Source organism: Chiloscyllium punctatum, chromosome 2, assembly GCF_047496795.1.
Source record: "Chiloscyllium punctatum isolate Juve2018m chromosome 2, sChiPun1.3, whole genome shotgun sequence".
Classification (NCBI taxonomy): Eukaryota; Metazoa; Chordata; class Chondrichthyes; order Orectolobiformes; family Hemiscylliidae; genus Chiloscyllium; species Chiloscyllium punctatum.
In genome coordinates this window covers 69732965-69877143 of record NC_092740.1, presented here as the reverse complement: position 1 = coordinate 69877143, position 144179 = coordinate 69732965, and the positions used below count along the sequence as shown (strand labels likewise).

General features: G+C 40.4%; 1 protein-coding gene across 5 annotated transcripts; it reads left to right on the top strand.

Annotated features, from left to right (window-relative positions):
* Positions 1-59171: 59171 nt before the first annotated feature.
* Positions 59172-143928, top strand: pja2 (praja ring finger ubiquitin ligase 2). 5 transcript variants are annotated; one of them, XM_072583642.1, is made up of 9 exons: positions 59172-59461; positions 78808-79008; positions 87182-88238; positions 88796-88978; positions 96975-97169; positions 119249-119357; positions 132375-132489; positions 136605-136720; positions 143198-143928. In XM_072583642.1, the coding sequence occupies exons 2-9, from the start codon at positions 78810-78812 to the stop codon at positions 143318-143320; spliced, it is 2097 nt and encodes a 698-aa protein (XP_072439743.1). In that variant the 5' UTR covers positions 59172-59461; positions 78808-78809; the 3' UTR covers positions 143321-143928. The 5 variants fall into 5 exon arrangements, with proteins under 5 accessions (XP_072439743.1, XP_072439745.1, XP_072439742.1 ...); XM_072583644.1 differs by lacking the exon at positions 59172-59461 and having other exon boundaries at positions 78808-78892; XM_072583641.1 differs by lacking the exons at positions 59172-59461; positions 78808-79008 and adding an exon at positions 80008-86941 and having other exon boundaries at positions 88799-88978.
* The last annotated feature ends 251 nt before the right edge of the window (positions 143929-144179 follow it).

Below are 144179 nucleotides of genomic sequence, written 5' to 3'. Positions count from 1 at the left end.
TCCTCCTTATCACAAGTCTGAGCTCTGTCACATAGTTCCTTGTACTTTAAGTTAATGGAAACAGCTTTTCTTTGTCTCCCTTATCCAAACCGATTATATCCTTGTCTACCTTTATCAAATCTCTATCTCAGTCTCAAAAACAAAACACCACGACATTGGACATATGAAATAAGAACAAAAATGTCTGGAAGAATTAACAGGTCAGGCAACAGGAAGCATGAAAGGCTAGCAAAATGAAATTTTAAAGTTTTTGCTTCCATGAATGCTGGGTTTTTCCAGTTTCTTTGGTTCTTACCCCCTTTAATCTCCTTTGGTCCAGGATAACAAATTCAGCTTCTCAAACCTAAACTTGCAGTTATAATATGTTTATTCATTCACAGGATGTGGGCAGCATTGTCTATGCAAGTACTTGTTTCCCATCCCTAATTGCCCTTGAGAAAGCAATAATGAGCTGCCTTATTTAATCTCTGCAGTGTAATCAGGGATAGGTGCTGTTAGGAAGGAAGTTTCAGGATTTTGATGGTGCAACAGTGAAGCAACAGCAATACAATTCCAAATCAATATGGTGAGTGGCTTGGAAGAGACTTTGTATGCATAGTGCTCACAGGTAGCTGCTGCCCTTCTTCTAGTTGGTAGAGGTCACAGCATTGGGAGGTACAGTTGAAAAAGTTGTGTTGAAAAGGTGTTGCAGTACACCCTGTAGATGGTACACATTGTTGCCATTGAATATTGAAGATAGTGGTGGGGTGTGTGAAGAACAATATATAACTTGAGATTTAATTTGAGTTTTGTAATTTTTGTATTAAGAAGGGAAAAACACAGTTTTAGAGTTTTATTTGCGAGCTTAATGCCTTGGTTTGGAGGACACTGGTATTTTAGGGAGGTTTTACAGTCTTTGAAGTGAACAGCTGGTGGCTAACAATTCAATCTATCATAAAAGAAGCTAGAGAGGATTTTAAAAAAATGACTGGAGCCTGGCGACACAAGTTGTGTGATATGCAGAGATGCAGAACAATCCATAAAGTCAGTCAGTCTGATGAGCACCAGGGAATGAAGAATTGCTGGAACCTGAACTTAGGGAACTTGTGTTTGCTTTGAAGTTCATACAGTGCAGAAAAGGCCCTTTGGCCCAAGTGCACCAACATAACTACCACTAAATGTGTGTTAATCCCAATTTCCTGCACTTCTCCCATATGATATTTCAAGTGCCCATCAAAATATTTTTTAAAGCTTGTGAGGTTCCCAGCCTCCACTACCTTCCCAGACAGTGCATTTCAGATTCCTACCACCCACTGAGTGAAAACGTTTTTTTCCCAAATCCTTTCTGAATCTCCTGCTCCTGCCCCTAAAACTATGCCCTCTCGTGATTGACCCTCAACCAAGAGGAACAACTGGTAAATATGCGCCCTGTCCATGCCCCTCTCAATGTTATACACCTCAATCATGCCCACCCCACCCCTCAGTCTCCCCTGCTCTAAAGAAAACAATACAAGCCTATCTAGTCTCTCCTGGTTGCTCAGTTTCTCAATCCCAGGCAACATCCTGATGAACCTCATCTGTACCTCCTCTAATGCTGTCACCTTCCTGTGGCGAGGTGACCAGAATTGCATAAAGTACTCTGGCTGCGGCCTAACCAAAGCTCAATACAACTCTAATATTACTTCCTTGCTTTTATATTCCATGCCAGAGTGTTACAGATAGTAGTGAGTTTAGTTTGCAGTTGGTTTAGGTGGCTCAAAGAGGGATACCAGCTGAAGGAAAATAGCATCAAATGAAACCCAGAAATTCATGAAAAGGAAGTTGGTTAGATCTGAACCATTTTTGATGAGAAGATATCTTTGCAGAGATAGTGGCGATTCTTCACTGAGGTTCGGGTGTTTCTTAGGATATTGCTGGAATAAAAGGAATAATGGGAATTTGATTTTGTTTCTAGTATATGCAATGAAGTGTTTCCAACATTTTAACCTCATATAATATAGTTGATTTTTTTTCTTTGTTTTAATTCTTTCAATTCCAAGAAAATAGCCACCTCTTGTGAATGTGTTCAATAACTGAACTCCACAGATTAAATAAAATCAAAAATAACAACTCAGGTTTCACTTTGAGATTTAACTTGTATTCACATCAGTTCTGTTTGTAAAGTGGGGCTCATCCAGGACTAAAATTCCTTGAATTTAAAGGGATCTGGGCATCCCTAAGGAAATAAATAAGTGGAGGTACTGGGGCAGAGAAATAGAACAATTGTTGCAAAGTGTATTATATGATTTGGAATTTTTCAAAGGTTTTGACCATTTTAAAGACATTTGTGAGAGTGGAAGATGTAACAATGGATTATTTAAAATAATTGAATGAGGCTAAACTGAGAGGGTTGGCAGATAAATTAAAGTCAGACATAAAAGCAGGAACTTGTAAAAATGAGATGTTTAAAGTGATTACCCATCATTAATAATTAAAAAGTGAGAAATCAGAACATAATGCAACACATCTGGAACTCCGTTATAAATGTAAAATCTTGAAACTGAGGAAAGAGAAATGGGATAAAAAAGATTTAGAGGAAGAAATGAAGTAAAGAGGAGAAAGAGAAGTAGAAAGAGAAGATAATGAGGAAAGAGAAATGAAAATAAGAAAGTTTAATTGGAAAGTGATGAGAAAGAGCAACATAAAGGGAAATAGAATTTTTAAAAAAATTAACTCCAGAGAGAGAGAGAAATCTGGACAACAAGATTGGGCTCGAGGAAAGCTTACGTTAATAGTTCAGCAGATGATTCCGACTCCACTGAGGAATTTAATTAAACTATTAATCTTCAATTCTAAACTCACAGCAGAGTATTGAAAGATATTTCACCTCATTTGGAAAGATGGATGTGAAGTTGAACTGGCTAAAATCTGAAGAAAGGAAACAACATGGAACAGTAAAGGAAAGTTTGTCACAATAGCTGCAGATGGTACTAAAATAAGGAGGACTTTATGCCATCCTGAGGTTCAAAGGCAGCTACACTATAGTAGAGATATTGAAGCGACAGAGAAGGTACCCATGACTTTACGAGGATGCCCTCTGATGTGAGGAGGTGTAAATGCAGAAAAAAGGCTGCAGAAACTGTTTTTGTTAGAGTAAAAATGTTAAAACATGATTTATTAAAGGCATTTAAAATTATGAAGGACTGCAATTGAAAGAGCATACAGTTTCCAGTGATTCAGTGGTTAGAATTGGAGAACCTGTATGTAAGATTAGTTGTCAGCAATGTAGGACAAGAACTAGGATTTATTTTGTGTAATCAATCATTATCACATTACAGGAGTTATTAATTAAAACAGTGATTATAGCAGGACTTTTTTCAGTGCTACAAACATCCATCCACAATAATATTTCTGGAAATGTAAAATAAACCCTAGATTTACTGATGATGTGGAGGAGCCGGTTTTGGACTGGGGTGGACAAAGTTAAATAGTAAGTCAGGTAGCTGTGAAGGAGCAGTGCTCTGAAAGTTAGTGCTTCCAAATAAACCTGTTGGACTATAACCTGGTGTTATGTGATTTTTTAACTAGATGTGTTGTTGCATTTTTGACCATGTTGCAGCTGCAGAATGGAAGGAGAGCTAAGGCATTAGATGATTAAAAGGGGGATAATTGGATATGGAAACAGGTAGGCACATGGAAATAATATGTTAATTATATCGAGGATAAATACCAGTATTAAACTTTCCTGATGTGGCCAGTGTGGTCTTTGATATTGAATGTGATTGAGGTTTGCCTGGAGCATCAAGTGTAATTCATGAAGGTTTCAGGCCAGGTGGATCAGATTGAGTATGAGATCCTTAATTGGAGTTCTTAAAATGGGCCAATCAGGGAGCCCTGCCTGACAAACGTAAACAGGAGTCTCAGAAATTCACACTCTTCTAGGGACTGGCTGTGAGTTGGCTGGTCAGAGCCCATATAGGTTGATTTGGTGATGGGAAACCATGTACGAATGGAGTTACTTAAGTGGTAACGAGAGAAAACAAGAAGTTCCTGAAGAAAATTTGTTCACAACAGTTCTCTTTAAGTTGGAGTAAGCATTTCTGATATAATGCCTTTATTTGGAAAGCTGAACATGTTTAATCCTGCTGTCAAAGACTGGGCCAGTATGTGGAAAGAATGAGTTTGTTTTTGCTGTGCAAATGACATTGGGACAATCAGTAATTTCTCTGACTGCTTGCAGACTTGCAGCATATTTGGTTATTACGAGTCTAACTTGCCCTGAGGCACCAGACACTAAAACCTTTCAAGAGTTGATTTATTTATTTAAGGAATATTACTAACCTGACCTCTAATTCTGAGACGCTCTCAGTTTTATTTGGCAGTTTGACAACCAGAGGAATCCCTTTCGGAATTTTTGATGATGCTAAGATGACTGACTGAGGCATGTGATTTTGGGTGTGAGATTAATGACAAAACTATGCAAAAGCGCCTACTAACACAAGCTAACCTGGACTTCAAATAGGCAATACAACTGGCTTTGGCATTAGGAAATGCGGCAAGTCGAGTACATGAGTTACAGGGTATCCTGATGTAAGTGGACACTCTCACCTGACCAACTGAGCTTGGGGAACACCACTTGAGTGAAAGCAAATGCATTGTCTCACACAGGAAATATCCTGAGTGAAGGAATGTCTGGTCAGCCTACAATAAAAACGCAAAACAAAGCCGTGCTTCAGTCAAATGGCTAAAATGTTCTTCCGAATCCTGGCCAGCAAATCATTGTAATTGTTGCTGGTATGCAGACCTGAGATAGCAAAGGAGTTCTACAAGGCTAACTTGAGTAAGGAAACTCAGGCACATTCTGGAAAATCCACCCACGTGTTGTTTGGAACAGTTTAATTGCTTAGTAACATAAAAATCAAAACTGATCAGAATAAATGTGTGTTTAAATGGTCATCTGGTTCAAATGGAGATTGACACCAGTGCAGCTGTATCAGTGATTATAGAACCACTCTTTAACAACATTCACTCTGGACTCCACGCTTTAAATTTGTGTCAGACCTTGGCCAGACTGAGATCATATACTGGGGAACCATCACAGATCAAGGCTATGGCTTTGGTCCCAGTCTCCTATGAGAAACAGTTAGTGTAATTACCACTGATTGTAGTAAAATCCCGAAGCCCAAGCTTGATGGTTGAGAAAGATTCACTTTGATTGGTTTACCATTTTTCAGTTATAAAATGGCTGCTTGTGTGAAGTCTGTATTAAATGTCCAGATGTTTTTCAGGAAGGTCTAGGGACTACCGAAGGAGCCACGGACGGCTTACATATTGACTAGGAAGCCATTCCTCAATTCTGCAAGGCCCGTCCGGTGCCATTTGCCTTCTGTGCAAAAGTAGAAGCAGAAATTAGGAGGCTGGAAAGTGTGAAGGAATCATCAGTTTGCAGAATGGGCTCGCCCGGTCGGACTGATTGTGCAGGCTGACAAGTTGGTTTGCCTTTTTGGAGATTTCAAGCAAACAGTAAACCACTTCTTGCAGCTGGATAAATGCTCAGTCTCTCGCATAGAGGACTTGTACACAAATTGACAAGGAGGGCTGTCCTTCACTAAGGTGGACCTGAGCCACACCCACCTGCGATCGTGATGGCATGAGTCGCAGAAGTATGCCACAATTAATAGCTATCAGGTTTGTACCAACATATAAGCGCTATTTGGGGTATCATCAACTGGTGCTCTTTTCCAGTGGCTGATGGAGAACATTTTAGAAGATTTACATCAGGCTGACATTTATCGAGATGACGTACTAATAACTGGGAAGACCAATGAAGAACACTTGGAGAACTTGGATGTAGCACTTAAGGCCTGGCCATTCACCCAGGCAAGTGTTCATCTTAGAAGGAAAACAAATGAGTTCTGGTCACCCCAAGTGACCTACTTGGGCTACAGAGTTGACAAGACCAGGTTACACTCATTGGAAGATAAAGTGAGGGCAATCAAGGTTGCCTGGCTCCCATGTCTGTACCGGAGCTGAGGTCTTTCCTTGGTTTCATGAATTATTATGGGAAATTCATATGTAATCTGGCCTCCATTTTGGCACCTTTAAATCCTGTTATTGAAAAAGGGTCAGCCCTTGGAAATGGTTATGTAGTTAAGAGTAGCCTTCAGGGAAGTGGAAAAACAGTTATCTGCATCCAAGGTGTTTGCCCTTCACCATTCCAAGTGAAAGGTAGTGCTAACATGCAATGTCTCCAATATGTGAAAAAAGTTCCACCAAGACCTTTACAGTCATAAATTTCAAACAGTAATGGATCACAAATGCTTGCTCGGGCTACTTAAAGGAGACAAGGCTGTTCTTCCCATAGCTTCTGATTGAATTCAATTTTGGGTCCCTACTTCGTACAATTAAAGTTGGAACACTGTCTGAGAGGCCAAGTGACAAATGTGGATGCTTTGACCCATCTCCCATTGGCAGATAAAATACCAGTGGTACCTTTCCTAGAAGAGTCAGTTCTAATTTTAAATTTTGTGGATGGAAAAAGATGCCGTTCTGGCAAAATGAAAACAGCTGGTGGTGTTGAAGAAACAAAAGTGTCATTACAACCAGAAGTGAAACTTTTCCAGACTTGATAAGACCACATTGCCATAGAGGACAGCATATTATTATGGCTAATTGTCTCAAGTAAAGGTTGCTGCCAGATCATGGCTAAACTCCAGCAGGGTCATCCAGGAATTTCCAAAGTGAAGATGTTGGCAAGAAGTTACTTCTGGTGACCAGGTTTGGATGCTAACAAAGCCACGTTGGTGGGCAATGCCCACAATGTCAACAAGGACAAAAATTACTGCCAACATCTCCCCCATATTCATGTAAATGTCGGGACTCGCTTACACATCAACTGTGGCAGACCTTTCATGAACTCAATATTCTTGGTCATTGCAGATGCTCATTCAAAGTGGTTGGACATGCATAGAGTTAACTCGTCAAACTTGGGGATGACAGTTGAAAAGCTGCGAGCATCATTTGCAATATACAGACTCCCAGAAGTATTGATCACGGACAGTAAGACGCCATTTACCAGCAGGGATTTCAAGTATTTCGGAAAGCTGAATGGCGTTTGATATATAACGATAGCTCCATACTATCCATCATCCAATGATTTGGTGGAAAAAGCAGTCCAACAAATCTTAAAGAAACAGCCTATAGTTTTATTCAATACCAAACTGTGTCTGTTCCTTTTGATTATAGGGCCACTCCTCGTGCAACTACAGGGATAGGCCCAGCAGAGTTGCTGATGGGAAAAAGACTTTACACTAGGTTAAACCTGATATTCCCAGAGGGCAGGGGAGGGTGAAATGGCATCAGGAATGGCCAACCACATGCGTCCCCTAAGTGAGAGAGACAGTTACTTAAGGGGCTGAGGTTTGGTGTCAAAACCATGGAAATGGCCCTGCATGGCTACGAGGCGAGGTCAGGTCCCATGATATACTAAGTTCAAGTAGGTGACACAGTCCTCAACATACATGGAATCATGTGAAAGCTCTAACCTTGCAAATGGAGCAGGAGCTAAACATACCCAGCACTTCAGAACAGCAGGAAAGGCTGTCAGAAACAGTGAGTTCACCCCTCTATGTGGCATTGAAGAATCCTCTGAATCCAAGATGAATGTCACCAATGTTGCAGCCTTGATACAGTTACCACATGAAGAAGAGGAGGAATTTCTTCTAAGATGCTCCAGGCACAAGAGACAGGCTATGGTCTGAGTTGGAGTCAGAGGAACCAGAGCTGGTGCAAATTTTTCTAGGGGAAGCTACAAGAGAAACAATAGGCATACATCCCTGGACTTGAGGGGAGGAAGGGATGTAGTGTCTTGGAAGAAGGACCAGATGGATCTCATTGAAATCCCTGATTAGGGTTGTTAACTGGGGCCAATCAGGGAGCCCTGGCTGACAGATATGAACAGGAGTCTCAGAGATTCTCACTACTCTAGAGACTGGCCAGGCATTTCAGAACCAGAGTCCATATAATGTTCACATGTAAATAAAGGATGACTTGGTGATGAAATACCAGCCTCCGTGGGGTGTATTTCAGGCATTAAAGCAGAATTTTGAATAAGTGTGTGTCAAGAAGCCCCATAAAAATTCAAGTCAATAGGCATTGTGGGAGGGATGAGAAACAACTCTCTATTGTTAGAGACCTACGTATCATACAGGAAGTTGATTGCATGTGCTTGTATGTTTGTTTATTTTTGCAATTATCAGTCTCTGCAGAATTATGCAGGAATTCCTCAGGATGTATTGTAGGTTTAGCCAACTGTGGTTGCTTCATCAGTGATTTTTCCTTCACCAACAGGTCAGAAGTGGAGATGTTTGCTGATGATGTCAGTGTTCAGAATGATTTGCAACTTGTTTCGTACTGAGGTATCAGTGCTCGCATGTAGTGAGATCTTGGGCAATGTTCAGCTTTGGGTAGTGTATACTGTATACAAAATGCATAATTTTCCAAGCCTCCTTTGGCAATAACTTCCAAACTTGTGACTTCTATCATGTAGGCAAAGCACATGACAAAACCATCACTTGCAAGTTTCCCTCCAAGTCACATGCCACCCTAGCATTTCTTTGCTGTCTCTGAATCAAAATTCTTGAAGTCCTTTTCAAACAAATGGAGTCCGGCTGTTCAAGGTTGCACCACTTTGTCAGTTCACTTGAAGCCCTCATCCATTCCTTTGTTACCTGGAGACTACTGACCGACCTCCTGCTTAATGCCTTCCATAAAACTGAGGTCATTCAAGATTCTGCCTGTAACCTAACCCATCCCAGGTCCTGAGTTGCTTTTGCAACAAGCTGGCATAGATATGATGACTACAATGGGATCTTCTTTGCTGAAACCTTTCATGATTCTATGTAAGGAAAAACATGGAAATTTGTTTCTTATAAGTTACTCCTCTCTAAAGCTGAAGGAAAGACACTTTCTTGAGTCACTTCTCTTTCTCATGATCTGATGGTGGAAGATTACTTTCTTCTTCCTTAATTCAATCTCATTTAATTCTTGAAGTAGTATTATTTTGTTATAAATCTGCAGCAAAGATTTGTGAGACACCTGAAGTGCTGTATTGCAGGACATCACCAGGTATGTCACCTGAAACAACATGTCCAATTATTTAGGTTTGCTTTACTTTCTTGTGTAAAGTGATGCAGCTCACAAGAGCATGGAAACATAAAAAAGTTATAAGACAGGTGGTGGCAATACATTTTGTCATGTCTGTTCAGCTAAAAAATAGCTACCTAGTCTAAACTCACTTTCTAGCTCTTGGGTCACAGTGCTCTAGATTTTAGTACTTCAGATGCAGAGCTAAATTTTTTTGTGTGTGAGTGCATGGAAGTTACAAGTCATCACAATCTAAGTAAAAACATTTTCCTTGACCATGGTGGCACAGTATTAGCACTGCTTTCTCACGGCACCTGTGACCCAGGTTCAATTCCAGCCTCGGTTGACTGTCTGTGTGATGTTAACACATTCTCCCCATATCTTCATGACTTCCTCCAGTTGCCCTAGTTCCCACCCACAGTCCAAAGATGTTAGGAGGATATGCCATGCTAAAGGGCCCAGGGATGTTTAGGCTAGGTGGATTAGCCATGGTTAATGTGGGGTAATGGAAATAGGAATGGGTTTGTGTGAGATCCTGTTTGGAAGGTTGGTGCAGACTTGATGGGCCAAATGGCCTCTATCTGCACTGTAGGGATTCTATGATTAATTCTTTAGTTACTATAATTTAGTTATGGATCTCCCTTGGTAATACATCACACTGGTGAGGAAATACTTACTTATTTTCTATCCACTCCAAGTCGACCTTGCACTTAAGTTTCAAGAACACAACTTGAGTCAATCCAATCTATTCTCATAACTAAGATTTTCCAGTTCTGATCATCCTAAAGACTCTCCTGTGTACATTCTCAGATCATCACACCCAACTGGGTGGACTGGGATTCTGGGTAATCCAAGGTGGAAGATGGGAAAAATTTCTGGCTATAATAGCTGCTCCTTTTTGAGATATTTTAGGTGCTGGAGGTGATTTCCTTGAATTCCAGGAGCAGCAATTACTGTTTATATGCTGTTCCATTGTTTTGGAACTTGGGGAAAAAAAAGTCAAAACAACAGCAGTTTTAAAAGGGAGAAGAACAGACAAAAGAAGCACATGGTGAGGTCAGTGCAGGAGAGAGAGAGAGAAAGAAACTGACACCAGTGTGAATCTGCATAGTAATGCCTTTGCTGTTTGAATTCATGTATCACTGGACATCGGAGGGCATCTGGGAAAATTAACAAACAGTGAAATTCACAATTGATCTTGGAGGAACTGTTTGGGTGAAGTTCACAGCATAGAATCAGATAAGTTAATTGTTTTAAGTGGCCTACAGAAAGTCTGCAGTAGTGAGTAGAGTGGATTCTTTCTTGATTATATGTTTTTTGAGATATGTCTCTTGATAAAACTTAAACTATGAGCTGTAACTATTCATCTAACCTGGGGCAGTGTTTTGTAGAGGAATAAGACGGTGTTGTTTTATGGGTCTGTAAATTGTGATGGAGCAAAAATGGCCTTTAGGAGAGTGATATGTGCTTCTTGTCAGATGTGGCAATTTAAAGAGAGTTTAAGGGTTAATGCAGATTATATCTGCAATAAATGCTGTTGGTTGCGAATCTTATCAGAACGAATGGATTGGTTGAAGAGACAGTTAGAAGCAATGAGGAATTTGCAACAGCAACAGTATGTGATGGATGGCAGTTATAGGAAGGGGGTGAAAGTCTCAGATACAGTCACATAGATGGGTTAATTCCAGGAAATGTAAGATAGGTAGGCACCTAGTGCAAGTGTGTTCTGTTGCTATACCCATTTCAAACAACTATGATGTTTTGGAAAATACAGGGGGTGATGGATTCTCAGGGGAATGTAGCACAAGCAGCCAAGTTTCTGGTATTGAGACTGGCTCTAATGCAACAAGAGGTACGTCGGATTCCAAGAGATCAATTGTGTTAGAGGATTCTCTAGTCTGAGGTACAGACAGACATTTCTGTGGCCAGCAGTGAAAAATCAGAATGGTGTGTTGCTTCCCTGGTGCCAGGATCAAGGATGTCTCAGAGAGAGTGCAGAATGTTCTCAAGGAGGAGAGGGGCCAGCAAGAGGTCGTTTTCCACATTGGAACCAACAACATAGGGAGGGAAAAGGTTGAGATTCTAAAGGGTGATTACAGAGAGTTAGGCAGGAATTTAAAAAGGAGGTCCTCAAGAGTAGTAACATTAGGAATACTCCCAGTGCTATGAGCTAGTGAAGGCAGGAAAAGGATAGAGCAGATGAATGCATGGCTAAGGAGCTGGTGTATGGGAGAAGGATTCACATTTTTGGATCATTAGAATCTCTCTTGGGGTAGAAGTGACCTGTACAAGAAGGACGGATTGCACATAAACTGGGAGGGGACTACTATACTGGCAGGGTAATCTGCTAGAGCTGGTCGGGAGGATTTAAACTAGTAAGGTGGTGGGTGGGGCCCAGGGAGAAAGTGAGGAAAGAGATCAATCTGAGACTGGTGCAGTTGAGAACAGAAGAGAGTCAAATAGTCAGGGCAGGCAGGGACAAGGTAGGACTAATAAATTAAACTGCATTTATTTCAATGCAAGGGGCCTAACAGGGAAGGCAGATGAACTCAGGGCATGGTTAGGAACATGGGACTGGGATATCAGAGCAATTACAGAAATATGGCTCAGGGATGGGCAGGACTGACGAGGAGACAAATGCTACAGGAAGGATAAAAAGGTAGGCAGGTGAGGAGGGAGAATGGCGTTTTTGATAAGGGATAGCATTACAGCTGTGCTGAGGGAGGATTTGAGCTATAGGGAGAAGCTGAACAGGCTGGAGCTGTTTTCCCTGGAGCGTCGGAGGTTGAGGGATGACCTTATAGAGATTTACAAAACTATGAGGGGCATGGATAGGATAAATAGACAAAGTCTTTTCCCTGGGCATCAGGGAGTCCAGAATTAGAGGGCATATGCTTAGGGTGTGAGGGGAAAGATATAAAAAAGACCTAAGGGGCAACATTTTCACACAGAGGGTGATACATGTATGGAATGAACTGCCAAAGGAAGTGGTGGAGGCTGGTACAATTGCAACATTTAAGATGCATTTGGATGGGTATATGAATAGGAAGGGTTTGGAGGGATATGGGCCAGATTCTGGCAGGTGGGGCTAGATTGGGTTGGGATATCATGCTGTACATATCTATGACTCTATAAGTACTCTATTGGCACTTGGAACAGGGGCTGCAAAAGATCTCGCTTATCTAACTAGTGAGTTCAAGGAGGCCTTGATCGACAGCTTGATTGTTGTGCAAGGCCTTATCTCCCAAATTTCTGGTCACAGAACTGCACAAAAACAGTGTTAAGTGACTGAAATCAAAATGACATGTTCTTACTACACATGATCTGACTGCTGCCGTTGTATGTGAATAAAGGTACAGTTAAGTATTAGTGGGTTCCTGATACAAGCTGGTGCTTTTAATGTACCAGATGTACATTTTATATATTTTGTCCACTTCAAACTAGACTGTCCAGTTGTGTTGTCAGGTTTGCTTGAGTAATGTGAATGTAATCGACATAAGATTTATAGATTTACTTCTGGTTTTATGACAATTTCCTATTTCTGGAAACTTGGTTTGGAAGTGAGACTTGTAAAATTAATTTGCAACAAATTATGATTCTTTACATTAAGTCTTGTGCATATATCCTGAAATTTTCTAAGCTATCATTTTTGATAAAACTGACAATATAAGAGCATAAATTTAATTTAGATTGTGTTATGTTAATTTGCATAAAACAATTTGTTTATGGAAAATGAACAAGCATTGTTAATAATACCACTTGTACACTTTAAACACAAAATTAACTTGATACTTAATTGCCAGTTGAAACTTCCGATCATTAAATTGTTATTTTGTGTGCATTTTGCTGAATTGCATGATTATGCTGAAGAGATGTTTCTATACTTTATCTAATTTTGCTATTTTTCCTTGAAGAAATCATATGTAAAATGCATGCCATTATTTTGTTACATTAATTAATTTGAGAATTAAGCACTTCAAAATAGTGAATAAGTTCTATCCAAGTCAAATTCAAACAGTAACTAAACATAGAGGATGGACTGTTCTAGATTTCCAAAATGCCTTAGTAATATTATTGCTCATGAACTAGGCCAAATTTTAAGATTATGCCAGCTTTTTTAGAATTCTCCACTAAAGCAAGTACATTTCTGTCTGTTTCATTGAATCATTTTTTTAAAGAATTGAGTTAGAAAGTAGGAAAACTGATTCTGAAATGTATAATACTTATTTTTAAAGGAAAACCTGTTTTTATTATCTTTTTGCTCCACTATCGACAACTCTTGAGTGAAATAAAACTGTCGAGAAGCATGAAACACCTCCAATTTTCAGCTTAAGCATTGTGTATATTCAGAAACAGGATTGTAAACAAATCAACACCAGCTTGGTTTCCAATTTAGAGTATGCAGAGAGCAAGGAAGAAATTATGTATGAAAAGCTTGGCTAAAGAAATATTATCAGCAATGTAATAATTGTCTGTTGTATTAGAATGCAAAGTATGGTTCCTTTTGAAATGCAGCATCTAGTTTCTTTCAACTAACGTCTTACCAAAGACTTCACTTTATATAGTAAGCAGTATTACCACATCTTAAGTGAGAGAGCAACAGACAAAATTGTGCAAAACAAATTTAGCTCAATCAACTGGATGACTGTTCTCTGATGCAGAGTACTGCCAACAGTGTGGGTTCAATTCCTGCATTGGCTCAGGTTATCATGATGAAGGACTCTCCTTCTCAACTTCTACTGTCACCTGAGGTGTGGTGACCCTAGGTTAAACCACCCACCATTCGTCTCTCTCTAATGAGAGAACAGTCCTATGGTTTGGTAGGACAATGGCAAATTTATCTTTTATTACACTGATTTTATAAGTCACTGAAATATAAATCAATTTTGATCATGGCATTTGTCTTCATTCATATTTGCTCTTGACAAAGCAGTTGCTATTATATTTTTAGATTAGATTACTTACAGTGTGGAAACAGGCCCTTCGGCCCAACAAGTCCACATCACCCCGCCGAAGCGCAACTCACCCATACCCCTACATCTACCCCTTACCTAACACTACGGGCAATTTAGCATGGCCAATTCACCTGACCTGCACATCTATGGACTGTGGGAGGAAACCGGAGCACCCGGAGGAAACCCACGCAGACATGGGGAGAATGTGCAAACTCCACACAGTCAGTTGCCTGAGGTGGGAATTGAACCCAGGTCTCTGGCACTGTGAGGCAGCATTGCTAACCACTGTGCCACCGTGCTGCCCATTGTTCTTGATAGCTAAGTGAATGATTTTTAAATTGTGGCTACATCCATAAACTCCAGTGAAACAGTCTTAAATTTTTGCATAAAATCCAGAAAAACTAAAGATGTGCAATATGCATAAATAACTGTGTCTTCAAGAGTTGTTCAGTATAAATTTCAAACCAGTGCAAAACTCTCTTTTCTGCACTTGAATATTTATGTTGTCAATCATTTGGTTTCTGTGAAAAATAGTTGACTGATTGTTTGATCCCCACCTTGTATTGAAATGGCAGCCATATTAATGTCGCTAGCATCAACAGTCAATTTCATTGGTTTCTTATTAATTGCTTCTGGCTGCTCAGCTTTCAAGTTTTAAAAGTACTCTGACATTGTTTGTCATTCAAATTTCTTGCCTTTAATCAGTTTGTTTAATGAAGTAGAAATGGCAAAGGAGTTGAATTTTGCATCAGCATTCCAAAAATACTAAACAATCAACGGGCTCAAATGAGTGCAAAGTGATGGATGGGAAAGAAATAAACACAATTGTCATCGGAGAAACAAGTACTAGGAAACCTAATTGGTCTAAAAACAGATAAGTTCCCTGGACTTGATGGGTTTCATCCTAGGATTTTAAAAGTGGCGGGTTGTGGATGCACTGATAGTAATTTTCTAAAACTCCTTAGATTCAGGAAAAGTCTGAGAGGATTGGAAAATTGCCTATGTAACAATCTTCTTTGAAGACAGAGGGAGACAAAAAAAAGGTAATTGTAGGTCAGTTAGCTTAATATCTGTTACTGAGAAAGTGTTAGTGTCTATTATAAAGTTAGTAACAGCAGAGCATTTAGAAGTACATTATAAATCAAAGCTAAGTCAGGATGACTTCATGAACGGGAAATCATGTCTGACCCATTTATTACAACACTTTGAGAAGGTAACAAGTAGTGTAGGAAAAGGTAAACCAGTATTTGGAATATAATTAGATTTCTAAAAGATGTTTGATAAGGTGCAGCATAAGCTGATTTAATAAGATGAGAGTTGATGACATTGTGGGTGGTGTATCAGCATAGATAGAAGAATGGCTAACTAATCGAACATAGAGATGTTGGCTAAGGGTGCATTTTCAGAATGGCAGTCTGTACCAAAGGGATCAGTGCTGCAGTCACAATGACTTACAATAAATATGAATTATTTGGGGGACACAAGTTAAGTACTATCACCAAGTTTACGGATGATACAAAAATAGGTGGGAAAGAAGTAGTGAGAATGGCGCAATGAGTCTACAAAAGGATGTAGACAACTTCAGGTAAACAATGACCTGTTTTTAAGGGTAGTCCTGTTTGTTAATATTGAAATAACCCACTGACAGCAGAAGACTATCACTGAAGCAGAATGATTTATGAGTGCACATTCCCACAACATAAGCCCTTAGTATTTTAATTATATTTTCTGTATTCGATACCTTACAAACGAAATAAATATATTCAAGCTACTTTCTTTTAATCTACAACAAATTATTTTAAGCATTTAACTTAAAATCAATAATAGTATTTATTCATTTCTCATTTCATCTTCTCAACATGATACCAAACTTTCTGGAATAAATTTTATTATTCCTGTGCCTGGTCATACCAGATATCAAGGTATAGTCATACAGGAATAATATTGCCATTGATGAGTGAATAACTACAGGTAGTTATCCTGTGGCGCAGTAATTGCATGCCCATGTGACGTTATGTTATAGAAAATCGCGCAATGGAAGTAATGGGGCCTGTGGGAAAATCTGTGTTAGGGACTCGAGTGAACCTATCCATTTCTGGTCAGTTACAGAAATGCTATGTTGTTACAAGCAAAATTTCCCAATGTATTGTTGTGTTCCCAGCTTGTGGAAAGGAGTTGATTCAGAACCCGGCTTTCTGCCATTAAAATGTGTGAAACTTCTGGAATGAAGTTTGGCACGAGTAAAAGCTTTTTTTAAAGAGGGTGGCTTAACAGTTGGGCTGCTCTGAATGGCTGGAGGTTTGATGGGGCTTGGGTTTCAGAGATAATGAGGGGCTGAGACTTTCAGATTCTCCTCCACCCGCCCCCTCCACCCTCTTTCAAATGGAGACTGGGTGAACTTGGATCAACATAACTTGGGGATTGGTGGGGTGGGGAAGGGAGGGGAAAGATGAGGATCGCCAGTGGTCTGTCCTTAGCTTCAGACCTCTCCTCTTCCATACACACACTCTCTCTTGTAAAGTCAAAATGTGTTGAAGCTTCAGCTAGCTAGCAACTGAGCCTCTGCTTAACAAAAGGCCATGCTTACTTTCCAGCACTTGGTGGACATCATTGCACCCTCTCTCTCTGTTTCCACTCCTTGGTTCCTTCCCCTCTCATCTCTTATATTATCTCTTTGTGACTGGAATGGGTTAATTTTTGGGTTAGAGTTAGGAAGTGATTTATGGGTCAGTGTTGGGGTTCAGCTTGAGTGATTAGGTGAGTTTAATGGTTACTATTTGTTTCGAAACCACTATTGACAACATTGTTGTAATTAGAGCTGGTCAGAAGTCACATGATACCAGGTCATCCTACAATATGTTTATTTGAAATTGCAACCTTTTGAAGCACTGCTCCTTCATCAGATGAAGTAAGTTCTTGTTGTTTCTTCATCATCATAAACCTTCCTTCTCTTTTTTCATTGTTCTTTAAGGTTTCAAACATACCTGACTAACCTTTGCATGAGGAATTTGTCATAAAACGTCTTGTTGTAATAGCATTGACTTTCTGAAGACACTTAAACAAGCACACGTCTCACACAGCTTGCTTGACTGGCCACAAAATCAGTGCACCTCATAAACATTTTGGTCACATTCACTATTGTTTACCTGGATTTTGGGCAGACAATAAATTAATCCAGATTAATTCCATAAGGAATCTGAGATATACTGGATTATAAAATAAAGACTTAGAGCTAACAAGAATGTCATTCCAAAATTTTATATTAACTCACCAATAGTTAATAGGTGTAAAAGCAATCAGGGCAATTTAGGGGCCAAAAAGGGGATTTAAACATAGAGCAAGAAACTTGACTGAGATGGTAAATGAAAACTTTGTCTCTGACTACATTTACAGGGGCAGATGTGGCCCAGACCATAGTGAGAGAGGAAGAAACTTCATAACTAGTATGGTTTACAAATTAGTTAGGAGGATGTATTGGATAGGGTGTCTGCAAAAATTCAGAAGGCACTGGAATCAGTGAGACCCAAAGGTATTGAAGGAAGTGAAAGTGGAAATTGCAGAGGCAGTGGCAATAATTTTTCACTCTTCCCTCGGTTTGGAGATGATAATGAGGATTGGAGAATGGTAAGCTTATGCCAAAAAAGGCTGCAAAGATTGGCCCAGTAGTTACAGAAAAGTCAATTTAACTTCACTGATGGGGAAACTTCCAAAACGGTTATTCAGGAGAGCATTAATAGGCACACGGAAAAAAATGTGTTAATTTGGAAGATTTTGAACTATCTTTGGCAGATGGGATCAAGAAAAACCCTAAGGCATTTGTAAATGTAGTTGATGTGGGTTACATGGACTTCAGTAAGGCCTTTGACATGGTGGAGGATGTTTTTGTAATTGGAAACCTATGACCAGTGGTGTACCACAGGGTTCGGTTCTGAGAGCCTTACTGTTTGTTATGTACCTTAACGACTTGGATGTGAATATAAAAGGTTTAATTAGTAAGTTTATAGATGACACAACAATTGGTGGTGTTGATGATACTGTGAAGAATCGTCTCGGGCCACAGTCTGAAATTGGACTGAGCAATGGCAGATGGACTTTAATCCTGATAAATGCAATTTATGCGAGTTGATGCTTTTTGGAAGTCTAGTAAGGGAAGGATGTACAGAATGAATGGTAGGTCCCCAGAGAGTACTGAGGAATAAAGGGATCTTCGTGTACAAGTCCATAAATCCCTGAAGGTAGGCGAAAGTGAGGACTGCAGATGCTGGAGATCAGAGTCAAGATTAGAGTGGTGCTGGAAAAGCACAGCAGGTCAGGCAGCATCCGAGGAGCAGGAAAATCGACATTTCGGGCAGGAGTCCTTCAACCATAGTGTTAAGGGTTTAGATGGACAGGCATTTGTTAAGTGTGTACAAGACAATTTTCTGATTCAGTATGTGGATGTACCTACTAGAGAAGGTGCAAAGCTTGACCTACTCTTGGGAAATAAGGCAGGGCAGGCAGGTGACTGAGGTGTCAGTGGGGGAGCACTTTGGGGCTAGCGACATAATTCTATTAGATTTAAAATAATGATGGAAAAGGATAGACCAGATCTAAAAGTTGAAGTTCTAAATTGGAGAAAGGCCAATTTTGATGGTGTTAGGCAAGAACTTTCGAAAGCTGATTGGGAGCAGATGTTCGCAGGTAAAGGGCTGGAAAATGGGAAGCCTTCAGAAATGAGATAACCTGAATCCAGAGAAATTATATTCCTGTTAGGGTGAAAGGAAAGCTGGTAGGTATAGGGAATGCTGGATGACTAAAGAAATTGAAGGTTTGGTTAAGAAACAGAAGGAAGCATATGTAAGGTATTGACAGGATAGATCGAGTGAATCCTCAGAAGAGTACAAAGGAAGTAGAAGTATACCTAAGAGGGAAATCAGGAAGGCAAATAGAATTAAGGAGAATCCAAAGACTGTTTACAAATATATTAAGGACAAAAGGGTAACTGGGGAGAGAATAGGGCCCCTCAAAGATCAGCAAGGCGGCCTTTGTGTGGAGCCACAGAAAATGGGGGAGATACAAAATGAGTATTTTGCATCAGTATTTACTGTGGAAAAGGATATGGAAGATATAGACTGTAGGGAAGTAGATGGTGACATCTTGAAAAATGTCCATACTACAGAGGAGGAAGTGCTGGATGACTTGAAACGGGTAAAGGTGGATAAATCTCCAGGACCTGATCAGGTGTACCCTAGAACTCTGTGGGAAGCTAGAAAAGTGATTGCTGGGCTTCTTGCTGAGATATTAATATCATTGATAGTCACAGGTGAGGTGCCGGAAGACTGGCGGTTGGCTAATGGGGTGCCACTGTTTAAGAAGGGTGGTAAGGACAAGCTAGGGAACTATAGACCAGTGAGCCTGATGTCAGTGGTGGGCAAGTTGTTGGAGGGAATCCTGAGGGACAGGATGTACATGTATTTGGAAAGGCAAGGACTGATTAGGGATAGTCAACATGGCTTTGTGTGTGGGAAATCATGTCTCACAAACTTGATTGAGTTTTTTGAAGAAGTAACAAAGAGGATTGATGAGGGCAGAGCAGTAGATGTGATCTATATGGACTTCAGTAAGGCGTTTGACAAGGTTCCCCATGGGAGACTGATTAGCAAGATTAGAGCTCACGGAATACAGGGAGAATTGCCATTTGGATACAGAACTGGCTCAAAGGTAGAAGACAGAAGGTGGTGGTGGAGGGTTACTTTTCAGACTGGAGGCCTGTGACCAGTGGAGTGGCACAAGGATCGATGCTGGGTCCTCTATTTTTGTCATTTCCATAAATGATTTGGATGCAAGCATAAGAGGTACAGTTAGTAAATTTGCAGATGACACTAAAATTGGTGGTGTAGTAGACAGTGAAGAGGGTTACCTCGGATTACAACAGGATATTGACCAGATGGGCCAATGGGCTGAGAAGTGGCAGATGGAGTTTAATTCAGATAAATGCGAGGTGCTGCATTTTGGGAAAGCAGGACTTACACACTTAATGGTAAGGTCCTAGGAAGTGTTGCTGAACAAAGAGACCTTGGAGTGCAGGTTCATAATTCCTTGAAAGTGGAGTCGCAGGTAGATAGGATAGTGAAGAAGGCATTTGGAATACTTTCGTTTATTGGTCAGAATATTGAGTACAGGAGTTGGGAGCTGTACAGGACATTGGTTAGGCCACTATTGGAATATTGCGTGCATTTCTGGTTTCCTTCCTATCAGAAAGATGTTGTGAAACTTTAAAGGGTTCAGAAAAGATTTACAAGAATGTTGCCATGGTTGGAGGATTTGAGCTTTAGGAAGAGGCTGAACAGGCTGGCGCTGTTTTCCCTGGAGCGTCGGAGGCTTAGGGGTGACCTTGTAGAGGTTTACAAAATTATGAGAGGCATGAATAGGGTAAATAGGCAAAGTCTTTTTGCTGGGATTGTGGAGTCCAGAACTAGAGGTTTAGGGTGAGAGGGGAAAGATATAAAAGAGACCTATGGGGCAACATTTTGAAACAGAGAGTGGTACATGTATGGAATGAGCTCCTAGAGCAAGTAGTGGAGGCTGGTACAATTGCAACATTTAAGAGGCATTTGGATGGGTATATGAATAGCAAGGGTTTGGAGAGATATGGGCTGGGTGCTGGCAGGTAAAAGAGTCATAGAGATCCCAATCAGGAATGCATTCCAGATCCCTGAAGGTGTCAGCTGTAAAATAAACATTGTTTTCATGTGTGAATGATTTACTTATTTACTGGGACTCGTTTTATACGAATAATGAGGCATGGTTTACTGTGAGATGTGTTTTATTATTGTCGAAATTCAAGATACATGCATGGACTTCTGTGAAGCCCATCTCTTCCTCTAATTTCCTGAGTAACCTTACAGATCTTAAATTATTATGTTCTCACACTGGTTTAAAATCTGCTTTGGAAGCACAAGTTGGTAAAGAAGCTTATACCAGCCTGATTACAGCTGACCAACTGAGGCTTTTATTCTTGCTCCCAAGGTTCATGCTTCTTGTGTTGTGTCTGAACTGTCTGTCCCTCTGGTTCAAGAGGCCATTTAAATCTTTGCATCACCCTCAAGTACAGTGGCTTTATGTCATTTACTATGATGGCATTGTAACCACATGCAGATTCCTCTCGTAGTTACAGCACTTTGATACGGCAGTGTAATTAACATAATTCTGTTAATCCATATGAACAAGTTTTTGTCCCAGGAAAAGGGGTTACAAAAGGCAGTAATGATATTGTAATTTCCCTGTTGATTGATCTGACCTTAGAATTCAGGCAGTCTCAAAAACAGATCTACTGAAACCCCAATCCATTGTTCCACCCGAAACCTCGCATCATTGTCTCATCAACATCCATGCAATATCAATCAAAATAAATGGCTTACACATTTGTTTGGTCTTATTCAATTTGACAGTGAATTCTGAAAGCTTCCTACATTACTTTCTGGATTCCCCTCCCAGCATGCTGTTCAGTTGGTCAGCGTTGCTTTTAGTGTCCCAGAAGAGCTTTTATTTGTAATGAACATACCTCTACCAATGCAGCGCACATAGACAGGGTAAGAAAGAGGGTATGCAGGATGCTTGCCTTCATTAGCCAGAGTGTATTATATAGCAGCAAGGAAGTCTTGTTACTACTTTATAAAGTGATGGTTAGGCCACAGATAGAATACTGTGTGCAGTTCTGGTCACCAAACATTTGGAACGACATGATTGCTCAGGAGGAGGATCACCAGGATGTTGCTTGGGATGAAAAGACTTAGCTTACGAGGGGAGACTGCATAGGCTGGGTTTGTTTTCCTTGGGGCAGAGGAGACTGAGGGGTGATCCGGCTGAGGTCTACACATTTATGAGAAAGTTCATAATTACACAACATCAGGTTGAAAGAGTGGCGCTCGGAAAGCTAGTGCTTCCAAATAAACCTGTTAGACTATAAACTGGTGTTGTATGACTTTTAACTTGGTCCATCCCAGTCCAACTCCGGCACCTCCAAATTTATGAGGCATAGACAGAGTAGACCGTGAGAATCTCTTCCTCTTGGCAGGTATGTCTAAGATTAGGGGGCATATGTCTAAGGTGTGGAGCAAGTGATTTAGAGGAGAGCTGCATCATCCAGAGGGTAGTAAAGGATGGTAGATGCATATACTCTTGCAACGTTTAATATACATTGAATCAGTACTTCCTTAAAATGCCGGGACATTGTAGATTATGAAGAGCAGATAAATGGGATTAGTGTAGTTTGGTGTTTGTTGATATTGTGTCACTGAGTCTATGCAGCATGCAGTTGTTAAAGAAAAATGATATCTAGCTGACTGACTGGAGCTGGAGTATTGTGTACAATTTTGGTTACTATGCTATGAGAAGGATGTGAATGCATTGGAAAATGCAGAAATTTATAAGAATGGTTTAAGGGATGACACACTAACGTTATAAAAAAGGATTGGAAAAGGTGGGACTTTCTTCCTTGAAGAGGAAACAGCAGAGAGGAAAAGGCGAAGAGGAGATTTGATGGAACCCTTTAAAATCTTGACTCTTTATAAAATAGATGGAAATAACTCTCGTAAAAACTGTTCTTACTTGTAAATGGATTGAGAAACAGAGGGTACAGTTTTAAAGTGTTTTGTAAAATAAGTAAATGCAAGGTGAGAAAAGGTTTTGCCCGGTGAATAGTGAGGATCTGGAATGCATTGTGGAGACAAGTTTAATTGAAGCATTCAATAGGACAATGAATGATTATTTAAATAGAACCAATGTTCAGCGTTGTGGGGAAAAGGCAGGAGATTGGTATTAGATTAAATTGCTGAGAAAGCTGGTGCAGACAGTAAAAATTCTGCACAATAAAAGTTCTGAGAGTTTTGTGACTATGGGAATAATTGGCCATACTGAACCTGAGTAGAACATCTAGCACAATATTTTATTGATGAACAACCCTCGTGGGTCTTTACTCCTATAACCTGTCTGTTGGAAAAGGAAAATAGAAATAAATGAAGAAAGATGTTTGTCTCTATGAGTACTATCAAATCTGCTTCCTGGAAAGTGACTATAAAAATGTGTATTTGCACAATGTGATGAACCCCAACCAGCAAGGATTTTGTTTTAGCTCTAACATGATGCCTTATGACAAGCAGAGGGGCAGCCGGGAAGGAGAACAGTGAGTATAAATACTCACCCTTTAACACCAACGGTCATTTGAGTGGGAGCAGCGGCCGAGTAAAAGCGAACCCGGGAGACATTTCACCGCAGAGAGCAGCGCGAGCTGGGCAGAAGTGAGGTTGGAGCGCAGAACTGGTCGGGAAGGTAAGTGATTAGTATTTGAGTGGGTGTGTTCTAGACCCCAGGCCCTACTTCATAGGGCCTCCCTCCCACCCTCCTCCTCTAACCTAACTTTAAAGTCCACAGGTAAGCAACTCAGTGTTATTGACTCAGTGTTCTTGTTTTGGAGACAAAGTGTACAGTCATGGCATCACAGGCGGTGGAATGTTCCTCCTGCAGGATGTTTGAGGTAGGGGTGACCACCGATACTCCTGCTGACTTCATCTGCAGGAAATGCAGTCAGATCCTGCTCCTCACTGAATGAGTTAGGGAACTGGAACTGGAGTTGGATGAACTGAGGATTATTCGAGAGGTTGAGAGGGTGATTGATAGAAGCTATAGGGACATAGTTACGCCGGAGAACAGAGGTAGCTGGGTAACAGTTAGAGGTGGGAAGGGGAAGAAGCAGGCAGTGCAGGGTTCCCCTGTGGTCGTTCCCCTAAATAATAAGTATACAGCTTTGGAAACTGTTGGGGGGGACAGCCTTGCAAGTGTAAGCTGCAGTGAAGGGGTCTGTGGCGTGAGGTCTGGCTCTGAGACTCAGAAGGGAAAGGGGGAGAGGAGGAGAGCGCTATTTATAGGAGACTCTCTAGTTAGAGGGACGGACAGGTGGTTCTGTGGGCATGGGCGAGACTCTCGGGTGGTTTGTTGCCTCCCGGGTGCTAGGGTCCGAGAGGTCTCGGACCGTGTCTTCAGAATCCTTAAGGGGGAGGGTGTGCAGCCAGAAGTCGTGGTACACATTGGCACCAACGACATAGGTACGAAGAGGGGTGGGGAGGTCATTCAGGAGCTCAGGGAGTTAGGCTGGAAGCTAAAAGCTAGGACAGACAGAGTCGTCATCTCTGGGTTGTTGCCGGTGCCACGTGACAGTGAGGCAAGGAATAGGGAGAGAGTGCAGTTGAACACATGGCTGCAAGGATGGTGTAGGAGGGAGGGCTTCAGGTATTTGGACAATTGGACTGCATTCTGGGGAAGGTGGGACCTGTACAAACAGGACAGGTTGCACCTGAACCAGAAGGGCACCAATATCCTGGGGGGTAGGTTTGCTAGCACTCTTTGGGAGGATAAACTAATTTGGCAGGGGGATGGGATCCGGACTTGTAGTCCAGTAAGTAAGCTAGCTGTGTGTCAGGATGTCCAAGACTGTAGGGAGGCTGTGGAGAAGGTAGCACTGACAGGGAATACTTGCGGACACAGAGATGGACTCGAGTGCGTATACTTCAACGCAAGGAGTATCAGAAATAAGGTGGGTGAACTTAAGGCGTGGATCGGTACCTGGGACTACGATGTTGTGGCCATCACGGAAACGTGGATAGATGAGGGACAGGAATGGCTGTTGGAGGTTCCTGGTTACAGATGTTTCAGTAAGATTAGGGAGGGTGGTAAAAAAGAAGGGGGAGTGGCATTGCTAATTAGAAATGGTATAACGGCTGCAGAAAGGAAGTTTGAGCGGGATCTGCCTTTGGAGATAGTATGGGCTGAAGTCAGAAATAGGAAAGGTGCAGTCACCTTGTTGGGTGTTTACTATAGGCCCCCCAATAGCAGCAGAGATGTGGAGAAACAGATTGCGAAACAGATTTTGGAAAGGTGCAGAAGCCACAGGGTCATAGTCATGGGCGACTTCAACTTCCCAAATATTGATTGGAAGCTCTTTAGATCAAGTAGATTGGATGGGGCGGTGTTTGTGCAGTGTGTCCAGGAAGCTTTTCTAACTCAGTCTGTAGATTGTCCAACCAGAGGGGAGGCCATATTGGATTTGGTACTCGGTAATGAACCGGGACAAGTGATGGGCTTGTTAGTGGGTGAACATTTTGGTGATGGTGACCATAATTCTGTGACTTTCACCTTGGTTATGGAGAGAGATAGGTGCGCACAACAAGGTAGATTTTACAATTGGGGGAAGGGAAATTACGATGCTGTAAGACAGGATTTGAGGAGCATAAGTTGGGAGCATAGGCTGTCAGGGAAGGATGTGGTGGAAATGTGGAACTTTTTCAAGGAGCAGATATGGCGTGTCCTTGATATGTATGTACCTATCAGGCAGGAAAGAAATGGTCGTGTGAGGGAGCCTTGGTTGACGAGGGAGGTTGAATGTCTAGTAAAGAGGAAGAAGGAGGCTTACATAAGGTTGAGGAAACAGGGTTCAGACAGAGCAGTGGAGGGATACAGGATAGCCAGAAGGGACCTGAAGAAAGGGATTAGGAGAGCTAAGAGAGGGCATGAAAAATCCTTGGCGGATAGGATCAAGGATAACCCCAAGGCATTTTATGCGTATGTGAGAAACCTGAGAATGACGAGAACGAGGGTAGGTCCGATCAAGGACAGTAGTGGGAGATTGTGTATTGAGTCGGAAGAGATAGGAGAGGTCTTGAACAAGTACTTCTCTTCAGTATTTACGAACGAGAGGGACCGTATTGTTGAAGAGGAGAGTGTGAAACGGACTGGTAAGCTAGAAGAGATACTTGTTAGGAAGGAAGATGTGTTGGACATTTTGAGCAACTTGAGGATAGACAAGTTCCCCGGGCCTGACGGGATATATCCTAGGATTATGTGGGAAGCAAGAGAGGAAATTGCAGTACCGTTGGCAATGATCTTCTCGTCTTCACTGTCAACAGGGGTGGTACCAGGGGACTGGAGAGTAGCGAATGTTGTGCCCCTGTTCAAAAAAGGGAATAGGGATAACCCCAGGAATTACAGGCCAGTTAGTCTTACTTCTGTGGTAGGCAAAGTAATGGAAAGGGTGCTGAGGGATAGGATTTATGAGTATCTGGAAAGACACTGCTTGATTAGGGACAGCCAGCACGGATTTGTGAAGGGTAGGTCTTGCCTTACAAGTCTTATTGAATTCTTCGAGGAGGTGACCAAGCGTGTGGATGAGGGTAGAGCAGTGGATGTAGTGTACATGGATTTTAGTAAGGCATTTGATAAGGTTCCCCATGGTAGGCTTATGCGGAAAGTCAGGAGGCATGGGATAGAGGGAAATTTGGCCATTTGGATAGAAAACTGGCTAACCGGTCGAAGTCAGAGAGTGGTGGTAGATGGTAAATATTCAGCCTGGAGCCCAGTTACAAGTGGAGTTCCACAGGGATCAGTTCTGGGACCTCTGCTGTTTGTAATTTTTATTAATGACTTGGATGAGGGAGTCGAAGGGTGGGTCAGTAAATTTGCGGATGATACGAAGATAGGTGGAGTTGTGGACAGTGAGGAGGGCATTTGTCGTTTGCAAAGGGACTTAGATATGATGCAGAGCTGGGCTGAGGAGTGGCAGATGGAGTTCAACCCTGCCAAGTGTTGTCCATTTTGGAAGAACAAATAAGAATGCGGAATACAGGGTTAATGGTAGGGTTCTTAGTCAGGTGGAGCAACAGAGGGATCTTGGGGTCTATGTCCATAGATCTTTGAAAGTTGCCACTCAGGTGGATAGAGTTTGTAAGAAGGCCTATGGTGTATTATCATTCATTAGCAGAGGGATTGAATTCAAGAGTCGTGAAGTGATGTTGCAGCTGTACAGGACTTTGGTTAGGCCACATTTGGAGTACTGTGTGCAGTTCTGGCCGCCTCACTTTAGGAAAGATGTGGAAGCTTTGGAGAGGGTGCAGAGAAGATTTACCAGGATGTTGCCTGGAATGGAGAATAGGTCGTACGAGGATAGGTTGAGAGTTCTCGGCCTTTTCTCGTTGGAACAGCGAAGGATGAGGGGTGACTTGATAGAGGTTTATAAGATGATCAGGGGAATAGATAGAGTAGACAGTCAGAAACTTTTTCCCCGGGTACAACAGAGTGTTACAAGGGGACATAAATTTAAGGTGAAGGGTGGAAGGTATAGGGGAGATGTCAGGGGTGGGTTCTTTACCCAGAGAGTGGTGGGGGCATGGAATGCACTGCCCGTGGGAGTGGTAGAGTCAGAATCATTGGCGACCTTTAAGCGGCATTTGGATAGGTACATGGATGGGTGCTTAATCTAGGATAGAAGTTCGGCACAACATCGTGGGCCGAAGGGCCTGTTCTGTGCTGTATTGTTCTATGTTCTATGTTCTATGTTCTAATACTTAGGTCAATCCCTTCCAAATTGTCAACTTCATTACAGCAAAGCCAACCATCAAACAAATAGTGAAGTGAATTCTTGAATACATGCTAACTTTCCAAACAGTGGATTTTGTTTTCAAATTTGCTGGAAATTTTGACTTTTTTTATTCTTTTACAGTAGTTGACCTACCAGCACTACAATGCATCAGTTAAGGGGGCAAATTATTTGGATATTTTGTACCAGGAATGGTCAAATCTTTCAGCATAGGGTAGTGCATCCCAAACGTTTTGCCCCATTGAAAGTTGTCTGAGAGGACCAAGTGTGGGGGTATAGCTGTATCTCTGTCAAAGCTCCACAGCAGCCACTGCTGCCTCAGAATTAGCAACTCCAGCTTTCCAAATTTCACTCAGGGTCTTATTTCATTCCCACTTCCCACTTTTGGAAGTCCTGGCACATGGTGTTCTGATTTGTTCATGGCCAGAGACGGGAGTCAACTGCAGGTGAGGTAGGAAAGAGGACCCAGAAACAAGGACCTGAAGTCTTTGCAATTGTAATATCGGTTTGAGGTTCTTTTAGCTTGCTTCATTAGGTTGGCAGCTGTAGAGTTGCTGAGCTAACTGACTGTGACACCATGGTACAGGAAGCAATTCAAAATAGGAGGTGGAAAAAAGAATTTTTGTAGTAGTAGGGGACAGTATAGTGAGGAAGATTTTGACTCTTCTTTGTAGCAAAGAGGCAGGGTCCAGAAGGCAGTGTTGCCTACCAGGTTTGGGCATCTGCTCAGTGCTGGAGTGGGACTAAGAGCGAGAGGGGGAGGATTTTGTTTTTTATTAACTTGTTGGATGTGGGCAGTGCTGGCTAGCCAGCATTTATTGCCTTTCTCTAGCTGCCCTTAAGAAATTGGTAATGAATTGCTTTCTTGAACCACAGTAGTCCATGTGCTATAGGCAGACCCACAATGCCCTTAGGGAGGGAATTCCAGGATTTTGATCCAGTGACAGTGAAGAAATGGTGATATATTTCCAAGTCAGGATGGTGAGTGGTTTAGAGGGGAAGTTGTACGTAGTGGTGTTCTTATGTATCTGCTGTCCTTGTCCTTCTAGATGGGTCCTTCTAACCCTACTTATTGGGTTAGAACATACTGACTAAGGATTTCTTTGGCAATTTTCTGCTGCACATCTCATTTACACTGCTGCTACTGGGCGTCGATGGTGAAGGGAGTGGATGCTTCTGGATGTGGTGCCAATCGAGCAGGCTGCTTTGACCTGGATGCTGCCAATCTTCTTGACTGTTGTTGGAACTGCACCCATTCAGGCAAGTTACACTCCTGACTTGTGTTTTGTAGATGGTGGGACAGGCTTTGGGAGTCAGAATGTGTGTTACACACTGCATTATTCCTCACCTCTGACCTACTCTTGTAGCCACTGTGATTATATGCTGAATCCAGTTGAGCTTTTGGTCAATGGCAACCCTCAGGGTATTGATAGGATGGAATTCTGTGATGGTAATGCCATGGAATATCAAGGGGCAGTGGTTAGATCGTCTCTTATTGGAAATGGTCATTGCCTGGCACTTGTGTAGCATGAATGTTACCTGCCACCTGAGCATTAATCACATCTTTTTGCATTTGAACATGGACTGCTTTAGCATCTGAGGAGCCATGAGTACTGGCACTAGTACTGGCGAACATATGGAATATACCACATGGGATGATCGAGATGTAAATCTGTTAGGACCAGTGTTCTAGTGAGCAGCATAACTATGGAATAGGAATGTCTTTAAATAAAGTAATGGTACAAGGAACTCTCTCTCTCTTTCTCTCTCTGTCTCTGAAAGAAGCCTTCATAATCAGTCAACTTCTAGATGGTTCCCTCTCTCTAAATGGAAGCTTTCAAGTTGATCCTAATCATAAAATTACTTTAAATGGCTACTGTTAGAGACCAAACCAGACCCCCTCAAAATATTTTAAGAACGTAACCTAGATCCTAACTTGTTCTGATTTTAAAGGTAGTTGTGAAGTGCCATTTTCCAGATGCGATGCTACTGGCCAAACTACTCACCGTTAAACAAAACACTATTCATTTAAACACTATTGTTAAAATACAAACAATAGAAAGAGGGATTCAGAGTAACTTAACTAGTGGAAAATTTATCTGAATACCAGATACAGTATCTATTACTAATGAACTGTTCCAATATTGTCACACCCCATAAATATACTCGTTGGCAAAAAGGTCAAATTCAGACTTCAGATTTTCTCACATGCAACGCCCGCAGAGTGAAGAGAAACCCCAGTTTCTAGTTGTAACTGAGAGAGGGGAAAAAAATAGTTTTTAATTCTTCAAGATTACAGCAGCTTCTGTACAAGCTTAAAAAAACAAGAAATCCTAGTCTGTGAACATGATTTGGAGATGTCAGTGTTGGACTGGGGTGTACAAAGTTAAAAATCACACGACACCAGGTTAAAACCCAACAGGTTTAATTGAAAGCACACTAGCTTTCGGAGCATTACTCCTTCATCAGGTGATAGTGGATGGCTCAATCCTAACACACAGAATTTATAGCAAAGATTTACAGTGTGATGTAACTGAAATTATACAATGAAAAACTGATTGTCTGTTAAGTCTTTCATCTGTTAGAATATCATGATAATTTCACTTCTTTCATGTGTAAATCACAAAACCATTTTTTAAAAAGTTGCATTCTCAGGTTAGCTGTTAACAATGGTGATAGCTAGACAATATGTTGAAGGTGTTAGCCCCCTGTGTTCTCTGTCTATGCCATGATGTTTAGATTGACTCTAATCTAAAAAGTGAGATAGCAGAGTTTTACATGAATTCATGCAGTTTTTGAGCAAAGTACAATGTAACCATGTGTGCGTGTGGATCTTTGTCTGTCTGTGTGTGTGTGTGTGTCTGTCTGTGTGTCTGTCTGTCTGGGTTGGGGATTGTGAGTGTGAGAAAGTGTATGTGTGTGTGTAGTGAGTGTAGAATGTCTTAAGTCTGTGAGGGGGTGCATGTGTGAGTGTGGGAGCATGTGTGTCTGTAAGGGTCTGTGTGGGTGTCTGTGTGCGCGTCTGTGTATATATGTGTCCGTGTGTATATGTGTATAGGAGTTCCTGTGTATGTGTGTGAGTGAGAGAATGTGTATGTAGGAGTGTCTGTGTGTGTGTATAGTGCAATGGTGGTCACCTGTAATGTGACATGAACCCAAGGTCCCGGTTAAGGCCCTCCCTATGGGTACCGAACTTAGCTATCAGCCTCTGCTCGGCCATTTTTCGCTGCTGCCTATCCCGAAGACCACCTTGGAGGATGGTCACCCAAAGGTCCGAGGTCGAATGTCCTGGACCACTGAAGTGTTCCACAACTGGGAGGGAACACTCCTGTCTGTTGATTGTTGTGCGGTGCCCATTCATCCGTTGTCATAGCCTTTGCTCAGTTTCCCCAATGTACCATGCCTCAGGGTATCCTTGCCTGCAACATATAAGATAGACAACGTTGGCTACTCATGTGAAAGCTGACCACTCCCACCTAGACTGCTTCTACTGTTCCAACTTTTTAAAAACAAAACCCAAGGCCTCACAAACTGTGTACATTATCTCCCTTAAGAGAAACCAGGACAAAGTACACTGCTTAAAGCCACAGCATTGTCACAGCACCTGTATGCTAAGTAATTAGGAAGATAAATGCATTTTGCGGTTAATTGCAAAGGGAATAGAGATTAAAAATAGTAAAACAAAATTGCCAGACCAATACAAATCATTGGTAAGACCACATTTAGACTACTCCTGCATACTTTTAGTTTCCTGTTTTAAAAAAGGATGTATGGGAGAAGTTCAGAGAAATTTCACTAGTTTGATTCCTGGGATAAAACAGATTTTATGAGAAAAGGTTAAACAATTTAGCCCTATAGCCATTGCAACTTACATGAATGAGAGGTGATCATATATATTTATAAGGAGGTTAATAAGGTAGCTGCTAAGAGGATATCTCACTGTATGTGGTAGTCTGGAAATTGGGGTTTCAGTTTCAGAATAAGGCACCACCCATTTAAGATAGAGATGAGAGATGCTAACTTGCAAATCAGGAGTAGTCTACTCAATACGTTCATTGTTGCTTTGATTGTGACCTTAAATCCAAATCCCTGTGTACCCGATAATCTTTCAATCTTTCTGTGGAGTTTTCTTCCCCAGAGTGCAATGAGTCTAGGTCATTGAATATGTTCAATATGAGTTAGACAGACTTTTGGTCTGCAAGGGAAACATGAGTTATGGGGGCAGATAGTAAAGTGGAGCTGAGGTGGATTAGATTTGCCATCATTTTATTGAATGATGGAGCAAGTTCAAGAAGTTGAATAGCCTAATCCCACTCATATCTTATATTCTGTATGGTGTACCATCTACAAGCTGAACTGTGCCATTCAGCAATTTTGACAGCATCTCGCAAACCAATTACCTCTCTCTTCTAGAAGCATGGACAGCAGGTATATAGTCATATCTCCACATACAAATTTGTTTCCAAGTTTTATGTAGTCATGAATTATATTACCAGTCTATGCTTCATTGCTGATTAAAATCCTGAAGCTTATTTATCAGCACTGTGGGAGTACCTTCACCATGTGGGCTCTAGTGATTTGAGAAGGCAGCTTGCCACTGTCGACTCAATGCCAATTAGGAACAAGCAATAACCCTGACCTTGCCAAAAAGATCCTAATCCTATGAGTGAATTAAGAAAAATCTGCTATGTATAATTACAATATGATTACACTGCATTTACTAGGAAAATGTAGAAGTAAGTGTTGAACAGGACAGCACTGCAGCATCTGTGTTTCATGGAATCCACATAGTACAGAAAGAAGTCTTTCGGCCCATTGAATCTGTACTCACTCTCTGTAGAGAGGCCTGCTCACACCCACACCCATACCCTGTCCCTGTTTTTTTCCCCAAGGCTAGTCCACCTAACATCCCTACACATCATGGGCAATTTAGTATTACCAATCCACCTAACTTGCATATCTTTGGACTCTGGAAGGAAACCACAGCACCCGGAGGAAACTCATGCAGACAAAGGGAGACTGTACAAACACCACACAGTCACCTGAGAGTAGAATTAGATTCTGGTTTCTGGCACTGTGAGGCAGCAGTACTAACCACTGAGCTACCATGCTGTTTGCTGAGTTAAGAAGATGTTACCTGCAATGTCAAAACCAAATTAAGAATGCTTGCATGCAGTTTTTGGTTTATATGCACATCAGTATTCCATGAAAGCTATTCTTCAAAAGTGCAATGCCACTTGCAGAAGAAACAATAAACCATAATTATTCATAGTAGACAGTGAAAATTATACAACTGAATGGGACCCCAGGTGATTATTATCACTTAAGTAGCATCATCCCCTAATAATTATCCACCTTTCCAATTTCAATCATTAGCGCAGCCACAAATAGAGTCACTGCAACCCAAATGCACATAGAGTCACAGTTTCTCTGATATTTGCTTATTATTCTCACAACCATAGTTTCATGTTATATTTAGTCAATATTTGAAGCATGAGCAAATTACTGCAGATGCTGGACTTTGTACTGAAAACAACAAATGCTAGAGATCACAGCGGGTCGGACAGCGCCCATGGAGAGAAAGCCTGCCTATGTTTTTAGTCTATGAAGAGTCATCTGGACTCAATGTTAGCTTGCTCTCTCACCATGGATGTTGACTGACCTACTGTGATGAAAATGTGTTGCTGGAAAAGCGCAGCAGGTCAGGCAGCATCCAAGGAGCAGGAGAATCGACAATTCGGGCATGAGCCCTTCTTCAGGCTCATGCCCAAAACGTCGATTCTCCTGTTCCTTGGATGCTGCCTGACCTGCTGCACTTTTCCAGCAACACATTTTCAGCTCTGATCTCCAGCATCTGCAGTCCTCACTTTCTCCTTTTGACCTATTGTGATCTCCAGCATTTGTTGTTTTCGATATGTTGAAGGACCTTTTTCTCGTAACTTTAGTCAAATGCAGGAAATTATGCTGTACAAATGACCATGTATTAAATAACAAAATTAGAGAAAAGAAAAGGTACAACACAGGAAAACTCATCTGAAACCTGGCATCATACATCTAATTTACAAGGCGAGACTGCAGAGACTGAGTTTGTTTATATTAAAGAAAAATCTGAGAAGAAATCTTGCTGATGCAAGATGAGTCCCAGAAAACTTTGTCCCACAGCCTCAACAATTACATGACACCAAGAAATATTGAATTGATGAATCAAATGTAACTACTTTATGCTATGGTGAATGCTAAGAATGAACTGCTTAAAAAGATAATTTTGAGTTAGACAGGAAGTTGGTAAGAAGATGAACTGAGAGAGAATTTATTCAACTTTTGAACTGTGGGCCGATCAAATGGACCAAATGGGATTTTGTTGACGTGTTCCAATGACACACGGTCCACTTCAACTAGAAAGCATAGCACATAGGACATTGTCGCAACACTGTAGCAGTCAAACTTGTTTTACGGAAATTATAAGGTTTTTCAAGAGCATAAAAATGTATCTTAGTGAGCTGTTGTGTGGGAAAACAAACAGGAGCAGGCTGGAATAGTGTGAATCATGAACACCAAATAAGATGGAGGGTGGACATAATTACTTTCAATCTATGCTTCTCACAAGGAAAAGAAGGTCAAACAATAGGGTGGTAGTACATGCACATCAGGATCTGAAGGTCAGAGAAAAAGTACCTTCAGAGGCTGAAATTTATATTGGATATATCTGATCCGACTGATCATGCTATTTCATAGACATGTCTCTGCCTGGTCATAAAAGCTTTTATGATTTGGATGATTTCAGGGTTCCATTATCACATCAGTAACATATGATTAAGGGAGCAATTTCATTACTGTATTTTGTCCATGAACAATTTTATAGCACGCCAAGACATTTGAACATCCAGAGAGTTACAAATTGTAACCATATAAACTGATGAGCTCTCTCTCTCTCCTACAATGGACAAGAGTAACAACTTATTATTTTAATGCTATGTCCATACACATGCATAGAAACATATTAAATAAATCAATGCTTTTTTTCTAAGAAGGTATCATATTGCCTTTGTTTTAAGGTAATCCATCATCTCATCAGTATTTGTTTCATCAAATATATTCCCGAGAGCCATAGTCATTATATCAATGTGGTATCCCAGGGAACAAGTTAAACGCAGGTAATGATGTGCTGTAATCCACCTGTTGGGTAATTATTACACATCACATTGGCAATTTAAGAGGCTTTAGCTGACCAGACAGAACTATGAATCTCCAAATTCAGCAAAAATCTCAAGGATCACTGTAAAATATTTCATTCAAGAATGAGATAGTTTTGTGGAGGCCTTGGTATATGAGTGGCTGTAACAAACTGTACGAGGAATGTGAAACGGTGTAAAGCAGAATACAATGCTGGCCTCTTGATCATAAGAAAGGCTGGTAGCACCATTACCTGTGTTCCTAAATCACTTTCTTCTGTTTATAATATGAAAGCATTTAAATTTCCATGAGTTTTGAAAATGTGAGTAATTGTGATCCAGTGTTACAAATAGAACAGAATAAAATAAAAACAGTTACAACACAAAAGGAAGCTATTTGGACATCCAGTCTTGTCAACACTGTAAAGTCAACTTTACTAATATCTAAACGTGTATACCAAAATCAGGTGAACTGTCCCATAGACTAGTCAAGTAACAGTCTGACATATTGATACTCATCAATTTGTATCTTACCACCAATGTCTGAGACACAACTAGCAGCACCCATCTTCCAGTGACTTAAATGAGGATCTTCATTGTCCATCACCAACAGTCTGACCTGCTGCGCTTTTCCAGCAACACATTTTCAGCTCTGATCTCCAGCATCTGCAGTCCTCACTTTCTCCTCCATCACCAACAGTGGCTAGTATCACCATTGCAATCCATATTGGCTATGTCCACAACATATATAGGCACATCTGCAAGACTGGACCTATTGTAGGTGGTGTTGTAACCTTCAAGAAGGAAAACTCTATGAGAATGTGCCCTCACCAATCTACTTGAGGCAGATACATCTGGCCATGACAATATTGGCAAGACTGATCACCTGAGTTCTTGGAGACAAAGTCCTATCTTCATTCTGAGGATATCCTCAACCATGTTGTGTGACATAACCACCATGCTAAATGGGATAAGTTCCAAATGTATCAATGAGGTGATGTGGAACATCAACAGCAACTAAACTACTCAACTGTCTGCACTGGTTCACCTGCTAGTACCCCGCTACCTTCCCCTTGTGTTACACTATGTTTTCCATTTTCAGATAACAATCCAGTTCCCTCTTGAATGTCTCTACTGAATCTGCTTCCATCACACATTCAAGTAGTTCATTCCAGATTCTAATCATTTTCCACATTACCATTTCTTCTTTTCCCCAGTATATTGAATCTGTGTCCTCTTGTTCTCAATCATTTCACCAATGGAAACAATTTTTCCTTATCGACTCGACCCAATCTCCTCATGATTTATATACATTTCTCAAAACTCCCCTCGACCTTCTCTTCACCAAGGAAAGCAGTGCCAATATCTTATCTATTTTTTAAAATAAAATTCTTCATTCCTGGAAGCAATCTTGTGAATATTTTCTACAGCCATGATAATGTTTTCATATCCTTCCAATGCATGGATCCCACAAATAGACACAATAAATTGAGGTCATTGAGTGTTCTCTACAAGTTTAACATCACTTCCTTGCTTTTGTTTTGTATTAATAAACCTTGGGATACTGTATGTTGTACATGCTATCAACCTGATCATCCATTGAACACCCTTTAGAATTGTATCCTTTGTTGTATATTGTCTTTCCATATTCTTCCTATTAAAATTAATCACTTTATTTGCTTTAAATTTTATCTGCCACTTAGCCACCATTTCCACCAACCTGTCTGTATTCTTTTGAAGTCCAACATTATCTTCCTCAGAGTTCACAACACTTAGAAGTACTGTTTCATTCATAATTTTTGAAATTCTATCCTGCACGCCAATGTCTAAATCATTATTATACATCCAGTAGAACAGCAGTCTGAACAGATTCTACTATACACGGTTTTCCTGGCTGAAAAGCGTTCATTAACCACTTCTCTGTGTATATGCCATTCCTGTATCCATATTGCTACTATTAGTCATGAGCTATAACTTTGTTCATAAGTCTGTTATGTAGCACTTGGAGTCATAGAGATGGAGAGCACGGAAAAAGACCCTTTAGTCCAACTCGTACATGCCAACCAGATATCCCAACCTAGTCCCATTTGCCAGCACTTGGCCCATAATCCCCTCAACCCTTCCTATTCATATACCATATGCCTTTTAAATGTTACAATTGTACTAGCCTCCACCACTTCCTCTGGCAGCTCATTCCATACACGCAACACTCTCTGTGCGAAAAAGTTGCTTCTTTGGTCCCTTTTAAATCTTTTCCCCCTCACCCTAAACCTATGCCCTCTAGTTCTGGACTCCCCCACCCCAGGGAAAAGACCATGTTCTTTTTATCCGATCCATGTGTCTCATGAATTTATAAACGTCTATAAGGTCACCCCTCAGACTCTGATGCTCCAGGAAAACAGCTCCAGTCTATTCAGCCTCTACTTATAGCTCAAATCCTCCAACCCTGGCAACCTCCCTGTAAATCTTTTCTGAACCCTTTCAAGTTTCACAACATTCTTCTGATAGGAAGGAGACCAGAACTGCAGGTCATATTCTAAAAGTGGCCTAACCAATGTCCAGTACAACTGCAACTGCTGTACTCTATGCTCTGATCAATAAAGGAAAGCATACCAAACACCTTCTTCACTGCCCTATCTATCTGCGACTTTACTTTCAGGGAACTATGACCTGCACTCCAAGGTTCAGCAGCACTCCCTAGGACCTTACCATTAAGTGTATAAGTCCTCTCTGTTTTGCCTTTCCAAAATGCACCTCACATTTATCTAAATTAAATTCCATCTGTCACTCCTCAGCCCCTTGGCCCATCTGATCAAAATCCCATTGTACTCAGAGGTAACCTCCTTCGCTGTCCGCTACACCTCCAATTTTGGTGTCATCTTCAAACTTACTAACTATGCCTTTACATCCAAATCATTTATATAAATGACGAAAAGCAGTGGATCCAGCACACCGCTGATCACAGGCCTCTCGTCTGAAAAGCAACACTCCACCACCATTCTTTGAGCCAGTTCTGTATCCAAATGGCTAGTTCTCCCTGTATTTCATGAGATCTAACCTTGCAAGCACTTAATCATATACCTTTTGTAAACATGTTAACAGCATTACCGTCATCACCTTCTCTATTACCTCTTTTAAAAAAAGCCCCAGTTGTCAGTTAAGTATGACTTGCACTTCACAAATCTGTGCTGATTTCGTTAATTAAGCCCCATTTGTCCAACTGACTTTTTTTATTTCTTCATAGGATATAGTATCACTGACTTGGCCAGCGTTTATTGCCCGTTGCTAATTGCCCAGTGGATTGTTAAGAAGTAGCCACATTGCTGTGGATTTTGAGTCACAATGTAAGCCAAACCAGGAAAGAATGGCAGATTTCCTTCCCCAAAGGCCATTAATGAACTACCTGGGTTTTTACATCAATTGACATTGGCTCCATGGTCATCATTAGACTAGCTTTTTAATCCAACATTTTTTTTGTAAATATATTTATTAGCAATTTTTTTAACTTTACAAACATATAAAATTATTAGAAAAAAATCAATCACAAATATCAGTATAATAAAAAGAAAAAAAAACACAAATAACAATACAATTACAATTTACTAACTACTAACCTACTCTATAATACAAAGCAAACCCTAACACTGTGCAAAGCAACACCAAAAAAAAGAAAAGCAAAAAAAAAAACACAAAATACAGAACAGCTATGCTTGGCGCAAGGTTCCCAAACAAAGGAACGGGAGCATTGTATACATACCCGTATTAACTCAGGAGATCTCCTCCAGGGCCCAGGGCTTGACAAATCTAATCATCCTGGTTAAACAAACGTCCTAGTTAAGATAACTGAACAATCTATATCCAAATAACTCAAGTAGGGCTGCCATGTCTTATAAAAATTGTCTGTTGTGTGGTGCACCATGTTTGTGAAAAAGTCCAAGGGAATGTGCTCCATAATTAATTTTTGCCATCCCAACAAGTCCGGCAGGTTCTCAGACACCCAATTCATCAGAATATTCTTCCATGCACAGTGTGCAAGAATATTAAATAGTTTCTTCCCATGCCAGTCTAAAGATGGTAAATTTGGTGGACCTAAGAGGAGAGATATCAGGTCTACTTTGACTTCAGTCCTCAATACCCTCCCTATCTCTCCTGCCACAGCGCTCCAATAAACACGGAGCCTGTGGCATGTCCAGAAGCAATGGGTAAGAGTACCTACACTTATTTTACATTTGGGGCACACTGAAGATGCCCCTTTTTAAAACTTTGCCAGATGAGCCCTGTGCAGAACTTTTAACTGTGTAGCGCATGTCCTGTTACAGATTGAAATCTTTTGAGTATTCTCCCATATGTTCTCTCATGTTTCAGAAGAGATCTCCACTCCCAGCTCTTGCTCCCAGACCTCACGTAACCGGTTAATATCCTGCCAGGCCCTGACACCCAGCAGGCGATAGAGGGCACTAACCAAAAGGAGCGTAGCAACAACCTCTCTGTATCGGGCTTATAGGGCTTAATGAGAAGCGTAGTCTTCTTCTGGATGAAATCCCTAACCTGAAAAAAACAGAAAAGGTCTCTGCTGGGTAACCCGTATTTGCAGCTCAGTTGCTCAAAGGATATCATAACCTCCCCCTCAAACAAGTCTCCCAAACTAGAAACTCCTCTCGTTGCCCATAGTTTGAACCCTGAGTCCATCATCCCTGGTCGGAACACTGGCATGCCAACTATAGACATCCCTAGCGAAGTCTTAGATAAGCAACCCTCACTCTGACACATCGCCCTCCATGCCTTGACTGTACTAATGACAATGGGGTTCCGGCAGTGGTCCATAACTGTCCTCATCTTATCCAAGAACAATAGGTTAATAAGAGGGCACTTTGCTCGGGAGGCCTCAATAACCAGCCATATTGAGCTTGGATCGTTACCTACCCAATCACAGACAAAGGACAGCAATTGATACATCCTTCCCCTCCTTGAGGCTACTGCAATTTAGTAAGTTTGATGAGGGGCTGCCCACGATGCCAGACAAAGGAACCAAACCACCCCATAAGCTTCTGCAGCGTTGACCTGGGAAACATTATAGGGAGCATACGCATGGGATAAAGCAAATAAGGAAGAACATTCATCTTAATGAGAGATATTCGGCCCAGCCATGAAATTGGAAGAGCCTCCCATCTCTGGAGATCTCGCCTAATATTGTCGAACAAGTGAGCAAAGTTAGTCCGAAATAACAGATCAAACTTGGGGGAAATAAAAATGCCTAGGTATGAAACCCTGCCCGTAGGTTCCCCAAAGGCATAGCCTCTGATTTTGCAAAGTTAATCTTATATCCTGAAATAGCTCCAAATGAATTGATACATTGTATCAAATAGGGTATGGAGGTCATCAGGTTCGATAAAAACAGAAGGACATCATCCGCGTACAATGTAATCTTGTGTGCCCTCGATCCCACTTCCGGAGCGGTTATGTGGACGTTCTGACGAATAGCCTCTGCCAGCGGCTCTATCACCAGCGTAAACAACAATGATGAGAGGGGACAGCCTTGACGACTACCCCTACCAATTGTAAAATTTGCAGACTTCACCCCATTGGTGATGACCGCGGCCAGAGGGTGGTAATATAAAACCTCCACCCCCTAGCAAACTCTCCACCCAACCCGAACTGTTATAAGACATAAAAAAGATACGGCCATTCCACCCAGTTAAATGCTTTCTCTGCATCTAAGGAAATCACCAACCCCTGAATCGATCGTTGCTGACAAACTTGGACCACATTCAGCAACCTTCTAATATTATTAGAGGACCTACGGCCCCTTATAAAGCCTGTCTGGTCCTCTTTAATAATATGGGGCAACACCCTTTCCAATCTCAGCGCCAGGATCTTGGACCGAATCTTGAAGTTTGAATTTAAAAGAGAGATGGGCCTGTATGAGGCACAATCCTCAGGAACTTTCCCCTTCTTAAGAATTGAGGAAATATTAGCTTCTCTCAAAGATGATGGTAGACGTTCATGCACATAGGAGTGATTGTACATCTCCAACATCGGCCCTGACAGAATCTCTATAAACTCCTTATAAAACTTACCCGGAAGACCATCAGGGCCAGGCGCTTTCCCACTCTGAAGTTGCCTAGCTGCTTCCTGTATTTCCTGAACTGTTAAGGGGGCATTAAGGAGAGAGGCCTGTTCCAAGGTTACCCCTGGGAGGTCCAGGTTCTTAAAAACAGTCTCCATTTAAGCACTCCTGTCTTTGCAACCTTCAGACCGATACAACTCAGAGTAAAAGCTCCAAGAAGCCTCATTAATCTTTTTAGCATCGTATGTAAGAACCCCGGCGCTCCCTCTGATTGCAGTAATGGATTGGGGAGTACTCTTTTTCCTCGTCAGGTATGCTAAATACTTCCCTGGCCTATCCCCATATTTGAACAACCTTTGTTTAGCAAAAGCAAGTTCTTTGTTTGCGTTTTGTGTCAGTGGTCATTTCAAGGCAGCCTGGAGGGCTGTGATCCGTTGTAGCTTAGTCACTGAAGGCCGCGCAAAGTATGCTGCCTCTGTGGCTTTCAACGGCGTCTCAAGTAGACACTGCTGTTCCTCCTTCTGTCGTTTTCAGTTAGCCGAATAAGAAATAGCTAATCCCCTAGCAAAGGCCTTAGCAGTCTCCCATAGCATGGATGGACTACTAGCCATGCCTGAGTTGATAGTCAAGAATTCCTGAAACTCCTTCAAAAAGTATTCCACAAATTTGGAATCCTTAAGTAGAAAGGGGTCCAAACGTCAGTGCTGCAAACCTAGTCCTTCACTGTGGGCCTTAACCTCCAAATATACTGCTGCGTGATCAGAGATAGCTATATTCCCAATTTTACAACCCATAATCGAATCCAGAAGGGCCGAGGGAGCCAGAAAGAGGTCAATCGTCTTGTGACATTTATGTGGGTTTGAAAAAAAGGTGAAGTCCCTACTGGTAGGGTGAAGACATCTCCAAATATCCACCAGCCCCAACTCCTCGCATAAGTCAACCACCTGCTTGGCCTGTGAAGAAATAGTTGTGGGCCCATAAGGCATCCTGTCCACTGTCGGATCCAAAAGATAATTCAACCCCTCCCCTATAATAATGTGCCAAGTTCCAAAAGCACTCAACTTAGAGAAGGCACTAATCAAAAATTTGAGGGGATGTGCCGGAGGACAGTAGACATTTGAAATGCCATATTCCTCCCCATGTATCAGGGCTTTAAGTATCATAAACCACCCCTGCTCATCTTTCACCTGCTCTAATAATGTGAACGGAAGATTTTTCTGGATAAGTATCGCCACTCCCCTACTTTTTGTAGTAATGGATGAAAAGAATACCCGGTCATAATCTCCCTGTTGTAATTTCAGGTGTTCCCCATCATCAGGATGGGTTTCCTGAAACAAAGCCATATCAACCCTTTCCCTCTTAAGACTAGAAAGTACTTTTTTTCCTTTTAATAAGCGAATGACTTCACTTAATGTTCCAGGTGCACCTTTTAATAAGACTCTTAGCCATATCCCCTTTCACACACCCTTGAACCCCTCAGAGGAAAAACCCTGCTTACAAAGCTCTGAGCATAAGTAAATACAAACTCATAGAATCAAAAAACTATATATACAAAAACTACTCTATCATAACTATAAACAACTATTACTACCAAAAAACTACAAAAAAAACTATAAAACCTTGAATGGAAGACTCTTCCCCCTGCCCATAGGGGGCACTCACCCTACCCATCCCTTCCTTCACAGCTGCTCACCTTCAGGGAGCCCAACAATTCGGAGAGTTATCCTCTGACCTCGATTTTCGAGGTCGTTGATATGGTTTCGCAAGGACCGTGCACCAGCCTTAGGTCAGAAAAAAAAACGAGATGATCCTTAAATCAAAAGATAAAGTCAGGATGAGCACTCCACCCATCCCTGGCTTCATGACACTCCTACTTGTGACTAAAAGAGAAGCAGAACAAACAAAAAAAAGGGAGAGAGACAACAAAGAACATCCACAAACTTTGCCATCAGAAAATCCAGTTATTAAAAAAAGGAACAACTTATTCCAAAGTATTTTTCCCCTTTCCAAAAAGGAAATTATTAGGGAGAAAGAAAGGAATAAAAAAAGGAAGGGAAAGCATGGAGAAAAATAGAAAACAGAACAAACATTAACCATATTCTTCAGGCCAATCCTATTAAGAAGGCTATTTTAAAGTGTCCACAAAGTTTTTAGCCTTATCCACCGAGTCAAATGTATAAACTGAGTCCTCATGGCTGAAACAAAGTACTGCAGGGTATCTCATGGAGTACTGGATGCCCAGGTTCCTCAGCCTCTTTTTAACTTCATCGAAGGACTTCTTCTTTCGAATTACAGCTGCTGTAAAATCCTGGAAAAACTTGATTTTTGACCCCTTGTACAGCAGTGCCTACGGATCTTTTCCCAGGGATCTGGAAGCTTCTATGACTTTTTGCTTGTCATTATATGAAAGTGAACTAGGACCGAGCAGGGATGCTGTACCACCCCTGACCTGTGCACTGTAACCCGATAAGCCCTTTCAATCTGAAGCCTGCTGGACTCGATGTAAAGGCCTAAAAGCTTCGGCAGCCAGTTTTCAAAGAAGCTGACTGGCTGCTCACCTTCAGGGAGCCCGACAATTCGGAGATTTATCCTCTGACCTCGATTTTCTAGGTCGTCGATATGGTTTCGCAAGGCCCGCACCTCTCGCTCCAGCACCTGGATCCGACTGGATGAGGACTCCATTACAGCTTCCGAGGCCTTAGTTCGACCCTCCACCTCCTTCAGACTCTCCCCGAGGCCATGGATCTCCTGCTCGTGCTTCTGCAGCATGGAGGAGATAGGTTGGACCTGGGCACGAATCTCCCCACGGATTTCCTCATCTTTCAAGGTAAGCCTCTCCATTGCCGCAGCCAATTCCTGTGAGTCTGTCAGGTACCCAGGGGGTTCAGGAGAGGCTGCTGCTGCTGCAGTCTCTGGTGTGGTAGGTGCTGCAGGGGAGTGTCCTCCCTGCTGCTGTTTGCTTGCACCTTTTCCCTTTGGCATCCTTCCCACTCCCAAATATTAATAAATATGTGTTCTGTAAAGTTTTAAACTAATATTTCCACCACATAAGTTGGCCAGGGATGGCAAAAAACACCGGTATGCCTTGGCTGTTAGGCAGAGCTGTCCACAGCAGTCCTACAGAATCGCTGCCATTTTACCGAGTCCCAACATCTTTTTAATTAAATTTTTACCATTTGCCATGCTGGTTTGAACCCATATCACCAGAAACATTAAACCTAGAAATTTGGATCACCAGTCCAGAGACATTACTATGACACCACTAACTTCTGATTTTGTCCTGAATTATTTCTAAAAGCTTCCCATCATCATGGTTAACTAACTTAGCTGAGTTGCTAGGCTTATCTTTACAGCCTTTTCTTGAACAAGGATTCAACCATTGCAATTTTCTAGATTTTTGGCATCATCTCTGAAATCCACTGACACTTCCTTAAATTAATATAAATCATCTCATGTGGGTTTGGTGCCTTATCAACTTCAACTGGAGGTAGCCCATCCAATATAAGCTCCTTATTAATGTAAGTGCATGAATCAACTTCTCTTTCAATGTGCTGTATGCAACTACTTCATTCTTGATAAGTACAAATGAAAGGTAATAACTTAGCACATCATCCATGCAACCTGGTTCCTAGCCAGTCCAACTCTTCCTATGAACAATCGTATACCATTTATATGCCAATACATGCTTCTCAATCATCAATGTAGTGACAGAAGGTGTCAGCAAGAATGCTATCATGTGATTCGTAAATAGCAACAACACACTCAGATGCTCAGTTTGAGTTCCGCCAAGGCCTCAGTTCACAATCTCCTTATAGCCTTGGGCCAAATATGGACAATGGACTAATGAGCTGAATTCCAGAAGTGAAATGGGAGTGACTGCTCTTGACATCAAGGTAGTATTTGATGAAACATGACAATAAGGAACACTGATCAAATTGAAGTTGGAATTGGGAGGAGAGCTCTGCAGTGCTTGAAGTCATACCTGGCAAAGATTTATAGCTGTTGGAAGCCAATTATCTTCATTCTCAAGACCCAAGAATTCACCTGCTTACTTAGCAACCCTTCTTCTTAAGGTCAGAAATAAGAATTTTTGCGAGTTCAATCTTATTAGTTTGTCAAATACCTTGTTCCTCATAATAGAGACTGTTAGAAGACCTTTGCTTCCGTTAGCATTTTGCTTCTCTGAAATCTGTGGGATGTTAAAGTATCCTCCACTGAAAGACCAATGGGAAACATTTGTATAAATTGTCTAGTTATATTGTTCAATATGTATTCCTTGGTCTAGTCCATTATCTTTCAAAGCTGGCTAACTGATAGGGAAAGAATCAACTAGGTGAAAGCGAGTACTGCAGGTGCTGGAGATCAGAGCCAAAATTAGCATGGTGCTGGAAAAGCACAGCAGGTCAGATAGCATCTGAGGAGCAGGTAAATCAACGTTTCGGGCAAAAGCCCTTCATCAGGAATGAGGCTGGGAGCCTCGGAGGTGGAGAGATAAATGGGAGAAGGGTGGGGTGAAGGTAGCTGAGAGTGCAATAGGTGGATGGAGGTGGGGATGAAGATAATAGGTCGGAGAGGAGGGTGGAGCGGATAGGTGGGAAGGAAAATAGACAGGTGGAAAAGGTCATGAGGACGGTGCTGAACTGGAAGGTTGGAACTGGGATAAGGTGGGGGGAGGGGAAATGAGGAAACTGGTGAAATTGGAGGATAGCATCAACCAAGTGGGAGGGGAAATTGCGGTCTTTAAAGAAGGAGGCCATCTGGTGTGTTCTCTGGTGGAACTGGTTCTCCTGGGAGCAGATGTGGCGGAGGCAGAGGAATTGGGAATAAGGGATAGCATTTTTGCAGGAGGCAGGGTGGGAGGAAGTATAATCCAGGTAGCTGTGGGAGTTGGTGGGTTTGTAGAAAATGTCAGTGTTGAGTCGGTCCCCGTTGATGGAGAGGTCCAGAAAGGGGAGAGTGGTATCAGAAATGGTCCAGGAGAATTTAAGGTTGGGTTGGAAAGTGTTGGTGAAGTTGATGAACTTGTGGGAGCACGAGATGGCGCCGATGCAGTCATCAATGTAGCGGAGGAAAAGGTGGGGAGTGGTGCGGTGTAACTCTGGAAGATAGATTGTTCCACATAGCCGACAAAGAGACAGGCATAGCTGGGACCTATGTTGATGCCTGTGGCTACCCCTTTCATCCGGAGGAAGTGGGAGGATTTGAAGGAGAAATTGTTGGGGGTGAGGACCAGTTCAGCCAAGCGAATAAGTGTGTCAGTGGAAGGGTATTGGTGGGGATGTTGGGAGAGGAAGAAACGGAGAGCTTGGAGGCCCTGGTCATGGCGGATGGAGGTGTAAAGGGACTGAATGTCCATGGTGAAGATGAGGTATTGGGGGTCAGGGAAACGGAAGTCTTGGAGGAGGTGGAGGGCATGAGTGGTGTGCTGAACCTATGTGGGGAGTTCCTGGACCGGGGGGAATAGGATGGTATTGAAGTAGGTGGGATGAATTCGGAGCCTTCCACATTCATCAAAGTTTCACCTGCACTTCCACACATGTCACTTCCTGTATCCGTTGCTCCTGATACAGTCTCCTCTATATTGGGGAGATGGGACACCTACTCACAGAGCACTTCAGAGTACATCTCCATGACACCAGCACCAATCAACTCCGTGGTTGAACATTTCAACTCTCCCTCCCACTCTGCCGAGGACATGCAGGTCCTGGGCCTCCTCCATTGCCACTCCCTTACCACCTGCCTTGGGACCCTTCAACCCATGGCATCAATGTGGACTTCACCATTTCCTCATTTCCCCTCCCCCCACCTTACCCCAGTTCCAACCTTCCAGCTCAGTACTGTCATCATTATCTGTCCCATCTGTCAATCTTCCTTCCCACCTATCCACTCCACCATCCTCTCTGACCTATCACCTTCACCCCCACCTCTATCCATCTACTGCACTCTCGGCTACCTTCTCTGCAACCCCACCCCCCTCCCATTTATCTCACCACCTCTGAGGCTCCCAGCCTCATTCCTGATGAAGGATTTTTGCCCGAAACGTTGATTTTCCTGCTCGGATGCTGCCTGTGCTTTTCCAGCACCACTCTAATCTTAACTGACAGGGAAGTCTTTCACCTCCTAATATGTAAAATTATCATACATGTGTGAATGAAAACAGGAGATGACTCTGTTACCCAGCTTCAATTTCTTTAAATAAAAATGGTAATTTGAGTGGTGACCACTGAAGCCACTTTAGGTTTGTATTTCATTCTTTGGTAAAAACATTTGTAACATCAATTTTGATGTTACAAAGCTGATTGAACAATGCTCAATACTACTTGCAACTCTTCAGAAAAGAAGGCAATTTTTGTCAGTAGAGAGTCATAGAGTTGTACAGCACAAAAACAGACCATTCTGTCTAACTCATCCATGCTGAATAGATATGGCAAGCACGGTGGCACAGCTGCCTCACAGCGCCAGAGACCCGGGTTCAATTCCCATCTCAGGCAACTATCTGTGTGGAGTTTGCACATTCTCCCCGTGTCCGCGTGGGTTTCCTCTGGATGCCCCGGTTTCCTCCCACAGTCCAATGATGTGCAGGTTAGGTGAATTGGCCATGCTAAATTGTCCACAGTGTTAGGTGAAGGGATAAATGTAGTGGAATGGGACTGGGTGGGTTGCTGTTTGGAGGGTCGGTGTGGACTTTTGGGCCGAAGGGCCTGTTTCCAATCTGTAAGTAATCTAATCTAATCATAACCTAAATGAATCTATTCCCATTTGCCAGCATTTGGCTCATTTTCCTTTAAACTCTTCCTATTCACGTACCCATCCCAATGCTTTTTATATTGTCCTGAGGTAGACAAGCAGGAGGCTGAAAGAGCACAGCAAGCTAGACAGCATCAGGAGGTGGAGAAGTCAACATTTCGGGTGTAACTCTTTTTCAGGATTGGGGGTGAATGTGTGGGGAGCTGCAGATAACAAGGGGGTGGTGGGAAGGGCTGACTGCTGAGGTAGTGATAGGTGAACACAGGTAGAGGGTACGATCTGGTTGGTTGATGGAAGGAATGAATTTGGTAGCTGGAAGAAACGGTCGGTCAGAGGGAGAAGGAGGGGCTGGGAAGACAGGTTATTTGAAATTGGAGAACTTGATGTTGAGGCCTCCGGGCTATAAGCTGCCCAGGTAGAAGATGAGCTGTTGTTCATCCAGTTTGCAATCTGATTCACTGTGGCAATGGAGGTAGCTGAGGATGGTCATGTCAGAAAGGGAATGGGAAGGGGAATTAAAATGGGCAGTGACTGCCGGCTGCACTGAGATGCTTGGCAAAAAGTGCCCTGAGTTTACATTTGGTCTCACCGATTTAGAGAAGACTATAATGGGAGCACCACCAGCCTCCATCAATCCTCTATCAGTTCATTTAATACACACACCACCCTCTGCATGAAAATGTTGCCCCTTCGGTCCCTTTTTAAATCTTTCCCTTCCCGTCTTGCAGGAAGACCTGGATAACATCAGTCTTGTGCTGATAAATGGCAAATGATGGTTGGAATTCACAAGCTGCAAGCAATGATGGTCTCCAACAAGAGAGAACCTAAACACCTGCTTTTTACAGTCATTGACATTTTTATCACTGAATCCACCTTTCTCCCCCACAAATAATGTTTGACCGGTTCTTTGAAGTGTCACTTGCACTGTGGTTAAACTGGAGCCGTTAGATATATTGTATTTACATTTACAATTGGCATTTGATCAGGTGCCACATCAAGTCTGTTGTGTAAGATAAAAGTTAATGGTTTAGCAGATAACATATTAACATTGATAGACTATTAGGTAGCTGGCAAAAATCAGACAGAATGTATGAGTGAATTTGTGCAGGTATCTATTCTGTGACCTCAAATTTTTTACAATTTACGTCAGTGTCTTAGCTGAGGAGAGTGAAAGCATGATAGCTAAATTCACAGATAACATCAAGATAATATGTTGTGAAGAAGATATAAGGAAGTTGCAGGTAGGTATACATAGGATAGTGACCAAGCAAAAGTCTGGCAGATTGAGTATGATGCAAAAAAATGTGAACTTAGTCACTCAGTCTTTTATTTAAATGGAGAATAACTGCAGAATTCAGAGATGCAGAGAGATTTAGCTGTTTGAGAGCTTGATTCAGAAAATGTTTGTATGCAAGTCCAGCATGTAATTAAGAAAGCTCTTCCTTATTATGAATGCTACTGACCATAACGTTTAGGACATTATGGTTCAGTTATACAAGACATTCATGAGATTACATCTCAAATACTGTGTACACTTTAGGTCTCCTTATTAAAGGAAGGCTGTAAATGCATTAAAAACAGTTCAGATGAGGTTTTCTAGACTGTGATCTGGAATGAGTCTTGTTGGCATAGCTTCAGTAGCCTCGGCTTATTTCCACTGGAGTTCATAAGAGTGAGGGATGGCTTAATTGAAATGTATAAGATTCTGAATGGTCATGAGAAAGTGGACATATTTCCAATAACAGACAATCTAACAATCTCCCTTGATATTCAGTAGTGTTACCATCACTGAATCTCCTATTATCATCATCCTGGGGGTTGTCATTGAACAGAAACTGAGCTGGACTCACCACATAAACACAATAGCTCCAATAGTAGGTCAGAAGCTAGGAATACTCTAGTATGTAATTCACCTCCTGACTCTCCAAAGTCTGTCCATCATCTTCAAGGCATAAGTCAGGAGTACGATGGATTACTCCCCTGTTGCCTGGATGTGTGCAGCTCCAACAACATTCAAGAAGCTTGACACCACCCAGAACAAAGCAGCCCGCTTAATTGGCACTACACCCAAAAACATCCACTATCTCCACCACTGACATTCAGTAGCAGCAGTGTGTACCATTTACAGGATGCACTGCAGAAATTCACCAAATGTCCTGAGATAGCAACTTCCTGACCCACAAGCACTTCCATCTACAAGAACTAGAACAGCAGATACATGGTAACATCATCACTTGTAAATTCCCTTCCAAGCCATTCACCATTCTGACTTGGAAATATATCACTGTTCTTTCACTGTTGCATGGTCAAAATCATGGAATTTCCTCCCTAATGGCACTGTGGGACAACGTTTAGCACATGAACTACAGTGGTTCAAGAAAGCAACTCACCACAACCTTCTCTAGGCAACTAGGGATGAGCAATAAATGCTGGCTAGCCAGTCATGCCCACGCCTTACAAGTGAATAAAACTCAAAAGACAAATTAGAATGTGAAATTTCAGATCCAGATAGATCAGCTATGATCTTATTGAATGTCAGAACAGGCTTGAGAGGTTAATTGGTCTATTTCTGCTCCTATTTCATATGTTCATGTCTAGTTAACTACATTGTTAATTGTTGTGGTTCTGTTCGCTGAACTGGGAATTTGTGTTGCAGACGTTTCGTCCTGTCTAGGTGACATCCTCAGTGCTTGGGAGCCTCATGTGAAGCACTTCTGTGGTGTTTCCTCTGGCATTCCTCCCAGCTCAGCGAACAGAACCACAACAACGAGCACCCGAGCTACAAATCTTCTCACAAACTTTGAACATTGTTAATTCACATATGATATAGCTGTGTGATAAATCAAACAACAAATAATAGCTGCGACTGATGAGAGTTGGTTAAAAAGCAGGGAAGGCAATTCATTTTGCAGTTATGGTTCTTAATGTGAAAGCATTTGTATGAATAGTGGAATTACTGATCATGTGGTCATCTGATCAATACTGCCTGGAGATAATAGACTTGAGTATTCCAGGAATCAGCTAGGGGCCATGAAAGCCTGGAGATCAAGATGACACAAAGGGATCATTCTCCAGCTTGAGACAAAGATTAGAATTAGTCAATCCAATTAATGAGATAGATGGTAATCAATCTTTACTGTAAAAATTCATATAGTCGGTTCTGCTATAACATGTGTTTCTTCAACATGAATTGGCTATAACGCATTTGAAGAATGGGATCATTATTTGTAGAACGTGAACTTTCCTGACCTGTATAGGCTATAATGCAATTCTGGTCCCAGTGATTTGAATGGTGCTGCTATTACACAATTTTCTTGTAATGTGGGATCGCACAGGAATGGAACTATCACCTTGTATCAGAACAGACTGTATCTGCATAAACTCAACCACAACTCTGTGTGAAACCTTTCAACTATAATTGTCTTCAAAGAACAATGGCAAAAAACATATTCTGTCTGCAATTATGGAAACTTAAAAACACAGTTTAAATTCTTGATTTGCTTCTTGTTATTTTGTAACTAAATTAAGTACATGCTTCATCTCTAATATTCATGTTTGCCTTTGTCGTATTGGTGTGTTTGAGTAAGTCAGCATTTTTCCACTTTTAACACTTTGGGATGTGTGAGTACATTTTTATCTTTTATTATTTAAATGTACCAGAAAACCTGTTTATATCTACTATTAAAAGTCATAACACCCATGCAGGAATGGGATAAATATTTAAAAACACTCCCTCTAAAACATGCGTGTTCTTGCAAACAACTGAGAGAACGGGGATAAGGAAATAAGCTATACCACCATTTTCTCTATTTGTAGGAAAGGAGAAAAGACAGAATCGTGAAAATTTAATAAGAAACAAAATTATTTGAACTTCATGAATATTTGAAGTACATGGTATAGTTGGATTAGGAACATGCAAAACTCTGCTCTGATGTTGAGATCATGGCTGTTCCAGCAATATAACTTTTGAGAGTAGCACATGGATGTTTCTGTATTACTCTTGAAAACAGACACATTTTATCCAAGAGTTTTGTCTTGCACTCATTGGGATAATTCATAGGAACACCAGCTAAAGGGGAAAACCAATATTTATACTTTATGAGACTTCCATGCTGATTGATTGAACAGTGGACTCTGATTTGTAGGGGTGTTTGCAGTACAAATGAACAAACTAATAACGATTGACAATTAACTGCCAGGTTTTGTTTCAATTTTAAACCAGGAAGGTTGAATCTGGTTGATCAGGGCTTTATCCTGAGAAAATAACCACTGAATGGCTGTCACCTTAGCAAAACCAGTAAGTGTCATTCATTGTTTACTTCGCAGGTCAATGCTGTGACCAATCAGAGTCAACCTGCCTATTTAATATTTGGAATAATATCTATTTTAAGACTGGCAGCTGTACTTGATGGAAATGAATAGACTTAAGAATTAATATTATACAAATTTTCTTTGTCTTTTTGCATTAAAGTTTTTGCTTTAGGATTTTTCGCAAATATTTGCATTTTTCATGTTATCCAATAATATCTAATGTCCAATAAAGTACTTTTCACATTTATGATTTGGAGATGCTGGTGTTGGACTGGGGTGTACAAGGGTAAAAATCACACAACACCAGGTTATAGTCCAACAGGTTTAATTGGAAACACACTAGCTTTCGGAGTGCTGCTCCTTCATCAGGTGATTATGGAGGACACAATTCTAAGGCACAGAATTTATCGCAAAAATTTGCAGTGTGATGTAACTGAAATTATAAATTGAAAAACACCTTGATTGTCTGTTGAGTCTTTCATCTGTTCGAATACCATGATAGTTTCACTTCTTTCATGTGTAAATCACAAAACCTTTCTTTAAAAGTTGCATTCTCAGGTTAGCTGTAACAATTGGTGTTAGCTAGACAATATGTTGAAGGTGTTAGCCCCTTGTATTCTGTGTCTATGCCATGATGGTTAGATTGATTCTAATCTAAAAAGTGAGATAACAGAGTTTTACATGAATTCATGCAGTTTTTGAGCAAAGTACAATGTAACTCTGCAAGTACAAATTCACCCCACAAAATATATAAATGCATGTGGGTCTTTGTCTGTCTGTGTGTGTCTGTCTGTCTGGGTTGGGGGTTGTGAGTGTGAGAGAGAGTGTATATGTTATGTAGTGAGTGTAAAGTGTCTTAAGTGTGCGAGGGGGTGCATGTGTGTGTTTGTGGGAGTGTGTGTGCATGTCGGGATGGGGGATTGTGTCTGTGAGAGAGACTGTATAGGTGTGTGCATGAGTATAGCATGGCCTAAGTCTCTGAGAGGATGCCTGTGTGAGTGTGGGAGTGTGTGTGTCTGTAAGGGTGTGTGTGAGTGTCTGTGTGCGTTTCTGTGTATGTGTGTGTCAGTGTGTATAGGTGTGTGTGTGTGTGGGTGTGTGTGTGTGTGTGTGTAGGAGTGTCTGTGTGTGTGTATAGTGCAATGGTGGTCACCTGTAATGTGACATGAACCCAAGGTCAACCCTGGTTGTGGCCCTCCCTATGGGTATCGAACTTAGCTATCAGCCTCTGCTCGGCCACGTTTTGCTGCTGCCTGTCCTGAAGTCTGCCTTGGAGGATGGTCACGCAAAGGTCCGAGGTCAAATGTCCTGAACCACTGAAGTGTTCCCCAACTGGGAGGGAACCCTCCTGTCTGTTGATTGTTGTGCGGTGCCCATTCATCCGTTGTCATACCCTTTGCTCGGTTTCCCCAATGTACCTTACCTCAGGGCATCCTTACCTGCAACATATAAGTTAGACAATGTTGGCTGAGTCACATGAGTACCTGCCACGTACAAGGTGGGAGGTGTCCCTACGTGTAATGGTGGTATCCATGTCCACACTCTGACATGTCATGCAGCGCCTACCGTGATAGGGTTGTATGGAGTTGTCCTGAGAGCCGGGCAGCTTGCTACGAACAATGATTTGTTTGAGGTTTGACGTTTGTTTAAAGGCAAGCAGTGGAGGTGTGGGGAAGGTCTTGGCGAGGTGCTCATCCTCATTGATAATGTGTTGCAGGTCACGAAGAACATGGCGTAGTTTTTCAGCTCCTGGGAAATACTGAATAACAAAGGGTACCCTGTCGGTTGCAGCATGTGTCTGTCTCCTGAGGAGATCATTACAGTTCCTTGCTGTGGCATATCGGAACTGGCAGTCGATGAGCTGAGCATTGTACCCCGTTCTTGTGAGGGCATCCCTGTGTACTTCCAGGTGCCCGTCACATTCCTCCTCATCTGAGCAGATCCAGTGTACGCGTAGGGCTTGTCCATAGGGGATGGCTGTTTTAATATGTTTTGGGTGGAAGCTGGAGAAGTGTAGCATTGTGAGGCTATCTGTGGGTTTGCGGTAAGAGTGTGGTGCTGAGGTGTCCATCTTTGATGGAGATGCATGTGTCTAGGAATGAGACAGATAGTCGCGAGTAGTCCATGGTGAGTTTGATGGTGGGATGAAACTTGTTGATATCACTGTGTAGTTTTATCAGTGACTCCTCGCCATGGATCCAGAGGAAGAAAATGTTGTCAATGTACCTGGTGTAAAATGTTGGTTGGAGATCCTGCGTAGAGAAGAAGTCTTGTTTGAACCTGTGCATAAAGAGGTTGGCATATTGGGGTGCAAATTTGGTCCCCATGGCTGTTCCACGTGTCTGGATAAGAACTGGTTGTCAAAGATGAAGACGTTGTGATCGAGGATAAAGCGGATGAGTTGTAGGATGATGTTTGGAGACTGGCAGTTGTTGGTGTTGAGTACTGAGGCTGTTGCAGCAATGCCATCATTGTGGGGGATGCTGGTGTAGAGTGCTGAAACATCCATTGTGACAAGGAATGTTCCTGGTTCGACTGGTCGGTGGGTGCTGAGTTTCTGTAAGAAATCCATAGTGTCGTGACAGAAGCTGGGGATCTCCTGTAGAATTGGCTTCAAGATGCCTTCAACATAGCCGGAGAGATTCTCACACAGGCACCCATTGCCCAATACGATGGGACGTCTTGGTGTGTTGGCTTTGTGTACCTTAGGAAGGCAGTAGAAGTCACCTACATGAGAAGTATGTGGGATGAGGGCGCGTAGGGAACTCTGAAAGACTAGATCCAAAGTCCTGATCAATGTGTTTAATTTACGGGTGTGTTCTTTGGTCGGATCAGCTGGTAGTTGCCTGTAGTGTTCCTGGTTGCTCAGTTGTCGGTACACTTCCTTGCAGTCATCTGTTCTATTCTGAATGACAATGGCTCCTCCTTTATCTGCTGGTTTGATGACAATGTTGTGATTGGTTTTGAGAGCCTGGATGGCATTGCGTTGTGAACGGGTGATGTTTTGCTCTACCTTGTGAGTACGGCTGATGACTCTGGCATTTATATATTTCCTGACGGTTTGAACATACATGTCAAGCCCATGGCAGTGGCCCCCCGGTGGGGTCCAAGTTGACACCTTTGGTCATTCCTCTACAGATCCCTGTGATGACTGTTCCAGTTCATTAGTGGGCTCATTGGGATCATTGCTGGCACCTTGAAAGAATTCTCGGAGTCTCATTTGTCTGATGAACTCCTCCGTGTCTGCTGCAAGAACCAACGGGTTAAGACACTCTACACTCACTACACACACGTACACTTTCTCACACTCACAACCCCCAACCCAGACAGACAGACACACACAGACAGACAAAGACCCACATGCACACATATATTTTGTGGGGTGAATTTGTACTTGCAGAGTTACATTGTACTTTGCTGAAAAACTGCATGAATTCATGAAAAACTCTTATCTCACTTTTTAGATTAGAATCAATCTAAACATCATGGCATAGTCAAAGAACTCAGGGGGATAACACCTTCAACATATTGTCTCGCTATCACCATTGTTAACAGCTAACCTGAGAATGCAACTTTTTAAAAAATGGTTTTGTGATTTACACATGAAAGAAGTGAAACTATTCGAACAGATGAAAGACTCAACAATCAAGGTGTTTTTCAATGTATAATTTCAGTTACACCACACTGTAAATTTTTGCTATAAATTCTGTGCCGTAGAATTATGTCCTCCACAATCACCTGATGAAGGAGCGGGGTTCCGAAAGCTAATGTGCTTTCAATTAAACCTGATGGACTATAACCTGGTGTTGTGTGATTTTTAACTTTTCACATTTAGACACTGTTAACATTCGGGGCACACAAGTCTACTTGTACTTTGTGTGTGTTCCCTATATGCAATGTACTATTGGCCACAGTTTGTTTTTGAATGATGTCGATGATCGGTATTGGCCAGGATACTGACATTAACTCGCTGCCTATTTTCAAAATAATGGGTACTTTACAACCACTTGAAAGAGCAGATGGGGCCTCAGTTTAACATCGCATCTGAAAGGTGACATCTTACACAACAGAATATTGTCTCAGAACAGAAACATCAATCTAGATTTTTGTGCTCATTTTTGGAGTGACACCTAAATACATCTTTTGATACAGAGGTAATGTGCTTCTTTCATATATATTATTTGCTTATTTTTGTAAGTGACTGGAATTTTCAAAGCACTGAGTTGGCACCTTCATCCCAATTTCCATGATACCAGCAATGACACAGAAATCTCTGAACGTCAAAACATTCAAGAAAAAGGCTTTTTTTTATGATCCTGAATTTCATTCTTCATATTTTCCAATGTATGACTTTAGGAGGCAGGAAGCTATGGTGCAGGAAATGCATGCCTGGTTAAAAAAAGGTGTTAGTATTGTGTTCCATCCAGACTTTTGGCAAAGTTCCAGCCATACTGTACATTTTTGCACATGAATGTATCAGGAACTCTTCTTTCCACTTCTTCACTCATGATTTCACTCCCCCATCTACTTTTTACAAATTTTAAGATAATTTATTTTCATGTTTTAATTTTTCAATTAATGACATTTTTTTTTGTGTCTAAAGATTTGAAAAATTTCTTCTAAAATGGTTTGATGATGAAGTAGCCTCAAGACCTAATGGTTTTTTGTTTACATTAGAAAGTTTAAGACTGAGCAAGATAACAGTTGTCTCAAATTTCAGTTTAAAAACTTGAGGTTTTTTTTAAGATTAGGGGAAACACTCACAGCTTCAATAATGGCATGTATAAGTTGGGCCGAAGTGTCCGTTTCCATGCTGTATGACTCTAAAGGGAGTACTTTTAGCTGCAGTGTGGGCGGTTCCGCATTAGTCTTGGAGACTGATGGATGTGTAAAGCAGTGCCCCTGAGAAAGGAAGCAGATAAACAATAGATTACCTTTAAGTCAGAAGTTTTGTAATAGTCTCAGAACAGAACTGCTTAGATAAAACCCTGAAGAGGTTATTTGAAGTTGAATAACAAATGTATGAAAGATCTATCAAATTTTCCAAACTGGGAGTTGAAATCACAATTAAGTCTTTTGAGCTGTTGGGGAAAGAGATTCTGTTCTTTGATTTCAGTGTTGTATGAGCACAGTTTTGGATACTAGACAGGAAAGGTCTGGAAAGAATTGTTTTTGGGATTCATATTTCTGCCTTGAGTTTCTAATCTGTAAAGCTGTGTTATATGCAAAATACATCCAACCAATTTATTTATCTTCTATTTTTATGTTTAATAAACTTCTGTTTTATTATTGAAGCCAAATTAACAATACTGCGTGCTTCTTTCAGTGACAGACCACTTTGTTAAAACCAGATATGATATATCAAGCCAGATTTCAGTTTGGGACCTTACTAGCAATAATGTCAGGTGGGATCATATTAGGGCTTGTATGTTTAGGCAATGTAACTTTCAGTTTTGGAAATTGAATTTTTAATTGCAAGGTAAAAGGGAAAAAAAAATCTGGATTTAAGAAACTGCTCAATGAACCTATATTAATTACAACTCAAAATATGGTCAACAATGACTGAAAGGGTTTAGAGTGAGAGGTGTGCCAACAGTAAACAAAAAGTGATTCCCCCTTCGCTTAATAATAGAGCCAGCAAGTATTAAGATTACAGTTGTCCCTTTTGGAAATATAAATTATTCATATGGGTTCTAGATTCAGAGGAATGTTTTGAAGGTAAAGTTAATTTGCTTACATCTCTGACTTGGATATCCTAGGTAAGACAATTTGCTATGGAGATGGATTACTAGAATTCTATTTTGATGTTGTAATATACCTGTGTAATCTCACAGAAACAGGCATGACAGCCAGTTTGATTTTAGGGTTTCGCAGGTCAGGTGAATTGGCCATGTTAAATTGCCCATAGTGTTAGGTGCATTAGTCAGAGGGAAGTGGGTCTAGGTGGGTTACTCCCCGGACGGTCAGTGTGGGCTTGTTGGACCGAAGGGCCTGTTTCCACACTGTAGGGGATTTAATTTAATCTAAAATCTAAAGTATACATGTTTAGAAAGATAGTGTGAAGTCACTAGTACATTCATTTTAACTCTGTACCACATAAGATTTTCTTTTAATTGGAAATATAGGACATAGAATTTGAATTTCATTTTAAAATATATTGATCCCTACTGAGATTTTCCCAATTCCTTTCTTCCTCTTTTTTCCCCCTTGTCCACTTTATTTTCTTTCTGTTTTCTCTATTTTCATTTCCCGCTTTCTCTTCTCTCTTCTTTTGCTCTTTTAGCTGTCTTTGTCTCACTGTCTTTCCTTTCCCAGTTCACTATTCTGCCTGTGTCTCACCCTCCTTTTAGTAACCCATTTTCTATCCTCTCACTCTTTCCAGAATCTTATTTTTGTTTTGCCAGCTACTCTTGCAAATTTCCCTCTGTTGGATCTCTTCTTACCATGCCCACTCCCTCTCTTTCTGCTTATGTTTCCATTTCCTCCATTCCCTTTACTCTTCTTCTGTTGTTCTTCAATACTCTCCATCATTACCTTTTACTTCCAGTTTTATCCTGATCTTGTTACACCATCACAGCAACGATCTTTAATATCTCTTTTCTCCCATATCTTTTCTTGTATTTGCATTTCTCCCTTTTGCTGTTATCATCACATCTCTCCCTATCACACAGCCTGACTGTCATTTCCTCCTCTTTCTCTACTGTATTTGCTTCTCCATTGTTTCACCTTTGTTTCCCCCATTCTCAGTTTCTCCATTTATACTCCTTTTGAGTACTAAGTCAACCTCTTTCATCTCAACTCTACTTCCATGTTCCCTTTTCTTCCTTACCATCCTTCTGTTGTCTCCTTACACCTACCTTATACCTTTTTCCACACTTCTCTCCTTTTTTTCCCTCTCCATTCTCTTGCTCTACTTCTCATATCATTTTCTCAATTTTCACTGTTGGTCTTTCCCTTCCTTTAATGCCCTTTTCTGTTCCTGTTCTTTTCCCCGATTTTATTCTTCCAATCATTTTCTGAAAACTGTGTCCTCTTATTTTTCCCTTCTCTCGCTTTATACCTCACCCTTTATCTTTCCGTTCTTCCTCCATTTCCTAAGTCCTTATCTCCCCCCTGTATTTTCTAGTCCTCTCCCTTGCCTCCACTACTCTTGCACTTGAATTGTATCCTGTTTTAAGCCTGACTTTACTTTTCTATTTTCCAGGTGTGATGTTTTTCCTCTATTGTCCAGCTGAGCACACTACTTTGTTTTCTATTGGTCGTGTTCAACTCCTTCTCATCTATTGTTCATAGTTTCTGTGCCCTTCAGTGCCTTCATCTGTTACCCACCATCGCTCCCAATTTGCTCCTCCCTCTCGCAGTGATAGTTTGGTTGCTGATTGGTTATTGGCCCCTCAGTGACGTCTTTCTCCCTTGTGGGCTGTTTTACTGCTGGAGTGAGGCTGTTGGGAGATGAGGGAGAGAGGAGGAAGCGAGGGCTTGAGAAGTAACCGTTGTACATCGCAACTGAATGCCTGTTCCAGGCCGTCGAAGTAGCTGCAATACCTACAGTATGAGCCGCTGTCACTGGCCCATGAGTGGAGAAATTTGACTTGTAACTGGTTCTGTTTCCAGCCTCCGGGATCCTGTCACTGGCTGGGCCTAGGGAATGTTTCGCACAACCTAAAGCCTGAATCGGGAAAAACTATCGCCTTTTAATTCTGTATGTATTGTAGACAAAACGCAGGTGATCTGTCATCTGCAGCGAGTAACTGCGTTATTGAGGATCTTTGTAATACTGTTAGTGGACCAACTCTTTTAATGTATTCATAGTCGCCGTTGGCAGTAAGAGGTTGTTGCTGGAGACATTAAATACAGACCATTATTCTAGCAGAACAAAATTCATCTAATGGACTGTTTGCAAGTTTCATGTTAGAAGTTGTTAATGTAGCGAAGAGTAGGGTTGATCTTTAAGCTTAACGCTATGTACAAATGTGTTTTGGATATAGGTAACGCTCCAAGACCACAGTACAGTCTGTTGGTGAAGTCACTAATACGTGGTTTATATTATATTTGTTCTAAGATCATGAGAAATGGGAACATAAATGGGCCATTTAGTCCTATTTGGCCACTTCTCCCCAATCCCCATCCCCAATCCCCAATCCCCATCCCCATCCCCATTCCCATTCATGAAGGTCATGACCTCTGACTATATCATCAAGTCCATGCTTCTCTCTGCCTGTGTGCAGTGTTCCTTGAATACATTAAATGACTCAACTTCTACTCTTTTCTGTGGAAGAGCGTTACAAAGATAATGGTGTTTGGAAAGAAGAGATTCTTCATGCCTATCTCATTTGGGAGACTTGTTTTTAATTGGTGTCTCTACCCTATCCTGCACAGTTCTAGATTGCTCCACAAAGGAAAGCAAGTCTTTGTATTTACTCTGTCAAACACCCTCAGAATTTTTTGTTTCAGTAAGATCGCCTTGGTTGGATAGATAGAAAGACAAATGAGTTGGTAAGATCAAGAGTTAAAAGTTGAGGTATCAAAAGATTGGTTTAGTACATTTTAGAGACTAAACAATTCCAAAGTACAGACATTGGGAATGAAGACCCAACAACGTTGTCCTGGTAATGATTGAAAAAGCAATTGAGGTTATGAACGAAATAGGAAGAACGAATATCAGATGGCCAGATAAAATCAAATAATGATTAAAATGAAAGAGCATATTCTTCAAAACTCCAGTAAACATAAGCCCAACTGTCCTTCATCAGATTATCTCTTCAGAGCCTTCTCTGAACTGCTTCTAAAAGTATTAAGTATATACCTTAAATAAGGAGACCAAAAACACATGGTACTGCAGGTATGATCTCACCAATGCCCTGTAAAGTTGTAACCCTAACTTTGTCAATACTGTGTTCCCCTTGCAATGAATTCCAATGTTTCTTGCCTACATGCTGTATCTACTTGCTATGGAATGTGATTCATGTACACAGACTCATGGATCCTGCTGCACTTGCAACTTGCTGTGGCTTGTGTCCATTTAAGTAAGATTCATCTTTCTACCTTACAAAGTGAACAACCTCACATGTTCCCACATTATCCTTCATCTGGGAAAGTTTGTGCAGTCACAACTTACCAAAATCTGAGGTTGTTTGTATGCACTTCATAGCTTGTTTTTCTACCTACCTATATAACAAAATTGGCTTCAGTGCGCTTAGTTCCTTCATCCCAGTTTTGTTCTAATATTACACTTAAAAGTCAAGCTTCTAGCTGGGTGGTATTGTGTATTTATTGTATAGGATTGAATTGTGTTCTCTGGAAATAAGTTATGCAACTGCCTAATTTTTCCTTATTTATTCCTCTGCATCCATCTTATGTTTATGGCTTATTTCCTTCTGCCTTTCACCATCACCCTATTTATAATGTATCTCTCCAATTTTGACTGTATCACAGACCTTTACTTTTGACCTTCCCCTTTTCTCTGCAGTTATTTAAATATTTTTAATTCTGATTACAGGTCATTAAAAGGTAATGCTCTCTCTGATCAAAGATGCTGCTACTCCTCTTGAGTATTTCTGATGTCTCATGTTTTTGTCATAAAATACTGTTGCATTTTAGATATTTTGCAAAGCTAATCAATACGTGTATTTGATTACCTTTTGAATCAAAACACTTAGCAGGTAATGGAGTTGTATTTAGATTAATTTACGATCCACCAGCAGGGCCTTCCATCAGGGATCTTGTGGTTACTTCAGCTTTAATATTTTCACTTCCATTGGTTGTACATCATTGGTTGTACATCATGTCTTATAGATAGTGAAATGCTGCAGTCATTATTAGTGTCCAGTGCAGTGGCGCTCTCCCTTAATTCTGTTTCAAGAAGCTTGTGGCTTTATCTAAGCAGGTTATGTTGAATACAGCTGCATCTTGACAGCAAACAATGTTTTTCCAAACTATCCCCTAAATAAAAACCGAAAGCACTGCGGATGTTGTAAATCAGAAACAGAAATTGCTAGAAAAGCTCAGCAGATCTGACAGCACCTATGGAAAGAAATCAGGGTTAATGTTGCAGGTCGAGTGACCCTTCCTCAGAACTTTTCCAGCAATTTCTGTTTTTGAAACTCTCCCCTGCTTGGTTTATGCATTGGTTGGTAACCTACTGTTATTCTTTTACTCATGAGATAACAACCTGTAGAAAAGCCAGAGCCATCTGCACCAAAGTGTTTTAAATTAAACACTTTGATTAATGAAATTTTTGGCATATTCAAAACTTTGTCTAATTTCTGTCTGAATAGTTGAATAAAATATTTATGGATTTTTGTTCAGGACAATGACCCAAAATGAGAATTAGTGCAACTCTGGCTTAGCTCAAAGTATGCTTATATGTAACTTGGGATTCGTTTTAATTTTGTGTCCTAAAGATGAGTCACTTTTGGGGCACTATAACTGCATGCCTTAGATTCTTACCAGAGCTCTAAATTCTCAAATTACATTCTTTTCTACTATAGATTCTGTAGTTAAAATATTTGTTTAGTTTGTGGAATATTGAGCGTGATACCGACTTATTAACAGTTTTTTTGGAGGAATTAAGTCTCTTTTTTAAAAAAATTCATTCATGGGACATGCGCGTAGCTGGCTGGCCAGCATTTTTGCCCACTCCTAGTTGCCTTTAAGAAGACGTTGTGAGCTGCTGCCTTGAATCGCTGTAGTCTACATAGGTTGAGCCATAGTGCACTTTGGGATCGTGACCTAGCAACAGTAAAACAATGGCAATATATTTCAGGCCAGGATGATGAGTGGCATGGAGAGGAGTTTGCAGGTTGTGGTGTCTCCAGGTATTTGCTGCCCTTTGTCCTTTAACATGGAAGTGGTCGTGGATTTGGAAAGTGCTGTCTAAGGATCTTGGGTGAATTTCTGCAGTGCATCTTGCAGATGGTATACACTGCTGCTATGGAGCATCATTGGTGGAGGAAGTGGGTGCTTGTGGATCAGCCAGATTTTTTTTTAAATATTCCACATAGCAGTGCTGCAATTGTTCAAATTATATTTAAAATATGTAATTTGGATGAAGTTACCAGTATGTATGTTCTCATTTATGTTCTGAAATGTTTCACATAAAAATAACAATACTACTTTTTTCTCACCATGAGGTTTTCCAGGAAAGTGAAAAGCATCCATACAAATAGTTGTCTGCCATTGTTCAGATTTTAAAATAGTTACTAAATGAAAGTTAATTTCAGCTATTTTCATTCTGATCTTGTAATGATGTTGCTGTTAGTTTTGATCTTTGCTTTAATCTGTTTTGAAAATATTTATCTTTCTGTAAGCCTGAAGAACATACCAGGATTATTGTTTTCCTGGGTGTGTTCATGCTTTTCACTGAAGAAATCTTTCAGCTTTTGCATATGCGTGTTGGAGTGGCCTTATTATGATCATTAAATTGCCGAAACAATGCTCGTACTAAACGAGTGACTCCCTCTAGTAACAAAGATGTTTGATGAGGGCAGAGCATTGGACCTGATCTATATGGAGTTCAGTAAGGTGAACGATAAGATTCCCCATGGGAGACTGGTTTTCAAGGTTAGATATCTTGAAATACATTTGGATACACAACTGGCTCGAAGGTAGAAGACAGAGGGCGATGGTGGAGGGCTGTTTTTCAGACTGGAGTACTGTGACCAGTGGAGTGCCATGAGGATCGGTGCTGGGACCACTGCTTTTCATCATTTATATAAATGATTTGCTTGTGAACATAGGAGGTATAGTTAGTAAGTGTGCAGATGACACCAAAATTGGAGATGTAATGGACAGAAGGTTAACTCAGATTATTACGGGTTCTTGATCAAATGGGCCAATGGGCTGAGGAGTGGCAGATGGAGTTTAATTTAGATAAATGTGAGGTGCTGCATTTTGGGAAAGCAAACCTTAACATGACTTATACACTTAATGGTAAGGTCCCAGGGAGTGTTGTGGAACAAAGAGACCTTGAAGTGCAGGTTCATAGCTCCTTGAAAGGGGAGTCGCAGGTAGATAGGATAGTGAAGTAGATATTTAGTATGCTTTCCCTTATTGGTCAGAGTATTGAGTGCAGGAGTTGGGAGGTCATGTTGTGGCTGTACAGTACATTGGTTAGGCCACTTTTGGAATATTGCATGCAATTCCGGTCTCCTTCCTATTAGAAGGATGTTGTGAAACTTGAAAGGATTCAGAAAAGATTTGCAAGGATGTTGCTAGGGTTGGAGGATTTTAGGGAGAGGTTGAATAGACTAGGGTTGTTTTCCCTGGAGCTTCGGAGGCTGAGGGGTGATCTTATAGAGGTTTATAAGATCATGAGGAGCATGGATAGGATAAGTAGACAGTCTTTTCCCTGTAGTGGGTGGATTCCAGAACTAGAAGGCTAGGTTTAGGGTGAGGGGGAAAAGATTTAAAAGGGACCTAAAGGGGCAACATTTTCCACACAGAGGGTAGTGCGTGTGTGGAATGAGCTGCCAGACGAAGTAGTAGAGGCTCGTACAATTACAACATTTGAAAGGCATCTGAATGGGTATACGAATAGGAAGGGATATGGCCCAAGTGCTGGCAAATGGGACTCGATTAGTTTACGATATCTGGTCGGCAGCGACAGGTTGGACTGAAGGGTCTGTGTCTGTGCTGTACAGCTCTGTGACTCTGACTCTAACTTTATTGGTTTTAAGAGTTAGGCTGTATTTGTTGAAAAGAGAAGCATGTGCACTATGCTGTTGGAAGGTGCTTATACATGCACTTGTGAATAAGATTTATTTTTGTGTTTCACTGGAGGTTGGAAATTGGGTGAAGGGGTGAAGAGGTGAGAGGTCAGGACCCAGGAGGAGTGGGAGATCATGACCAGGTTGAAATTCAGGAGTATCAGGGGTAGGGTGTCAATATCTGGACCCTGGAGAGAACCGGAGTAGTGGGGCAGTGGGTTAGGGAAATAGAGAGCAAGAGACAAAGCCAGGGAAGAGAATAGGTTGGGTAGTATGGGGTGGGGAGGTTCAAAGAATAGGAGAACCCCTCCAATACAGCACTCCCTCCCACCACCGCTCCCTTTTCTGCTACCAAACCCTTTTTCAGTGTCACGTCTATTCCGTGCACGTGCACAGTTCGCACATGAATCAATAATGTAGAGGCTCTTGAACCATACATATGCACGTTTACAAGTGAGCACATAAATGCAGTTTCCCCACAGTTGGTGTCACTAAAGGTTGCTTAAGAATGAAGATAGGTTGAAAACCAAAAACTTGGCAGTGCATAAATTTAAATTAAGCACTTAGTGAGGTCAAAAAGGAGGATGATTACTCACTGATAACAGATGCCTAAAATAGCAAGCTTTTCAAATTTCCTCTGCTGATGGTTTTGGGAGAGACATGTATGTAATGAACATTCTACTTGTTTGAAAATAACTGCAATTTAACCACATTTTTGTTTCTCACTCAAAGTTTAAAAGAAACATTAGATGAAATGGTAATGATGCCAGGATACCATATGGTGTCAGTTCTACAGTATGTCTATTTGTGCAGTGATAAAAATAAAACAGTTAGAATGCATGGTAATAAGTCAGTGCAATAATGAGTTATTAGATCATTATCAATCAGGTCATCAGATTGCTATCCTGTAAACTGCTTCCTGCCATTGTCATAACATATTTACTGTTATGACACAGATTGACAACTGAACCAAATCAACCTTTCTGCCTGTATTTACAACAGTAAAATTAAAACTGACGAAGACCCACAATAGTAACTCCAGTTGGTTCCAGTTGTGTAATTGGTACTACGCTTTGCGAATAATTAGTTCTGGAAAATGGTTTTGTTTCTTAAATAAAATAATTTATTGAATACGTAATAACGTTAGCAGATAAAAAGTACAGCCATAAATAAACAAACATAATAAAACTTTACTAGATTACGTAAACAATTTCATGATACATTTCACAGGCATAGGTATGGACTTATTAGTTGCTTTTCTGGAAACATTACATATTTTTGTATTCATTCAAGTATGGATAGTAATACATCTAACTCAGCTTTGAACTCTTTGGGCTTCTGAAAGTTGGAGGGGAAATTAGGCAGAAGCTTTTAAATCTTCATGCTGTGTCAGTTGAAAAAAACTTCAACTCTGGTTCTATCCTGATTAATAGACTGTTTCAACCTAACATCTCAGTTAATTATTCAGCATATACCATCTGCTTAAACATAGGATCTCTTTCAGACTTGCTGGAACCAATTCCCTGGTATTGAACAAACAAAAGCTTGTTTGGTTTGTTCATTTCCTTTTATCACAACCTGTTTCTTCAAGGTCCTCAAGTTAGCTTCAGCTCCAAATAAAAATTGATAAAAGGAATAACAATAAAAAAAGGAAAAATCAATAAAATTCTAACAGTACAGTCATTAGAATGAAAATGTTGATGTCCAAAATGTTAAACCAGATTATAACCCGGTTGCATCATAGCTGCCCACTGTCACCTCTGGCCACCTGCTGACAAGTTAAAACCCACTCTAAAGAATCCATAAAAAAGTTATTCAGTAATTATTTGCTATTCCAATTTTAAATAATTTGCTGTTATCTTGCTCGAAGTTGATTTTTGTCATAGAGTTTTGATTTTGCACCTATCCTGTATTTATGTACTGTCTTTGCTGTTTGTATTCAATGCAAATTGAGTGACATTTCATCAACTTAATTTTAGTTAACAGAGCAAAATCTGGGACTCAATAAATGATTATGAAAATAATTTGGTGTTACAAATTCAAATATTTAAAGGCTTGATTTAGAACCACACTCTGTAAGGTAAATTATTTGCCTGATAAGGGTTTATTGATTTATTAAAGGATTTTCTACTGAATAAGCTGATTAGTTTAATGAGATGCCAAATTTTGCTGTTTACTGTCTTCTCAGTGCTGGAGTGAAAAGTTTTAAAAATAAAATACAGTACTAAATAAAGGCTTAGAATGAGCAGTATACATAAACCATGTGAGATGCGCTCATTACTTAATAAACTCCTATGTCTGTCTATTTTTCCAACAAACTAAAGATTTAAATTATTGAGTGTATGGCTTTGAAAAGAGCTATCATGTTATAAGCAAATGTATGTATATTACATATAAATATATTTAAAAGAGGAATCAGTAGCAGGTGTAGGCCACTCGCTCCTTACTCCATATTCCAATCTGTCATGGGTAACATTTTGCCCCGTTGCTTATCAAGAATCTATCCTGCCTTCAAAATATTCAATGACATTCTTTTCCCCCAACTCTTTTGAGAGATAAAGTTCCAAAGACTCCAAATCATCTGTGAAAATGAATTCTCCCGACTGTCACTTAAATGGGTGAAATTCTCCAGTAAAAGTGAACATCCGATTCCACATCCACCTTGTCAAGGCCCTGCAAGATCATGTACATTTCAATAACATTGACTATCACTCTTCTAAATTTGATTAGATACAAGCTTAGCCTGTCCAAGTCTAACCCCTACCCAGATGGCCTCATTTGCTGGTCCGTCTAGGATACACTCCATCATTATTGCACTTATGGTTTCCTTGATTCCATGATGCAATGCTCCCATTTTCTTACATCTTCTTTATTTCTCCTGAGACATCTATACCCTAAAATGTTGAGTTGCCAGTTCTGTCTCTCTTTCAACCATGTCTCAGTGATTGCAATGCCATTCCCACAAGCTCATCAATGCTGTAAGTTCATCTGCCTTACCAGTCAAGTTCCTTGAGTTAAAATAGATAGAGTTTAGCTTTCCAGACCTCCCATGTGTCTAATCCTACCCTGTCTTCTCGATCTACTGGACTATCCCGGCATTCCTCCGACACCTGACTAGATCTTGCTTTCAACTTCACATCTATTGCGTGCTCCATCCACCTGCCAAATTAGTTTAACACTTCCCCAACAGCACAGGCAAACATCCAGGCAAAGATACTGGACCCAATATGTTTCAAGTGCAATCCATCCAGTGTGTAGAAGTTGCCACCCCTGCCAGAAGCTGCCACCCATTCATCTGAAGTATGTTCCTCTTCCTATCCTCAGTAGCTTGTGGCTCCAGGAGTAATCCAGAGATGACAACTTTAGTGGTCTTCCTCTTTAATATGTGACCTAATTCTCTCAATTCCTGTTGCAAGACCTTTATTTTTAAACCCATGTTGTTGGTACCTGACATGTACTATGACTACTGACTGTTCGCCTTTCCCTTTCAAAATATCTTGCAGCTGCTCTGGCACATCCCTGATTCTGGTATCTGGGAGGCAAATACCGCAGTGGAGTCACATTTGCTGCCACAGAATCACCTGTCATCTCTTCATCTCTCTTTGTAACCTCCTTATTTCCACTTCACAACTTAATTTCCTTGAGAAAGTGGTGGATGTGGGTACAATTACATCATTTAAAAGACATTAATTGGTCAGAGTATTGAGTACAGGAGTTGGGGTATCATGTTGTGACTATACAAGACATTTGCACCATCAGCCATTTTGCAACCAAACCTTTGCATGCTCACTTTATTAAAGTAATGTTTATAAATTATAGAAAAAATTGAAGTTTGCATCACAGATAGACAGGGTGATTAAAAAGTATAGGAGTTAGGAAGTCATATTGATATTGTAGAGGACATTGTGGAGGCCTCTTCTGGAATGCTGTGTCCAGTTCTGGTTGACCCATTATAGGAAGGATATTATTAAGCTGGAGCGGGTTCAGAAGAGATTTACTAGAATGTTACTGGGTATGGAAGGTTTGAGTTATAAAGAAAGGCTGGGACTTTTTTCACTGGAGTGTGGGAGGTTGAAAGGCGACCTTGTAGAAGTTTATAAAGAGGGGTATAAATAGAGTTAATGGTCGTTGTCTTTTCCCACAGATGGGGGAATTTCAAGACTAGGTGCATATTTTTAAGGTGAGAGGCAATTTTTTTTACAAGAGGGTGGTTCGTGTGTGGAATGAACTTGAGGAAGTGGTGGATATGGGTTCAGTTACATCATTTAAAAGACACTTATTGGTCAGCAGATTGAGTACAGGAGTTGGGACATCATGTTGTGGCTGCACTGGACATTGGTTAGGCCACTTTTGGAATATTGCATGCAATTCTGGTCTTCCTTTCGGAAGAATGTTGCGAAACTTGAAAGGATTCAGAAAAGATTTACAAGGATGTTGCCAGGGTTGGAGGATTTGAGCTATAGGGAGAGGTTGAATAGTCTGGGGCTATTTTCTCGAAAGCGTCTGAGGCTAAGGGATAATCTTTATAGAGGTTTATAAAATCCTGAGAGGCGTGGATAGGGTAAATAGAGAAAGTCTTTTTCCTGGAGTGGGGGAGTCTAGAACGAGAGGGCATAGCTTTAGGGTGAGAGAAGAAAGATATAAAAAGGACCAAAGGGCCAACTTTTTCACGCAGAGGGTGGTGCGTGTATGGAATGAGCTGCCAGAGAAGGTGGTGGAGGCTGGTACAATTCCAGCATTTAAAACTTATCTGAATGATTATATGAATAGGAGGGGATTTGAGGGATATGGGCCAGGTGCTGGCAATTGAGACTAGATTAGGTTAGGGTATCTGGTTGGCGTGGACATGTTGGACCGAAGGATCTGTTTTTGTGCTGTACATCTCTATGACTCTCTCATTCTATTTGGATGAGTACATGAATAGAAAAGCCTTGCAGGGATATGGGACAGGAGCAGGACAGTGGGACAAGATGGAGATTGTTTGGCAGGGTCTGGTTGGACCAGAGGGTCTGCTTCCATGTTGTATGACTGAGGCACCAGCACCAACCCCTGTAGCACACTATTTGTTACATCTTGCGAACAAAAAAGATGCAACAAATAGTGTAATACAGGGATTAGTGCTGGTGTCAATCAGCTATCTGTTCTGTTATAATTAATTCCTACACCAGAAGCTTTTGTTTTCTGTAATAAGCTTTGGTATGAAACTTCATCAAATGTTCTCTTGAAATTTCAAGTGCACCAGTTCCTCTTTATCCAGAGCATCTTCCAAGAATTCCAGTAAATTAAATAAGTGATAAAATACACACTTTTTAGACTAGACTTAATTGAAGTGTAACTGCTGTGCTAATGGATAAATAAAAAATGTTTCTTTGACCAAGAAGAGTTTCAAGGGATGAGGTTTGATAACCAATCAACCGGTTAATACCACAAAATAAGTACTGCAAGTTACAAGAACATCAGAAGCTGGCAATTGTGATAAATATCTCACCACCTGACTCCCCAAAATGTATCCATCATCTCCAAGGTACAAGGCAGCAGTGTGATGGATGTAGCTTCAACAAGACTCAAGAAACACAGTTACCAGAGACTAAGCAGCTCCTTGACTTGACACCCTGTCTCATATCTTTAACATTTATGCCTTCCACCACTGACATACAATGCAGCAGTGTATTCTGTACAAGATGTACTGAAGCAACGCCAAGGTTTCTTCAACAGTACCTTTCAAACCCGCTATTACCTGGGAAGACAAGGACAGCAGACATGTCTGAACACCATGATCTGGAAGCTCATCTCCAAGCTACATACCATACTGTCTTGAAACTGTTACTTCACAATCATTGGATCAAAATTCTGGTACTCCCTGCCTAATGGGTGCAGGTAAACATTCATCAATGACTTAAGAAGCAGCTCATCACCTCATTTCCAAGAGCAGTCAGTTCCTCAGTTTTCATGGCATTAGAGTTTATCAAGACCTTGTTTCATAAAACCATATTAACTCTACCTTGAATTTTCTGAAATTCTTTTTATAGTCACTTTATTTATAGCTTCTATTTAGCTAATTGTCCTGTAGTTTCCTGCTTTCTGACTCCTTTTCAAAATAAAGGAACATGTAAAGAATTTAAATAAATAGAATGGAAAATAGATAGAAGTATTTATATTCTAATGGAGGTCTCCCTGCAGCCAACCATGGCAATTTTGGAAAATCAACAGTCACACGAGCCATTTCTATAGGACTTGAGAATGAAGAGCAAACATAGAAACATGGAGCAAGTGTCGGCCATTTAGCCCTTTATTACAATTGATTAAAGGTAACTAAAAAGCCATGCGGAAGGAGCTGGACGGAGTTGATTGGATGGGGGATAAAAACCAAAAGAACTGCGGGTGCTGTAATTCTGAAACAAAAGCAGAAATTGCTGGAAAGGTTTAGCAGGCCTGGCAGCATCCTGTGAAGAGAAATCAGAGTTAACGTTTCAGATCTGGCACCTTTCAAAGTGGTTCTGAGCAAGGGTCACTGGACCCGCAATGTTAACTCCGATTTCTCTTCGCAGGTGCTGCCAGACCCTCTGAGCTTTTCTAACAACTTCTGTTGATTGGACGGGGAACCTAGCCTGGAAGACAGTGGAGCAGCAATGGTAAAGTTTCTGGAGGTAATACAGGAGGCACAGCAGAAATTTATCCCAAGGAAAAAGAAACAAACCAAGGGGAGACCAAGGCAGCCATGGATGATGAGGGAAGTTAGAGACCGCATAAAAGCAAATGAGAAGATATGTAATATGGTGAAGATTAATGGGAAATCAAAGGATTGGGAAGCCTTCAAAAACCAGGAGAGGATAACTAGAAAAGCAATAAGAGGGAAGAAGATGAAATACAAATATAAGCCAACTCGCAACATAAAAGAAAATCGCAAGAATTTTTCTGGATCACTAAAAGTTCAATGCGGGCTAAGAGTGGACATTGCACTACTGGAAAATGAGGCTGGAGAAGTAGTAATGGGGAACAAAGAAATAATGGAGGAACTGAATAGGTACTTTGCGTTGGTTTTCAGAGTGGAAGACACTAGCAGCATACCAGAACTTGGAGAGAGATGGTGTTAGAGATGAGTGCAGTTGCCATCACTAAGGAGATGATGTTGGAAAGCGAAAATGTCTGAAAGTGGATAAATCACCCAGACCACATGGACTATACTCCAGATTTCGGAAGGAATTAGATTTAGGTATTATTGTCACGTGTACTGAAGTTGTGAAATATGCAAAGTTTACAATGTTGCCATTCATGCCGCCACCTTAGGTACAGGGTATCTGGTGTTTCTTAGTATGTTATAGTACATAACAGATAAAGTTGTAAGTTCCAAATTGCAGTCCTCCTTTAGCTTCACAGTGGGCTGGATTTCTCCCCCACGCTGGGCTCGCTGTCTCAATCCCTTGACTCGCTGCCAACTGCTAGAGTCCAACTCCGGGGCCTCCAGCCCCTTCCGCAGTGCCGCCAACTGCCTGAGTTCTATCCAGGCACACCATCCACCAAGTCAGTGCCTTCGCTGCTGCCTGCGTGACCAAACCACCTCCAAAAGGTAAGTAGAGAAAAACAAATAACTGAGAAGAATGTAGAAGTGTTGGTGGTGATCTTCCAGGAATCACTGGAATCAGGCAGGATGCGAGATGTTTGGAAAATGGCTAACGTATCATCCCAGTTTTAGAAGAGAGGGAAACAGAAGACAGGAAACCATAGGCCAGTTAGCCAGACTTCAGTTATACGCAAGATCTTAGATTCCATTATTAAGGGTGAATTGCAGAGTACTTGGAAATACAAGAGAGAATAGGGCTGAGTCAGCACAGCTTCATCAAGAGGAGGCCTACTTGATACAAATGAGTGTTCCTTGAGGAAATAAAAAGCAAGTTAGACGACGAGAGTTATCGGTCATCATCTATTTGGATTTTCAGAAGGTTTTTGGCAAGGTGCCATGTAGGAGGCTGCTAAATAAAATAAGAGCCCTGGTGTTGGCATAAGGTACTGGCATCGATGGAGAATTTGCTGACTGGCAGAAGGCAGAGAGTAAGGATAAATGTGTCTTTTTGAGAATGGCAGCCAGTGATTAACAAGTTTCAGGGTCTGTGTTGGGATCGGAACTATAATGTTACATATTAACAGTCTGGAGGAATTTAGAGTCTTGATAACACTAGACAATAGGTGCAGGAGTCGGCCATTTGGCCTTCGAGCCAGCACCACCATTCATTATGATCATGGCTGATCATCCTTAATCAGTATCCTGTTTCTGCCTTATCCCCATAACCCTTGATTCCACTATCTTTAAGAGCTCTATCCATCTCTTTCTTGAAAGTATCCAGAGACTTGGCCTCCATTGCCATCTAGGGCAGAGCATTCCATTCACCCACCACTGTCTGAGTGCCGAAGTTTCTCCTCAACTCTGCTAAGTTTGCAGATGATGCGAAGATTAGGTGAAGGGACAGATAGTATTGAGGAGACAGGGAGGCTGCGGAAGGTCGTGAATAGGATGGAAGAGTTATTAAAGTGGAGGGAGATGGCATGCGTGTAGGTAAGATGCATTTTAATAGGAAGAATAGAATATAAACTCATTTCTAATGTGGAAAGGTTTCAGAACTCTGAAGTACAAAGGGGATACTAATTCAGGATTGTCTTAAGGTTAGCATGCAGGTTCAATTGGCAGTTAGGAAGGCAAATGAAGGCTTGACAACCATTCTAATTATGACTAGTTCCAGGCTCCATCATCATCCAGGGGATGATGGGCTTGTCATGTGAGAAGCATTTGCGGTCTCTCAGTCTGTGCCCGATGGAGTTTAGAAGAATGAAGAGACATTTGATTGAAACATATAGAACACTGAGACACCTGGCTGGAATGGAAGTGGAGATGATGTTTCCACTGGTCGGGGAGTCTAGGACATGAGGGCACAGCCTCAGAGTGAAGGAACATCACTTCAGAGCTGAGATGAGGAGGAATCTTTTCAGCCAGAGGGTGGTGAATGTGGAACTCCATTGCCGCAAAGGGCTTTGTAGGCCAAGTTATTGAATGCATTTAAGACAGACATTTTTGATTGGTAAGGGGCTTAATGGTTACGGGGAGAAGGTAAGAGAATAGAATTGTCAAACATATCAGCCTCAATCAAATGGCAGAGCAAAGTCCAATGGCTAATTCTGCTGCTATGTTTTATGGTCTAATTTAGGAAAAACCTGATTCGATCTTGCCCTCTTTCCACCCTCCCCCATCTTGGTCCCCCCCCCCCACCGCCTGCCTACCGCACCCATACCCCATACCTCGTTGTCCTTGGGGGCCTTTTCATGTAAGTTCAGGAGTTGGAACACCGTTTGGTTGTGTGAGATATTAAAAAAATGAATGAGAGCATCGCAGAGGGCTCTTGTGGCGTGGTGGTAGTGTCCTTATCTCTGTAGTTGCATTTTTGGGATATTATTTGGGACAAACCTAAATATGGGTTTAAGCAGTCTGCCAACTCTTTGTTCCCCATTCTAACTCTCCCTGTTTCTGACTGCAACGGATCTGTATTATTTGTTCTCACTAATGTATCTTCCCTTGACATAATTATCAAAGTTTTTATAAACAGTTTATATGTTCTTTGTAAGCTTATTCTCATACTCAGCTCTCCCCCTCTTAATTAGTCTATTTGTGTTCCTTTGCTGAAATCTTAGCTGATCACATGTAAGCTAGTGACATTTGGTCCCCTCATCACTACATCAGTGACAATGCTACTCCTTTAAGAAGTTAATGTTGTCCTTGGGGTTTTTCAGAGGGGTCATAAAGATGCAGGTTCAGATGTGTCTGGTTTGGATGGGTTTTTAGGGCTAATTTCATTATGGCTAACAGATACTGCCTCAGGAAAAAGACTTGCACATTTAAAAAAAACACTTGTACAATGAAAGGTAAGTGATCAGTTCTCCCAGCTCAGCTTTACTTTGGTTTGGTTTGGTTTTTAGCAGCCTGGCTGTTGAGAGCTGCTGGTCAGTTGTTAGCTTGTAATCCAAAAGGAACAGCTACATAGGATAATGTGTCCCATGCTAAATGTCTCTGCCAACTCTCTCTCCTGTAAGACCCTATGTTTGATTTTACCTTTTGTGCCCAGGGGTGTTTATAGGGAGTTTTGCAGGAATTTGGAACAGTATCATTAAGTTAGAATAGTCTGTTGGAATTTTGGTTAGGTTAAGTTATTCTGTATTATGTTCTTTATTGCTTGTGTTTCATTCGGAACTCTATATAAATAAATTCTGTTTTCTTTAAAACAGAGGGGTTTTGACCAGCCTCATCTGTGGAATATCGGCTTTGTACCTGTTCAAAACAACTAGAAATGTTAGTGGCTGGGTTGCCTTCTTGAAATGTTTTGAGGGCGTCTGGTCCATAGCATGACTCTCTACTTATGCGCTGTTGCTAAATTATCAGTATACTCATCTGATATCCTGCACTGAGCAGAAATTTGATCCAATTAAATATTGGGCTCCTAAGTATAATGCTTTTGTGCATGCTGGAAGCTACATACATTAACATGCAGGGAAAATGAATTGAACATACATTAAATCTTTTCATAGGGGAGGAAGGTGGGCGTGGAGTCTGCCAATGGCTACAACATCCTGATAGATTGATCTGTCACTTGATCTATCTATGCGCTGTGTCCGAGAACTAAGATTTGACAACTTTAATGTTCTGGCTGCATTTCTATGCCAATAATGGCACAACCAATTATCTCCCTCCTACCGTATAATGGGTAACAAAATTTGAAATTATTGGAAAATCTCCACAGATCTGGCAGCAGCTGTGGAGAGAAAGCAGAGTTAACATTTCAGATCCAGTGGCTTGTCTTCAGGACAGAAGTTAACAAAGTTTTTTTTACCAACAATTTCTGATTTTGTTTCTGATGTCCAGCGTCCCAGTTTTTTTTGTATAAACTGGTATGCCTTTTTCTCAAGCTTGTTTCTGTGGCAAAGTGAGGTAGGGCTGAGAGGTAGGGCCACTGGGTTTAAATCCCGCCTGTTCCAGAAGTCTGTAATGACATCTATGAACAGGTTGATTATAAAATATCCAAGTTTGCATATTTGTTTCTTGTATTCTAATCTTTGTAAGTGCAGGATGAAAAATCTTGGCCCTCTTGTCTCCTTTTTTGAGTTTCGTATTGCCAAGCAATTGTTTATCAAAAGTTCTCAATTTTGAATACTTGTATTAAATCTCCCTTTTACCATTGTTGTCTTTTGTGAATTTGGCATACTACTTCAGTTGAGGCCCAACCTTTTTTTGCTTTTGAACTCTGAATCTGTTTTTAAAAAGTCAAGAAACCCTTTGTTTTTTCATAAAATATATATTTGTCAAAACATCCTGTCTCCATGAAAGGTTTGTAAAGGTATTCTAGGTCTGTCTTTTCCTTGATCTATTTTGAATTTGTACCCATCTGAACTTTTACAATCTGGACATTATTTCTCCCCAAATATAACTTCAGATTCATTAACTATAATGTTTTGATTGAAAATTTTAAATTCTTAGTCTGCTAATTACTATTGTACAAGATCTGCCTTAATGCAGGCAGATGGGACTAGTTCAGTTTCGGAAACCTGGTCCACATGGATGAGTTAGGCTGAGGGTCTGTTTCTGTGCTGTATGACTATGAACTCTAATAACACCTCCATTGCCTTCTAAGGCAGAGAGTTCCAAAGTTGCACAATCCTCTGAGACGGGGGAAAAAAAGAACAATCTACCCCCCTCTCCCTGACAGAGTGATACAAAATTGTAAAACAGTGTCCTGAGTTCTGAATATACCCCAAAATAATTTCAGATCAGACAGAATTTTCTACACTTCAATCAAGTAACCAGTCACTCTGCTAAGCTATAGTGGAAACGAGCCCAGTCAGGCTAACATATCATCGTAAGACAATCCACTCATTCCAAATATCAATCTAATAAACCTCAGCTGCCTCCAATGCTTTTATATCCGTGCTTCAATAAGGAGACCAAGACTGCAGTTGGGTATTTTGATGTAATATCAATGCTCTGTATAGCTAGCTGAAGCATAACATCCTTACTTTGATGTTCAAATCCTGTTAGCCGCCTTGACCATATGTAGAATCTGCATATTAACATTTTGTGATTTAAGCACAAGAATACTTAAATCTGTCTGTATCTATGTTCCCTCAAAACTTGGAGGCCCCTGCCCTTGTCACTTAGCATGTAAATGCATTGATTTCAGATTCCAGAAGTTGCTACTGTGCACGGACCTTGGAGAACTGCTCAGTGGGAGGAAAATTAATGAGAACATAGCTCTGCATCTCAGAATACCATTACCATCTCCAGTTATGCAAGACAGGGAGAAACCATTAACTGTCCCTTACTGTAATCTGACATTAGGTGCAAAGACTTGGACATTGTAAGACGATCAAAATGTCAGTAGTGATTTGTAACTCCTCACACTAGGTAATTCAAAATTGGCATGTGATCAGGGATATAAGACAACCCAGGAGGCTGGATTTGGAGAGCCTCAGCCCTTGCAGTTACCTGGCTATGCAGATGAGAATGTGGAATGCAGGGCGGATGACCAAACTAACCACAGAATGTGCGACCCATTTGAGTAGGGGGAAGAAATAGTAATGTAGTAATGGTGAGGGACAGATACCATGTCTACAACTTTGAATGGGAGTCCCAAAGGCTGTGTTGTCTGCCTGGTGCTCGGAATAAGGGTATCTCCTCACAGCTAGAGGAGAACCTCAAGTAGGAGAGCTGGAATTCAGTTGTTATCAACATTGATCAAAGCTGTTAGTACCAATCTAGAGAGAAGGTTTTGCTAAAAGAGCGAAGTTGAAAAGCAGGACATCCAAGATTGTGATCTCAAGTTTTACTGACTGGCAGGCAACTGGCATGGTGTTCGAGGTAATATATTAGCATGGATAAGGGAGGCAGTTTCATTAAGGTAACCTGCAACTAGATGAGTAGCACCATTGGGATCAGTGTTGAGGTCATAATTATTTACAATTTAGATCAATTTAGACAAGCAAAGTGAATGAATCATAGTAAAAAGAAGAGATGTGTAGTTACGTGCTGTGAATAACACAGTTTTTACAGTGGATGTAGGCAGGTTAAATGAGTGAGCAAAAATTTGACACATGGAATATAATGTGGGAAAATATTGCGTTACGTATTTTGGCAGAAAGAAGAGTGACTATTATTTAAATAGAGAAAGATGGCAGAGCGATATGTTGAGGAGGATGTGGGAGTCCTCATCCATAAATCTTATTACCAGCACAGATGCTGGTTTTTGGGAAGGCAAATGGAATGTTGGCCTTTATTTCAAATAGAGTGGAGTATAAAAATAAGGCAGTCTTGCAAGGCACTAGTTAAACCATAGCTGGAAGGCTGTGAACAATTTTGGTCCCCTTATTGAAGGAAAGATATACTGATGTTAGAGTCAGTCGTGAGATGTTTCACTGGACTGATCCTGGTTATGGAGGGAGCCTTCTAAGGACAGATTGAGTAGGTTGTGTCTGCAAAGAATGGAAGAATTTGAAGCAATCTTTTTGAAACATACACAACAAGATTTGACAGGTTGGATGCAGAGGTGCTGTTTCCCCTTGTGGAGAATCTAGGATCACAGGACATAATTCCAGAACAAGGTATTTCCCATTTTTAATACAGAGACAAGGATCAATACTGAATTTGTGGAGTACTGTAGAGATTGAGTCGATGAATATATTCAAGACTGTCATCAATTTTTCATCAGTAAGGAAATCCATTGTTAAGGGGCGAAAAGGCAGGAAAGTGGATTTGAAGATTATAAGATCAGCTACAATCTCATTGAATGTTGGAGCAGACTTGATTGACTGGATGGCCTCTTCTTCTCCACTGCATATACATTCCCATAAGACCAAAACACAATGTCCAAATTATTTTTTTAAGAGGTCATCAGCATATGTCTGTTATTGTCTCTTAATGGGTGCAATAGTTTGCCTGGCGCTGAAGTTGGAAATTACGCTGGAAATGTGTATTTTCAACTCCAAATTTTAGAAGCCCATAAAAAAGTCAAGCTGTACAAGATTAGTTTTGCGGTAATCAGAAGTCTTTTATTTTCAAACCTAAGAAGGCCTTGAGACAACAGCTCAGAATGCCACAAAAATTGAAACTGCATGATAAACTAAAATAATTTTGCATATGCTTGGTTCATTTCTGATTTTGTAAATAATTGGGACTCATTGGGCACAATTAATTATTGTGCCTCTGCATATTATTTTAAGCAGTCATATTGTAAAACACAAAACAATTGTTACATAATTTTGATTTTTGTGTGGTTTTAACTAATGTTATTTTTCCTTTTTTGTTTTATAGTGATGGGTCAAGAGTCTGGAAAGTCAGCCTGGCCCAGACCAGCAGGAGGTTATCAGACTATCACTGGAAGAAGATATGGGAGAAGGCATGCTTATATTAGCTTTCGCCCTTCTATTTCCAAGTCATGGAGCCACTTAAAAGAAAATGAGCACCAATGGGAAGAAATGGAGCTAAACACTGTTTCAAAAGATAATGGTTTATGTGTGTTGTGTTTCATATACAATAAGAGCTGTCTTTTTGATAGGAAAAGTAGATTTGGGCATTGAAAAGGCAAATATAAATGTAGAGACCGAATCTCAATTTGATCACTGGATATTTTAAAAAAAGGCCTCCACTGCATATGGGGGATCAATTCTACAAAGTACAATCTTTAAGACCACAGATTAATATAATATCAGGAAAGATTAATTTATTCAGAGTGCACAGTATTTGAAATATTCTGCCACTTTATGTCAGTTATGCTAAAAAGTCAGTGAAGATTATGGTAATTTGATTCCACCTGTCACTTTTCTGCCTGTTTGGTTTTACTGTGTTAAATGCAAAATGAGATATGTTTCAGAATCATTTTTGTTACAATTCTGGGTTTTATTCCAATTTGGTGAAAACTTTCTCAGCAACATAAGTTACTTAATCAATATTTGAAATTGTGAGGACTGCATTCAAGAGGCAAGCTGTTCTTTTTGGAGAAAGTATTTCAAATCCAAACAATCACTGGTTCTGGCAAAAAAGGAGGCTATTTGAATTTTGGTTGACTCTCTGAAGGGAGAATTTCCTTAGTGCCATTCCCCAGGCTTCTCACTTTATCTTTGTAAATATGATCACGTATTAATCTAATTCCCTCTTAGTGCTTTGATCAAACTTGCCTTCACCAAATTCTCAACCAGTGTATCCTAGATCCTAACATCTCATTCTGTGAAAACGTTTTTCTTCATTGTTACTTCTGGTAAATTACCAAATCCTTGTGCCACTTGTTCTTGGTTTTTCCACCAATGGGAATATTTCTTTTCCTATTTCCATTGTCTAAAGCTCTCTTGGTTTTATATAGCCCGATCAAATTTCATCTCAGCTGTATTCTCCAAGATCCCAACTTATACAATGTATGAACACTATATAAGTAAATATATCAGAGGTTAATGAATATGTGTGTTTGCCTGCCTGCATATGAAGACCTAGACTCCGGGCCACCAGCCCCCCCCCCCCGCCCGACACATACACACACACATATGTAGGCACATGCTCATCACTTTTAATTCTTGTAGTTATCTTAATTTTTTTTTGTTTCCATTGGTAAGGGAGCTGCAGTTCCTGATGAAAGGTTTATGCCAGAAACGTCAATTCTCCTGGTCCTCGGATGCTGTCTGACCTGCTGTGCTTTTCCAGCACCAAACTCTCTCTGCTGCACTTCATGGTGATCCAACGTTCCTCTCGTTCACTTTCCTGCCTTTTCCTCGTTACTTTTGATTCTGCTACTGATCAAAAATCAGTCTGAGCTTTAAATGTACGTGAAGGTCGCTTATCCCCACAATTCTGCATAGCAAGGAATTCCAAAGAATCACTCCTCTCCGTGAGAAGTTCCTTCTCCGCTCAGTTTCAAATTGGCGTCCTTTTATTCTGAGACTATGCTGTTTGCTCTTAGACTTTCTGTGAGGGAAGCATCCTTTCAGTATTTACTCCTGTCATGCTCCTCAAGATGCCTATATATTTCAATGAGATCACCCCTCATTGTTATAAATTCCCAATAAGTAGAGTCCCAACTTGTATAGCCTTTGCTCATAAGACAATCCCTCCATACTGGATATCATTCTAATGAATGCCTCCAATGAAATAATAATCTTTCCTGAGAAAGGGGACCAAAACTGCTCACAGTACTCCAGATGAAGTCTCATCAGCACCTTGTCAAGTTGCAGTAAGACTTTCCTATTTTTATATTGCAGGGTGACTAAGGTTGGGATCTGAATGCTGAAGTGTATCTGACATTTTGCAAAGATTGGATGGTATTAAAAGGCGATGTGTTGGTCTGTTTAAGGATATCATTGTAGCAGTGAGAAGTCGCTTTCTTTCAAAAGGGAAAGGTGCAGAAACGGTTTGGGTAAAAATAAATTAGAAATTAAGAGGGCATGTGGAGCAGCTGTGGGCTTTCAACATAGCTACACTGTAGGACAGAAAATACAAGAAGAAATAACTGGATCTCGTAAGAAAGGTATCACAACATTAATTGGTGACTTTAATCTACCTGTAGATTGTGTAAATCAGATTGGCAAAGGTTGCCTTGAAAGTTATTTAATTGAGGATAACTGCGACAATTTCTAAAAGCAGTACATTTAGAACCAACTGTAAAGAAAGCTATTATAATTGGTACTGAGCAATGTCACAGGATTAGTCAATTATCTTATGTTCAGTTCAAAAGGGAGAAGTATGGATCTAACAGCAGTGCTTTAAACCTGAGTTAAAATTATATGAAGGCAGAGTAACTAAAATTTACCGCAAAATGAGGTTACAAGGCTGGACAGTGGTGATTCAGCAATATACATTTTAAGGAGAGATCTAATAACTAAGTAAAAATCTATCCCATTGATGATAAAAATGCACTATCTATGGCTAATTAGGGAAATTAAGAATTTTATCAAAATGATGCAAGTGTACAGTGGTAGTATCCCTACCTCTGTGCTAGAAGGTGTGGTTTCATATCCCACCTGAACATGTGTGAGTAGGATGATTTTTGAAAAACTTTCAAATGGAAAGAAATACAGCATAAATAAAGCTAGGAATAGGTCAAAAGATGAGTCAAATTTTAATAACCAGCAAAGAAAAACTAAAAGAATATGGAACAAAGTGAGCTAGTAATACCAAACAGAAAGTAAGTGTTTTAAATGATTGATTGATTTGTTTATTGTCACGTGTACCGAAGTACAGTGAAAAGCTTTATTTATGAGCAGTACAGGCAGATCATAGTAAGCAAAGATGTACAGGACAAAAGATTTAGATGGAGGCATACAGGTAACATTGCACAGGCCATACAAGCGAGATCCAGGTTATCAAGATCAGCATTATTTGAGACAAGAGAGTCCATTCAGTAGGCTAATAATAGCCAGGAAGAAGCTGTCTCTAAACATACTACTGCACATCTGTACCTCCTGACTGACAGAACAGGTTGTAGGATGTCATTACTGGGCTGCAAAAAATGTTTGAGGTTGACAGCCTTTCTGTAAATGGAGTCCATGGATGGAAGATTGGCTCATGTGATGGCCTTGGTTGTGAGTACCCTCTTCTGTAATTTCCTATGTTTGTGGGAAGAGCAATTTCCATATTAGGCTGTTATGCTTTCAGTTGTGCATCTGTCGAAGTTAGTGAAAGTCCTTTGGGCATGCCAAATTTCCTTAGCTGCCTGAGGAAGAAGAGGGGTTGTTGTGCTTTCTTCACCATCACAACTACATGGTAAGACCAGGATGGATTGTCAGCTATTGTCACTCTGAGGAACTTGACACTCTCCACCCTTCAACCTCAGATCCATTGATGTAGATGCGGATGTGTTCTATTTCTTTCTTACGAAAGTCAATGATCAGCTCTTTAGTTTTGCCGTTGTTGAGAGAAGGTGCAATGAGAACAACCTATGTCAGCAAATCCTCTGTCTCCCTTCTATATTTTGAATAGACGTCGTTAGATATCTGTCTTACTAAGGTGGTGTCGTCAGTGAACTTAGATGGCGTTTGTTTGGAATTTGGCAACACAATCATGGGGGTTCAGTAAGGGGCTGAGGACGCATCCTAGTGCTCTAGTGTTGAGTGTTATTGTGTCTTTATCTTCACTGATTGTGGTCTATGAGTCAGAAAGCTGAGGATCAATTTGCAGAGAGTGGAGCCAAGACCGAGGTCTCAGAGTTTTGAGATCTGTCTGGAAGGGATAATGGTGCTGGAGACTGAGCTGTAGTCAGTTAGTAGGAGTCTGATGTAGGTGTCCTTGTTGTACAAATGCTTCAGAGATGAGTGCAGTGCTAGGAATATGACATCTGTTGTGGACCTGTCACTCTAGTAGGCAAATTGTAGGAGATAGAAACAGGCTGGGAGACTGGAATTGATGTGAGCCGTGACCAGCCTCTGGAAGCACTTCCTGATTATGGAGGTTAGAGCCACTGGGCAGTAGTCATTAAGGCACATTGCACGCGCTTTCTTAGTACGTGGCTGATGGTGGTCGTCTTAAAGCAGGAGGGAACGACAGCTTGTAGGGAGGGAGAGGTCGAAGATGTTGGTAATACCTCTGCAGGTTTGTATGCACAGGATCTGAGTGCTCAACCAGGGGCACTGTCCGGGACAGTCGCTTTCCTTGGGTTGACTCCCAGGAAGACTTTTCTGACATCTGCAGTGGTGACTGAGGGAACAGGTGTATCTAGGGCTGTCAGGACAGGCATCACCACGCTGCTGACATTCTGTTCAAACTGAGCAGAGAAAGCATTGAGCATGTCAAGGATGGATGTGTCTTTGTCTTGCTGTGTTTCATATTGTATCCTGTACTGTTGTTTAGCATTGTGTAGGCGGCGTGAGTCTTTGGCAGATATGAGCCTCTCACCTGGTCCAAGACTGCCTCTTGGCATCCATGATGGCTTTGTGGAGGTCATATCTGGACTTCTTGTATTGATCTGGGTCATCAGACTTGAAATCTGCACATCTAGCCTTCAGTAGAGAGTGGATTTCCAGGTTCATCTAAGATTTACAGTTAAGGCACATTCGGATTGACTTCTTTTGGTATGCAGTCCCCCAAGCATTTGCTAATGAAGTCTGTGATTGGTGGCGTACTTGTCTAGGTTTTCCACTGAATATTTGAACATGGTCCAATCCACCAATTCCATCCCGGAGATGTCTTCCACACCTTCAGACAAGCACTGTACTTCCTTTTGTGAAGAGTCTTCCTGTTTTAGTTTGTGTTGTAAGCTGGCAGGCGGTACATAGCCACTGTGATCTGATTTTCCAAAGTGTGGTTGGGGGATGGAGCAGTCTTTTGTTGTGTAGCAATTGTCCAGAATGTTTGTTTCTGTGGTGAGACAGGAGATGTCTTGATAACACTTTGGGAACACCCTCTTGTGGTTGGCTTGCATGAAGTCACCAACTACAGTGGGCCTTGGGGAATTTTGTCTGTAGTGTGCTTATGATAGTTTCAATCTCATTTCAGGTATTCTCCACATTCTCATGGGGTGGTATACATACTGCTGTCAGGATGACTGAGGTGAACTCATGGTAGATAGTAGGGATGGTATTTAACTGTAAGGTATTCTAGGTCTGAGGAGCAATGGCTTCCTAGGGTCACTATGTCCAAGCACCAAGAGATATTGATCAGGAAGTATACCTCACACCTTTTGCTTTAGCCAAGGATGTGAGTTTCTGAGTTCCCTGTGGTAGGCAAGTCTAGCTATGAGTTAATTAATTTTGTTTTCAATAGCTTGAACGTTGGTTAGGAGTATGCTGAGGAGGGGATCGTGAAACCACGTTGTTTCAACATCACCTTCAGGCCATGTTTTTCTTGTTTCCTTATAGGTTTCCTGCATCTCTGGGTGGGATGAGGAGTTGTGACTAAAACTAGTGTTGGTTCTTCAGCGTATGAATTTGGAAAGTTGATGAGGGTAAACAAGGAAATCCTGGACCTGTTGAACAGTTATTTCAACTCTGACTTCATTATGCAAATATATTTGGAAATTAAGAGGTGAATAGGACAGATGAAATTAAGACAGTTTCCATCATCAGGACAAAGATGTGTGGAAGACCTTTAGATCCAACGGTGATGGAGCCCCTTACTGATGATGTTCTGCATAAATGGCTGCAGATCAGAGATATTGTTTATAATTTTCCAGAATTCATTAGCTTCTGGAAGTGTCTCAGAAGTTTGACAAATAGGTAAGGTAACTCTTTATTCAAGAAAAAAAAATCAGTTAACCGAACATCTACAGTAGAGGTAAATAAAAGTCTAGTATTGTGAATGCTGACTGCATCTGTGGAGAGAAACAAAGTGAAAATTCTGAGTCTGCTGTGGCTTTTTAGAAGACATGTTTAGAATAAGCAACTGGTTGAATCCTTTGTTAAGGATTTATTTACTTGAAAAAATCTTGTTAGGTTCAGGCAGCGTATTAAACAAATCATAATGGGATCAGACAACGTCAACATACTTTAATGAAAGGGAAACCATACTTAATTTATTAGTTATCTGAAGAATTAATTTAGGGGAGTCTGTAGATGTCTATGTGGAATGCTTTTGGCATTTTGATTATTTTGAATTTTGACCACATCAAAGGTTACATGAGGTTAAAGTACATGTTGTAGAGATAAGAAACACATTGGCATGGGCAAAAAGATTGTTTTGCGAACAGAAGCAGAGACTAGGGATATGCATTTTGAGAGGATTCAGCAAAGCGCAACTTATGGAATGCTACAGGGATTGTGGTGCACTCTCACCATTTAAAATCTGTGTCAATAACTTGGATGAAGGGACTGAAATTGTGGTACATGATTTAAAAAAAAGATGGATGTAGGTTGTCTAGATGAGGTAAAGAATCTCCAAAGGGATATAAGTAGGCTAAATCAGTGGACAAAAACTTGACAGGAGATTAACGTGGGAAAATGTTCATTTTATCAGAAAGAATAGAAAAGCACACTTTCTACTGCACCAGTATGATATTTTTCTATTTCCTGCAGTAGTTTTTTGACTTCTTCATCAGTTATTGACAACTGATGCTGAATTATAGACATAAGCAGTATCTGGGTCAGAAGCTGCTTGAACTGCTGGTATTTCCATCTTTTTGTGTTGTAGAGTTCCTGTATTAGCATTTTTTAAAAAGTATATACTTTCACTGTTGGTCTATCACTACTCGGAACCACAACAGGATTAACACTACTGAAGCTCTTTCAGGTTCATTCCTTACAGCTGGTTTTAAAAATATGGATTTCCATCTCCTCCTCAGTGATTTGGCATCAGTTCATTACTCTTTCTATGTAACCCCTAAAGCTTTCATTCTATCCATGTGTTAGAAAGTTAGCTTTTAGGATACATAGGTTACGTGACTGTTTTAGAATACTCTGCTTGCCTGCCATTTGACTTGAATTTTGCACTTGTTTTTATAAATTTTAACTTATCCATGGAAATGTTTATTTTGTGCTGTTGAGCCCTTAAACATAGATAGGAAAGAGTCACTTAGAATATTGAGTATTCCTTGTTCATTTCCAAAGCAGTTTCACCATTGTGATACTCCTGTTTCCTTGACCAACTTGGTTACTGTCAAAGCATTTTGGAAATGCATTCAGTTCATATATTATCTGTGCCTAATATTCATCCATGCCTTTTGTTCTAGCTATTTAATTTATACATGCAAATTCTTTTATGGCTTATAATTCTGCATAGTTTATTTTATCAACGGCGTTAAATTGTTCATTGCCATTTTGTTTCTAAGTACATGGTTATCCTGTAGTTGGATTTATTTTGTACTTTTCAGTTTCGATTTGTATGGTTTATTAGAAATCAAATCGTCTTGGCGGTCACTGCTTCTAAAATATTCCCAACTGTAGTTCGTTTCCTCATGTATTGAATAAATACACCTGTTTAGAAATAATTTTTTGGTACCCTTCCTTTAAGATTCAACATGTCCTACCAATTTAGTGATTGCTGCTGAATGTACTTTTGAATATTTGAACTCGCCATGTTTTTGATTTGAAGATATGTTACTCTGCTTCCGGGTCACCAGACTACCATGGAATGGTTTTGGCTATTGCGTGATCCTTTGCATCTTTCACCTAACACAAACCAGAACAGTGATATGGAAGTGAGCGTGAACTAATTTGCATGCCAGGAATTTACACATTTCAAGCTTAGTGGTACATGAGCAGGTTGAAATACCATAGGAGTAGTGAATTTTGCTGTTTTGAACTTCAGAGTGATCTAACTGTTAAGGTTTTGATTATGACTTGGAACCTTGATGTGAAATTAAAATTTACAGAAATAATTTGTCCTTTACCACGCCCTGTTTTGCATACAGAATTTTCAGCTTCTTTGGGCAGACAGATGCTCAAAGTATGCCCTTTTGTCACGTGGATGCTGATCACATTATTTAAGACAAATGGCCTTCCCCATGACTACAAATTTGGGTTCAGTGTCAGAGGTCAGGAACATTTACATCCTTGAACAATAGGTCTTTTGATTGTTTCATGTTTACAGTGTATGCATTTGCTTTCAGTAAACCTAAACCATTAGGCTTATAACTCCCAAACTAGTTAGTTCAACCACATGTTGTTGAATCTGCATTATTTTAGACACATTGAGCATTTTGAAATAATCAAAAGATTGCCGTTTGATATAATCCTGAATTTCAAGTTACTTAAGGTTAATTTTTCTCTCTCAGCTCCCAGAAGAATCTTAACAACAAAAGAACTTCTGCCGCAGTGCACAGCGTGTGACCTAACTATGGATGCTAAAAGCAATGCAGGTTGTGAACCTCAGAAAGAGCATAGGTTTTTGCCATCCTCTCTGAACCAAAGACTTTTTCAATGTGAGTCCAACGACTTTGCTTTGCCCAGTTCTGCAGAGCCATTAGATAATTATTCGGGTAGCCAAAGTACAGGGTCCTCCAAGTGGTCAATTCCTAATGATTTTTTTGAGACTGATTCCAGAAGTCCAACTGGCATTGGTTTTGTAAATATTGATTCTTATGAACCAGAAAGTAGTGAAGGAGAGGATGAAGATTCAAACATTCAAGCATCTTTGCAAAAAGAAGGAAAACTTCAGAAAAGGTTGGATACAATGCTTTCAGAGTTAGAGAAAGGTGTTGACTATCTTAATGGGCTACAGTCGTATCTCTCAGCTGTAATGCACGATGGGAACAGCTCACAGATTGAGCTGCCATGCTCTTTGGCACTAGACAATTTGACTTCTGCAGATATTGCTGTTAAAGGACATCAAACAGAATTGAAAGAGCATAGGAAAACATTACCAGCTGTGGGAAGTATGGAAGAAATTAATACCTATGTCAAGATGGAGGATGTAAAAGAAAAAAGAGAAAGAAATCTTGATAAAGCCTCACTGAGCGTTCAAACAGAAGGGAACATTTTTTGTTGCATGACAGAGGAACCAAGCTCTTCAGAAATGGTAGTAAGACCAAAAGTCAGAAAGGAAATGGTTGAAACCCATTCTAAAAGAGATCAGTCTTCCCCCGACGAGTTTTATAGTTATTGTACTGGGGATATGAAAGCTAACTCAAGAAATGAGTGCTGTGGATCAAATTGTGCCTTGTGGAACTGCAGAAATAAGCTCCATAGAGATTCAAAGATCGGATCGGGACTTAATGGCAAAGAAACAACTTGTATTCAGAAGGAACAGGCCGCCATCGAACTAAAAGAAACACTGGAAGAAAACAGCTTCTGGGATGACTTTGAAAATTATTGTAACAAAGGTGAAACGAGGTAATAAAATGTCATGTCTATTGCTTCCCTGAAGGGTATGAAAGTTGATTTATTTGTATTAAACGTTTATTCAATGATGACAAATATATCACAACCAGTAAAAAAAATTCTTTTTGTGTAATTCTAAATTGACAACCAAGCTAAATATTATACGATTATCGTTCAATAACAGTTTTTATTAGATTAGATTACTTATCGTGTGGAAACAGGCCCTTCGGCCCAACAAGTCCACACGGACCCGCCAAAGCGCAACCCACCCATACCCCTTCACCAACCCTTACCTAACACTACAGGCAATTTAGCATGGCCAATTCACCTGACCTGCACATCTTTGGACTGTGGGAGGAAACCGGAGCACCCGGAGGAAACCCACGCAGACACAGGGAGAATGTGCAAACTCCACACAGTCAGTCGCCTGAGGCGGGAATTGAACCCAGGTCTCTGGCGCTGTGAGGCAGCAGTGCTAACCACTGTGCCACCGTGGCACAGTGTTAGAGGAAAATGTGTATGTAGATGCCATCTACTTTTAATCTAATTTTCCCTTACTTCCCCCTCAGCAGCTCTCTAAGCAGTGATGAGGAGTGGTCAGCAATATGGACCTCTGATTTCGTTTTAGAACAAATGCATTCTAGTGATGAGAGCTGGGAGACCTTGTCAGGAGTTGATGAACAACAAACTGAACCGAACAGCATTAGTAGCAGTCTGGATGAAGAAGCTTTTACACATAGCTACGCTGTAGGGTATGTAACTACCTTAAGTTATAACCCAGATATTGCATTTCATTTAAAGTCTGTAAAGTGATAGAATAGGGGTGTCAAACATGTAGGTCGTGGACTGAAAGGAATCTGTGATACAGATTTACTTGGTGAATCTGTACTGCGTTTGGGTCGTGGGCCATTAAAATGAAACATGAATCTCTTAGCTGTTGTTTCAAATAGCTTGAAGACTGGATCCTTTTAAAATCTGGTGTAACAGTGTTGATCCTTACTATGATATCACACTTTTGCTGCCTCACTGGGCCAATATAAGTCAAGTGACTAGAAATGGGACTGAGCTGACGGAAAAATGTAAGACCTGAGGATTGGGACTCTAGGAGGATATATTGGGAAAGTGGGACTTAAATGTAGGAACTCCCATTCAGAAATTGATACGCAAGCTTCCTGTATTACACAAACTAGGGTGAAGCACATCTAAAACAACTCTCACTCGATGTGGCTCATGCAAAGTGCTGGAATGTCTTATATCACTCTGAAAATTGCGTTTGACACCTCTGTTCTAGAATGAAAGACTTTTCGTGTGTAGTATGTAAGATAGCCATTTATTGCTTTATTAAATAAATGGATATGCATCTGCTTTCTCAAACAAGTTACCAATTTCTTTGGTATATTTTATTGTTTTATCCAAAAAATTACACAGAATTTATAGAAGCATGTTATACACCTGTCCTCCTGTTATAACTCCTGAGTCTGCTAATCAATTTCTATCAGCATCTTTCATTCTTTGCTCCCATGTATTTATCTGCTTTCCTGTTAAATGCATGTATACTATGCAATTTTGGAAAAGACTCCTAGCTCAGGTTGTGGATCAGTTTGTAAGCTTGCTCGCTGAGCTGGTAGATTTGTTCTCCGACGTTTTGTCACGATGCTACGATGTCAGTGAACATCATCAGTGAGCCTCCAATGAGGCACCGGTGTTCTGTCCTGCTTGCTATTTGTGTATCTTGGTCTTTTGTGGTGGGTGATATGACCTCCAGTTCTTTTTCTGAGAGGTTGGTAAATGGGGTGCAAATCGATATATTGGTTAATGGAGTTTCGATATGAATGCCAGGCCTACAGGAGTTCCCATGTGTGTCTTTGTTTAGTCTGTCCCAGGATGTCGAACTGGTCTCCCTCTTCATCTGTGTGTATGGGTACTAGAGAGAGTTGGTCATGACCTTTAGCTAGTTGGTGCCCATTTATTCTGGTCGTTTGTTTCCTGTCCAATGTAATGTTTGTTGCAGTCCTTGCAGGGTATTTTGTATATGAAGTTTGTTCTGCTGGTAGTTGGTACGGGGTCCTTTTAAATTCATCAGGAGCTGTTTCAGTGTGGTGTTAGGTTTGTGAGCTACCACGATGCCTACCTTTCCTAGATATGCTGGTCTGCAGTTCTGCAACAAATTAGAAGAAACACACAAACAACATCCTTCCTGGTATAAAGTTAACCAAAAAGGAAAAGAACAACAACAGACTCCCTTCCTAGATGCCAATGGAGAGCTGCAGACCAGCAACTACAGGAAAGCCACACACACTGACCAGATACTCAGTTACAGGAGCAATCGTCCCAACACCCACAAACAGAGCAGCATCAGGACATTATTTAAACAAGGCACAACACACTGCAGCACCCAGGAACTACGAGAAGCTGAGGAAATACACCTATACAACATATTTAGGAACAGCGGGTACCTGATGAGCACAGTCGGCTGATTCCTACACAACAGACCTAAACAAGAAGAGACAAGATGCCCAGAGACTCTAGCCACTTGCCAAATGTTAAAGACATCTCGGAGATAACAACCAGACTACTCTGGCCCCTAGGTATCATGGTAGCCCACAAACCTACCAGTTTAAACAGCTTAGTATTGACACAACTTAAATCAGAGCGTTAACTTTAGAAATACCAAGAAAGGTAAAATTTCTGAAATGGAGCAATTGTCTGATTTTTTTTTAGTGGGGATAAAATAAGCAAGCATTGTGTTTAAAGGAATGTGAAATCAAGTGTGTACCTGAATAAAGTTAATATCACCAATTTCATGCCAAAATATAGTTTATAATGCTTGGAGTACTATTACTTAATGGAAATTCCTTAAAAGAGTCAGCGTTTATAGCATAATGAAGCTAACTGCCTTTGATTTAAGTTTCACGGAGGAATCCTTCATATTTTCCATGACAATTAAGAAGGATTGAAATTGCAACGGAAGGAGTGAAATGAGACCATTGGAACCATTCCAACATTGGAAAAGCTCTGAAATCCAAAATCTTTTTCATGGAGTATGAAGTGTCATTTTGGTGTGTGAGCAGGTGACTCAACTCCACACCCATTTAAATCACATCACTCAGATGTGACGTGGTGGCATGGCCTAGCACTGGCAGGTATCGGATGTGTCTCAGTGCTTGTGCTATTCGCACATGCATCTGCTGTTAGATAACTTTTTAAAATTCACTGTGAAAATGTCATTTATTTTGAAATCGAAAAATAACTGGCCCCGAGGATTTCCAATAAAAGGATTGTGAAACTATAAATATGCAATACTACTCCCTGTCCAGGATTTTTGGTTTATTTTCTTTTTAATTCTAAGTTTTAGATCTAATTATTAGGAGACTGCATTGAGCTAATTTGATTAACTTGTTCACAAGCTTCTTTTCATGGTTTGAGCTTGTAGGACAATAAGCAATATCCATCCATGTAATGTTGGAAAATCTTGACCTCCATAAAACTTAAGCACAAGATCTGTCTTGATATTAAAGGCCAACATTTAATTGACTTTGTTACTTTTTATCCTTATGTACTAGTTTAGAGTGATTTGTATCCTTAGAAACCAAATTTCCATTGCTCCTCCACGGCTCCTAGCTCACGGCATTAAGCGAAGATTTTATTTTGTCTTTGTTCAATTCAAACTGGAGATCCCACGCTTTTAATATGAGCTCAATCGAAGACCTGCCTATTCTGAACCCTTTTGTTACCTTATGGTCTCATTTGTGCAAAACTATTTCCACTTAGCAAGTTTTGAGAAGATTTGTTTTTGAGAAGGTTGAGATTTTAGATATAGGTTTGCACACTGAACTGGAAGGTTTGGGTTTCAACCCCAAAGAAACCCAAACATATAAATAGAAAGCAGGAATTGTCAGCATTGCTTCACCTGAGGCCCACTAAAGATGTTACCTAGTAGGGTAACAAAACGTCTGGAAACGAACCTTGCAGCTCAGCAAGCAAACATGTATTTCCACTGCTTGTTCTCTTCAAATTTAGGTTAATAACTATTACTTCACCCAGGTTATATGAATTTTAAAATCTAAGATTCCACATATCTCTGGCAAACATAACTATTTCAAAAGCTGTTATCCAAATCCATATCAAAGATTGTTTTCAGTTATGTGTGCTCTTGTTGATACTGCTAATGCCATATGTAGAACTTTACTAAATGTCTTCTCGACCTCTATATGAACAACATGCATAGATGGTCATTTACCTATTGGTAGGGAGCAGCATAAATTATTTTCATAAATGCCTTTTGGTTCTCTTTGGTCAGCTAATACTTACCCAAATGCTTTTTCTTTCTTTATTCATTAATGGGTTTAAGGCATCACTGGCTAGGCAGCATTTATTGCCCAGAGGGCAGTTAAAAGTCAGTCACATTGCTGTGGGTCAAAAGTCACATGTAGGCCAGACCATGTAAGGATGGCAGTTTTCTTCCCTACTGGACATAAATGAACCAGCTGGATTTTTCCAACAATCAACAATTGATTCGTGGTCATCATCAGACTCCTAATTCCAGAGTTTTTTTTAAAATTAAATTCAGATTCCATTATCTGCAATGGCCCAGGTATCCAGAACATTATTTGGATCTCCACATTAACAATCAAGCAGTGATACCACTAGACCGTCAAGAAAATTTACATTTATGTAGGACTTTTCAAGGTCACAGGATGTCCCAAGGATCTATCAGCTGTTGAAATATAATAATATAGTCATTGTTGTAATAGAAGAAATATTTTATGCATAGCAAGATCTCTCAAACAGCAAGGCAACCATGACCAGCTAAGCTGCTCTTTGGACGTTGATAGAGGAATTAATATTGGCCAAAACATAGAATAAATTCCCTGCTCTTCAAAATAATGCCATGAGAATCTATACTTCGATCTAGGGTTAACATGAAAAGACTGCACCTCCAATAGTGCAGTATACAGTGTATTGGAACGTCAGTCTTGATATGCATGCTCAATTCCTGGATTGGGACTTAGAGTCGTAGAGATGTACAGCATGGAAACAGACACTTCGGTCCAACTCATCCATGCTGACCAGATATCCCAACCCAATCTAGTCCCACCTGCCAGCACCTGGCCCACATCCCTCCAAACCCTTCCTATTCATATACCCTTTAAATGTTGCAATTGTTCCAGCCTCCACCACTTCCTCTGGCAGTTCATTCCATACCCGTACCACCCTCTGTATGAAAAGGTTGGCCCTTGGGTCTCTTTTATATCTTTCCCCTTTGACCCTATGTCTTCTGGTTCTGGACTACGCCTCCTGCACCCACTCACCCCCCACCCCAGGGAAAAGACTTTGTCTATTTATCCTATCCATGGCCCTCATGATTTTATAAACCTCTATAAGATCACCCCTCAGCCTCTGATGCTCCAGGGAAAACAATGCTAGTCTATTCAACCTCTCCCTAAAGTTCAAATCCTCCAACGCTGGCAACATCCTTGTAAATCTTTTCTGAACCCTTTCAAGTTTCACAACATCTTTCCGATAGGAAGGAGACCAGAATTGCACGCAATATTCCAACAGTGGCCTAACCAATGTTCTGTACAGCCACAACATGACCTCCCAACTCCTGTTCTCAGTACTCTGACCAATAAAGGAAAGTGTACCAAATGCCACCTTTATTATCCTATCTACCTGCAATTCAACTTTCAAGGAGCTATAAACCTGCACTCCAAGGTTTCTTTCTTCCCCAACACTCCCTAGGGCCTTCCCATTAAGTTGGTAAAAACAATGACTGCAGATGCTGAAAATCAAATACTGGATTAGTGGTGCTGGAAGAGCACAGCAGTTCAGGCAGCATCCAACGAGCAGCGAAATCAACGTTTCGGGCAAAAGCCCTTCATCAGGAATAAATGTATAAGTCCTGCTAAGATTTGCTTTCCCAAAATGCAGCACCTCACATTTATCTAAATTAAACTCCATCTGCCACTCCTCAGCCCATTGGCCCATCTGATAAAGATCCCGTTGTAATCTGAGGTAACCTTCACTGTCCACTACACCTCCAATTTTGGTGTCATTTGCAAATTTACTAACTATACCTCTAATGCTCACATCCAAATTATTTATATAAATGATGAAAAATAGTGGACCCAGCACCGATCCTTGTGGCACTCCACTGGTCATAGGCTTCCAGTTTGAAAAACAACCCTCCGCCACCACCCTCTGTCTTCTACCTTTGAGCCAGTTCTCTATCCAAATGGCTGGTTCTCCCTGTATTCCATGAGTTGTAACCTTGATAATTAGTCTCCCATGGGGAACCTTGTCGAGTGCCTTACTGAAGTCCATATAGATCACGTTTACCACTCTGCTCACATCAATCCTCTTTGTTACTTCTTCAAAAAACTCCATCAAGTTTGTGAGACATGATTTCCCACGCACAAAGCCATGTTGACTACCCCTAATCAGTCCTTGATTTTCCAAATAAATGTACATCCTGTCCCTCAGGATTCCCTCCAACAACTTGTCCACCACCACCATCAGGCTCACTGGTCTATAATTCCCTGGATTGTCCTTACCACCCTTCTTAAACTGTGGCACCCCATTAGCCAACCGCCTGTATCCCTGATGAAGGGCTTTTGCCTAAAACGTCGATTTTGCTGCTCCTCGGATGCTGCCTGAACTGCTGTGCTTTTCCAGCACCACTCTAATCTAGAATCTGGTTTCCAGCATCTACAGTCATTGTTTTTACCTTAGCCAACCTCTAGTCTTCTGGCAACTCACCTGTGACTATCAATGATACAAATATCTCAGCAAGAGGTCTAGCTTCCCACAGAGTTCTAACGTACACCTGATTAGATCCTGGAGTTTATCCACTTTTGTGTTTCAAGACCACCAGCACTTCCTCCTCTGTAATATGGGCATTTTGCAAGATGTCGCCATCTATCTCCCTACATTCTATATCTTCCATTTTCTTTTCCACAGTAAATACTGATGCAAAATACTTGTTAAGTATCTCTTCCATCTCCTACGGCTCCACACAAAGGCTGCCTTGCTGATTTTGAGGGCCCTATTCTCTCCCCAGTTACCCTTTTGTCCTTAATGTATTTGTAAAAGCCCTTTGGATTGTCCTTAACTCTGTTTGCCAGAGCTATTTCATGTCCCCTTTTTGCGTTCCTGATTTCCCTCTTAAGTATACCCCTACTGCCTTTACCATCTTCTAACTATTCACTCGATCTATCCTGTCTATACCTGACATATGCCTCCTTCTTTTTCCTAAACAAAACCTCAATTTCTTAAGTAATCCAAAATTCCCTATACCTACCAGCCTTTCTTTTCACCCTAACTGGAATATACTTTCTCTGGACTCTTGTTTTCTCATTTCTGAAGGCTTCCCATTTTCCAGCCGTCCCTTTACCTGCGAACATCTGCCCCCAATCAGCTTTTGAAAATTCTTGCCTAATACTGTCAAAATTGCCCTTTCTCCTATTTAGAACTTCAACTTTTAGATCTGGTCTGTTCTTTTCCATCACTCTTTTGAAGCTAATGGAATTATGGTCACTGGCCCTGAAGTACTCTCCTACTGACACCTCAGTCACCTGCCCTGCCTTATTTCCCAAGAGTAGGTCACGTTTTGCACCTTCTCTTGTAGGTACATTCACATACTGAATCAGAAAATTGTCTTGTACACACTTAACAAATTCCTCTCCATCTAAACCCTTAACACTATGGCAGTCCCAGTCTCTGTTTGGAAAGTTTAAAAAAACCCAACCATAACCACCCTATTATTCTTACAGACAACTGAGATTTCCTTGCAAACTTGTTTCTCAATTTCTCCCTGACTACGAGGGGGTCTATAATATAATCCCAATAAGTTGATCATCCCTTACTTATTTCTCAGTTCCACCCAAATAACTTCCCTGGATGTATTTCTGGGAATATCTTCCCTCCGTACAGCTGTAATGGTATCCCTTATCAAAAATACCACGCTACCTCGTCTCTTGCCTCCTTTTCTGTCCTTCTGTAGCATTTGTATCCTGAAATATTAAGCTGCCAGTTCTGTCCACCCCTGAGTCATGTTTCTGTAATTGCTATGATATCCCAATTCCATGTTTCTAACCATGCTCTGAGTTCACCTGCCTTCCCTGTTAGGCCTCTTGCTTTGAAATAGATGCAGTTTAATTTATCAGTCCTACCTTGTTCTCTGCTTTGTCCCTGACTGTTTGACTCGTCTTTGTTCTCTGCTGTACCAGTCTCTGATCTTTTTCCTCACTATCTTCCTGGTCCCATCTCTTCCCTTCCCCCTCCCCCCACCTTACTAGTTTAAATCCTCCTGAGCAGCTCTAGCAAATCTCCCTGCCAGTATGTTAGTCCCCTTCCAATTTAGGTGCAATTCGTCCTTCTTGTACAGTCATTTCTACCCCCAAAAGAGCTTCCAAGACATTCTGGCTCAGGGATGAGAGTGCTAGTAACTGAGCCATAGCTGACACAATGGTAACTTCCCCACAGCTGATATTGACTAGCATGCAATTTCCAGTCTTGTCCCTTGGCTCTTAGAAAAATAGTGACATTTAAAATCTTTTAATCAGGAAGCATAATTCTTGAATGTAGAGCTTCAGGAAATCATAAATGACTCATCTAATAACAAAATAAAGTATCAAGTAGAAGACCGCTTTACTCCATACTGTGAAGTAAAGGCGCTCTCCTCTGTTGCCTTTTACTTAATGCAAATAGTTGACTTCACACATAGTAACTATGTTATTATTTCCATAGGGAACAAACCTCTTTGGAAGAAGGAGAGATCCCATGGGTAGCATTTAATGAAGAAAGTGACAGCAGCAGCAGCAATAGTACTGATGAGACTGAAGGTTTGGGTCAACTTGCACATTCGGGACTTCTAATCCTGGATGATAACAACAACTTTGAAGATGATTCGAGTGTAAGTGAAGACTTGGACATGGAATGGAGGTTTGTATTTTTTTTATAATTTCATTTATATTATCAAGTGTGGTGCATGTTTCATAAAAACCACTATTCCTGATCTAGACATATCTGACCTCAACTGTTTGAGAGATTTCTCAGGTTGTGGGATCGGCAGCTGAGAGTGGATTTTGTTTGAGAGCAGCTTGCTAGTTAGTAGTTGTAACTAAGGTTCCTAAACATGTGAGTAAGAACATGCAATCTGCAAGGACTTCTGACAGAATCCCTCTTTCAGATCTTGCATACAATGACAAACAACATTGTTGTGACTACATGTGCGTGTTTAACAGTGAACTGTAATAAGTCAACTGACCTAAAATTAGCAGATACTTTTTCAAAATAACACATTTACTGGATCCAGGCATTACTGAAACATTTAAAGAACATTTTAGTTTTAGATTTGATTATTGTGCTTCAAATTGGTTCCACATTGTTAAATATTAAACTGTAGAATGTTAATATCATAAAATCCTTTAGAATCTTTGAAACAGATCATTCTACTAGAATGAAGAGAATGTGAATGCATTGGAGAGAGTGCAGATGCAGTTTATAACAATGATTCCAGGGATAAGGTCTATTCAAATCATTATAACGCACACAAGGCTTTTCTACTTCTATATTTATTTTCCCTTGTCTAGTCATGCTTGCATCACACCTCCTCTTAAACATATCAATGCTATCCACTTCATCTGGTTTGATCTTGTCATATTTTCATCAATTGGTGTAAATACATTTTTCACAAATTATTTACTTCCCCTATTGGCAGCTATCATATTTGCACCTTGTTCTAGAGATGGAAATAGTTTCTCTACATTCAGCATCACAGAGTTCCAAAATTGTTACGGTGCACTAAAGGCCACTGTCCATCATGTATGCACCAGGCCTCTGTGCATTTTGACTTGATACTAATCTTCTACCTTTTTCCCATAAATCTGTACATTGTTTCTATTTAGATCATCATATAAATCTCTTGAATCTTTCATTTGATCATGTCTGTACCACACATAGAAGCAGTGCATTCCAGATCCTAGTGTTTTCTTAATTCACATTTTCTTCTTTTGTAAATCACTTTGAAGAAGTGTCCTCTCCCACTTGATGTTTTTGTGAGCAAGAACAATATATCCCTTCTACTCTGTCCAGATCCCTCATAAATTTCAGAATAAATATATCATCTCCAAGAAAAAGCAGTCACAACTTCTCTAAACTACCCTCCTAAATGAAATTGCTCATCCCTGGGATCATTCTTGTGAACTGTTTTTGCCTTTCTCCAGTGCATTCACATTGTCTCTCAAATCTGGTGCTTAAAACTATACACGATATTCCATTCTGACCAGTGTCTTAAATAAGATCAGCATAACTTTCTGCTTCAGAGTTCTTTATTTTAATTAATGAAGCACAGAATACTGTAGGCTTTATTAAAAACCCTCTACTTATCCTGCTGTCTTTAATGAGTTAACCACTTACAAACCCAAGCCCATCAGTTTGTGCACACCCTTCAGAATTGTACCCTTTAGTCCTTTGTTTGATAATGTCCCACCGTATTCTTTGTAGCAAAGTTCATCACTTCAAACTTCTCTTTGAATACCATCTGTCTTGCTAATCCACCTCGGCCAATGTAATTTTGAAGTTTTGACTGCTTTGCTCATAGATTACAGTTCTCCTAAGTTTTGTGTTATCTATTATACTAGTCCCTGGGAAACTTCACTACAAACCTTCTTCCAGTCTGAAAAATACCCATTGAGCATGACTGTGGCTGAAGGACTCCAAAAAAATTCGTGTCTGCACTGCTACTGTCAGTTTTCTTCCTTGACTGATAACTCTTCTAATAGGTCTGTATCAGTGTATTGAATACCTTTTTTGCAAATCCATATACACCACATCAGCTGCCTTGCCCTCACTTTTCTGCTAGTTCTTCAAAAACCCCAACACGTTGGACATATTTTTCCTTTAACAAATCCATGCTGTCACTTCAACTAAACCACATTTGTCCTTCAATCACATCTCTCCGAACGATTGTTTTCAAAAGTGCCCCCAATACCCAAGTTAAACTGACAGACCTAGTACTTATAGACTAATTTTTACAATATTTAAAAAAAGTGTGTAATGCTTGCAATTTTCCACTCCTCTGACACAACCACCTAGTAAAGAGAAGATTGAAAGATCATTGCCAGTGCCCCTGCATTTTTCATCTCATTTTTAATCTCATTTTTATCAGTATCTATTGATGCATTTCATCGGGTCCCACTGTTTTTTCAATTTTGATTACCAACAACATAACCAAAAATACGTCTATGTATTTCATGCCCTTTTAGTGACTAAATTCCTTCCTCTGTCACCATGGCCTGAAAAGCAGGTGCCTTGTAGGTCAAGACAGATGTGAACTGTTCATTTTAAACTTCAAATATGTTTCTTGTCTCCATGCATAAATCCCCTTTTCCAGCACCACTCTAATCTAAGCACTGACATCAGACTCACAGGTTTACTGTTCCCAGGCTTCCCCTTAGAGATTTCCTTCATAATGGCACAACATTAGCCACCCTCCTGTCATCCGGCATCTCACCCATAGTTAGAGATTATATAAATACTTCTGCTAGGGGAGCTGCAATTTCCTCTGTAACTTCCCACAACGTCCTGGGATACACTTGATCAGGTCCCAGAGATTTATCCACCTCCATGTTGTCTAAGACTTCCAGCACTTCTCTTCTGTAATGTGAATTTCAAAACATCACTATTTATTTCCCTGGGTTCTCTAGCCTCAATTTATTTCTCCACAGTAAAAGCTGATGCAAAATGTTCATTTACTATCTCTCCCATCTCCTGAGACCCCATTGATCTTTAAGGGGCCCTACTCTCTCTCCAGTTGCTCTTTTGCTCTTAATCTACTTGTACAGTCTCTTTGGATTATACTTAACATTGTCCAACAAGGTTATCTCATGTCTCCTCTTTGCCTTCCTGATTTCCGTTTTAAGAATGCCCATACGCTCTTTATACTCTTCAAGAGAATAATTTGATTTTGATTGTCTGTGTCTTTCTTATTCTTCACTAGAACCTGAAAATTTTTATCCATTGTTCCCTAATCTTACCAGTCTTACCTTTCACTCTAATGGGAACATAATGCCTCTGAACTCTGGTTATTACAATTTTGAAAGACTCCCATTTGCCATTTGTCCCTTTTATCTGCGAAACGTCTACTCCAATTAACTTTTGAAAGTTCTTGTCTCACACCATTTAAAATTTTCTTTACTCCAGTTAGGAACTTTAACTTTTATGGGGAGCTTAGCCTTTTCCATAAATATTTTAAAATAATAGAATTATGATCACTAGTCCAAAGGTGTTCCCAACTAACACTTGAGCCACTCACCCTTCAATGCAACGTGGCCACCTTGGCTATTAATGCTTTCTTCTTCAATGATTCACAACCCACACGAATATCCAGAAAAATAGACCATTTGTAATTGGGAAGCCCAGGGATTCCTGCAGTACCTGCCAGTTTCTCTTAAACTGCCTCATGGGCTCCTGTTCCCTAGCTGCCTGCTTGTAGTATACTTTTGATATGACCAACTCTCTGAATGTGCTAACACTATCATGTGCATTATAGCATTCTGCTAGAGATAAATAATTTTGTTTTGACTGTGGACTCCAGTGTCAGAGCAGTTAAGGACAAAGAGAATCTCATGTTTTTGTAAAGATGAAGAGACAAAGTGTAGGAAATGGACTGGTTAAGAGCCACATCAAGGGCAGTTAAAGGGAATCTTTGGAAGGTCACCTCATCAGAACAGATATAACAAAGACCGAGAAACTGACTGAAATAGAGTATCTGTTGGAAACAGGACAGGAGATGTGCAGTCAAGGTAGCTGCAGGAGTCAGTGCAGTCTGCAGTCCTCACTTATTCTGTGTGTCGAAATAGCCAGGGATGTAGATAAGAAGTAGACATATGGTTGAAAAAATAGCAGTAATAAGATAAGAGTTTTAATCAATTCAAAGCAGGCTGAAATAATGGACTTATCAGGACAATCTGTTTGTGGATCTTGAGAAGGTTATGCAAGGTTCAAAGCTCATGGTGAGAACTTGAGGTTAGTGACAACTTGGGAAATCATTGTTCACTGGTGGAGTCATGGTTCAAAGGGTGGAAATAATTATATCAGAGTTGGCATCAGCCATCGCAGGGTAGTGGTTAGTTTATCAAATTTCAGCAGCACCATTATCAGCAGATTTAATGACAATCATTGGTGTAAGTTGAACCTGAGGCAACAATTTGCTGCAGGTTCATTGGGAGGTAGTTTTGAGTGAGGGGTATACAAAAACTGAGTTGGCTGATGCCATCACATTGGAAGTTGATGATGGAAAAATTCTGAGCTATGTGGCACGAGGATAAAACAAGGTGAGCCAAAACTTTTGAAATGAGTGAAATGGTCCATTGTGAAGGAGCATGACTCCTGGCCAAACAGCGCGTGGAGGTAGAAGGCGACCTCAATGAAGTGCCAAAGTCAGCTTTGGTGTGGAAACATAGAGTTTGAATTGCAGTCTTTGAAGACAGCTCCTGTGGAAGTCTACTGACCATATGGCAGTTAGATTGAAATGAGAGATGGAAGTCAGAGGAATGTGAATGGGAAGAAGGATAATGAGAGTCGTCAATATCCAAGAGGTTTTTAATCAGTATTTTGTGTCCACTCCTTAAGGCCCTGTCAACTTATAACTACAGTACTTTAGCGATTTACATAACTTAAGGCAGTAGAGGTGCAAATGAGATCTCAGAATAGTTATATTTTCCCAAGAATAAGTGGAATTAAATCATAAATTTTGAAATAACTTCTGCTGTGGATTATTCACAATTGGGAAATTGTGTTTGATATTATGCCTATTGGTTGCGAAAGAGCCAGCTGGCAGCTAACTTCTAGTTCCTGCAGCCTACCACCAAAAATACTTCACCTCAAACGTCAAGCCCCATATTAAATTCAATTTACCACTTATGCACCCACAGAATGAGCTAGTTTATTATTTATTTCTGTGCATTTCCACATATTATTAGCTGTGCTATATAATTTGTTGAATACTAATACAATTCCTCCAGTTTTGAGGCAAAATCTTTATGTATGGTGTAAAAGAGTGGCCAGAAGGTACCTGTGTGCACTACTTTCCATTTTACCCCCAGTTCAAGAGATTTCTTGTAATTTGTATTTTTTCTGTACTGTAGCCATCTTTCATGACATACTACTGTAGGGCTTTGAACTCCATATACCATGACTTTTCTTACAATTCTCTGATGTGTCAGCTTATCAAAAGTTTTCTGATTGTCCAGGGGCATCATTGCATTTTTTTTTCCATTATTTATTCAAGTAATTTTAAAATGTGACGTAAGTGACTTTCCTTTCAGAAACCCATGCTACCTTTAGATTGTTCTCCAATTATTTTATTGAAACCATCTTCCTAGGATAAGTTCTGGAGTTTTTTTTTTGTAGCGTAAGTACTTATCCACAGTCTGTAGTTCCACCTTCTTTTCTAAAACTGAGCATTAATTTACATGTACCAGTGGATTGGACAATATCTCCACATGCTAATAACATATTGTTGTTTTTCGGCTGTATGAAAACAAAGATCTTGCCTACATTGTATTGCCTTTTTTTCACTTTAGTGTCAAAGAGTACATTGATAACTGCATACTGAGCCACATTCGACAACAACACCCTGGAACTAAACAAATGCATAATTTGGTCTTCAGTTGCTGGCTTCAGAGATCTGACTTCAGTTATTTATGAACAAATTGTAGCCCAATAAAAACTGAAGTCCATACTCTAAGTGGAGCAATTTCAGAACCAGTAACTGATGCGCTCAGTTCAAATCAGACAAGCCTGCATTTTTTCAAAAACAAAGAATTGGGCATGCAGACAACTAGCTGGAACATGCACATCTATCTATCTTTTTTGAAAAGGATTTTTGAAACTTGGCCAGCGGAAGAATTTTTATGCAGTTTGTGAGAGGATTGAAATTAGTAGAAGGCCAGAACCTTCAAGTAGAAAGACAATTTTGAACCTGTTTGATTGAAGGCAGGAATGATTTTACAGCAACCTTCCTTCTTTTGAAGATCCACCTGGACATGTAAACTAGGCTTTTTTTCTTCAAGGTTAAAACTACATATATGTTTAGCAATGTCCAAAATCCATCAGATATTGTATAAAATAGGGTAGTAGTCAAAAATTCCAGGTCAGGCCTATCCTGATTGCATTATCATGGGAAAGTCATTTTATTTAGCAAGTATTTAATGGCAACACATGGTAAGTGCTAAACAAGGGGAACTGTAGTAATCCTGTTAATGATTCAATGTCAGGATACTTAGTATCTGTTCACTTATTGCTTAGTATATTATTCAAGAGCACCCCATCAAAGTTCCTACCTCTGTAGTTTATATTCTTTTATTATTTAAATTTAAATTTTTTTCCTTCTTCCTAAAAAGAGGTAACTATACCCGCTATTATTTGTACACTTTGCTAACATTTTTTTTTGTTAGATTCCGTCTTATGCTTGGCTATTTATTCTTGGCTCTTTTTTTCAGTGATTATATTTCTCATGAACTCTATCCAACTTTTAAATATTTCTGACTATTATTCTACGTGTCCATTTTCTTCAATATGCTTCCTTGGCTCCAGCTTAATTCTGTCATGATTGACTTTTTTTGACTCTGTTACTTTGGTATTTGTAATATTAATCTCTTTGTCGGTTATCATTGTAAACTGTATATTATGATCAGAGTGTTGTGCTGGAAAAGTATAGCAAGTCAGGCAGCATCTGAGGAGCAGGAGACTCGATGTTTCAGGCAAAAGTCCTTCATCAGGACTGAAGCTGTGAGCCGAGGGGGTCGTGAGATAAATGGGAGGGAGGTGGGGCTGGGGGTAAAGTAGTTGAAAGTGCGATAGGTAGATGAAGATGGGGGTAATGGTGATAGGTTGGAGAGAAGAATGGAGCGGATAGGTGGGAAGGAAGGACAGGTCATGAGGGTGGTGTTGAGTTTAAGTTTGGAACTGGAATAAGATTGGAAGAGGAAAAATGAGGAAACTGGTGAAGTCCACATTGATGCTGTGGGGTTGGAAGGTGATGAGGCATTTTTCCTCCCGGTACCAGATGGTTATGGAGTGGCGATGGAGGTGGCCCTGGGCCTGCATGTCCTTGGAGGAGGGGGAGTTGAAGTGTTCGGCTATGGGGCAGTAGGGTTGGTTGGTGGGGGTGTCCTGGAGATGTTCTCTGAAGCGCTCTGCAAGTAGGCGTCCTGTCTACCCAATGTAGAGGAGACAACATTGGGAACAATGGATACAGTAAATGACGTGTGGAAGGCCAGGTAAAACTTTGATAGAAGTGGAAGGCTGCATTGGGGCCTTGCACAGAGGTGAGAGGGAAAGTGTGGGCGTAGGTTTTGCAATTCCTGCGGTGGCAGGGGAAGTTGCCAGGAGGGCAGGGAATGGTCTTTACAGAAGATAAAGGTGAGGGGGGGGCAAAGGGGAAAAACCTGCAAAACATATGCTCAACCCACCCCACCTCCCCACCTCATCTCCACCTTCCGGAAAGACCATTCCCTCAGTGACTCCCTTGTCAGGTCCACACCCCCCAACAACCTACCTTCCCCTGCCACCACAGGAATTGCAAGACCTGCCCCCTTCACCTCCGTGCTAGGCCCCAAAAGAGCCTTCCACTTGCACTCCCACACATGTCATTTACTATATCCGTTGATCCCGATGTGGTCTCCTCTACATTGGGGAGACAGGACACCTACTTGCAGAGTGCTTCAGAAAACATCTCCAGGACACCCGCACCAGCCAACACCACCGCCCTTCAACTCCCCCTCCCACTCCTCCAAGGACATGCTCGTCCAGCGCCGCCTCCATCATCACTCCATAACCACCCGAAGCCTAGAGGAAGAAAGCCTCATCACCCTCCAACCCCACGGCATCAATGTGGACTTCACTAGTCTCCTCATTTTCCCTCCCCACCCCCCCCCCCATCTTATGCCAGTTCCAACCTTCCAACACTCTGCCACCCTCATGACCTATCCTACATTTCCATGTTCCTTCCCACCTCTCCATTCCACCCTCCTCTCTGACCTATCACCATTACCCCCACCTCCATCTAGCTATCATGCACTTAGCTACCTTACCCCCCAGCCCCACGCCCCCTTTCATTTATTTCACCACCCTTTCGGTGCTCAGCCTCATTCCTAATGAAGGGCTTTTGCCCGAAATGTTGATTCTCCTGCTCCTCTGATGCTGCCTGACCTGCTTGTGCTTTTTCCAGCACCACACTGTCGACTCTAATCTCCAGCATCTATCCTGGCTTTCATCCTATATATTGTGATTGCTACACCTTGAATACTGTGGCATGCAAAATTTATTATTTATTTATTTATATTTTTATTTTTATTTTGTTTTCTCTGCTTTTTTAAAATATCTAGATGTGTTAACAAATGGAGCCAAATTGCTTTCCCACCACCAAATCACTGCAATATTTTTTTGAGAGAAGGGTTGGGAGAGCAAGAAGGGATTAAATCAAAATGGAACTGGAGGTGGAAATAAAGCACTCTATCCCCTGGAGTGCCCACCTCTCTGTAAAGGCATTGAGACCATTGATCTCTAAAGGTAGGCAAAGGCCTAGTGGTATTATAGATAAATTATTAATCCAGAAACTCGGCTAATATTCTGGGGACCCAGGTATGCATCCCACCACAGGATTAATCTAGAATTAAGAATCTACTGATAACCTGTAAATCATTATCAATTGTTGGAAAAAACCCATCTGGTTCACTGATGTCCTTCAGGGAAGGAAATCTGGCGTCCTCACCTGGTCTGGCTTACATGTGACTCCAGACCCACAGCAATGTGGTTGACTCTGAATTGCTGTCTGAAATGGCCTACCAAGCCATTCAGTTGTACTAATCACTACAAAGTCTGGAAGAAATGAAACCAGATGGATCACCTGGCATTGATCTAGGCACCTGAAAAGAAAGCAGCAGAAGTAGCTCAGTTGACCCTGCAAAGTCGTGCTCACTAACATCTGGGAGCTCGTGCCAAAATTAGGAGAGCTGTCTCACAGACTAGTCAAGCAATAGCCTGACATAATCGTACTCACAGAATCATACCTTACAGACAATGTCCCAGCCACCACCATCATCATCCCTAGATATGTCATCACAGGACAGACCCAGCAGAAGTGGCAGCACAGTGGTACATAGGAAGGAGTTGCTCTGGCAATCCTCAACATTGACTCTGGACCACATGAAGTCTCGTGGCTTCAAGTTAACATGAGCAAGGAAACTTCCCACTGATTACCACATACTGTTCTCCCTCAGTGGATGAATCAGTCCTACTCCATGTTGAACAGCACTTGGAGGAAGCATTGAGGATGAAAGGGCACAAAATGTATTCTGGGGGATATCAGTGTCCACTACCAAGAATAGCTTGGCAGCTGTACTATGTATTGAGCTGGTCAGGTCCTAAAGAACATAGCTGCTAGACTGAGACTGTGGCAGGTGGTGAGTTAACCAACAAGAGGGAAAAACATAATAGAACTCATCCTTACCAACCTCATAGCTACAGATGCATCGGTCTATGATGGTATCTGTACGAGGGATCACTGCACAGTCCTTGTGGAGACAAAGTTCCGCCTTCACACTGAGAATAACCTTCATTGTGTTGTGCGACAGCATCATCGTTCTAAAGGGGATGGACTTCGATCAGATCTAGCAACTACAGACTGGGCATCCATGAGGTGCTGTGGACCACCAGCAGCAGCAGAATTGTACTCCAGTACAATTGGTAACCTCCTGAAGCATAAAAAGACAGATGGAAAAGGTTTATGTGAATATATAAAATGAAAAAGAGTGACGAAAGTAAATGTTGGTCCTTTTAGAGGATGAGAAGGGGCATTTGGTTATGGGATGTGATGAAATGGCTGAGGCATTGAATAGGTATTTTGTGTCAGTCTTCAAAGTGGAGCACACTAATAACATGCCATTAATTGGCAAAGAGACGAAGGTAGGTGAGGACTTGGAAACAATTGTTATTACATAAGAGGTAGTGTTAGTCTAGCTAATGGAGCTAAGGATGGATCCTGGCCCTAATGGAATGCATCCCAGTACTAAAAGAGATGGAGAGAGATTTAGCAAGTGCACTTGTGATAATTTTCCAAAAATTGCTGGACTCTGGGGCAACTCCAGCAGATTGGAAAACTGCAAATGTGACGCCACTGATTAAGAAGGGTGGTAGACTGAAGATGAGGAATTATAGACCAATTAGCTTAATTTCTGTATTGGGGAAGGTGCTCAAGTCTATTATCAAGGAAGAAATAGCAAAGCATAATGATAGAAATTGTCCCGCTGGGCAGATGCAGTATGGATTCCTGATGGGTAGGTCATGCTTAACTAATCTTTTGAAGTTCTGTGAAGACATTATGAGCACAGTGGATAACGGGGACCCAACAGATGGTGGTGTACCTAGACTTCCAAAAGGCCTTCGATAAGGTGCCGCACAAGAGGCTGCTGCTTAAGACTAAGATGTATGGTGTTTTGGGTAAAGTATTAGCATGAATAGAGGATTTGTTGACTGACAGGAAGCAAAGAGTGGGGATTAAGAAGTGCTATTGTGGTTGGCAGTCACTAACAAGTGGTGTTCCTCAGGGATCAGTGTTTGGACCACAATTATTCACAATTCACATCGATGATTGGGAGTTGGGGACCATGTGTCGTGTGTCAAAGGTTGCAGATGATACCTAGATGAGTGGCAGAACGAAGTGTGCAGAGGACTGTGAAACTTTGCAGAGGAACATTGTCCTTTGCCCACTCAAAGTATCTATGTTAATAAATGTGAAGTCATCCATTTTGGTAGGACTAACATTAAAAGGGATTATTACTTGAATGGTAAAATGTTGCAGCATGCTGCTATGCAGAGGCACCTGCGTGTCCTTGTGCATGAATCACAGAAGGTTGGTCTGCAGGTACTACAAGTAATTAGGAAGGCAAATGGAATTTTGTTCTTCATTGCTAAAGGGATTGAGTTTAAAAGGAGGGAGCTTATGTTGAAGCTGTACAGGGGCTGGTGAGTACTGTGGTCTTCATACTTGAGAACGGATGTACTGGTACTAGAAGAGTGCAGAGGAGTTTCACTAGGTTGATTCTGGAGTTGAGGGGGTTGGCTTATGAGGGGAGACTGAGGACACTGGAATTTAGAAGAATTGGGGGGGGGGGGGGATCTTACAGAAATATATAATATTATGAAAGGAATAGATAAGATAGAAGTAGAGAGGATGTTTCCACCAGCAGGTGAAACTAGGACAACAGAGCATAGTCTCTAAATTAGGGGGAGCAGATTTAGGACTGAATTGAGAAGGAACTCAAAGGGTTGTGAATTGATGGAATTCCCTGGCCAGTGAAGTAGTTGATGCTACTTCAGTACATGTTTTTAAAGCTAAAATGTTTTTTTTTAACAATGAAGGAATTAAGGGTTATGGTGAGAGAGTGGGTAAGTGGAGCTGAATCCACGAACAGATCAGCCATGATCATCTTGAATGACGGAGCAGGCTAAGAGGGCTAGATGGCCTACTCCTGCTCCTATTCTTATGTTCTTATATCCCCCACTCAACCTTACCACCAAGCCAGGGACCAACCCTGGTACAACAGAGAATGCAGGAAGGCATGCCAGGAGCAGCACCAGGCATACTTGGTGAAAACACTAAATAGGACGCATGCCAAGCAGCAAGTGATAGACAGAACTAAGCAATCCCACAACCAACAAATCAGATCTAAGCTCTACAGTCCTGTTACATCCAGTCGTGAATGTTGCTGGATGATTAAATAACTCATTGGAGGAGGAGGCTCCACAAATATCCCATCCTCAATGATGGAAGAGCTCAACACATCAGGGCAAAAGGTAAGGCTGAAGCTTTCGCAGCAATCTTCTGCCAGAAGTGCCAAGTGGATGATCCTTCTCTGCCTCCTGTAGCAGTTGCCAGCATTCGAGATACCAGTCATGAGCCAATTCATTTCACTCCACGTGATATCAAGAAATGGTTGAGGACACTGGACACTGCAAAAGCTACAGGCCCTGAAATCATTCAGGCAATAGTATTGAAGATTTGTGCTCCAGAACTTGCTGCTCCCCTAGCCACGCTGTTCCAGTACAGTTACAACACTGGTATCTACCCGACAATGTGGGAAATTGCCAAGTCTGTCCTGTGCAAAAGGCAGGGCAAATCCAACCCAGCCAATTACCACCCCGGTATCCATCTACTCTCATTCATTCGGAAAGTGATGGAAGTTGTCATCAACAGTGCTATCAGTTGGTTTCTGTTCAGCAATAACCTGCTTAGTGACCCCTAGTTTGGATTCTGCCAGGGCCACTACGCTCCTGATCGCATTACAGCCTTGGTTCAAATATGGACAAAAGAGCTGAATTCCAGAGGTGAGGTGAGAGTGACAGCAATTTTAATCAATGCTGCGTTCGACCGAGTGTGACATCAAGGAGCCCTAGCAAAACTGGAATCTGTGGATTTCGGGGCAAACTCTCTGGTTGTTGGAGTCATACCTGACACATGGAAGGATGGTTGTGGTTGTTGGAGGTCAGTCATCTCCGTTCGAGAGCATCTGTGCAAGACTTCCTCAGGGTAGTGTTCTTTGCTCAACCATCTTCAGCTGCTTCATCAATAAGGCCAGGAGAGGAGATGTTCACTGTGCAATGTTCAGCGTCATTTCAGTGGGCGGCACAGTGGTTAGCACTGTTGCCTCACAGCACCAGAGACCCGGGTTCAATGCCCGCCTCAGGCGACTGACTGTGTGGAGTTTGCACATTCTCCCCATATCTGCGTGGGTTTTCTCCGGGTGCTCCAGTTTCCTCCTACAGTCCAAAAATGTGCAGGTTAGGTGAATTGGCTATGCTAAATTGCCTGTAGTGTTAGGTGCAGGGATAGATGTAGGGGAATGGGTCTGGGTGGGTGCACTTCGGGGGTCGGTGTGGACTTGTTGGGCCGAAGGGCCTGTTTCCACGCTGTAAGTAATGTAATCTAGGTAATCTAATGTAATCTAATTTGTGACTAAAGCAATGTTCAAATGCAACAAGATCTGGACAATATCCAGGCTTGGACTGACAAGTGAAAAGTAACATTCGTGCCGCAGAGATAATAGGCTATGACCATCACTAATAAGAGACAATATAACTACCGCCCCTTGGAATTCAGTAGTGTTATCATCACTGAATCCCCCACTACCCACATCCTGGGATTACCATTGACTAGAAACTCAACTGGACTCACTACATAAGACACCACAAGAGCAGGTCAGAAGCTAGGAATACTGTGGCGAGTAACTCACCACTTCACTCCTCAAAGCCTGTCCACTACCTATAAGGCACAAGTCAGGAGTATAATGGAATACTCCCCGTTTGTCTGGATGAGTGCAACCACAGCAACAGTCAATAAGCTTGATACCATCCAGGGCAAAGCAGCTCACTTGATTGGCACTACATCCACAAGCATCCACTCCCTCTTCCACTGACACTCTGTCGCAGCAGTGTGTACTATCTTCAAGATGCACTGCAGAAATTCACCAAAGATCCTCAGACAGTATCTTCCAAACCCAAGACCACTTCCATCTGGAAGGACAAGGGCAGCAGAAAAATGGCAATGCCAGCACCTTCAAGTTCTGCTCCAAGTCACTCACTATCCTTGGAAATAAAGCGCTGTTCCATCACTGTCACTGGGTCAAAATCCTGGAATTCCCTCCCTAATGACATTGTGAGTCAACCCACAAGAAGTGGACTGCAACAGTTCAAGAATGCTGTTTAGGTCACCAGCATATTAATTTTTCTGTTTGTGGTTTCATGTGCTCTGGCAATGTCTGCAGTTTGTGATATTGTGAGCTTATAGTTCCTAAGTCTCTCAGTCTGTGCTTCTTGGTGTGCTGAAACCCAGATTAGTTAATCAGCCATTCATCTGTGTCCTTAAACTTGTACTTTGTGGCTGCATTTTTTAGTTTCGTTACAAAGTTGTCGGTTCCACAAGTTCCGGTTATCCGTGTTCCTAGCTGCCTGCTCTTCTTCATGCAATCTCTCTACACACCCACCGCCATAAGGATGGTCTGAAATCTGTCTGCTTCTTCCTTGAAAAGAGGTGTGAACAGTCTCCATGTATCATCACCCTCCTTTTCCTACCTGAGCTCTTTCTTTCAACATCTTCTCATTTAACTCCCCTCTGACTTAGAGAGAATGAGATATGGCTATGGATACCCACGTATCCCAGTTATACTTGCCTCCTTGTGGCGAAGCTGGAAAATTCCTTGTTCCAGTCCTATTTGCAGGACCCCTCCACAACTCTTTTTTTCCAATTCATCAACAGTGTCAGCTATGCTATTTCCTGCTGTCATTCGGAATGAGAAAAATTAATCAACTTTGTTTCCAGTTTCCATCCTTCTCTTTGCCTGGTCCAGCTGTGACTCTTCCCTCCCCCTTTCTTGCCTTTTTAGTTCCCATATTTTGGGATAGGTTGACCACCAATATCCATTATAATTTGGTCAACTTCAACTATACTTTCTCACACCCTACTTCCTGCAAGCATTCTATTCCACTTTCTCAATTTCTTTGTCTCTGTCACATCTGTTCTATTGATGCCATCTTCTACCTTTTTGTGACTCTGAAATTAATTCCTTTACTCTTACCCCTGAAGATTATTCCACCCCTCCGCGCCCCCCCCCCTCCCCCGCCACCAACAAACTGAGGATGACTGGGCCCTCAGCCGTGTACAACCTATCCTCCATATTTCTGCCCACACCCCTTCTCCACCTTAGTAGCACAAAAATAGGATCCTTTTATCTTCCTCTTAACTTTACATTCCACTAGTTTCGACATTCAATGGGTCATGCATTTCTGCCACCTCCAACAGATTGCCACCAATAAAGTCTACATCTCCCTTCACTGTCAGAATTCCGCAGTGGCTCTCTATCCCTGACACCCTGGTCCACTCCGCCTAAAAGGTTATTTCTAAAGTGTCTTCATATCCCATGATACCTTCCATGTAATTGCAGAAGGTCTAACACTTGCCCATTTACCTCCTCCCTTCTCACTACCCAAGGCTCAAAAACGCATTTTTGATGTGAAGCAGCATTTTACTTTGTTCAGTCCAAGCTTCTGTATTTCCTGCTCACAATGCGGCCTCCGTTACATTGGCAAGACCAAAAGCAGACTGAGTGATTGCTTTGCAGAACCCCATTCTATAAGAATAGCCCCAACTTTCTCATTGCTTGCCATTTCAGGCAAGCACATCTGTTACAACATCCCACAACATCCGATATCCGGGTCCTTAGCAGAAGCAGTAATGCAGAGACTTGAACAAACAGCTCTGCCAATCATCCAACCCAAACTTTGGGTCCGCTGTATGGATGACATCTTTGTCATCACTAAACAAAACAAATTAGAGGAAATCTTCAAGACCATCAATAATACTCTTACTAGCAGCAAATTCACGAAAGAGGAGGAAAGCGACAACAAACTGCCATTCCTATATGTCACAGTAAAGTGAACAGCCAACAGCGAATTTCAAACTAGCATCCACAAGAAAACAACAACTACTGAACTACAGAAGCAGTCATCCCAACATCCACAAACAAAACTGCATTAGAACATTATTTCAACGAGCCACCACAGCCTGCAGTACAGAGGAACTATGAAGAGCAGAGGAAAATCACTTATACAGAGTATTCAAAAAGAACAAGTACCTAATGAACACAGTCCACCAATTTCTCAGTAACAAACCCAAACAAGCAGACAATTTCCTAGAAACCCTAGCCATTCTCCCCTACATGAAAGACATCTCGGAAATGACTGCCAGACTACCTAGAACTCTTGGGTTTAGATTAGAGTGGTGCTGGAAAAGCACAGCAGTGGCACCATAGTCGCCAAAAACCCACCAACACACTAAAACCGGAGCTAATGAACTTGAAGGACCCTATACAGACAAAAGCAATGTCATTTACAAAATGCCTTGCAAGAACTGTAACAAACACTACATTGGATAAACAGGCAGAAAACTAGCCACTACAATGCATGGCCCACTCTCACTAATATCTTTACATACAGATGAGGAAGGACACCACTTCGACTGGGACAACACATCCATCCTGGAGCAAGCCAAACAGAGACATGCACGAGAATTTCTAGAAGCATGGCATTCCAACTCTATCAACAAACACATTGACTGGATCCCATTCACCACCCCCTGAGAAAAAGAACAGGAAATGACATCGCAGGAAATAACATCACCAACCCACCAGAGGCTCCCTGATGATGTTACCTAGTATGGTTTTTAAATGTATGAAAACAAACCTTCCAGCTCAGCGAGCAAACTTACATCCAGAACATCTCACTTTCCATTAAAGCATTTTACAGTCTTCTGCGACTGAATATAGAGTTTCACAATTTCAAAGTCTGTACTTATGCTGTTTGTACACCTTTTTTATATTACCCCACCCCCAAAAATGATCTTGTCTTATTTGTGTGTTGTTTACTTTGGTCTCAGATGACACCAAATTGGAGGTGTAGTGGACAGCGAAGAGGGTTACCTCAGATTACAACAGGCTCTTGACCAGATGGGCCAATGGGCTGAGAAGTGGCAGGTGGAGTTTAATTCAGATAAATGTGAGGTGCTGCATTTTGGGAAAGCAAATCTTAGCAGGACTTATACACTTAATGGTAAGGTCCTAGGGAGTGTTGCTGAACAAAGAGACCTTGGATTGCAGGTTCATAGCTCCTTGAAAGTGGAGTCGCAGGTGGATAGGATAGTGTAGAAGGCGTTTCGTGTGTTTTCCTTTATTGGTCAGAGTACTGAGTATAGGAGTTGGGAGGTCATGTTGCGGCTGTACAGGACATTGGTTAGGCCATTTTTGGAATATTTGCGTGTAATTCTGGTCTCCTTCCTATTGGAAAGATGTTGCGAAACTTGAAAGGGTTCAGAAAAGATTTACAAGGGTGTTGCCAGGGTTGGAGGATTTGAGCTATAGAGAGAGGCTGAATAGGCTGGGGCTGTTTTCCCTGGACTGTGGGAGGCTGAGGGGTGACTTTATAGAGGTTTACAAAATGATGAGGGGCATGGATAGGGTAAATAGGCAAAGTCTTTTCCCTGGGGTCCGGGAGTCCAGAACTAGAGGACATAGGTTTAGGGTGAGAGGGGAAAGATGTAAAAGAGACCTAAGGTGCAACTTTTTCACGCAGAGGGTAGTGCGGGTATGGAATGAGCTTCCAGAAGAAGTAGTGGAGGCTGGTACAATTGCAACATTTAAGAGACATTTGGATGGGTATATGAATAGGAAGGGTTGGAGGGATATGTGCTGGTTGCTGGTAGATGGGACTAGATTGGGTTGGGATATCTGGCCGGCATGGACGGGTTGGACCGAAGGGTCTGTTTCCATGCTGTACATCTCTATGACTCTGACTATGAGAGAGCCAGTTTTTACCCTTCCATGCTTTAATATGCTCCCATTTTCCATCTCTCATTTTCTTTCACTCGAATTAGCAATCCCTTAGTATTTTACACGAGGCCTCCGCACAGTGTGTTCCCTTTGCTCTCCTTTCCTTCCATCAAAAGTGTAAAAGAGCACCATTTTCCAACGCTTTTCGGTTCTGGAGTCAGATCTTGGTTGAAAACTTAACTCTGTTTCTCTATCCACAGACAATGCTGCGTTTCTCCAGGATTTTCTTTTTGTTTCAGATTTCCAGCATCTTCAGAATTTTGCTTTTATTGTCAATGAGTTTGTCTAACACTGTTGTCTAAGGCCTTGAAATTGATGCCTGTAGATCTAATAATTTTATTTTTGCTGGAGAAAGAGTCAAATGTTGCCAAAAGTTTGTTTTTGGTTTTTACTGTCCTCAAAAGTTATGTTTGATCCCCTCTCTTTTTTTAGATTGTCTTATAGGAAACTGCAGTTTACTTCATATTCTCAAATGCCTCTGAATCATGAATGCCCAACTAATTATCGGCTGCAGTTGTGCTGATCAGTGTTCATTTTTAGATGATTCAGTTTTTCTTCTGGCACTAATGTAGTTCGAGTTTCAAATCAGTGTAAAAACTGATTTAAAATGTTTTAAGTTTACTCATTGCTTCCACCAGGTTTTATCTTCTGATTTTGTTTTTCTGATTATCATTATAAATAATTACATTTTAGGATTGGAAAGTTAATTCTAGCTTGCTATGCAGCCTGGCTGGAAATGTATTCAGTATTATATTACACAATACAGTATCCCTAGGCAGCACACACTGAACAAATTCTAAGATTGGACAGATAAGTGAAAAATGAAATTTGCGCCATGCAATTGTCTGTTATGACCATCTAAAAAAGAAAAGATCTAACCATCTTTCTCCCTTTTAAAATTCAATGACATGATCATCACTGAATTTCTCACTATCCTATTCCTGTGGGTTACAACTGACTAGAAATTGAATAGGCCTAGTCATGTAAATGCTGTGGCTACAAGAGCAAGTCAGAGACAAGAAATTCTGCAGTGAATAACTAGCTCCCAACCTTGGAGTTGTGGAAATTAGGAATTCCTGCATCTTGGTATTCTGTATTCTCCATGTAAGCAAATGAACAACTTTACATACTCTCATATTGTATTCCATCTACTTGTCCTGTCTAAGTTGCCTTTATAAATGAAGCTCTGGTTACAACTTCTTAAGAAAACAATTTTTGTCAACTGCATTTAATAATGAAATGAATGTTTTTCCTGTTTTTCAAGGGCCCAGAGGTGTCTAACTATTTATGTAACAATATAGTCATGCAGACACATAAGCTAAGAATCAAGCTTCTTTGAACCGTGATCCTTAGTTCTATGTTCTCTCATAAGGGGAAGTCTTTTTACCACAATTGATGTATTTGATATAACCTTTGTGTAAGTTGTATATTGTTGTGTTTTATATGTTTAAACCTCATAATTTTACCAGAAGATGAAAATCTAGATTTTAGATTAGTGAGAGGAGTAAGAGATCTAGATGTACGTTTATTGATGGAAAGTAGCGAATAAATTTAGTTTTGTAAGTAATTAAAGGATTTGATGTAAAGGAGTACTTCTTGAAAAACTATGAATGAACAGCCACGGACAAAGTTAGACCCTAAAACTAAATGGTAACCCCTTAAAAGCCTATATATTTATGATAAAGTGCTGCTTTTGAAGATTTAAAGTAGTTGCATTCTGATGCAGGTTGGTAAATATGGTATTGGTGAATAAGATTGCAGGCAAAAACAAGTTGAGTTCTGCTTCAGAGTTTAATGAGCTGAATGAAAATTTTCTGTTGTATTAAAATCTTTGTTAAGACAACAATGCATATGATCTTTGTATATTATGCAGTTCACTTGTGCATGTCACTTCATGCATTGGCAATAAATGGTGGCGTAACCTTGGTTTATATTAAGCTAATTGATTTTACACATGTGACCGATATAGGTGCATAGGAATAATGATTACATAGCAGTGGGATGCCCAATGCTACTGGCTAAAAGAGGGGAAAGAGAAAAGTATTGTGACAATTGATGAAGACATGGCATTTCCCTTCTCTCAACTTCCCATCAAGGTTTTGATGTTGAAAAATTACTGGGATAAAGCAGGTTCACATTTTGTGTTGCACCTTTTATGGGACAAGATTTTGGTATGGACTTTAGGTCTGCTCCATTTCTTCCCAGGAATGCCTTATTATCTGCAGAATTTAGTTCATTTTTAAGAATGCCTGCCCTCTGAGTAATATGTTTGTATTTAACTTTATAAATTGACCTTTCTTGTTTATGACATTGGCTGTAAGGTAAGATTTGATGAGAATGACTGTCGGACTGTTGCTTGATTCATTGCGGTTCAGCTGTCCTACGTTTCGGAACACGTCCCCAGAAGCAAGTAAGGTGGACTTTGCAAGGTTATTTCCTGGGCCTAGGTCGATGGAAGGTAGTCCATCAATAATAATCTTCAGCTTTTTTGTTAATCACAATTTGAAACAATTGAAGGATTTGGTTCAGGCAGGTCGGCAGGCAGTTCAGAGTCAACCATGTTGCTGTGCAATCAATTGTAATCCAGACCGGGTAAGATTTCCTACCTTGATGGATATTAGTTTTTATATTAATCCTATTAATCCTCTTTGGGATCATTTTAATGAGAAATTAATTTTATTCTTAACACATTAACTAACCAAATTAATTTCCCAGCTGAAATTTGAACTCATGCCTCAAACATTGGTTTACAACTCCAGCTTACTGGTTTTATAAAATTATCATTATGTTACTGTCTCCTTAGAAGTTTGCTTGACAATTCCAATCCAGAAGTTCCTGTTTAGCTGCTGCTTCAAAGATGTATGTTGTGTTATCTAATAGCATTCCTGTTTAGTGTGATTTACTTCTGATTTTGTAAAAAAAAAAGTAGCTGTTGATTATACCTGAAACTTAGACTCCATTTGACATGATGGTCCTGATTTTTTTTTTCTCAGGCTCATTTTCTTTCTGGCGCTATCCTACTAACACTCAAAGTAGATTATAAGAATTGACACGATTGATTTCCACTTCACCATCTCAATCTGCCAAACAATGGTTGATTCTAATGCCAGCAGTGCTACTGTTTCATGCTTTGAATGGGCATCTGCACTTCCTCATTTAGTGACCTGTCATTCTTTGATGCGACTTACTTGTCTACTGGATATATTGAGGTCAAAATCTTTGGACATTAGCCTCAAAATGTTTTTACCTATGCATTGGGGAATCGAGCTTTGCTACATAGTCAACTATAAGCAGTGTTTTGAAGCATTTTACTTTTGTGGCAAGAATGGGAGATCTTTGAAAACTGTGGTGTGACCTGTTGTCCCATATGGCTGGTGTTACAGAATTTGGAGAAGAGTTATGTATTTTTTTTCCTTTTTTTTTACATATTCTTTCTTTCTTCCAAGAGAACTAAAGGATGTCATATTAGGTCATTAACTTGTTAAAAACATAAATGGCCAGATTTTGAGTATACATTGAATATAAATAAAATAGTTGATGGTGAATCTTTTATTATACCACCTAATGCTAAATGTGGTTATAAAAATCGTGGTTGTAAAAAGGTAGAAAAAAATTCCAGGTTTAAATTTTGAATTCGGTGAATGAATAATAATGTTTTAACCATACTTGCAAAGTACTCCCAGTGAAATTAGTTAAATAATTTCTTGTGGATTCTGTTCCACTTTTGACTTAATTCAGTTACATTTGAGTTAGAAATAATATTAGAATCCATTGTTTTTGCTTGAATATTTTTCCTGGCTTTAGAAATTTAATAAACAATCTTATTTAATGGTTCAGTACACAAAGGCCCTTCAACTTGATGAATTGAGTGATATGCGAAATTGTTTTAGCATATGAAATACAAGTTGGATTAGTCTGTTTGGTTGCTTGATCTTAGTCCATCATTCAAGGATTTGGCTGATGTGATTGTGCTCTTGAGTCTGTATTCTGACCGATCCCTATTCACTTTAATTCCCTTGTTAGTGAAGAATCTAATCTATCCCTGCCTTAAAAATATTCAGTAACTCTACCATTCTCTATGGAAGGCCGTCTCAAAGACTCACTCAAAAAGAAATCTCCTTAACGCTTGTCTTAAATTCAAGACTCCTTATTTTAAAGCTGTGTCTTTTGAATCTGGTTTCTCTCACAACTGTGGAATCATCTTTTTTAGCAATCATCATGTTAAACCATACCAGGATTGTCTATGTCACAGGAAGATGACCTTACATTTTTCTGAAATCGTGGTTATAAGTCAAGCCTATCTATAACCTTTCCTCAATGGATAGCACCTGTGCCACCACCATTATACACCCCATGATTCCTTGATCCAAGTCATTCATATAAATTGTGAACAGTTGAGGTCTTAATACTGATTTCTGTAGCATTGCATTTATTGCACCTTGCCGATCTGAAATGACCCATTTCTGTATGGTTAGTGTTTCCAGTTAGCCAATCCTCTATATACACAATTGTTACCCCCTGCGTCATGAACTTTTATTTTAGGTATCTTCATCTTGTCTATTTCATTTTTTTTCTCAGATTGCTTGACGAACTCGGTGAAGGACTTACAGCTCAAGCTATTTCGTCTGTTGATCCACAACTTCTTACCTTTATGGCTCTGGAAGAGCGCTTGGCTCAAGCAATGGAGGTGATAACCTTTATTAATGTATTTTGTGATTAAACCCACAAAATTGAAATTAACCACATTGAGCTTTTTAAGTATCATTGATTTTGTATCCGATCTATCCTTGTAATAAGCTTTTGATAGTCCTCACTTGAAATACAATAATCAGGTTTGTTTATTATGTACTTGGGATTATTTTTTATTAAATTTCTCTTTTTGTTTGACATACTATTAGCCAGAAGTAAAAGTTGAAAATTTACTCTTTGGTTCAAAGCATGAGATTCAATTTAAGTTTTACCCCCTTAAAAAATCCTGATTAAGTTTGTAAAAGAATATAATTGCCTTTATGAAACATCATTGACATTCTCTTTCTCAGTCCCATAGGAACAGGAGTAGGCCATTCACCACCTCGAACCTGTTTCACCATTCAGTGAGATTCTGCTCAATCTGTGGCTTAAATCTATATACCTGCTATTGGCACATATCCCTGAATACCTACACTTAACAAAACATTTTCTACCTCAGAATTAACAATAACAATTAATGTAATATCAACTGCCATTTGTGGAAGAGTTACCAAACCTCTACCACGCCTTGTATGTAGAAATATTTCCTAAGGTGGCTACTGAACGGCCTGGCCCTAATTTTAAAATTGTGCCCCCTAGTTTATTTTTATTGACCTATCTTTTCCTGTTAATAACTTGAAGACTTAAATCAGATTACCTCTTAAACCTTCTAAAATCCGGAGAAAACAGGCCTAATTTGCATTATCTCTCTTCACCCCTGAAGTCAAGGTATCATCCTTCTAAACCTCAACACCCTCAAAGACCACAGTCCTGATTTGCTCTCACGACTTCAAGTGGAGTCCAACCAGTGTTATGGACCAGACCAAGCCACCTCAAACTATCTTAATATAGTCTTGACCGTGACTGCTACTTATTTTAAAAGTAAGCATAAGGCATTGTGTTGCAGATGCAATTCAATTGGTCAAACTACTCAACATTAAGCAATTTATTTTTGTGCTACAGTTAAAATACAGACAAAATATACAGACAAAATAAAAAGAAAAGGATTGGCTTAACTGTAACTCTATTGAAATACTCAACAAGATAATAGATATGTTAATTGCTATTAAATAACTCTTCCAATATGGTTACATCCCATTAATACACCCTTGACCAAGGCACATTCAATAAAATAAATTGTATTGCATGCAATTGTAGCAGCAGGAAAGGAATGTCAGCTTTTAGCTGAAACAGGGAGAGGAATAAGATTTTCCATATTCATCTCCAAGACCCCAGCAATTGCAGAAAGCTAAAACTAAAAATTCTTGTTCGTGGGAACTTGACCCCAACCATTCAGGCTGCTTCTATTGTTCCAATCTTTTTTTAAAAAAGCAAGGCCTCGCAAACTGTTTACTTTATTGGCTTTGAGCATGCTGCTCTTTACCTCTGTCTCCAACCTTTCTCTACTTTTTTGAAAAAAAAGGACAAAATACACCTCTTAAAACCATACCTCCCACCATTTTTTTAAAAAAAGCACATCAATATACAAAGATGGCTTCATCTTTTAAAAAATCTTTAGCCTTACACTATTAGTACAGCACAATGCACGTACATTACATGGACTCTGAGTATGCAAATATTTGCTACTATAGTCCATTTCAGTCCATTTTCTTCTGCCACCGAATACCTCAATCACCCTTCTTCAAAGTCACGACAATCCGTCAGCAATTACGTTCTTTCATCCTGCCACATGTATAATTTTCAAATTGATTGAATGCAGTGTTATTTCCATTTAAACAAACATGTATTTTTATCCTCCATTTTTTCCAAGAACTTTCAGGAGTTGTGATTAATATATACAATTGTCTTAGACACATTAAAGGCAATAGAAATGTTGCAATACCAACATCATATTCAAGGACTCCTTCTCAGTTGTGGAATATTTCTGTTAATGATTAACTCATTTTCTGGAAAAATATCCAATATATCTTTTTATCTTGTCTTCTTGCAGAAATATAGCCCCATCACTCTCATCAATAGCCACTTTGAATGGCTTTGAATTATTTAGGTGTGGTTAACACTGGAGCTGTGGTTAACACTGGAGCAGTGCTTAACACAGTCTTCAGGCTGTTCAATGCCTTCTGATGTCCATCTGTCCACTGAAACTTCCTGCACTTCTTAAATCAGGCAGTGGAACAAGAGCTGGAAAAAGCACAGCAAGTCTTGTGTGGTACAGTAGCCTAGTGGTTAGCACTGCTGCCTCAGTACCAGGAACCCAGGTTCAATTCCAACCTCGGGCAATTGTCTGTGTGGAGTTGGCACGTTTTCCCCGTGTAAGTGTGGGTTTCCTCCAGGTGCTCCGGTTTCCTCCAGCAATCCAAAGATATGCAGATAGATGAATTAGCCATGCTAAATTGCCTATTGTGTTCAGGAATGTTTAGGTTAGGTGCATAAGTCAGGGGTGAATGTAGAGTATTAGGGTAAGGGGATGGGCCTGGGAAGGTTACTGTTTGGAGAGTTGGTGTGGACTTGTTGGGTCAAATAACCTGGGATTCTAGTCAGGCAGAGGAGCAGGGGAGTCGACGTTTCAGGTCCTGATGCAAGGTCCCAACCTGAACCATTTACTCCCCTGCTCTTCTGCTCATTGATGTGCAGTGCTTTTTCCAGCTCTACACCTTATTGACTCTGACTTTCCAGCATCTGTAGTCCTCGCTATCTGAATGTCACTGGAGCAATCACACTTCTAAAATTTGGTACAAGCTTCTAATTTTAAAAAATACTCAATTCCAGGAGTCATTGTACTTCCTTCTTCGTTGATGGTATGGGAATCTCCCCAATAACTTTTGTTTTTGTATCCTGTGGGGTCATTTTTCCATGGCTAATCATATGGCCTAAGAATGTGACTTGGGCTTTTGTAAACTCAATTTTAGCCAGGTTTATCACCAAGCTCACCTCCTGAAGATGAACAAACAACTGTGATAGATGCTCCAAACGTTCCTTCCACGTGTGACTAAAAATCACCAGGTCATCGATGTATACCACACAATAGGGTAATTCTGAAATGACTTTATTGATTCATCCTTGAAATGTGGCTGATGCATTTTTCATACAAAAGGTCATGACTATAAACTGGTATAGTCCACTTGGCATCAGCTGGATTTTGTTTGCTCTTTTGTATAAAGAAATCTGACAGTATCCTCTGACTAAGTCCAACTTACAAATATAAGTTGCTTATTCAACCTTCTCGATACAGTCTTTCAAATGTGGAATAGGATATGGATCAGACTTCTTAACTGTATTGACTTTGCGATAGTCCACACATAACCGTTGGGTGCCATCTGGTTTTGGCATTATTACTACGAGTGAGCTCCAGTCACTAAAATTCGAATTATATTGCCTTTGAGCATGCGTTCAGTCTCTCTCTTTTTGGACCTGTGCCAATTTTAGAGGGTTAAGTCCATAAGAATGTTCCTTAATTGGAACAGCATTTCCTACATCTACATCATGCAAAATCAGTTAAGTACATTCCAGTTTACTCCCACATATCTCCCCAATGATTGTAATAACACTTTCAACTCATTTTGATTTTCCTCTGAAAGATAACTCAGTTTATCTCCAGTTTTGAAAACTTCATTGTCCATTTTAATTAGAGGAAAGTCGTATTCAGAATCATCTGAACTTGGTTCTTCATTCTGTGTTGTGACCAGTACCACATTCTCTTTTTTGCTTTCATAAGAAGGAGGAGCAGGAGTGGGCCATCTGGCCCTTTGAGCCTGCTCCACCATTCAAGAAGGTTTTGACTGATCTTTTTGTGGGCTCAACTCCACTTATCCACCCTCTCACTTTAATCCTTAATTCTTTGTTCAAAGAATTATCTATCTTAGCTTTAAAAATACTTACTGAGGAAACTTCAACTACTTCACTGGGCAGGGAATTCCATAGATTCACACCCCTCCAGGTGAAGAATTTCCTTCTCAATTCTGTCCTAAATCTACTTCCCTTAACTTTGAGACTATGCCCTCTTGTCCTAATTTCACCCACCAGTGGAAACGTCCTCTCTACTTCTATCTTATCTATTCCCTTCATAATCTTATATGTTTCTATAAGATTCCCCCCATTCTTCTAAATTCTAATCAATATAATCCCAGTCTCCTCTGTCTCCCTTCATAAGGCAACTTCTTGAACTCCGGAATCAACCTAGTGAACCTCCTCTGCACCCCCTCTAGTGCCAGTACACCCTTTCTCAAGTAAGGAGACCACAACTGCACTCAGTACTCCAGATGTGGCCTCACCAGCACCCTATACAGCTGCAACATAACCTCCCTGTTTTTAAACTAAATCATTTTAGCAATGAAGGGCAGAATTCCATTTGCCTTCCCAATTACTTGTACCTACAGACCAACCTTCTGTGATTCATTCGTGAGGGCACCCAGGTCCCTCTGCATAGCAGCTTGCTGTAACTTTTTACCATTCAAGTAGTAATTGTTTTTACTGTTACTCCTACCAAAATGGATGACTTCACATTTATTAACATTGTATTCCATCTGCCAGATCTTTGCCCACTATGTTCCTCTGCAGTTTCACAGGCCTGTGCAAGCTTTGCTCTGCCACTCATCTTAGTATCATTTGCAAACTTTGACACACTACATATGGACCCAAACTCCCAATCAACAATATAAATTCTGAATAATTGCAGTCCCAACACTGATCCCTGAGACACACCACTAGTTGCTGATTGCCAACCAGAATAGCACTCATTTATCTCCACTCTTTGCTTCCTGTTGGTCAACCGATCTTCTATCCATGTTAATACTTTACCTGTATACCATGCATCTTTATATTATGCAGCAGCCTCTTATGCAGCACCTTGTTGAAGGCCTTTTGGAAATCTAGGTACACCCATCTAGTGGGTCCTTGTTGTCCACCGTGCTCATAATGTCTTCATTGTATTCCAAAAGATTAGTTAAGTGTGACCTGCCCTTCACGAACCCATGCTGTGTCTGCCCAATGGGACATTTTCTATCTAGGTGTCTTGCTATTTCTTCATTGATAATAGACTCAAGCATCTTCCCCACTACAGAGGTTAAGCTAACTGGTATATAATTCCCCATCTTTTGTCTTTTTGAACAGTGGTGTCACACTTGCTGTTTTCCTCTTTTCTGTTTTCCATCCTTCCCTATCAAAATAACTTTTGAGCATATTACTAAGACACTGTGAGATATCTTTCTTTTTTATCAAATCATTCACTTCACTCAATTTTGTTTCAGTTTGATAACCTTGCTTTTAAAGGTTGGTTCATCTATCACTGGGAGTAACAGTAATACTTTATTGCTACAAGCAAAATTACAAGTTTTGATTTCTTGTCTACTTTCTGTTTCATCACCTGTTGTGCTGTTTGGCTAACTCACCTACTCTATTTAATCTTTCCCTAAAATTTAAAGCACATTCCAAATATGTGATCTCTAAACTCAAGACTCACCAATTTCTCCTTAAATAATTTCAGTCGTCCTCTCACCTCATGCCCAAAAAACTAAACAAATGGACTGAATTTAGATGATTGCTAAAAGTACAAATGGCATTCCTTTATCCCAATCTTTTGGATAGTCTTGACTATAAGCCTTCAACGTGGTCTTTAATTGATGCCACAGTTCTGATGCGTCTTGCGATTCTGAATTGTACATAGTGGATTTGAGTTGTTTTATTCATAAAATGTCTGTAACTTTCTTGAATAAGTTGATGGAAACTTTGACCCTTTTTCTTGTATTTCTGGAGGTAGTCTGTTTCTAGTTTAAAAAAATTAAGTATCTGTGGAAATGGCCTCTGGAAATCTAGTAGATACATCCATTGTGTTCATCAAATACAAATTGCTAAACATTTTGTTTTAGGGACAGATTCTAAGCAATCACTTAAGACTCTTGTAAAAGGTTCCTTCAATGTGGGAATGTGTATTAAGGGTGCTGATTTTATCACTGCTTGAGGTTTACTGGCGTGTATGCCGTGTCTGGTAATATTCAAGCATATCCTTATTCAGTTGAGGCCAATAAAATGATTTCCTTCCTCCCAAATGACCATCTACTGGTAATTCATGTGCTACCCACAACACCTTTCTATAACCTACCAGTAATAGAACTTGATGAGCTTCTGCCTATTTCTCATCTGAATATGTGATGATCTCTCTTGCCTCATTAAGACTTCATTTTTAAGATAGTAACATTCTGAGACACAGTCAAATCCTGCTTCTGTGGATGCTTTTGGAAGCAATTACTTCAGTTTTACATCTTTCTGTTGTAATTCAGCTAAATTCTCTCAACTAAAAATATTAAAAGTCCACTTTGTCCTCCCACTGTTCTTGTTTTTTTTTGTCAACCATTTGATCAAACATAGTTTCTGATGATGATTGAACATCAACTTCCTTTACTCCGTGATTTTTCCTCCTGCTTCACCCTGTGGCTTTGTGACCTTGTTACCACACAGTCAGAAAAAAATCACAGGATATACTTGTAACACCTCAGTTGCCTAATTTCCACTGGCATCACTCCCGTCTATGATCTAACTATATTATTACAAGGATAAACTATACTTCTTGATCTGAGATTTTCTCCATTACTCCGACTAAAACTTCACCACTTTTTACTGGACTCCCCAACCTCGCTTTATACAATGGAAGATTGTTATTCTCATCATGAATTTTACACATTATCACTTTTTCTGGCAATACTCCTGAATTGCATATCTTTTTATCTCTCATTTCAAAGATATACTTGCTCCCGTATCTCTCAAAATCTAAATTTCTTTACCTACTTCTCCTGCCATACATGAGTAAACCTAACTCATGCAAGTAAATTATTTAAAGAGATTTGGTACTTATTTCTCAACCAACCCCTGATCAGGTTGTACATTCTTTTGTAGCTTTTTAGCTTCCACTGTGTATTCCTTTGCTACTCAAACAAAACTCACTGGGTTTTGTGTTTCCCATATCCGTCTGAGAAAGATGGAAATCAAGCCACTCAGCCCTTCCAATATGCACCACCATTCAATATGACCATGGCTGATCATGCAATTTCAGTTTCACACTCTTGCTTCCTCACCATATCTTTTGATTCCTTTAGCCACAAGAACCATATCCAGTTCCTGATTGAATGTTTCGAACAAACTGGCCCGAACAAACTAACCCTGTTGGAAAGAATTTCACAGGGTCACAACTTCATGAAGAAATTCTTCCTCATCTCAGTTTTGACTGGCTTACTCCTTATTCTTAGACTATGACCCCTTGTTCTGAACTTCCCCAACATTGGGAATATGCTTCTCACATTTATCTGTCCAGACCCATCAAGATTTGTGTTTCTGAGATTCCACCCCCGCCCCCCTCCTTCTTAATTCCACTGAATTCAAGCCCAGTTGATCCAGTCTTTCTTCAGATGTCAGTCCTGCCATCCCAGGAAGCAATTTGTTAAACCTTTGTTGGACTTCCTCAATACCAAGGATGTCCATTTTTAGACTAGGAGACCAAAATTGGAGACAGTACTCAAGGTGTAGCCTTGCCAAGGCCCTATATGACTGCAGCAAGTCTTGCCCCTGCTTTTTCTAAACCACCAACATTTTGACTTCATGTGGCCTAACTTATTACAGTGAAAACACCTGAGCTTTTTGTTTTACTTCGCTTTCTTCCTCATGGGTTTTCTTTTTGTCCTGTGGTAAACTATCTTCACTATTTTCAATGGGATCTGTTTTTCCCTTACATCCTGAGGATTTCTCTTTTCCCCAAATCGATGTCAGAAGCCAAGCTTTGATTTATGAATTGACTGCTCCTCATTAGCCATTTCTGTTGCTATTCATGCAATTTTAGCTCTGCTCTTCCATGTGTTCTTGTTACTTCTGGGAGTGAATTTTTGATCTCCTCTAAAATAATTCTCTCTAATAGCATTATGTGTTTAATCTGTTTTCAGTGTCCTTATCCATCTATCAAAATTACTTTATTTGATCCTTTCAAACTCTGTGTACTTTTGACCAAGTTCCCTCCTCTGATTTCTAAAACGTTATGTGTAGACTTCTGCTACTAGCTCATATTCTTTTAAGATGGCATCTTCCACCTTGTTATACTCCCCAGATATGTCCTCCGATAGTGATGCAAATACCTCACTAGCTCTGTCTGCCAATGTTGTTTGTATCAACAGTATCCACATGGTCACTGACCATTTCATTTATTCAGCCACTTTCTGAAATGAAATAGAAAAGGCTTCTACATCCTTCTCATTGAACTTTGGCGATGCTTGGGCATATTTAATAAGATCCCCACCGGGCCTTTGGCTACAATGGGATTGCTCTCCATCACTGTCTGCATCACTACTCCTACCTTTCACCTCTTCCTTTGCTATTTAAAGTCGACTTTGAGTTTTCAGTTCCAACATCCGAAGTTCAAAGACTCCCTCCCTCCCTTCCTTCTGCTAGGGCCATCCTTTCTTTTTGTTCTGCCAGGGCTATTTTTTTCTTATCTTTGCTATTGCCTCTTAATTCATGCTGCTTTTGAATTTCAGCAATCTCCAATGATTTTGATTGCATTCCTGGCAATTGTAAATGTAGAGTTATTGCTGCAATTATTTTCCCATTCTTTTCAGACACAGGCACTCAACTTCAATTTGTTTGCTATTTTTGAAATCCTTGCCTTGTTTGTTTATTATAAATACTGAAGTGAATACTTTCAGCCCTCGGAAACTCTAAGCGACTGAAAGGACCATTATTACATAGGGCACACATTGTTTAAACCAACCAAATGCAACATCTGAAATATAAAATACCACTCGCTGCCTTTGAATCCAACAATCCTCAACTCAATCTGGAATTAGAGATTTTGATCTTGACAAGTGCCCCTAGTTTGTTGTGGACCAGTCCAAACCACCTCAAAATATATTAAGATAGTCTTGCCGTAATGTTTTCTTATTTTAAAGGTAAGTGTAGGGTGTTGTGTTCCAGATGCAATTTGATTGGACAAGCTACTCAACTTTAAGCGAAACACACTTTATTTTTGAACTACAGTTAAAATGCAGGCAATTTTTTAAAAGAAGTTTAACTGTAACTATCAAAATGCATAACATAATATAAATGTTAACTACTACTCATTTACTGATCCAGTATAACAACAACCCATAAATGCACCCTTGTAAAAGGCAAATTCAGGAGGAGAAAGTGAGGACTGCAGACATTGGAGATCAGAATTGAAAGTGTGGTGCTGGAAAAGCACAGCAGGTCATGCAGCATCCAAAGAACAGGAGAATGCTGCCTGACCTACTGAGCTTTTCCAGCACCACACTCTCAACAAAGACAAATTCAGTAAAATTGTCTCACATGCAATTCTAGCAGCAGGAAGACAGCTCCGGCTTTAGGTGTAGCAGAGAGGAATAAAAGCTTCCATATCCAACTTCAAGACTCCAGCAACTGCTGAAAGCTAAAACTAAAAGCCCTGGTTCCATGGGAGCTTGGCTCCACCTACTCAGGCTGCTTGATTTGTTCCAACTTTTTAAAAAAAGCCAAGGCTTCAACTGGTTACTTCATTGGGTTTGAATAATCTACTCAACCCCTCTATCTCAACTTTTCTTCATTCAAAAAAAATCAGGATAAAATACACCTCTTGAAGCCAGAGTATTGTCTCACTAGGGTTTTATATAACTGAAACAATACTTATACATTCCTGAAGAAGGGCTCATGCCTGAAACGTCGATTCTCCTCCTTGGATGCTGCCTGACCTGCTGTGCTTTGCCAGCAACACATTTTCAGCTCTGATCTCCAGCATCTGCAGTCCTCACTTTCTCCTACAATACTTATACAGCCTTATACTCCAGTCCGTAAAATGTAAAGGCCAGCATTCCATTCGCATTCTTGATTATGTTCTACACATGTTTGTGATATTTTAGAGATCTATAGATCCGCATTCCCAAGTATCTTTGGGCATCCAATGTATTTAAATTCATTGAATCTGAACGCAAAGTTTATGTGCTTCGGATCTATTAGTATCTGGCTCAGTGACAATTTGGAATTTCGCAAGAAAGGAAGTACGTGTTGTAATATAGGGTCAGTAGAACTTCCAATTTTATGCAAATCAAAACATTGAAACCAGCAAATTAAATGAATGACTGAGTTGGTTGAAGGACAAGAATAAGGAGCACTTTGAGACTTGTTTTTATGAAAGATTTAATTACATCATTAGCAAGAATGGCAGGTATTTTTTTTCATTCATTTGCTGGATGGGCCAACATTTATTATCTGTCACCAATTGCCTTGAAAAGTTGGAGGTAAACTGTAGTCCATTTGTGTAGGTATGCCTACAATGCTGTCAGGGAGAGAGTTCCAGGATCTTGCCCCAGCAACTCTGAAGGAATAATGATATCTTTCTGAGTCAGGATGGTGAGTGACTTGAAGGAGAATTTGAAGGTGGTGGTATTCCATGTATATGCTTCCCTTGTTCTTCTAGATTATAATAGTCATGTATTCTGAAGTTACTCTTGAAGGAACCTTGACAAAATTTGTGCATGTTGTAAATGGTACACAGAACTACAACTATATGTCAATGGCGAAGGGAATAGATGTTTGTGAACATGATGCAATTAAATTGGGCTGCTTTGATCTGGATGGGGTCACACTTCTCAAGTATTGTTGCAGCTGCTTTCATATAGGCAAGTCAGGAATATTCCATCACACCCCTGACTTGTGCTTTGTAGCTCGTGGAGAGGCTTTGGAGAGTCAGAAGTGAGTTGCTTAGTGCAGGATTCCTAGTCTCTGACCCGCTCTTGTTAGTCACAGTAGTTATATGGGTAGGCTGGTTCACTTTCTGGTCAGTGGTAACCCAAGTGTTTAGCGAAAGAAATGGATTTGAAAGCTCAGAAGCTGATCCTGATACATGACCATTTATGATTGGGAAATGTACTCTGATTGGTGAAGACCTGGTACTGATGCTACCAGACTAGTGAGTTGCAACCTATAGTATACATAATCTGCCTAGAGTCGAGCTTTTCACTGATTTATTAACATCACATTTCTCAAGTCATTGTCACTATCGAAAGTAACTTTTGCAAATATAATGAAAGAATTTAACCAACAGAAAAATACTTACAGCTGCTTTTTTGCAATTGCAGACCTTTCAGATAAGCATGAACTCACAACTCTAGCTTATCTTGCTCGTAGTCTTATGCAGTTTCATAATTTAGAGATGCCGGTGTTTGACTGGGGTGTAAAAGTTAAAAATCACACAACACCAGGTTATAATCCAACAGGTTTAATTGGAAGCACTCGCTTTTGGAGCTCTGCTCCTTCATCAGGTGGTTCATCAGTGACAATCACCTGATAAAGGACCTGTGCTCCGAAAGCTAGTGTGCTTCCAAATAAATCTGTTGGACTATAACCAGGTGCAGTTTCATACTGCACTTTTATCGGTGATCCAACACTGAGTAAATACCTCTACTAATTTACACCAGACACACAGAAAAGCTTAGATTTTAGATTACATTACAGTGTGGAAAGCTTACCTTACCTTACCTTGTAATCTGTAAAAGTATGAGTGACAAAGAACTACCATATCCCACTATTTAAAGAAAATATTAACAATTTATTCTTATCTCCAAGGAAAAAAAAGCATTAAACAACTATCTACACTGTAAGCCTTCTTTGATTTATCTACCTCCCACTCTACAACAATATACTGATCTGATAAAATGCCCCCCGAGTAGGTTTTACAAAAGTTCAAATTTCAAAACCACTCAGCTGTGTCAATTCTCCTCTGTATCTTCCTATGTAGATTTTTATGGGTCTGTTCTTCGATCTTCTGCTGCACAGATTTCTTATGAAAAGATACCTTTTAGAGAGCATCTCTGCGGGCAGTCTATTTGTTAGTGCTCTTTACTGCTCTGGCTTACTGTTCAAAATGGCTGAATTTTATACCCCAAAACAACGGATCGTCTCATTGGTTTGATGTCGTCAAAACAGTAAAATTCAAATTCACTTGGAGCTTGGTATCTTGGGGCATAATTTAAACTGATTGGCCGATTTCAAATTTGTTGTGTACCATAGCAACTCAGTTCAGCTATTTGGTTCAAGCCAAATGTTGCATTTTTTTTTAACTTTTTCAGCACACTCTGTGTTTGTTTAGTCCTTGCCAGCTTTCACACTTTCTCTCTACAGCTTCATAACACCGGTACTCTTAATCGTTCTGAAATCTTAAGTCCTGCTTTATCGACTTGCTCTTCTGAATTGGAGCTCTTGTTACTCTGCCTCTGTGCCAAAGATAAAATTAAAGAATCCCTACAGTGTGAAGCAGGCCATTTCTGCTCATTGAGTTCACACTGACCCTCGAGCAGCATCCCACCCCCCACCTTGTATCTGTAACTCTGCATTCCCCATGGCTAATCCACCTAACCTGCACATGTTTTGACTGTGGGAAGACTCCATACACAGTCAGTTGCCTGAGGTTGGAATTAAATCCAGGTCCCTGGCGCTGTGAGGCATCAGTGCTAACCAGTAAGCCACTGTGCTGCCCCAGAGCAAGAAATAAAAATTGAAGTTATAAAGTAATGTGAAAAGAGTTTAAGGAATGTAATTTATCTACAGGTTTCTTCTGCCATATCCCACTGTGTGAGATATTTAAACTATGCATATTCTATGAACATGTAGTGAACCTATTAAAATTAAAATACAGTATAATTATAATTAGTAGTTTGCATTCATTAGATTCTATAATGCAACATTTTGAGACAAATATTAAGCCCAATTGAATATGGTGATGAGCTCCTTTCAGTGCAATGGCCAAGGTTAGTGCAGTAGTACCCTTATGTTGCAGTTCACTTGTACCTGATTCAGTATTGCATTTGATCACATGTTGTAGCAATTTGATTCTATTCACAAAGGTACAAAGGTATTCATATTGTATATAGAGTAATTTTAAGTATATTTTTTCATATATACTGATGCATAAAGTATACACAAACTAACATTTTAGTTTTTTTTCTGTTACATTTTAATGTTTCAGTTTTAAATCTGTTTTTATTTAAAGGCTGCTTTAGCACACCTTGAGTCTCTGGCCATAGATGGTGAGCAAGCTCCCCCTCCAGCTCCCAAGGAAACAATTGAATGCTTACCACAAGTTTCAATTTCTGAGGGGCATAACGGTAAGTGACTTAATATATTTATAAATACTTGTGGCATTATTTGATGCGTTGATGTTTCTGAAAATTATTTTGTTAACCTAAATGATTTGAGTAGGCCCTGACATAAAGTTTGAAAAATAAATAAAATCATACAATAGAAATTTATTTGAAGCTAGTATCACAAATCTCATTCATTATTTTGATTGTAATTTGATATGCGAGTGTTGGAGTTTTCCTCCTTCAAAGAATAAATTAAGCAAAATACTAATTTGATCCCCCTCATAGTACAGAATTAGCTGATTTCAGCAGTGGCAGTACTATCTAATTAGATAATGACGCATTATCTAGTGACAAGATATTAGTTACTACCTAAGTGGCATCACACATTCACACTTGTGTCATATTCAGAAGAAGGGCAATTACCCAAGGTTGAATTTTTTTTATTTTGAAAGATGATTTTGTATCATGGGCATTGCTGCTCAGCTGCCCCAGTTGTCCTCAGAAGGAGGGGAACTTTCTTAAATCGTAGTGGAGGTGTGCTCCCAAAAATAAGTTGGGAACAGAGCTCCAAAATACTTGATGAAGCATCAATGAGAGAAGTACTATGCAGGTGGTCCCCAGGTTAAGAACTGATTCTGTTCTTGAGTATGTTCATAAGTTGACTATATACAAGTCTGAATGTAATACCGTACAGTATAAGTATGAGTAAATGTTTATATGTTGGACTGTAATATCAATACACCCCAATGTGGGAATCTTGTTCATTACTACGAGTTATTGTAAATCAGACACTGGTAAATTGGGGACCATTTGTACAGCCAAGTCCAGATGTTCTGAAATTTAATGGGTAACTTGCAAAGCAATAGTGATTCCACAACATTAATCTTGTTTTTTGTTGTGACAGAGGTTGCAGAGGATGAAGATGCTATTAAGCAACATTGGACGAGTATAACATGACATGTTTAATGATTAACCAAACAGTTTATCTCCATTATGAAAAAGTTATAAGTAGTATTCTAATTGAATGCTTAATTTCTATTTAAACTGGTCAGAGCATTGAGTAGAGGAGTTGGGACATCATGTTGTGGCTGGACAGGACATTGGTTAGGCCATGTTTGGAATGTTGTATGTGATTCTGGTCTCCTTCCTATCAGAAGGATGTTATGAAACTTGAAAGGGTTCAGAAAAGACTTACAGGATTTTGCCAGTGTTGAAGGATTTGAGCTATAGAGAGAGGCTGAACAGACTGGGGCTGTTTGCCTAAAGCATCGGAGGCTGAGGAGGTGACCTTATAAGAGGTTTATAAAATCATGAGGGGCATCGATAGGATAAATAGACAAAGTCTTTTCCAGATCTAGAAAGCATAGGTTTAGGGTGAGAGGGGAAAGATATAAAAGAGACCTAAGGGACAACTTTTTCACGCAGAGGTTGGTGTGTGTATGGAATGAGCTGCCAGAGGAAGTGGGGGTGGCTGGTACAATTACAGCATTTAAATGGCATCTGAATTGGTATATGAATATAAATATGGGCCAAGTGCTGGCAGATGGGACTAGATTAGATTAGGATAACTGGTTGGCATGGACGATTTGGACTGAAGGGTCTGTTTCTGTGCTGTACATCCCTATGACTCTGATTCACATAAATGAATGGGGGCTTCTTGTCAGCTGCATAATAACTATGTTCTGAAAAAGAAGTAATTTGTGGAGGCTGAGCAATGTTATTGCTGTAGTCTAAATGGAATAGTAATGTATTAACATGTTCTTAAATACAGGATAATGTTTTTCATTTCAAACAACAATTGTACAATTGTGTCCTGGATCTGTGATTTGTGTTCTAGCAAATAATGCAATAAAGCGGTTGAAATATTGGTTAGTGGGCATGTTGCGATTAGATTAGATTAGATTACTTAGTGTGGAAACAGGCCCTTCGGCCCAACAAGTCCACACCGCCCCGCTGAAGCGCAACCCACCTATACCCCTACATCTACCCCTTACCTAACACTATGGGCAATTTAGCATGGCCCATTCACCTGACCTGCACATCTTTGGACTGTGGGAGGAAACCGGAGCACCCGGAGGAAACCCACGCAGACACGATAGTGACCATAACTCTTAAGTTTCAAAGTTATTCTTGAAAGGTTTAAGAATAGTGCAGAAGTTAAATGTCTAGATTGAGGGAAGACTGATTTCACTGTCTTTAGACAGGATCTGGCAAACATAAAATTGGAGCAGCTACTTGTAGGTAAATCTATATTTGGAAAATGGAGGTCTTTTAAAAGTACCATAGCGAGAATTCAAGGCCAGCATGTTCTCCTAAGAGTGAAAGGCAAGGGCAGCAAGTCCACAGAACCTGGGATATCAAGGGTTTGATAAAGAAAAAAGAAAGAAGGATATGTCAAGCACAGCATATTAAAAACAGGGGAGGCCCATCAAAAGTATTGTGTATAGAGGGTTGCTTAAAGAAGAAGTTTGGAGGCCATGGAATATCTTTGGCAGAGAGGATAATGGAAAACCTCCAGGCATTTTCCAAGTACGAGTAAGGTATTAGATGTTTTAGTAAGCATAAAGGTGCATAAATGCCCAGGGCCTGATGAAATGTATCCCATGCTTTATGGGAGGGAAGGGAGGAGATTTCTGGAGTTCTGGTAGAAGTATCTAATACTTTGGCTGCAGGTGTAGTAGTGCTAGATGGCTTGAGGATAGCTAATATTGTCTCTTAAATTAAGAAAGACAGCAGAGAGGGGCCAGGTAATTACACACCAGTTATTAGGAAAACATTCTGCAGGAGAGGATTAATGAATACTGTACTTGGAAAGGCAGGGATTGATCAGGCATCGTCAGCACAGATTTGTTAGTGGGAATTCCATTCTGACTAAAGGTGACAAAATATATTGATGAGGTTAGTGCAATGTTTTAATGGACTTCAATAAGGCGTTTGTCAAGGTTCCACATGGAAGGCTGGTACAAAAGTTAAGAGTCAATGCTACCAAGGCAAGTTAACAAACTGGAATCAAATGGTTTCAGGCTGTAGTCTGATATTGATCAATTGGTAATTTGGACTGAGCAATGGCAAATTAAATTTAATCCCAACAAGTGTAAGGTGATGCATTTTGGGAAGTCTATAAGGGAAGGATGTAGTCAATGAATGATATATCCCTAGGAACTGAGGAACAAAGGGAGCTTGGTGTTCTAGTCCATCCTAATGATGTCAGCACTGGTAGATAAGGTGGTGAAAATGCATATAGGATGCTTGCCCTCGTTAGCTGGGCTGCAGAATAGAGGAGTAACAAAGTCTTGTTTCAACTTGCTAAGGCATTGTTAGGCCATAGAACTATATAAAAGAAACCTAAGGGGCAACTTTTTCACACAGTGGGTGGTACATGTATGGAATGAGCTGCCAGAGGAAGTGGTGGAGGCTAGCACAATTGCAACATTTAAAAGGCATTTGGATGAGTATATGAATAGGAAGAGTTTGGATGGATATGGACCAGGTGCTGGCTGGTAGGACTAGATTGAGTTAAGATATCTGGTCGGCATGGATGGGTTGGACCGAAAGGTCTATCTCCGTGCTGTACATCTCTATGACTCTATAACTGTGCATGCAGTTCTGGTTGCCATGCTGTTGGAAGGATGTGATTGCATTGCGGAGAGATTCACCAGTATCTTGCCTAAGTTTAGAAGTCTCAGTTATCAGAAGAGATTGCAAAATATGGGTTTGTTTTCCATGGAGTATCTAATGGTGGTTTCCAACTTTGAGAGGCATGGACAAGATTAGATTGTGGGCATCTCTTTTGCATGGCAGACACATCTAAGACTAGAGGGTATAAATTTAAGGTGAAGAGCAAGTGGTTTAGGGGAGATTTGAAAAAAATGTTTTTACACAGAGTGGGGTAGGAATTTGGAGCATGCTGTCTGACAGGTTGGTGAAGGCAGGAACTCTTGCAACATTTAAGAAGCATCAGGATGACTACAGTACTTAAAATGGAGGCTATGAACAACGGGCAGGTAAATGGCATAAGTGTAATTTGGTGTTTATTGGTTGGCATAGACTTGGTGGGTTGAAAAGCATGTTACAATGTTGTATGCCTCTATGATTTACTGTGACTCTAAATGGCCATTCTACTATTGATCCTGTAGGCCTGGAGCAATCCTGTGCCATCTGTTGCAGCGAATATGTGAAGGAGGAGTTGGTGACGGAGTTACCATGTCATCATCTATTTCATAGGCCATGTGTAACCCTCTGGCTACAGAAGGTATGTACTACTGATCTGAATTTAAATCAATTTATTTAATAAAAAAACTTAAGATTAAAATATTGATTTGTTCTTCTATTCTGATTACATTTGGCTTACCTTTTAAAAGAAAGGTTATTTTATTATTTTTAAGTTATTTTGTAATCTGCAGAACTAATGTTGAATTACACAATAGGAATTAATGTAAATGTTTTTATAGTAATATTTTTACTAAATGTAGAGAAAACTGAGGTCACTGTTTTCAGACTTTGCCACAAACTTCATTTTCTAGCTGTTGAATCTAACTCTGTGGCAACTGCTGGAACAGAAACAGGCTGCTTACAAACTTGGTGTTATACTTAACTCTGAGATGAGCTTCTGGCCAAATGATCGTGCAGGAATGAAATTTGCTATTTTTACCTGATCTGACTGACATGTGGCTCCAAAGCAACAGCAGTGTGGTTTACTGCCCTCTGAGTTCAAGTGCAGTTTGGGTTGGGAAACAGATGCTGACTTAGTCCAGGCAAGAATAATGCAGAGGTACATCAGGCCTTTATTTCCTCGTTCCTTCTGCTGATATCCATTTTCCCAGACATCTTTAGGATGTTCATTATTTGTTCCATTGTGAAGAGCAAAATACTTGTTTAAATTATCTGCTTTTTCCATGTTCTTTATCAATTTTGCATTCACATCCTCAAGAGGTCCCACACTCACTTTAGCTGCTTTGTCTTATGTATCAATAGAAGTTCTTATTGTTTGTTTTCATATTTCTTGCTAATTTACTTGTATCATCAATTTTCTACTCCTTTATTAGCTTCTAAGTCAGCCAAGGCTGGTTCCTAAAACAAAACATCCCAATCTTGTGGAAAACTCGGGCTTATGGGCATCTATGGAGAGAGAAGCAGAGTTAACATTTCAAGTCTGATATGACTTTTTCCTTTAGAATTTGTTTTTGTTCCTTTGTATGCCTTAGTTTTTGATTGGATATTCTTCTTAACTACCTTTTTGTTATTCATTCTTCTGCTTCGTCCTTCTCATCAATTCTTTCCTTTTGACCAGCATAATTTGTTTCTGAGCATTATGAAATATCTACTTAAATTTATCTATCTATCATTGACTATTCACTGACTTTACCCTTTAGTCTATTTCCCCACTTCACTTTAGAGACTTCTTTTATAGTCGAATAGTGTGGTGCTGGAAAAGCACAGCAGGACCGGGGCCATCTAAGGAGCAGGAGAGTCAAGAATGATGAAGGGCTTATGCCTGAAACGCGACTCTCCTGCTCCACAAATGCTGCATGAACTGGTTTGCTTTTCCAGCACCACACTTTTCAACTCTGATCTCCAGCATCTGCAATCCTCACTTTTTCCTAGACTTTTTTTTTTACCTTTGTAAATGCCTTTATTTACCTTAAGGATACTGGTTTGAAACCTGAGTTGTTTGCCTTCAAGTTTGAGTTTGAAATTCTAACATCTTGCTGTTGCTATCCCATCGAAGATCCTTAACTCCAAGATGTCTAACTGATCCTGTTCTCATTATGCATTACTAGATCTAAAACATTCTGTTTCTGGGTAAGTTGTGCGACATAGTGCTGTAACAGTTTTAGTGCCCTTACATTTTTCCATTACTTACTGAAGTTCCTCATCCCAGTAGCCATTGTCAAACTCTTCTGCGCCCTCCCCAGTGCATTCACATTCTTTTTATATTGTGGTCCCCAGAATTAGACTTTCCAGATGAGGTCTAACCAGTGGTAGTTTAACCTGAGGATCCCCACACCTTAAGTGACGGGAGAGGTTGGGCAGGAGGGTCCTTAACAGTAACCTCAGCCAATGCAGGAAGTGAACGCACGCTGTTGGTGTCACCCTGCGTTGCAAACCAGCCATTCAGCCAATGAAGTTAATAGATTGCTTTCTATGTCTGCTTGCTAATTTTCTACCTAGCTCCCTGAATTCCATTGCAGGTCCACTGGCTGATGTGATTCTTAATCTCATTGCTCATATTTGGCCAGTAGAGCACTTCTCTTAGCTTCCCACAACTAGACTTAATTCACTGATGGCTTGTATGGATGTGCCTCAATTCTTTTTCATTTCCTTGGGGATAATGACTAATTCCTATGTATAAACTGCCATCTTGACTGATTATTTCATTTCAGTTTTCCCAATACGCTCTCTAAGGTTATTCTTTCATCACTACTTCCTGAAGGGTTTGGAGACTCATATGTTGTTGCACAATTATCTGATTTAAACAAGACACTTGATTTTCAGATTCTACATCCCTGCTGTCTTGATGACTTCCCAGAAAATATCAAGCTATTGCTTCTCACCAAATCAGGCAGATTTCACACTCTGCCTTAGCATCCTTAATTTCTTTCTTAGGGAGTGCTGCACTGAACAGCACAATAATGTACATCAATTTCCCTTTTATATATTTTATGTCCTGATGTTTTTGCAAATGAAGTAGCATTCTTTACAGATGTTTTAAGTAGTTAGAACCAGTTTGAGAAAGATGCTTTGAAGTGACTTATGGTCAGACTCTTTCATCACTTTGTTATTCCCAAGCAGATATTGATTAAAATGCTCTCAAATAAAGAAAAACAGCTAGTAGTCCTCCTTAGTCTAAGTCTACTGTTCAGTTTGCATTAATGCCATGTTTACAAATGTACTTGATTGTTCTTGCTGCATAAGGATTTCTCCAAGCCCTATCCAGTTGATATCACATTGCAAGGTGGCTTCATCATTGACATTGTAGTTAGCACCTTTGCATTGGTATTTTCATCACTAGTAGCTGAATTCTGATAAAAGCTGGTGCTTGATCTTTACTCAAATATCACTCCGATTCTGCATGGTCTGACAGGCTTAAAAGTAGATAAATCTCCAAAGCTAGATGGAATGTATTCTAGGCTATTGAGTGAGGCAAGGATGGAAATAGCAGGGCCACTAAAAATAATCTTTCATCCTGGCTAAAGATGAGGTGCCAGAGGGCTGGAAGCTTGCCAGTGTGGTACTGTTATTTAAGGAGAGAGGAAACAAAACAACCAACAGTCAGTCTAACCTCAGTGGTGGGGAAATTATTGGAAGCACTTCAGAGGGACAGAATTAATCAGCACTTGGGGAGGCAGGAATTAATCAAGAACAGTCAGCATGATTTTAAGAAGGAGAAGTCATGTCTGACCAACTTAATTGAATTCTTTGAAGAGGTGACCAAGTAGGTGGAGGCAAGGCATTTGACATAGTCTACTTGGACTTTCGCACGATTTTTGATCTGGTCCCACGTGGGAGACTGATAGTGAAGAAAGTTTGGCTAATTGCAGCCAGAATTAACTGAGTGACAGTAAGTAGAGAGTGATGATTGAAGGTGGTTGTCTGACTGGAAGACTGTGACAAGTGGGATTCTGTAGGGAACTGTGTTTGGGTCCTTGCTGTTTGGTGTAATCAAAATGATTTAGACTTCACTGTGGGATGATTAATCAGCAAGTTTGGAAATCACACAAAAATTGGTGGGGTGGTAAATAGTGAGAATAGGTGTAAACTACAGGAAGTTATAAATAGATGGTCAGATGAGCAAATTGATGGCAAATGGAATTCAATCTGGATAAGTATGAGAGAATGCACTTGGACAGGGCAAATAAGGCAAGAAAATACATGTTGTTCAATCGGACTCTGGGACGTACCAGGGATCAGAGGGACTTTGGTGCGCTTAAAGTAGCACAAGGCAGCTAGATAAGAAGGCATAAGGCATACTTAACGTCCTTAGCCAAGGCATAGAGTTTAAGAGCAGTGAGGTTATGCCTAATCTTTATAAAACGTTGGTTAGGTCACAGGTAGAAAACTGAGATTCTTTTTGTCATCCAGATTTTACAAAGGATATGTTTGCAATGGGGAGAGTACAGAGGAGACTTACCAGCATGTTACCTGGCTGCAGAGTTTTAGCAACAATGAGAGATTGCACAGACTGGGGTTGATTTCTTTTGGACCTATACATTCTTTCAGTGTTATAGTTGCTTTTTTCACTGCTGCTACCATGCTGCTAATCCAATGTGTAGAAGTGATCATTTTCTTGTTTGGTATTTCCTTTTTCAGATCAGCTGTTTAGTCTTTCAGACCTTAGAGTAGCTGAATAGATGCTACGTTGATTTCACACTCTTACCTATTTCAGAAGAGATATTCTTCATCTGAAAGACATCCAAGACTGAAGTTGTATCATTGTAATCTTTATTTTGTGTCGTTGCTAGTGGCCTGTGAAATGCTGCACATCTCTGCTGGCATGTCTAGACTTACTAGTCCAAGCTTTATATCTCCCTCAACCAGGATGAATGAAATTTGTTAATCATCTGCCATCTGGAACTCCAAATCTTCATTCTTCCTATTGCATTGGCCTCTCAGCTTTGTTTGAACACTTAGGATGAATTTCATTCCATTATTGCCAGACCTGCAGAATTTTACCAGCAATTTCTGTTTTAGTTTAAGCTTCTCTGTCTGTTGATAACTTTCTTGACAGTACATTTCTTCTCTTAACATATGTGCTCAATAGCAGGATCTTTTATTGCCAGAGATAATCATCTCTAAAGAAATCATCTCTCAGGTGTTTAAAATCTCATTCAGCTAGATGTATCAGTGCAATCACATATTGTTCAGTCCACCTCTCCCCTTCAGATGGTGAACAAATACCATTCATAAGTAATATGCAGTATGGGTTCAAAATGTATTTTCAAAGCCTGCAAAAAGTCCTGTCTGGTTTTTCTGCTCCCCAGTGAGATCTAGACTGCAATACAGCTTGTACATGCTTCCTCCAGCACTGATAACAAGATGCTGCTCTTAGATTTTTAAATTTATTGTGTGGCTATTTTGTCATTATAGCACTCAGAATGGAAAATACTTCAATTCTCCTTGTATCTCCTTTCATTTTCACGTCAGAAAGTGGAAAATGTAGCCAATTTACCTCAATCAAAGTTGCACTTGATGTTTTAAATGATATATGTTTAATTGCTGCTACACTTACACCAGCTAAGACCCTTGCTAAGACAGTTAGAGCTCACGACATGGGAAGTCAGCCAGTACACTAAGCGCAATTGCACTCCTCCAAACAATCTCAGCCCAGGTGGATGCAACCTCCTTGAAAAGCTACTATGCAGACACAGCAAGCAATGAGGAGGGCAAATAGTATGTTGGCCTTAGTTTATGACTGGATTTGAGTGCAAGAGTAAAGGTGTCTTGCTGCATTTGCATTGAGACTTGACACCACATCAGGAGTATTGCATACAGCTTTCTGCTGCTTTTCTATAGAATAGAAAGCTTATATTTCTATAAATTCCTATGATCTATAGGAATGGGGCATTGTCTTATGAGGAGAGATTAAGGAGACTGGGTCTGTATTCCTGAGAGTTTCAAAGAATATGTGGTGATCTAATTAATAAATACCTAGGGCCCTGTTCTTTGCATTGAAACAGACGTCTGAATGTAACAAAATAAGTGATGGCCATTTACTGGTTCATTCTCATTGCCATGACTAATCCGAATGAACCAATTTAAAATTTGAACAAATCCCAGCTGTTAACTATCATCAATACTATACTATTGATGTATCATCATTGTCAATAGTAACCTCTCTACCAGAGTCCACTGCCCAACCAATCAGCAATCTCCTCTCATTTATTAGAAATTAGGGGTTTTCCCATGAATTTGTATTCTTACAAATTGTCCTGAAGAGTGTAAGATGAAAAGCTTTGATAAAATAAAAACCAAAAGAATTGTGGATGCTGGAAATCAGCAACAACAACAAATTGCTGGAAAAGCTCAACAGGCTGGCAGCATCTGTAGAGTGAAAGTGCCTTCTTCAGCTTACATGACTGTAAGTAGTGATATGATAATGTTTAGAAAAATATTTTTTGTAATGTTAATTGATGGATGAAACTTGGTGCTGTGGATTGCTGCCCTTCCCTTCAGTCATATCATGGGACTTTTCCTTGAACCTGAGCAGGCATATGGAGCTTTGATTAAAAGTTTCACTTGAAAGACTGCATCTTTGACATTACAGTGGGGAAATATAAAGTTCAGTCTTAAATTGTATGCTAGATTCCTTGAATGGGATTTGAACCTGAATTTATAATTCAGAAGTAAGTGTATTACCATGTGATCCACATATTGAGGCATTCTTCAGTAAAATGCATTGAAATTCCAATGTTAATTCTTGAAATATTTTTGATGAAGAAATGATCATAATCTTTCAAACAAATTGAGGACCAATTTTACAACTGCCTGTCACCAATGCAGTAGCCTGCTTGCAAGTGATAATCTGCATTCATGAGGTTGTCCATGGAATTTATAAATGATTACAAGTCAGTAAAAGAATTTAGTTTAAAATTAGAATGCTAGCATTTACAAGAATCATGGAAGTTCCAGTTTTATGGAGATGCCACATGATTTTTTTACAAATTGAATGAAAAGAGTGGAAGAGTAGAGTGATTGCATTGGCTTTGCTAACTAACTTGTTCTCTTTCAGTCTGGGACATGTCCAGTATGTCGTCACATTCTTACATCAACACTTCCTGAAACTGCTACCACTGCATTTTTATCAGAACCAGAGATCCCTCCTTCTACCTGTGATGGTCCTGCAATACGATAAAGCCGAAGTTCTACCAATGAATGTTGAAGGGAACTGCACGATTTAAATGGGAGCAGAAAGTATGAAAAATATGCTTGTGATTTTACTTCTAGGCTTATTTTGTTAAAAGGCTGATAAAACTGTCTTACTACTGGTGAGGTGTTTAATTCTGCATTATAATTATATGTAAAAACTTCATTAATGGTTGTATTTTTGTGACAGAAAATTAGATCTTTTTCATTGTTGTTAATATAAGGGGGCTGGATTTATGACGTGTTTGATTTTGTTTTGTCTGTTCAAATGAAATTCTGAATGGGCTTTTTGGTTAAAAATATATCATGTATTTTGACACTGATATCTGTATTTGCACAGAAAGCTTAGGGCACGAATGTATTAATTTAATGTTGGAAGTTAATTCTAAGGTTTTTTTTTGTTTTGTCTAATGCAGTAACACACTGACTTTACATAGGGTGATGGAGCGTGAGGAAGTTGTCTTAATTCCATGGGATAAAAAAGTTTAGTTTCTTTCAATGTGACCAGAACAGTGGCCATAAATGAAGACATCATCTGATTTCACAACAGTATTGAGATTTGTTTCATCTCCAATAAACTGCATTATTAAAATTGCATGCTCTGTCATACTGTTTAAATGAAATTAAATTTTATTCTGGATTCAAAAACTTGAGGAAATATTCTCAACGTTTAAAACTGGAAGAGCTTTTTGAAAAGATTTTGTTTTAAGTAATTATACAGCATGATTTTTTTAAAGAATTTGTTGAATTTTCTTCCTTGTTCTATATGCGTGATCAGTGCATTATGACATGCATCACTGAAGGCAATATATTGAATAATAGTGAAGTTATCAATCGAAATTGCAGAG

What these genes read in the sequence shown, in the direction of transcription:
- pja2 (XM_072583640.1), top strand. Translation starts at nt 86,662, where the DNA reads ATGAGCAGGTTGAAATACCATAGGAGTAGTGAATTTTGCTGTTTTGAA. An exon ending in GACTTGGACATGGAATGGAG is followed by an intron (nt 97,170 to 119,248) that starts GTTTGTATTTTT and finishes TTTTTTTCTCAG; the next exon opens with ATTGCTTGACGAACTCGGTG. An exon ending in GCTTGGCTCAAGCAATGGAG is followed by an intron (nt 119,358 to 132,374) that starts GTGATAACCTTT and finishes TTTTATTTAAAG; the next exon opens with GCTGCTTTAGCACACCTTGA.